This window comes from Copadichromis virginalis, linkage group LG18 (assembly GCF_057382275.1).
Source record: "Copadichromis virginalis isolate Kocher_CV1m ecotype Utaka linkage group LG18, C_Virginalis_male_GT1.1, whole genome shotgun sequence".
In the NCBI taxonomy this organism is placed as follows: Eukaryota; Metazoa; Chordata; class Actinopteri; order Cichliformes; family Cichlidae; genus Copadichromis; species Copadichromis virginalis.
The window spans coordinates 30,429,522-30,543,581 of NC_140635.1; the positions used below are offsets into that span (position 1 = coordinate 30,429,522).

Here is a 114,060-nt window from a genome sequence, read left to right on the forward strand (position 1 = left end):
ACCTGTTATTACCACACACCAAATCCGGTCGTTGGTACTTGCTGGCTTGTGTAGCCACTAGGTAACAAAAGCTCAACACTGCCCCTAGCATCCTGGAGCACTTCTGTTGTCTTTTGTACGTGTTTTGAGCTTTTATGTGCTTCTGAGTTTTTACGCGGTTTGGAGTTTGTACGTGTTTTGGAGTTTTTACATGTTTTAACGTGTTTTGGAGTTTGTACGCGTTTCAGAGTTTGTACGTGATTTGAATTTTGTATGTGCTTTGTCTGTAGGGGCCACCGTAAATATACTTTTATTTATTCACTCCACATAAAATGTAATAAATAAATCATATAATACAAAAATCAACTATTCACATTTCAACTTTTAACTATTTAAATTTTCAGCTTTTTCCTTTTACAAATTTAAAGTGAAACAACACAAAACACTGCAAACCAAAACACAGTTAAATATAAATTATAATATGAAAACAAAAAGAAGATGCATATTCTCTGTCATATGGACCTGCATGAATAAACTTTCTGAATCCTTTATCATCTGCAACTGAAAATAGTTGTGGATGATTACTATACCTTTCTAATGTGAGGTTGTTGTCCCTGGCTCTTTCTCTGTCTCTCCCTCCTGCTCTGTTCCTGTGCTACTGAGTGCAACTACTGCCCCTCCCCCCTCTTCCTCGCATGCTGAGTAAAGCGGAAAAAAGTGCGAGAGAGGGTGAGAGAAAGAAAAAAAACCCCATGGCTTGCGATAAGGAGCCGGCTCGCGTCGTTCACGTCAAAGATCCGGCTCTAAGAGCCATTTCGTTCGCGACCGACCCATCACTATTTGGAACTTAGCTTAGCTTAGCATTATTGTGCTAAGATTAGGTTTAATTTTAGCTAACTGAAATCCACAGGACTATTTCTCTACAAATAACAGCAAACTCTATAGAACTTGGATTCATGTGGACATAAAAGACTGATATAGCTACTGTGATCTCCTCCCACGTGAGTACAGGGACAGGGTGGAGCAACAGTTTGACAACCCTCGGAGTATGTGGCAGGGACTAAACACGATCGCAGACTTTAGAGGGAAACCCAGCACACCGCAGACCACGGCCTCTCTGTGTGAGGATCTAAACGTATTCTACGCTAGATTCGACACAGCGAACACCATGAGACCGGACAGTGTGCGCACCGCGGATGACGTCAGTGCGCACACTGTGTCTGAGGAGGATGTGCGGAAGTGCTTCAGGAAGGTGAACGCACGCAAAGCTACTGGTCCGGACGGGATTCCCGGCCGCGTCCTCAAGTCATGCGCGGCTCAGCTGGCTGGAGTGTTCACACACATCTTCAACCTTTCCCTCTCTCTGTCTGTAGTCCCAGCCTGCTTCAAAATGGCCACCATCGTCCCTGTACCCAAATCCTCCACCATCTCCTCATTGAACGACTGGCGACCTGTAGCCCTGACCCCCATCGTGAGCAAATGCTTCGAGAAGCTGGTCAGGGACTTCATCTGCTCTGCACTACCCGACTCACTGGACCCTCTACAGTTCGCATACCGCCACAACAGGTCCACTGATGATGCCATAGCCCTGACACTACATACTGCCCTGTCACACCTGGAGAAGAGAGACACGTATGTGAGAATGCTGTTTGTAGATTACAGCTCAGCATTCAATACCATCGTTCCCTCGAAGCTGGACAGGAAACTGCAGGATCTAGGACTGAGCAGCTCCCTCTGCAGCTGGATCCTTAGCTTCCTGTCTGACAGACGCCAAGTGGTCAGACTGGGCAGCATCACCTCATCCCCCATCACACTGAACACTGGTGCTCCACAGGGGTGTGTACTGAGCCCTCTCCTATACTCACTCTACACCTACGACTGCACAGCCACTAACAACTCCAACATCATTGTGAAGTTTGCGGACGGCACTACAGTGATGGGTCTTATCACCAATGGTGATGAGACGGCTTACAGGGAGGAGGTCAGCGCCCTGACCCACTGGTGTCAAGACAACCATCTCACCCTCAACGTCGCAAAGACAAAGGAGTTGATAGTGGACTTCCGGAGGTGCAGAGAAGTACACACCCCCATCACCATCAACGGCGCTGCTGTGGAGAGAGTGAGCAGCTTCCGGTTCCTTGGTGTACATCTGGCTGAGGATCTTACGTGGTCAGTACACACAAACAAAACAGTGAAGAAGGCGCAGCAGCGCCTCTTCTTTCTCAGGAGACTGAAAAGATTCGGCATGAGCCCCCGCATCCTCAGGACCTTCTATCACTGTGCCATTGAGAGCATCCTCACTGGATGCATCACCACCTGGTATCGCAACAGCACCGCCTACAACTGCAAAGCTCTCCAGCGAGTAGTGCGGTGCTCTGAACAGATAATTGGAGGTGAGCTTCCCTCCCTCCAAGACATCTACAGGAAGCGGTGCCTGAGGAAAGCGGGGAGGATCATCAAGGACTCCAGTCACCCCAGCCATAAACTGTTCAGACTGCTTCCATCAGGAAGGAGGTTCTGCAGCATCCGGTCCCGTACCAGCAGACTGAGAGACAGCTTCTTCCACCAGGCCATCAGACTGCTGAACACGTCATAGACACCTCACCTTCACTACTGGAACTTCAACATTATGCACTCCATACTGTACAGCAGGGGTGTCAAACTCAAATGCACAGTGGGCCAAAATTCAAAACTGGAACAAAGTCCTGGGCTAACATTAATATTTATTGAAAAAAAAATCTTCCTCCAGATGAAGAATGAATGAATCTTTTCTTATGGACTCAAATAAGTTTTGCTGGAAAACTGAATATGGAACAAGCAAAGCTTAATACTAAACAATATATATATTAGCTGTATAATACCAGTAGGCCAGCTATAATAGAAATTTGGTATGGCTTCGCGGGCCAAATGTAATTAGGCTGCGGGCCAAATTTGGCCCGCGGGCCAGAGTTTGACACCTATGCTGTACAGTAATGCCACTGTTTTGCACATGTCTCAACTCTGTATATTTTTATATATTTTATTTATTGTTTACTCTATTTAATTTGTAAAATATGGGTACACACACACACACACACACGTAGGAAAATATTTAGTATACACATCCAGAAATGCATATACTATTATATATTGTACATATATTTATTAGTTTCAGATGTAGCCATTCTTGTATTTTGCTTGTTTACATTATTGTATTTTGCACAACTCTGTTGCTTGTGAAGCTCGCACACAAGAATTTCACTCACATGTACTGTACCAATGTACCTGCACATGTGATGTGACAATAAAAGTGATTTGATTTGATTTGATTTTGATTTCTGGAGTCCCGATGTGAACGTGAGGGTTTCCACCATCTCCATTTTGGTTGCAAAAGAAATGGATGTGATGAAAAGGGCTGCTCTGACTGTGAAACCACGTGTTCATTGGCTAACGGCTTGGGATTGACAGGTCATTAGCCAATGAGCATGCGGTTTCATACCACAGTATGGCCAACGTTGATTAAATAAAATCAACTTTTTATTTCATATGACCCAAAATGAGTGACAGGGTAAAATCAAAAGGAAACTGCTTACAGAAACCTGTTCTCTTTCAAACATTCGTTTCGGTGTCTCACTATGGGGAAAGCTCTCTCAGCGTTGTCCTCAGAAGCCTCTATATCATCACTCCAGCCAGTATTGGCTGGCAGTCGTGATGCTTGCATCAGGGAGGGGCCACCCTCATCCCTATAAAAGGGTGTGACGCAGCGTCACCCATCATTCAATTTCCTCTTCTCGCTTCTTAGAAACCTCATCTCTCCTGACTGTGAACGCGAGTGCTAGCTTAACTGTCCACACGAGCAAGCTAACCCCTTGGTCACTGGGCGCTAGCACGGCTTGCGTTTTGAGTCACCTGCTCTTCACCACAGAGCCAGGTCAGAGAGTGTGTCAGCTGCCACCACGCACCTAGCACAACAGTTAGCTGACCAAGCTAACTGTCTTTGCTACACACGGTCACCAAGCCAAGTAGCACAAGCGCTAGCCACCACACTAGCTAGGTCATACTAACTCACCATAGCTACCCGACCGAGAGAAGAAAAAAAAAAATCAGCGTTAGCCGTCCAGCCATTCCAAGCTAGCTACACCAAGCTTCCTTAATATGGCAGACTGCAAACCGCTGCCCAGAATTTGCCCCTGCGGTTGCAAAATCTCAGGTTCAGATACACATGACGCGTGTGTGATGTGCCTCGGGCTGCAACACGCCCGGCTATTTCGACACCGGGTATATGCGAACACTGCGCTCGCTTCACCCTAAAAGCATTCGCCGAAGGCTAGCCCGCCAGGCTAGCCTGTCGAAGAAGGACCCAATGTCTTCTCCAATCGGCCCACCAATGGAGCACACTGAGTCCGCCATACCAGGCACCAACTGGGTCGACGAGATGGATATCGTCCTCCCGCTAGTGGATGATGCCGAGGTCAGCTGCGAAGCTATGTTGTCTGATTCCCTCGAGGCTAATGACGAGCTACTCAGCGAATCCTCTGAGGGAGCGTCGGAACATCTCGTCTCGGACGAGGATGACGACGTTTTCTTTGCCCCCTCTGGTCGGCATTCTGTGACACAAGGAGCCGATTGTGATAACCCCGGCACACAGTCCCGCGGCATGGAGCTATTTGACGTTGCAAAACGGGCAGCTGAAAAGCTGACAATCCCATGGCCCGCGGTGACAATGGAGACCTCGACCTCACGGTACGAGGGGTAAAATGCTCCCCAAAGCAAAGCGCACTACTAAGCAGGTACTGCCGCTTTTCCCCGAATGCGTGGACGAGGTCACACGCTGCTGGGCAAAGCCATTTTTGTCACCCAACCCCGTGCAGGGAGCGGCGGTGTTTGACTGCGCTGGAATGAAGGAGAAGGGCATCTACCAAATTCCCACAGTGGAGAATCTGGTGGCTTCTCATCTCCACCCAAACCAGAAACTTTCCATGTCATCTGGTCTGTCCCTGCCCTCCAAGGCCGAACGCTTGCAGTCCTCCCTGGCTGACAAGGCGCTGCCACCACCGCGAGGGCATTGAACGCCTCATCGCTCCTGCTAGCCTACTCGGCGAAGCTCCAGGACCAGGCTGCTGCAAACCCGGATGCTAGCGAGCTGTGGGAAGAGCTGGGCGTACTTACGGACCAGTGTCTCCACCTCACTAGAGCAGCAGTACAAGCGGCGGGCAGAGCCCTCAGCATCATCGTCCTACAGGAGAGGGCAAGATGGCTGAACTTGTCGGGGCTTTCGGACAGAGAAAAACGTGACATTCTGGACGAAAGCATCGACCCCGCATGGCCTTTTCGGGACCGCCGTTGCCACCATGCAAAGATGTTGCGAGAGAAAAGAAAGAGGGAGAGGCCCTGCAGCTGTGTCTCCCTAGGAAGACCCAGGCTGCGCCCCCGCCTCCACCAGGTCGCCGCACGTTCGCTCAGGTCTCCAGCCGGCATGCCGACGTTTAAAATCCCTGGCCGCCCAGCCCCGCAGTTCGCGGTCCAGGGTCCCCTAGGATTGCAGAACCCTAAGACCCACTGGCCCAGGAAACATGTCCCGCCTGCTGCCGCTCAGGGTGCCCCATCACCAGCCAAGCAGTCAGACCGCAAGAAGAAGTGGACTGCCTAACATCCCCCACGGGGAGATTGGAGCCGGACCAGCCCGGGCTCCAAGTTCACTCCAGGGCTCAGTTCCGGAGCCCGTTCGGAGAAGTGTGTTCTGCCTCCACCTTTCAACTCCTGGGACTCGAGTTGGATCCCACAGAGCGCATTTCAACAAAGAGACGACGAGACATTGTTCAGCTGAATCAAGCATGTCAGTCTCACAAAACACACTGTTTATTAAAAACTCACCCGTTGCATCCAGGCATGTTGCCAAGGTCACGGGAAAAATGTGTGAAAAACACAGAAAGTATGTTGAAAAACATAATGCCCCCACGCACCCAGACACCACCGGGGTTGATTCCGTGGTGTCCGGCCCCATAAGCGCTGGTCAAGCAAGCCCGTGCATGTGCAGTCGGGTCTGGCCCGAAGGACCAGTTTCCGCCACAAGAGGGAGCCAGAGCTCCGTCTACTGTGGAGCGCCTGTCTTTGGGGCCGCTGTCAGCAAGAATAGAGAAATGGTGAGCTCTCGCTGCGCCAGAATGGGTTGTGAGGACATTAGAGCGAGGTTATCGTTTGCAATTCGCAACCACCCCTCCCAGATTTCACAGAGTGATTTTCTCTCTTGCAAAAGGCGAATCAGCCAGGATCCTGCAAGAAGAAATAACTACCTTGCTATCAAAGGGAGGAGTACGAGAAATACCCCAGGAGCAGAGCCAATGCGGCTTTTACTCAAAGTATTTTCTCGTGCCCAAGAAGGGCGGGGGACTGTGTCCGATATTGGACCTACGGGCTCTGAATCAGCATCTGAGGTCATACAAATTCAGGATGTTGACGACCACCACCCTGCTGCATGCAGTGCGCCCAGGCGATTGGTTTACATCAATAGACCTGAAGGACGTATATTTTCACATCCCTATTTACCCGCCTCACAGAAAATTCCTGCGCTTTGCGTTTCAGGGCAGAATGTATGAGTACCAGGTCCTGCCGTTTGGTCTCTCACTGAGCCCTCGGGTATTTGTGAAATGCACAGAGGCAGCCATAGCCCCACTGAAGAGGCGGGGCATCGCATAGCAACATACATAGATGATTGGCTGCTGCTATCAGAGTCAGAAATAATGGGAAGAGAGCACACCAGGTTGACAGTGGATCATCTGATGGCTCTGGGTTTCACCATAAACTACCAAAAGAGTGTCCTGCAGCCAGCTCAGGCCATCTCTTTCATAGGAATAGCTCTAAACTCCGCCTCGTACAGAGCGTGTCTCTCTGTGGACAAAGTAAAAAAAATGCTATCACATGCCGGCATTTTTCAGTTGGGAAGATATCTCCCATTCAGAAAATGTCTGCAGATGCTGGGATTAATGGCGTCTTCACTGGCGGTCATTCCACTAGGCAGACTGCATATGAGGGAATTTCAGCGATGGGTTGCATCACTGAGACTGAATCGAAAGCGCCATACCCACCGCCATATCAGAGTGACAGCAGACTGCGCTGCAGCACTCCACTGTTGGAGAAATCCCACATTTCTCACTCAGGGGGTGTCACTGGGGGCTGTCACAGCCAGAAAGGCGGTGACCGTGGACGCGAGTCTCACGGGCTGGGGTGCCACTCACGAGGGCAGAGCAGTGAGCGGCAGCTGGGACTCACAACAGAGGGATGCTCACATAAATTGGCTAGAATTGCTAGCAGCATTTCCAGCACTGAGACACTTCCTTCCCCTGTTGAGAAACCACCATGTTCTGATCAGAACAGACAACACCACTGTTGTGGCGTAAATGAACAGACAGGGCGGGTTACGTTCCCGTCCTTTGCACATGCTGGCTCGCAGACTGATAATGTGGAGCAGCATCAATCTGTTGTCACTGAGAGCTACTCACATTCCAGGAGCTCTGAACTTGGGAGCAGACTTAATGTCCAGGGGAAACCCGCAGTAGGGGGACTGGACCCTGCACCCACATGTGGTGACCCAAATCTGGACCCGCTTTGGCCAGCCACAGGTTAATCTGTTTGCCTCGAGGGAGAACGCTCAGTGTCCACTGTATTTCTCCCTGAGGGACCAGGAGGCTCCGCTAGGGGTAGACGCATTAGCTCACAACTGGCCACATGCTCTGCTTATGCGCGTTCCCTCCATTGGCCTTAATTTCTCCCACTCTATCCAGAGTGAGAGAGAGAGGGCTAACAATGATATTGATTGCCCCAAGGTGGATGAGGTCCCATTGGTTAGCGGAGATTATGCCCCTCTTGTGGAGCGAACCTTGGCCTCTCCCTCTCCGACGAGACCTAGTCTCCCAAGCCAGGGGGGAGATTTTTCACCCTCACCCCGAGCGCCTCGCCCTGTGGGCTTGGCCCATGAGAGGTTGAATCTGAGTACGGCAGGACTCCCCCAGGGGGTTATAGCCACTATTCAGAGTGCTAGAGCCCCCTCCACAAGATCACTGTATGAGAACAAGTGGAGGGTATTTGAGGAATCGTGTGGGCTAAACCACATCTTGGCAAGCCCGTTAGCAAACAACGCATTTCCCACTGGATTGTTGAGGCGACCCAATTGGCTTATTCCAGCACGGGTCAATGACGGGTGACGCTGCGTCACACCCTTTTATAAGGAGGAGGGTGGCCCCTCCCTGACGCAAGCATCACAACTGCCAGCCAATACTGGCTGGAGTAATGATATGGAGGCTTCTGAGGACAACGCTGAGAGAGCGTTCCCCATAGTGAGACAACTCACTCATATTATCAGAGAACAGGGGTTACGGAATAGAGTAACCTCAAGTTTTCTCATATACTTCTATAGGACCAGAAGTCTTTTTACAACCACAGCTATCGCCATCTGGTGGCCAAATAAAATGCAGGTTTGAGGCGCTTAATGCTAATTATGCTAATACTTAATGCTAGTGCTAGCTTAATTTTTCTTCAGTACTAGCATCTTTTTTCTTAAACTATTTATGGTTTTATACTCTCTATGAATGCAGCACTACTATTAGCATTTGTGGTTCCTAGTGTTTTCTCTATTACCTTAGCTAGTTATTTTTGTGTATTTTTTTGCTAAGTAAGCAAAATAGTTTTCTTATAGTTTTATTTTTGAAAAAGCATTTTGCTACAGTATCTGAAAATACAGTTCGCTTGATGTTATACGACACATGTTAGCCTGTTGGAAAAAGTAACATAGAAGCTAACAAGAGCACAAAGAATATACACATTAATGATATAACCAGGTCTATATCACTATCAGGGACAAACAGAGACTGCAGCGTGTTGTGCGCTCTGCTGAGAAGGTGATTGGCTGCAGACTCCCATCTTTGCAGGACCTGTACACCTCCAGGACATTGCGGCGTGCAGCTCGGATCTCAGCTGACCCTTCTCACCCTGGACACAGTCTATTTGACCTGCTCCCCTCAGGCAGGAGGCTCCGGTCCATCCGCACCAGAACCTCTCGCCATAAGAACAGTTTCTTCCCCTCTGCTGTTGGACACATGAACAATAACCATATGACTGTCCCCGCCACTAACACATGACCCTACGCTGTGTTCACTGTATCATTCCATGTTTGGCACTGATCACCACCTGCACTCATGTATATATCTTTCAACGTAGCACTCTTAATTCTTACTCTCATGTATATATCTCATGTATATCGCATGCACATATCTTTCCACATAGCACTTTTAATTCTTATCCCTACTTTTATTTTTTCCATGTCTATTTAAGTGTTATTTATGACACCATGTTTGCACTGAAGCACCGCAGCAATTTCCTAATGTTGTAAACCTGCTCAACATTTGGCAATAAACCCCATTCTGATTCTAATTCTGATTCTGATTCTTCACTGCTGGTAATATCACTCTCTTTGGTTCAAGTGACTTATGTATTTGTGAAGTCAAATATACACATCTCAAAATATATATACGTGTGCAACCCTAGATTGCTAAATGGACGTATACAGGATCTATCAAAATATCTGGATATACCAAATCAGTCTGCCATAAATCTTAGTCAAGTTCCTTTACTGGGTTACTTTTGGAAACACCTTAATAATTAGCCCATTTTTATCATCTGTATTTTGAGTCTTTGTTTCATAAAATGGATTAAAAGGACAAGTGAAAGATGGGTGGGGGTATTCCACAAGGATTAACAGCTTTTAACACACCCACTACTGTATAGACAGCATTTTGAGTACTTTAGTCTCTGGTTCTCTTCTGGTTGCTCTTCCCAGCCCTGTGATTCTTCTCAGAAGAGAAGCTCTTCCCAAATAAAGACTTTCCTCCTTCAAATCAATTTATGATCAATAAAAGTGTCTCCAACAACAAAACCTGCCCGCTGCTGAGGCACTGAGCAATTTTCTAACTGCCTGAATTTGTTTGCATTTCCATGAAAGAATCCTGAGGAAAGATGACATTTAGATGAGCTCAAGATTAAGATGTATTTCATTGTCAGACTCACTGGTGGGTGGTGGTGCTTTTTAACAAATGCTTTGAATCTGACTCCTTTTCTTTGTTACATCCCCAATCTAACAAAACCCCTTTTACATGTTTATTATGTGTGTGCCTAGTTAATGTGTAAATAAGGGGGATTCAGTAACTATTCAGCAACACACTAAAAATATGTTAAAAAGGGCCTTGCGTGCTCACACATTTAAACTAATGTTGCTCTAGTTAACTGAAGACCTCATCCATGGGATGAAGTCTAAAATGATACATGTTCCTACAGTGCCCCCTACAGGTCAGGCTGATTCATACAATCCATAGCATACATTGGGTAAAACTAAACTTTAATTCAGCACACACACAGATATTTTCAGATTTTTTTTTTATTTACATCAAAAAGAAAATCACAACAAAACAATTCTTCACAAATATGCACTTGTCATTCAAGAATGTCACTGAAAAGCTTACGCTTCTTGGATTCGCCCGTCTGAATTTCCTGCCAGTGGGCTCTTCTGTGTGCAAAGTGGGAGAGAGCAAATTTGGCCCACACGTGACGAGCAAACTGATCTGCCCTCAGCTGGCTTTCACTTGGAACTGAGAAGGGGAGGAGAGACAGGAACAGAAGTCATGAATAGGGAAGTGAGTCACAGGAAAAGTGGGATTCTGAGAGAGAATGTTTGTCATTATTACCTAGTTCCTGTGCGATACTTTGCCTCTGACCGACTGAAGAGCTGTTCCACACGGCTTCGAGTACCCGGCTGCCCAACCTGGAGCAGGCCATCTGGACGTACTGACCCTGAAACAACAAAGAGCGTGATACGGAAAGAGAATGATCATTAAAACTTACACATGTAATACTTGAAGTAATTTTGCTTTCTGTAAGTATCACGTACCTCAAGTCTCTTTAGGATCTTCCCCCTGCCCTTGTCACTGGATGTGGTGATTAGGGCCTGGAGGACGTGGCTGCCTGCGGGGTCAGTAGCCATACTGAGCAGGTCCGAAGGGCTCAGAGTGCGCAGGCTGCTGAGGAGGAGTGAGCGCTCCTTGAATTTAGCCAGTGCCTGGACCAGCCGGGATCCGTGGTAACATATGGAGGTCAGTGGGATCTAGAAAAAACCCTGACAACTGATGAAACATGTATTTTGGTGAAGCGCTGCACTGTTAGTCCAGCTGAAACGCCAACACTACAATTACAATCAAACAAATGTTTTTCCTCCCAGCAGTTTACCTCCGTGCTTATGTTGCCCTCTGCGGTGTCAGAGTGATAGTACACCTCATAGGTGAGCAGAGACATGAAGAGAGGGAGGCAGGCGACGTGTCTAGAGCCAGGCTCAGCGCAGTGGAAAGCCTGGGAGGCAACACATCGACAGGGCTTCATTATCCACAAATCAAACATGAAGTAGTTGTTATGCTCCATCAACACCAATCATAACACAGGGATAAATGAAAAAAAAGGTTGTTCTAATCACTCAGGGCCCACGTGGGCCTGCACTTCAACAACAAACCCTCTTTTAAGCTTACATTGAGGAGGCATTGCATCATCTCGTCCTGCCTCTCTTCACTTTCTGCGCAGCTCTCTGCCAGCTGAACTATCACACCCATGTGACCTGCGGCCAAGATTGCCTCCACTCCCTGGACCAGCTCATCAAATATTCTCAGGAACTGTGGAAAAAGGAACGACACCAGGAAGCCGGTGAGAAAATTTCCAGCAAATCACCCCTCCCACGTTCTCAATCACAAGGTGTGACCTACCAGTTTGTATTTGGCAGATGCTGCTGTTAGCCTCTGGATGGGAAAGTTGGCGATGGGATGGAGGGCGAGGTCAACCAGCTGGCCCTTGAGATGGTTCTTGTAGAGCCCGCGGAGAAGTGGCTTGTGGGACAGCTGTATGATGGTCTCTATGAGGCGACTGGAGGCCTGGTCCTTCAGAAAGACTAGAAGCGGACTACGGGGAAATAAAAGTCACACAACACAACATTCTTAAAATAAAGAAAGAAAAAACACTCAGTGGTTCACAAACGCAAACTTTGGCCTCTTACCTAACTCCAGGAGCAGCGCTGCGACTCGTCAGGTATTCCATGATGCGCCGGAGGAACTGTTTGCAGAGTTTGGGCCGTTTTCTGTGACACACAGTCAGCATGGTCTGGAACACTGCGCTGGCAACAGCGTCAGTCACACTTACTACAAAGAGAAGAAGCACCGTTGAGACTTCCTGCCAGTACAAAGGTGCCCTATCATGAACAAAACAAAAGATGCTTCCACACTGAAACACACTGTGTGTGAATACTTTAATACTGTGTAGTAGTAGTCTTCCCTGTCTTTGCAAGTGCGTGACTGCCACCAGCAGTACAAGAGTAAAACTGCATACACAAGCATGTGTTATGTACTAACGGCCTTAACAAAATACACAATATTCACTGTTGCATGTTTGCAGCATTTCCACAAGTAGGTCCACCCAGAGGAGAGACCATCATAAGACTGAAACACTCTTCTTTCACTACAACTGCAAAATGTGATCGAGGCCACATTTTTAAAGAAATAGTACCAGTCAAAAGAAATTGGAAGCAAGCACTCATCTGAAGTTTTTTCATAATTTCTCTTTAAAATATCCCAATGGGTAAATGAATGAATAAGAATAAACCTAATTCCATACAGTTATGAAGGAGAAGAATTAGAAAATAAAATTGCTTTTTGTACCAGACTAATTTAATTAATGTAGGAGGGTTTATTTAATCGCAGCTATTAAGCAATTATCCTGGAAAAGAAAGGATGGATTGAATCCACAGCTGGGTACAGCCTCAAGTGGTCATTCGAAGAACTGCAGATTTAAAAAAAGCTGCAGGCTGCAAAAGAAAGAAAAAAAAAAACACTCCTGGTGGGCACCTCCTGTTCTTTTAACAGGCTTTGTGTCTTGGCAATCCTTCCAAACAAGCCGTACTTGTTCAGTCTTTTTCTACCTGTGCACTCATGAATGTTAATATTTAACATCTTAACTGTGGCCTGTCGTGTCTGAAATGTAGCTCCTGGGTTTTGTTGTCCGTTTTGTTTTTTCGCAGTTCCTTTGAGCATTGCAGTCTAAACTTGGGGTGAATTTGCTGGGAATCCTCTCCTGGGAAGAATGCCTTGAATGTTTTCCACTTGTGAATAATCCTTCTCCCTGCAGAGCGATGGACTCTAAATTGCTTGGAAATGGCCTTATAACCCTTCCCAGATTTTCGGGAGATACATAAATGTCATTTTGCACTGAGCTATAGTTTATGTTTTTATTGTTTAGCCATTATAGATGTTGTATTTGTTGACACCAGCTATATTTATTAGCCTGGTATGATAGCTGGAACATAGGAAATACATTTAAAGGGAAATGCTGAAGTCTAAAGGAAGTTACACATAATGTTTACTACACAATTCCATACATGTTATGTTTAATTATCCACCTTTGGGTTTTTTGCCAAATGACAGAAAATTGTGAAATAAATGACAGAAAATTGTGAATATGTGTTCAAACTTTCGACTGCAACTCTATTCCCTCAAATTATAGACAAATAAAAAATTCTGATCACTCAAGTCACACTGACATAAAAAAAAAATTTAAATTCACCAAATGCAGAAAACTGAACGTGCATTGGAGCCACACTGCATTTAATATCTCATTTTAATACAATTTATGTTACAAGGCCTGCTAAACTGCGTCTGCTGTGCCAGATTCCACCATTGCTCTGTCAGATTAAGGGCTTACAGTTTAAAGCCTATAGTTTCAATCAGAGACTGTGTGTGTGTGTGTGTGTGTGTGTGTGTGTGTGTGCACGTTAACTAATGGAAAAACTGTGGACTAAACAGCATTTCTTTCTGACACAGAGCTCTACTAAAAGCCACTTAGGCTTCTCTGCAGCGTGTGCATTTGCCCTCACTTTATTTACTGCCCATTTCATTTTGTTTTGATATTACGACTGCAAGAATTTGAATTGAGCACATAAATTCTAAACACATGCTGGTCAGCGTTCTGTTCAAGACTGCCTTTAGGCAATTCCCCTTTGACTTTACTCCGAATCCTCGCCTGCATTCAAAAACAGCTTCTATGGTTTTCAGATTCCCAGAAAAATGTTACAAGAGTCAGGAGAGCACAGGAAGAGGGAGGCAACACTGCTGCTTTCTTTTTTTAATGACCTACTTAAAACATCTATCATACAACAACAGTTAAATTCCAACATAATAATAAAACCACCAATTATTTTATGAAAGATGACTTACAATTAATGTTTTCCATCAAGGTCTCTGTAAGATCTTTAAGCTCGTACCAGAAGGAAGTGGGAATCTCAAAGTCTGTCAGCTGAGGAGGGATGCTTCGCTCTTTTCCTCCTGGTTAAAAACAAGAATATGAACAGAGAAAACACGAAGAAGAAGAAGAAGAAGAAGAAGAAGAATATACCTCTTGGCATAAAGGGCCTGACATAGTCTCAAAAGAAAAGCGCACTGACAAAGCCAGCAGATCAAGAGCTGTATTTTTCTTCTGTTACATCTTGCAGAAAAAGAAACTGAAGTGAGACATCGGGCCAAATGGGAGAAATTGCTTTTTTTTTCGTAGGGTGAACCGAAAGCTCTTTCTCTGTATAGCAAATGTCAGCTAGTGCCAGTGTTGCCAATTAAGCTACTCTACATGCCTTCTCAGCCAATTGCTGCAATTTGTATCATAATTTGCACTTTTTCTCTGAGTCATAACTCAGTCAGCTCTTAGCATACACGCATTATGCATGTGTATTTAGATTCTTTTTGACTTGTGCTTCCTGGGGATCTCATTATCTCTAAAGCTAACAAATAAAGCAAGCTGGATCGCTACAGAACCTGGCAGAGAATAATCGTATTTCACGTGTTCTTTGGTGTCAGCGGATTACAGTGATAACAGCCTGTGCCTGCATGGGTATCTTGCAAAGTGGAACATCTAGAGGTTAACTCCGCATACTTTATGTGCTGCTAATTGGACAAAACGTAAAGATCACAAAAAAACCCCAAAAAAACATGGATGCCGGCTTATTCTACTCATCTATGGGTGAAATAATGGATGTAGCTTCCAGGCCTGAAAACACAATCCTACCAACAGCTAAGTGCTTTCAATCTCCATTCTTTTATTGGCTAACAGGGGTACCTGGGTTACAAAAAGACTGTTTCTATAGAATCTATGGGAAAACAGGCCTTTGGCAGGACATATGTGAACATCTTAAACACGAAGTCCTGTTTCTAAATTATGATCATTATGATCTAGAAGTCAGACCAGAGGATTATCCAGAATATCTGATCCGGTTTGATCTCTGGCTCCTCCAGTCTGTATGCATATCCGCTGGAGGGTGAGTGTGTGTGAATGTTAAGAAAAGGTGTTTAGGCACAGAAAAAAGCGCTTGTACAAATGTGCGTTTAACAGGGTGAATAATAAAAAGTGCTTTGAGTGCTCGGTTAGTTTAGTCATTTATATTTTTCGGCTTGTTTGTTTTCCCACTTAACATGGCCTGAAAAAAAGACAGGAGCATCCTGCTGTGGAACTCAAAAACTGCTCAGAAAACAGCATAAAGTTGCTTCTCATTGTTGGAGGTCTAACAACCACACACTGTTCTCTGTTGCTGCATATTTTAGTACAGGGATTCCCAAAGTGAGGGCTGGAGCCCCACGGTAGGCCGTTAATGTACTGCGGGTGGGCTGCAGTAGGTACAGTTCCATATGCATATAAATGTATTTATGTAAAGAGCAAATTTAAACTGATGATAGGAGGTGGTTAGTTTGTGACATCACTCATTACTTTGACCTAAATTTACTGCTCTTGTATTGAAGTTTGTGTGATGGTTGGTACCAATAACAGCTCGAGCTGATTCAATTTTGTGAAAATCAGCTCAAGGTCAAGGTCACACCAAGTGTGAAAAGCAGCAAAGATTTTATATTACCCACAATTTTTTATGGAAATAGACAGCAATGAGGGGGCGTGAGCACCTAGGTTGGCTAAGGATTTGATCCAGACCTTCACTGTTTGCACCCAAGATCAAAGTTGACCTTAAAAAAATATATTCAAGAAACCAAATCAAGTGTAATATATGACATGAACGAGCAGAGAGAGAGAGTAGTGCAACACACTTTTTATTTTTTTCAATACGACGCCCTACAACTATAACCCTCAGGGGTAGTTGTTTTGAGTGTTTTGTTTAACTAATTAAATGGGAAAAAGTATCCACTAAAAATCGTCATTTTTTTCATACCAGCGTGAGTGTGTGTCTGCGTGCATTTACCTGGACGGGTTTCGGTGCGAGGTGGTCCGAGGCAGCCTCCCAGCACGTGTAAAAGCGTGCGGACCACGTGTGAGCCGTGAACATGTCTGATGAACTCGGCAGCGTTGTCCCTCACCACCTGACTGAAAGACAACACCTGAGCCTCCAACAGGCCACAGCTTTCTTCTCCCTCCTCCTCTGTGGGTGGAGAGGATTCCTTCTCTGAAGACTCTAAAAAGGACAGAGTCCTACCAGAAGTTAGGTTGGTGCGATTTTCTCAACCGCAGCTGTTCTCTGTCACAGTAGAAAATGGGAATGTTTTCCCTTCTTATCACTCTTATCCTTCTTCCAGCTTCCACAGTTCATTTCCCTCCCCCCCTCGCCTCACTCCCAACCGATCACTGGAAATGGCCGACCCTCCCTTAGCCTGGTTTGACTGGAGGTTTTTCCCTTTAAAAAAAGAGTTTTTAAAGTAAAGTAAAGTAAAGTAGTGCTCACTCATAGGGGGTCATCTGATTGATGGGGTTTCTCTGAATTATTGTAGGTACCTTACCATATAAATCACTTTGAAGTTAATGATTTTGTAATTTACAGCTGTGTAAATAAAACTAAACTGAAGCTGAATTGATATTTCACTTGTAAAGCAAACTTACACTTGTGTGAACTTACCCATCCACCTGGACATCTGTCTGACTGCGCTCTCCACAACATGGCCTCCACACCGGTCACAAGAAACCGCCTTAAACTCTGAGCCCGATTCTCCACCCAGTTCAGCCAGCACCTCCCCGACCTGCTGGGGGCTGGACAGCGGGAGCAGCCGCTGCAGAGTGATGCTTCCGGTCCGATCTGTCGCCACCAAGGCCGCTTTACCTTTTACTTCTGTGAGGACATTCTCCACAAACATCTCTGTGAAAGACGGGGTGAGTATAAACAGAGAAGAAAGCTGCTGGAGTTAAAAGCAGAAATATAATGGAAGGAGGGAGAGGAAGCTGTTTGTTATGTTTAAGGTAAAATGATGCAATGGACGTGCAATGAGCAGTCATTTAAGATCAGTGCATGACGTGAATAAGTCGAGGTCAGTGCAAGAGACGGTTATATCCAGCTCCAGGCAGTTTTTCTTAAAGCAATTACTTAATGGAGGATTTTGCTCCAGAAACACACAAAGTACCAACTTTGCGTACTAACACATCACTTGTCAACACAATGAATTAATTAGCATAAAACAGAGTGGGCATCTTTGGTATGAAGTAGTGGTGGGTACTGTATTAAATAGAGATTAAAATAAATAAAACGGACAGGGCGATCAATCACAGATTGAAACCATTTTTCAATTCAGGCTTCTCTCTTCTTTCTCCTCTTTTTCTTCATTATATATACACGTGACAGCAGATCTAATGCTAGTAAATAAACCTGCCATCTGCTTCGCTACATAAGCAACTGGAAAGGCTGGAGGTGATTTATGTGTCGCATTCACCATCGGCTCTGTGGCAGAGCAGAGCTGAAGATGTTCGCCAATGGTGGTCAGCTAATTCCTCCAACAGATGGTCGTTTGTGGGAATGCAGAAATTAATCAGTCAGAAAGCACAAGAACACAGCTTCTGAGCGACCTTCACAGTCTGGACCAAGCTTTGTGTGAAAACACATTTAATTAACTTATTGAACCCACCACCAATTATCTTCTAGTTTGTTATTTAAATAATCAAACCTCTCTTGTTTTGGGCCCTGATTCATGGCACCAGTGTACTGTGAATCGGGGGAGTTTGAGCTGTCTTTAGTTGTTCTTGCTCCACGTGGGGCTCAACTTCCTGTTATCCTCTTTTGGACATCCTGGTGATATAAACCAGGTGAGATCAACCAATAAAAAGCAAACTAATGTGGCGAGGAGCAGAGTTCAGAGGAGTTCGGCTGTGACATTCTGAGACAGGACATTTGGCATAAACAGTCGAGGTGCGTGCCATCCTGAGTAAAGAGTACACTGGAAACACAGGAGGTTTTGGGCCAGCCAAGATAGTACTTACACAAAGATTTGGCTCCCTGTAACCTGAACCTCTTCTCCAAAAAAAATTTAAGTAGAAGTGGTTAAAAAAACTTCCGAGAAGTGAGCCAGCGTAAATGTAGCATGAATGCTGACGCCACTTTAAGGACACAACCTTGAAGGGAAAAGCAGCCAAACTGATGTATGTACAGTGCACAGATTATGTGCTGTGCTCAAAACTCACAAATATTCAATCTACTATACATAAACAGCTCAAAAAAATAATTAATTACATTTTGTAGCTCTGGCAGTGCTCAACCTGTTCCTCCTTGCACAAAGAAGCAGGTATGGCAGCCAAGTTCAAAAGATAAAGTTCATGAATCATGGCTGCACATGGTGCTGTGTAATGTGACCTTCTGCTGCACCCCTTATTTAAAGTTCCAGTCCTGTGCTTTACTCAGATCCCCAGAAAAAAAGACCTTTCTCACCTCTCTCCTCATCATCTTCAAAGCCTTCACTGAGCCTTTCTCCGACACGGCGGAAATAGCCCACACTGAGGGCGTCCAAGCGCTTCTTGCCACCCTGACCCTTCTCTCCTTTTGGACTTTCTCTCCTCTTCCTCTCTCCTCCTCCATCTTCTCCGGGATGCCTCCTCTTCTTTCCTCCCCCTTTCTGTGGCTTCTTGTCTTCTGCTTTTGACAGCATATCTTGAACCTTTAACCACGAGGATACAAGTGAAATATAAAGCTAGTTTCTAAAGCAGATTTGAACCAAATAACTACATAACATATCTCATTACACTGCTGCATGTTTGCTACCAGTAAGACAGATTATTATACTTCAATAGATATATAGTACTTGATCAAACCCTCATTTCTTTATATTTTGCTTCCACAGACCCAGATGTTCTTGTGATTTCTAAAGAGCTCTTGAGCGAAGGCTCTTTGGGCTTCAGGCTCTTTGAAGGTCTTCCAAAGTTTTCTTTGGACACTGGCTGCTTATGTAATCATTTGTCCTCATACCTCACCATTTTCAGAGTTATTCAAGCATTAAAAACAAAACAAAAAATACCTAACTTAAGGGTTGAACCAACACTGTGTCTAAACATAAAAGACAACTTAGCAGAGAATCAGTTTTACACTGGTTACATTTTGTTATCAGCTGCTAAAGATAACGCAATTTGACCAGCATAAAATGGTATCTGTGCGGCGAAAAGGTGATTTCCAAAGAAAAAACAAGTGATTCTCCGAAGAAAATCTAATAAAAAACTATTTAGGGAACATTTTAAGGACAAAAGAAGCATTAGGAGGTCTAAAAAGCTACCTACAGCAAGCTAACAGTATCTGAAAGTCATGTCTTTCAGAAATCGGAAAGAACACTTATGCAAAGAACCTGAGAGATGGATGATGATTATGCTGAAGCCTCATCGGAAATGGTTTCAGTGAAAGAGTGGCTAGAAAAAAAAATCTTAAGGAAGGGAAACAGGGAGAACAGACTGAGGAATACCATATTACTCAAGAATGGGACTAAAGATCAGCAGGAACAGGACTTTTGGAGTGATTAATAAAAATGTTTGGTTCAAATCGTTGTCAGCATATCAGAAGGAAGTAAGGAGAGAAGGGAGCTTGCCTAACAGGGTCCAGGCTGGAATAAAGAATACCAAATACTGACTTTCAAACCCATTAGCATTGCACACACTGTTTTTTTGCTCTATATACTCTCTTTCCGTGCATATTTGCAAGTTTCAATAAATAGCTGCACCTATTTTGCACTTTCCTAGCAACATATACGGATCAAGATTGTACTTTAAAAAGCTGTTACAGGTAAAAGGTAATATTGGCATAATGTTAAAGTGGCTACAAATAAAGCTGTCATTATTTTAGAAGGAGTTCGACTAAAACATGCAAACAGGCACAGGGACTGTCCATGCTAACGTGCTGCACTCCAAACAACAACACAAACTCTCGAAAACGTTGCCAAAATAAAAAAAAAACGATGGTTTCCCAAAATGTTAAAGAATGACTAAACCACACTGCTAAGTTACTCTGCGGAAAAATGTGTATATTAATATCGTTTCTGTAAAGCAACGTTTTACTCACGTGTGAGAGAAGTCAGACAGAAGCACTGTGCCGTTGACGCGTGATGATGACGTAACAGCACGCGGACAAATATTATTACAGTTTCCTTAAAGATTAATGAATGGATAAAGAAATAAACAAATACATAAATAAATAGTTCACCATGCTCGAAAAGGCTTTATTTATGTAGCCTAAATAAAAACTGGTTGTATTTACCGTAACTAGCACGTCGCTGTCTTTTCTTCAATGTCCTTATTGGTTGACACCAGCAGAGGGCAGCATAGCTACTTTCCTGAAAGGCTGATTCGGGACGACCTCTCGATGGGGGTTCAGAGGTGTGCCCAACAGGCATATGAGTCAATTAAAAAAAAACCTGTGATAATCAAATGTCGACTTCTTACACCATCCCAACCCACAAAACAGAACAGTCTCGTTGGGCATAAAATAGGAAGCCACTTTTAATGTTCTTGGGATTTTTAACTGGCAGCAAGGTTATCAAATTAAACCTCATAATTCTCAAACAAAAAGCGTGCTTTTTTCATGGTAGCAATGCCATAATATCACAATTTGGCGTCATAATTACATAAAAATGATATGACGTTGATTTAAAAATAAAAACAAAAATTTATTTTTTGGGCAGATTGAGCTCAAATGTGTTACAAGAGCTACTGAAAAGGTTTGCCTAAAGGCATAAAATAAAATAAAAATAAAATAAAGGACAAAATCAACATAGTACCTTTTTTTTCTTAATATCACAGTTATCATCAACACATGGTTATTTCAAGGTTAATAGATACATTCCACAAGTGAAGAGAGAGCTCTAACCAAATCAGTCAAAATGCAGTTTTACTGCATCCCACCTTTTTTGCATTTGGGTGGGGGCATTGTTTCCTAATAACTGTTTGTTCATGGGTTAGTGGTTTTATTGCTCAGGGCAGAACATTCTGGATTTCTGCTGGGACTTGACTGTAGTGTAACGGAAAAACAAAAGCCCATTCATCTGAAACTACAAAAAATGACATATCCGTGGCTACAGTAAATGTTGCACAATTAAATGAATCAGAGGTGATGTAAGTTAAGATTTTGTCATCTGTCTCCATCTCACTCTATCCCCAGCTTCCTCTTCCGTCACACCAACCCTCTACATGAACCCTCCGTGAACCTTCTCTGCGGTGTTCCTGTTTTCCTCCTGCCTGTCAGCTTCGTCTTCATCATCCCAAAGTCTCCATCCTCACTTACCAATCTACCCCTCCTGACTTCCTCAGTTCCACAGTTCCTTCCTGTTGACATCCTATCACATTTCTCTAGATCCACAATGAAACAGTGTAACTTGTGAACTTCTCTATACTTCTTCATCAACACTGCTGCTCGCTGATCATCACCTCTCCCCTTAACCTAGCTTCAACAGCGTAGCTTCACGGTTTGACTCATCAACGTTATCCCTCTGTAGTTACTACAGCTCTGGACCTTTGTTCTTGAAAATCAATGCCACTTCACTTCTTCTGCATTTCTCAGGCATCCCCTCACGCTCCAGAACTGTGTTAAATTCTGTTCAAATGTCCTCTCTCTGAGGCATCTCCATGACATCTGGACCACCCGCCTTTCCACTCTTCATCCTCTTCACAGCTACCCTCTCTTCCTCCTTATTAATCCTCTGAACTTCTGTCTCTCTCGTTTTCTTCATTTATTCAAAGCACATTTTTCCTAACACACTCTCTTCACTTTTTAGTGTATTTCTACCTTTGATACAGCTCGATCTTTCTATCGAGCCAATCAGTACCAGTCCTGTTCTCCTTCCATGTGTTGTATCTAAGAAAAATGATCTCACACAAGGAGATGTTGGTAAAGAGAAGCATTTAGAGATGTGTGGTATTAGAAATGCCAGCCAATCCATACAGAAAATAGAAAGAAACATAATCAGCTGCTGGGGAGATTTAGAAGATTTGTGACATTATGGACAAGTGCATACTTTTCAGTTCACATTGTTATGCTGGATTAGCAATTCCATTAATGAAATTTTCAGAAAGGAACAAGCATGGTCCAGATTACTGAGTGGATGTACAGGAGGCAGAGATCGGCTATAGCTTACTGTCTCAGCTTGCCTGTTTGTCAAAGCTGCCACACCCTTAACTTCAACAAAATGTCAACAAAATCCAAATTGATGCTATATTGACAAAAAAAAGAAAAAGAAAAGAAAGAAAGATGATACCTTGTACAATTGTTAAGAATGAAAAATTCAGCTAGAAATCCCAAACCATTTTTATACTAGACTTTAAACAGTATTTATGGGAGAGTGCTGTTGGAGCCAGTCTCAAGTAACAACAATTACTTATCCTTCTGACGCCAGCGTGCTTCTTCTGGCTAGGTGACGCATCTGTGGATGCAGTAAATGGCTGGGAGTGCTGTTAGAGGTGATGTAAGTCGAAATATTGTGCTTTCAGATGAGAAATGCAGGTTCTACTTTTCACAGGTAAATGATGCATGCAGAGGAAACAAATAAAAAACCCACAGGCAGCTGTAGCAGAAAGGAGACTATTTACAGATTTTTAGCCATTCAGAGCCATGACACAGTCAGCCAGCAAGTGCAAAAGATTTGTCAAAATTATGTCCTATCCATAGACTGTATACAAAAGATGGAAATGACCATATTTAAACCGGACGGTGAAAAGTCATTTAGCTGACGCGATCAATCTGGATTATCAAATTGCACTCATAAGTGCTTGTCCACAACTGCTAATTACTGCTAACAAGCTAATAAATACACTAATAAAACTGTAATTTCCCTTATAAAACCTCGAAACAGGCCAATTTATTTATCAGATCATAAATAGCTCAGTCACAACTAAGCTCTGGTGATGCCTACCTAACATCAGCTAGCCTGTTTTGGCTTGGCTAACACCCCTAACATTAAGCTTAAAAAAATCTAAATACAAAGGTTATTTCAGAAATACATGTGTTGTACAGTTCTTAAGAAGGAGGAAATTACCAACAGGGCCAAAACCATTGTTCTGTGCCAACCTTTAAACTTCAGTCATGGGGTGGGGTTTGTTTTCAGAGCTAGCCTCAAGTGGCCATCAGAGGAACTGCAGGCTTTGCAATTCCGTGTTCCTTTTTCAGTCCTAGTTCATCGTAATATAACATTGTAGTTTTAGTCATGATGAGTAAATGCAAATTGTCCAATAGATAAAAGGCTTCCATCCAAACCTTTAGTCTACTTTGTTGCTGCACTGTGTTAAGATTCAGATAGTAAAAGTTGAAACCTCCACAGGGCTTTTTTTCTACACAAAAATAGATCAGGAATCAATAACTCTGTTAATAATGAACTGGACATATAAACAGAATTGATAAAAAAAAGTCCTAAATAATATTCACATTCCTTCTTATCAGTATGTAGAATCTGCTTCCATTTAATTGGCCATTGAGGCTAAAGCTGCACAATACAAGGAGACTAAACAAATACGTTCAGAAAGCTGTCTCAGTCCTGTGGGTAGAGCTGGACAATCACTACACAGTCGTGCAGTGGAGGATACTGTCAAAACTTCTCTCTACCATTTATGTCTCCCACCTTTTAAATAGTGTTTGGTTTGCTAGAGGGGCATCATTATCCCACCCAGAGGATGAGATAGACTAAAGGCTCCGCTGAACATTACAGGACATTACATTACATCCTTCGTGCTTAAGCTATACAATTTTCACTTTCCACAATCTGGAGCAACAATTACCCTAAAGGGATTAATGAAAAGGTTTTTTTTTTGAGCAGCCTGTGCTTGATAGCTTGCTTACATTAGCATTTAGCTCTAAGCAACAACCAGATCTAAATCTCTTTACCACTCAGCCTGTACAGCCTAACTACAGGTTTGATTGCATTCCAATTAGTCTAGTTCCACTTGAAAAGAGCTCAAGCAGTATATACAACCATAAAGTTTTAGACAGACAATGTCCGGTCAGTTTTGCAATCTGTATACTATAGAACACACTCTGTGATCCACTCTCGATTTAGATAAGTCCCTGAAAAAGGGTACTTGCTATCAGAAAGCACATATCTCTGCCTTTAACTCGGAGAGCTGAATCATGCATGAAAGAGAATCTTACTTTCTCTGGATTTGCTCATTTTAAATTGTGGGAACAAAGAACTGATAGCGGGGACGCAGGAGAACAGAGATATTGTTTGTTCTCCAGCAGAGTTCCTGTCGGCTCTGTCTGTTTGTATTCATCTCCAGAGCAACTGCAGCAGTGCATGAATCAGCTTGAACATGGCAAACTGTGAAGGAATGCTTCAATTATGAAAAAAGACAATCCCGTCTATGCAGGCGTGCAGCATAGACAGATTTCATCACATCACTATAAAACAGACAGCTGTTGATGTCATGCGCTGAATCTTGTTGAGTCATGTTAATCGGGGCAACAGCAGAACTTTGAATGTTAAATCCTCCACTCCCATTTACCAGGCTTTAGGTATGACGTTTGTGTCACGCTTAATGAAACATCTCTATCTCAGGGTTGAATTCTTTATTAAAGATGGGTGGATGAGGTGGAGTCACACTATGAGTAAACTAGTTTAGATGCTGGTGATGGCAACAAGCCTAACATAAAAAGGGGTACAGCTAGCTTGTTCAAAAGGTGTGTTTTTCAAACTCCCTACCAAATAAAGTACAAGGGTTGTGTCCATAAAAGCATTTGGTAAACAAGTTCTCCACTGAGCCCAAGGAGTGCTCATAGACAGCATAAAAGATGGATCCAGCCTAAGGGGCTTAAAAGTGAAATCAAGTGCCTCAGACCTCTGTTGTTTTTAAATGCCACCAAGAGGCAATAGCTGTAGTTGCACAAAGACTTCCAGCAAATAGCTCAACATACTGAACATGATACAATCACCAGTTGCAAAGGGAAAGATGTGTATTTCCAAACTGGTTGATAAATGGTTCCTGGAGGTTGTTGCCAGTCAATGGGTTGCAAAGAGGCTGTACCAAAAAAAAGAAAGAAAACGCCTTATGATCGCTTTGGTCAATGGCAGATTGCTGCAGTCACCTTAAGTTTGCATGGAAGGTCCTGACTTGTCTGCAAACACTTGTTACCTAAATGCCGAGCAGTAAAAGTTGAAAAAGTGTGATGCAACCCAGAAACTGAGCACGTACACTTTCAAAGTAAAGGTTGCGAAATGAGTGATTAAACGTAAAAATCCATCACGAGTTGAAGATGTAATCAGATCAGATAGGATGCAGGATTAATATTACAGAGAAAACTTTTGCAATGGATTTATTTCTCCACCCTAGAGCTAAATCCACGTCTATCTTCTTAAGCTTTTAAAGGAATAAAGTGTATAAAACATTCTTTTCCTGAGCTTGAGTGGTTCTATTTCTAGCCAACAAACAACTTTGTCTGGTTGCTAAATAAGACACTTAGCTTCAGAACTTAGAACAGATCAAGATAATCTATCCCGAAGGTAAAAATAAAAAAATAAAAAATTAGCTTAGTAATACAATGTAGCTTTTTTAAAGAAATTTATGTGAAACATTCTAGAAATATTTTTTTACTTACTTTATTTTATTAATTGATTTTCTTGTTTTTAGCTAGCCCTCTATTATTTTAAACTCCCCTTATTATGCTAAACTGATCTGTTTCCAGGCTACTTCTACACAACATCATCTATGTCTATGAATTAACACATAAGAGACAAATGATCTAATTAATTACATAATTTCCTAAATAAAGACTGAATACAGAGAAAATAAAAAGAGGCAAATGGCAACTGATTGCTTCTTCATTACAAATGTTTAATGAGGGGTTTTGATTTTTTTTTAGTTTTATATTCTTTTTTTATTCAAAATGCTTTACTTCTCCTCTTCCACTTGTCTTCCAGTCTTTATGCAAAAAAAGCTATCCAGCCCACAGATAAAAGAACTGCCTTAAGCATTCCTTTAGCATAACATGGTCTTTTTTTATTTTCCCTTTCTTCTTATGTTAAACTCATAATGTGTGCTTTGGCTCTCTGTGCTTTTTTTAATCCTCTCGCCACTGAAAAAAGTCAGTGGAACTTGGTTACTTTTTAACAAAGACACACCAATACAACACATACCAAAAATATTCTCACAGACACAGGGTCAGTCCGACAGTAACCTGCTGTGTGTTTGCTGAGAAAAAAAAAATCCAATTGTAAAATGATATACAATAAATGACAGCCAATGTTTTTCACTTTTTGTTCTTAATAAAAAATGTATATAACACACAAATAAAAGGTTTCTTCCAACTCCTAATAAGTTATGTCTCTCACAGCCAGGAAGTTTCCTTTGGCCCGCTGCTGGGTGTTTAGTTTCCCAAGTACAATATAAGAACAAGGGCCCAGTCCCATCTGTTATACTCAGATACTCAGCGAACCCAAGTCACCTTTATGTTTCCTCTCACGCCCACCGCTCTGCAGAAGCCGCAAATGTTGTCTGAGCCATTTATCATGGTAGTGCCAAGCCAACAGAATCAAGAATAAGACTGGTAAACCCTCTGCACTTTTCAAAATACAAATCATGACAAAAATCTATGGTTCTTAGCTGCTATTTCTAATTATATTGTAAAAAAAATGCATTAGGCCTTTAATTTCTGCATCAAATGGTTCAAATAATAACAGCCCTCTCTCTTAGATTAGACATTTATGAATACATTTCTGTGTTCCATTAAGTCCCTAACTAAATGTTAAACTCATGTTCCGGACTTGTGGCTGTGCTGTTTACTGTGTCTTTGCTGATGCATTTTGCAGGCCTTCTCTCTTCAACCCCAACCCAGACTGCTTGACCCAATATGCCTGCGTCCTGTGACAGAAGATAAAGTACTATTAAATCTACCACCTCCAGAATGGTCAATGCTGTTTTTTCTTTTCTACGTTTTTTCCCCTCTTGGACTGACAGATTGAAAGTTTTCGCTCAGGCATACAGTGCAAAAACATGCCTTAACTCATTGTTACTCAGCCATGCTGGCACCTAACTTGTACCTTTGCCGAAGGTACATTTAGTCCAACACTTAAGTTCACTCTTGAATATCTTTAAAAAATAAAGAATTACGAAGGTTCACACCAAAATTTTAAAACTTTGTAAACCAACATCAGGATACTCTTCCTAAGGTAAAACCCAGACTTTACTTCTTGTATCCCCACAAGCTCACATGTTCACTGACAATTAGATTAGCTGCAATGAAACTTGGCAACACGTGTGGTCCGGGGACAGATGTGTCCTAATGATTTCCAGCATGGCTGAATGTTTTGACTGTGAACATGGAAAGTATGAAAATAGCTGTTCTTAGTGGCTCATGTGGAGCAGGGAAATTATTTTACTGCTATTGTTAAATAATTGTCATCATTACCATTGCATTAATAATATAATCTGGAGTTTATATTGCATTCAGGGGTTAAACAGTGTCTCTTTCAGAAAGACTGAGTTGCAGGCTGACAGGAAGTTGTATGCAGAAGTGAAAGCAGGAAGTTATTTTGAGCAGCAGGCTAAGACGAGGCTTTAACAATGTAACAGATAGCTTTAAGAAGGCTTTAAGGTTTTATGCACACAGGTATTAAATTAACTTTGTATTCCAGGTGCAGTTATAACTATTTTATACATATTGCATATCTGTGCTTATTTGAGTTGATGTTCAGGTTCTTTAAAGGTCTTAAGCTTCATCTAGTGAGAGTGTCTAGATGATACATGCTGAGGGAAAACTAGAACATAGAAGGAATTGCAATACATGCTTACAAAACACTTATATATCAGATCATTTTATATTAAGGTTTTAGTAGAGGTTCTTGGTTAAAACATTTATTTAGTAGAAGACATACACATAGTCTCAGTGAGCTTCTGGTCTGGTAAAAGGTCAGAAGTGCAACAGGTGAATTGAGAAAGAGCATTTGAGGACGAGACACAGACAGTAGGTGAAGAGGTGACACAAAGAGCATGTGAGGTCGTGACACACACACACATAGAGTTAAATTTATTTAGAGGAGAGATTACTCATGTCTGGTTGTAACTGCAAAAGTGTCTCGGTAAAAGAGGAACCGTTCCTTGTTGTCTCGGCAAGAAAGAGGAACAAGACAAGAACTGAAAGGTAGACAGGAAGGGCTAGCCATGAAAATAGAAGATGATCTTCTGGGTTAAAAGTCTGATCTATGTATAAAATGTATCTGTGACGCATGAAGGGGCGTCAGTAAATCAAACCCTGATGCTATAAAATATCTGTTCATGCTTTGATTAAGTCGAGGACTACTGGCTGTCTGCGTACAGAGTGTCTTCCCACACGTGTGTTCATTAAAATCATTGTTGGACCAAGATCCTCTGGACCATGGGTGGTGTGTACTCTCCTTCCTCAATTTTGAACCTTAACACTCATATTTGTCACAAAAATTCCAAAGATCTGGAATACTACAGAGGTTCTCCCATTATAAAAGAGGGGAACCAAGTGACTTAATTGTCATGCCTAGGAAAACCCCCGGCATTGCTATAGTAACTTGTAATGTCTGTTACTGCTTTAAATTTAAATACAGTGCACAGCATGTCAGGTGAAATTGTAGCTATAGAACACAGTGAAATGAAAAAAAAGTGATATACTTTATCGCCTAAACGTGGATTGAGCTACAAGAATATCAAACTGTATACATCAACATATGCACCACATTTTTAAAAAGGTTAAACTTATGCATCTGCAATTTCATCCGGAAACATGTTTAAAGGATATATTGATAATAATAAGACCAACATTTACATTTAACATCACCTAAATATTTTGCTTGCTTATGGCAGCCCTAATTCTAAGTAATAGTAATTTGTAATGCCTTACTGTAGCCTGTGAGAGCATTTCTCTCCTCTAGATGTAGCCGATTAAGCAACCATCTAATGCTGATTGGTACAGGAGGGCAGGTTTTGATATTTATCGGGCTGTCTGTGTCATCATCACCACGATCTGGTATGACTTCATAATTCTATTCTGCCAAGCCACAAAGCTGCTGATGCAACTTCAGTTATTCACTCTGCTTGCTTGCATTGGCCTATGAGTCATAAAACCTCGAATAGGTGTTCAATTATCCCGGGATGAACTTATGCCTTGGTTATTATGAAGTTCAAACTTTGCGCGGTCAGAGGTCAGAATGGGTTTGACTTTGAGGTTTTCCTGTACAGCAATCAAGAAAAGGAGAAGAGAAAAAAGGGAAGTTTGGCTAAATCAGCACTTTCTTGAACTCCTGAGTTCATAACTGAAAACATCCATGAGATGTCAATGCGCCCCAGGGTGGCTGTGGCTACAATGTAGCTTGCCATCACCAGTGTGTGAATGTGTGTGTGAATGGGTGGATGACTGGATGACTGGATATGTAAAGCGCTTTGGGGTCCTTAGGGACTAGTAAAAGCGCTATATAAATACAGGCCATTTACCATTACCATTTTTGTTATTTTTGGTCCTATTGTATGCGCCGTATAAAGCAAACACAAAAAATAGTTCTTCAGGCATGCCGTCCTTATCTCTCCTCTTCACTGTCTGTCACCTTCCCTCCATCGATAAAGTTTTGCTAAGTGTTGCACAACGAAACTTTGGGTCCTCCGCCTTGTCCCACTCTACGCTCTCTGACGCATCGTGCACAAACGTCAGCTGCAGCTTCTGTTGGGAGTGGGAAACTTCAAACAAGGGCGGGGCGGTGGTGCTAAGCGGTGTGAAACAGAGGTGTGTGTGTCAGCTTTAAGTACCGCGCAGGACATTCCAGGACACCCTTAAAATTCTGATCCACGAACGGAGCGCATTAAGACGAAAAGTTTCCAAAAGTTCTCACAGGCTGAGAGATAGCTACTCACGACGACATCCAGGTCTCATCGTTGATCCAAAGAAGAATCCATACAGAGAAAGTAAGTTTTTCAACCACTCGCATTTTGTTTTCTTAAGACAGATGTTGAAGTCAGGCACAGGCGTAAAGTTGTGCGCATTCTTTCTTGGTTTTGTTACAGTTAAACTCTTACTGGATCTTTCTCCACGGGGAAAAACAAGTTAGGAAAGCTCGAAGTTGAGGGCTATGTTCATCATTACAATTAGCCACCTCATCTAATTTGTGTCCAGTAGAAAGAACATGTCTGGTGACCCCACCTTCCAAACTCTAAGACGTTTTTTGTTGTTTAAACGTTTTCTACGTTCATTTAAAATCAAACAAACACAGTCAATTAGTTCAGGTATTTTCATGGCTTCAGCTTTTTTGGTTGGCAGCCAGCTGCTGCAGCTCATCCCTTTCTTTTCTCAATGACCTAGACGATGTGTAGTGTATAGGATTTAAGCAATATCTCTATGTACTTAAAAAAAATTACACTGGAACTCCAGGGATTTGTTGCGACAGTTTAATAATCAGTCAGTTTTACATGGGACCAAACTCACTGGACAAACAAGCCAGTTGAAGCTGGTTTTACTGTAGAAAAGATAAAGTTAAATTTGTAGGGGGCATATCAGAACCTAGTAGGCATACCAGCCATGCTAACAAAAACTGGAAGAAAAGTGCAGGACTGCGGAGATACAGAGCAAAGTACAATGGAAGAAAGTGATATGAGTGGTAGTGAGAGTAGCAAAGGGAGGACGAGATGAAGAATACTTCATTTCAAGCTTGGCTGATGGCTGTATTACAGTATAGATCATTTTAAGTTTGTGCATTAGAGTGTGAGCAAGGGAAGAGAAAGGCTGCCAAAAAATTAGGCTTGTGAAATGACTTTTCATGGTTCTAGGGGGTTCAGTGGATGTCTCTAATTGGCCAATTTTAGACCACCTTGGTGCAAGAGGAAGATAAGGCTTCATTTTAAAAAGGACAAAAAACACTTGTAAGTTGCTTGTTTACTTAGTTATGTTTCAAAAGATCCTGTAATAGCTCATATGGAGGGTGTTTGTTTTTCTGCCTCGCTTCCTTTTTTTTTTAGATTCAGTGAGCCTAACAGTATCAACTTGAGCTTTGGGTGAGGTCACTGTGTGAAAAACATACAGCTTTATCATTTTCCGTCAGGATTCAGATGAACTCAGGAAGCCACAGAGTTAAAAAATACAAAACGTGACCGACACACAGATGGTGCACACATGCATTGATTTTAAAAGCTTTGAGGCTATGAGGCGCCCCTCCCTCTTCCTCAGCTGTTGTCTGCCCTTTGACCTCTGCCCTTTCCACCCTGTGTTGTGACATGCAAATAGTTACCCTTGAAAATCAGCTCAGCCACACTGGATCAGCAGCTCCCATCTGTCTGCGTTATCATCTAAACATTCCTGTAATGCTTTTTTACTTCGCCGGTCAAACCTGTACCTGTAAACTGGTATGCTGAAGTTATGTACAGAAATGATTGAATGTGTGGTAACTGTCCAATCACAGTTCACTCACTATAACTAGAAATGATCTCCAAAGTAAGCCCTAAATGTTACCTTGTATCTTGTTTATAGGGAAACTTAGGGTTACCCCCAAAGCTAAGGAGCATATTATTAGTTAACTACAGTACAGTTCATGCTTAAGTTCAAAAGTATCAACATTGCCTAGAAGTAAAGATGCTCATGTTCTGCTGACGGCAGCTCATGTTTAGGTGGTTGTGAATCAGAAGGTAGAGCCGATCATCTAGTAACCGGAAGATTAGCGGTTCAGTCCCTGGTTGCACAGGTCGGTATGCTAAAGTATCCTTGGGCAACATACTGAACAACCACATTTCTGACTGTGTATGCTAATGTTAGATCAAAAAGCACTCAGACGTAGAAATAACGTGCTTTTGATGAATTAATAAATGAATGGGTGAAAGCCACATGCTCAAGTAGAGTAGAAAAGAGCTATATAAGAACCAGTCCATTCACCAGTAAGAACTGGTAACAAGCACACACATGCACATACATATATGTTCATGGCTATTTAAATTGTATTGCTCTATAAACCACGTGTCTGCTATTAACGTTTCATTAACAACACTGTTTTCTCCCAACAATGTGCATCACTGCAGCTCATTACAGTTTACATGTGCTAACAAAACTTCACTGATGGTTTGTTTTTGAAAAACAAAATAGCTTTCACATTTGCAAAGTTGCATGTCACACACAGCTTGTGATTTTGTTTTGATAGAGAGAAGATGCAGATGGTAAAACCAAAAGAAGGACTGAGGGAAAACCGTCTCCTCCCTCAGATTTGCATTCTAGTAAACACAAGAACGAGCGAGGAAGGTCAGGCCAATCCTCAAAGAGACTAACGATCTCATTCCGCTGTGATTATTAGTGCAGTGTATGAGGGTGGGGATGTGACAGTATGATAAATGCTCGTAAGGTGCACGACCCTGTCCACTTGCGCTTGCAGTCAATGTGCACGCAAAAAGACATCACGAGCACAGCAGCTACACTGCTCTCCAGCAGCTGAGGCGCAGCAGATTGAATCCAGCTGCTCGAAGCAGTTATGTTCGCTCACGCAGAGCACCTAAGAAGGAAGAATGGCGAAATTCCCCGAAATTGTTCGGGAAGGACTTGCAGCTGAGTAGAGTCCATGTCAGGAATGTAGTAATTAATGAAACTAAGAAACAAGGAAACTGTTCATTTAGTCCATCGCATTGTTTTTATTACAAAGATATGAAATAAATTGGACTGCCTGTGGCCTCTCATTACTTGTGAGCAGTTAATTGGCATAAAATATTAACTGTATGTGTACTTAATTAATCTCATTTCTTTCTATTATTGTGGGGTCTTTACTTTACTATATATATGTTGGGAACTGGCCGATAAAAAAAAAAAAACTGAATGAAAATTGAATTTTAGTGAATTAAAAGACCAGAGAATAGTGCATATAATCGGTACCCAAAATTCTTCTCTTTAGAATTACAGTTAACATTTTTTCATGTGTTTTCCAGAATGCCAGGTGAGCGGTTAACAGTAAGAACTACATCAGAGATTGGGCGATTCCCCGGAGCAGCCCCACCCACAAGGGTGGAGCTGACCATCCAGAATGAGGGTGAGAAGAAGCGGGAGGAGGGGGGCTGTCTATGGTGGCTCAGAAAGATGTGCCCGTGCTGCTGTAAGCACCCAAACGCCACCTCATATGATGTCACAGATAAGGTGGAATTCACCAAACTCCCAACCCCTGCCGCCATCGTAGATCCCCCCAAGCCGAAGCCCGAGAACGGAGAGGCAAAGGAAACAGATGGTAACGACACTTATTTTAAACTGTGTGAAAACATGACATTGTCTTTGGCATCAAATCTGATATTCACTCCTCTCCTGTTAGAAGGGAAGCTGTCAGTGTGTTCGGTGGACCTATTGAGTTCCAAGGCAGGTCAGAACAGACAGGAGCATCACACTGACCTGTATCACCGGGATGAGCTGATCCTTCGCAGAGGCCAGACCTTCCAGATAGAGGTTGAGCTCAACAGGCCCTTCAGTACTGACACTGACAAGCTGTACCTGGAGCTGAAAACAGGTATGAAGCCAGTGGCTGGACAGTGTCCATCTTTTTAAAACCAAAATATGAAGAAAAATAAATTAAAAATTGTAACAATGAATATGATCAATAGTTTTTTTTAGCCATTTAAAAGACAGTTTTAAAAGTAACAGATGCACATTGTAATTAAGTGTATGTGGGAAACATTGCATGTGGGAGATAACATTTAACGCTGATGTTACTGGAAGGTAAGTCATTCAATAAAACGCTGCTTTCGATTTTTCATAGGAAAAGTGCCACTAACTATTTGTAAACGTTTTTTTGCGTTTAAAATTGTTGGATTGCCTTTTAACCAAAATTAGCTTCATTTGCAAACACAAGAAAGAAACCAGCGACTGCTCAAATCATGGGAAATACGGTCCAAATGTTGTGCATAGCTAGCACATTTGATTTCAGCAGCAGCTCATGGCTGCACAACAAGTTCTGGATTCCACCCAGCAGCCCGCAGTCTTAACAGTTTCCAGGCCTCGGTACACTGGACACCTCCCTCTGGTATTTACAGACCTCACGCTACACACTCTGGCAATACATCACCACCCAGAAGTGATTTGCTCCTTCTGCTGTGATAGCTTCATGGGGAGAGGGGAGGAAAAAAGAAACAAAGTGTCTGAGCTCTCCACATTCAGCAGACTGGCTGCCATCAGTGGGCAGGGAACAGGCTCGAAGTGTTGCTCCAAAAGCAGTGATTTTTATCAGTAAAGCTTTCAAAGCTGTTGTTTTGAGCAGAAAAGAGACACTGTTTTTCATCATTTTCATGCTTTAAAAAAAAGTATGCTAAAAAAAAGTATTCAGAGGTGAGAGAGGAAGGGAGGGGTGTCCTGGATGCGGTCAAATGGAGAACAATGGTTTCTTGGTAAACTCCGTATTTCTGTTTGGACGAATGGTCGTCCAGCAGGGTTGCACAAAGCAAGCAGCTCGGAGGAGAACATCCAGAGGGTTTTAATCTAACTAATGGATTTGCTAGTCCATGAGAAAAACACATTTAAAGGAACATTAAAGCTAAATAATCACTCACACAAATGTGCACGCTTTCTGTGGAGATGTGCACATCCTGGAGTTTTGGAGGCTTTCCAGGCCCACGCTAGTGTTTACTCTTGGAACCCACACATAGCTGGGCCAAAGACTATCATACACATGTGGTTTACAGTTTGGAATGGTTGCCATACACTGGAAATAACATAAAATTACTGTGATGTGAAAAGGTTTGCAACCAGATTTTGTAAGGAGGTCTCTTTGCTGTTGTTGCTGCTGCCTTATTTGATCAAAATCTTCAAGGTTAGCTTATAATTACAAATAAGCGAAAACAGGAAAACACTTTTTGGTGCTGTGCAGGTTAAATTTTCATTCAAAAACATAAAGCAAAGATATTTTACCACATCCTTGACAAGGTTATGTGCATGCACTCATACACACACAGTACACTCAAATACACCTGACTGTGTCCTGACTCAAGTTTTACATTTAAAAGACAAATTCTCTGACTGTCTTTAAAACATTGAATGCCATGAATATGAATTTAAATGTACTTTTTGTAAAAACTCTTCATAACTCTTCATAAAGTGTATTTGAAAAGAACCTCTGCCACAAGGTGGCAGCATTTTAGCAAAGAAGTTGCAGTTGTTTACAACTATTTTTGAAATCCTTTGTCATCGCAATCAGTGTTGAATGTAACGCTTTCCAAAGTAACATGTTGCTCTATCGTATTACATTTACACAATCCAGTAATTACAAGTTTATTGTCACTTGCATTACAAAGCTTTTTCGTTATTTGCACAACCCAGACAGAAAAAAAAAGAAAAAACATGCTACATTGAGCTGATTTCAGTTCTTGTCAAGAGGAGGAAAATGGTGGAGCTATGGACGTTACTTTTATCTTTATTGCATAAACTGACAGGAGCATGATGGTAAAGTGCATACTGCGTCCAGAACGGAAATAACTACGTAATACTATAATGCAACTTCAGCTCTTTGCAAGCATCTGCACAGATAGCATGCTAACACAAGCCAAGAACCTAGGGTGATGATAAAGAGTGAATGCTAACCCCAGCCCAGCAGCCCGAACTTCAGCATGTGATAGATCAGTGATGAACAGTCCGGCTTCAGCCTCCATTTTTACCTGTTCATGTTAACAAGCACAACACTAAGCCTGGATTCTCTGACTCGCTGTAACATCTTCAACATCTTCAACCTTAGTTAATATCTCTGCAACATTTAGAAGGATTTCAATTATTAAACAAGTGCTTTGACTATTAGTAGTTTGAGTAGAAATATACAAATAAATTTTAAAAAAAAAGGGAATAATATGGTTATGTATCTGTTTGGTGTAGGTTCCCTGCCCTTGGTATCCAAAGGGACCCATGTCATCATTCCGCTGGTGAAGCACCTGGAAGATGAACGCTGGGAGGCCAAAATTGTAGAGCAGAACGGCAATAAGATCAAGCTGTCCATCAACTCTCCAGCCAACGCTGTGATCGGCCTTTACGAGCTCACTGTGACAACTTCTTCGCTCAAAGGCGACGCCACAACTACTTACACCTCCAGCAAGAACATTGTCATGCTCTTCAACCCTTGGTGTGAAGGTAAGCTGGCACCAATGGGAACAGGGAAGGCGGGGGTGGGTGTGGGTGGATTGAAGCCAGGGAATGTGGAAGACAGGAAGGAAAGAAGACGACTCACAGATGATTGGAAAAATAAAAAAAGAGAAGACGTGTGACCTTACATACCATTCCAGAAATGAATTACTTACTATCTGGATTTATGTTAGGCTTTAGGTAGAATTGAGTATCTGAAAAAGTCAATATTTTTCTGGGAGCAGCAGATTCCATCTGTCTAACTGCGAATACTCAGATAAAATGGATGCCTGTATAGCCATTTAATCTCCTAGAGCAGCTCTGGTATAATATTACACTTGGGTGATAGAGGCCAAGTCAGTCCACGAGTGTGTTGTTGCCCATGAATAGCAACAGCGTGACTATGTGTGTCTATGTGACTGTGGTCTGTTATGCAACTCCCCCGGCTTGGACCAAAACTTCTGCCGTATTTGGTTTAGCCACAAGTGAGAGCACGACTTTCACCTGCATTGGAGATCAAAACCGTTTGGGTGTAAGATGAGGGAGACCTTTAGCGGGGTCATTCGATATGCAGATATGATTGCTAATTGTGTATGCCTGCTGTTCAAAGAGCTGAAAGCACCATGACTTAAGAAAACAAACAAGGAAATTGGGAACATTTCTACAGAACAGAGGCACAGCAGAGAAAAATACATTCAGAAAAAGCTGAAAAAATGCTGCACGTAGCACAGACTACAATGGAACTGAAGCCAGGGTGGACTATAAGTAATGGAGATGGCTGAAAGAAAAGAAAAACCCTTTTAGGTGCTTCGGTTACTAATAAAGCTCCAGAAGTTGGCCGTCTGTCCCTGGTGTCCTGGGAAACACTGGAGACATTAAGTGTGTCGACTGGCTTGGAAAGCCCCCTCCACAAGAGCTGGCAGAGGTAGAGAGGGAGGTCTGGGCATCTCTCTTGAGACTGCTGCCCCAGTGACATTGGTGGGTGGGTGGATGGATGGATGAACAGATGGATGGATGGATGGATGGATGGATGACAAATAACGATGAAGGACCACACCACCTGGAGGATTACCACACCAGTTATCTGTGTCATAACTTTGGCCAGCATCAAATAATCTGGACTAGTGAGGTTCAGTCTAAATATAACAGCAGATAGTTGTAATGCTTTTAGGGGATGAAACTGTCACCTAATGATTTTATGTTATTTCCTAATTTGGATAATACATTACCATTTATTTGAAGGAGTATTTTTTGTGCATATTTCAAATTCTCTTTATGTGGCTTTATTCATGTGATATTCAATCTTGTGTACTGTGCTTTTTTCAGTAGAACTGGTTTGATATGAATTCTTGGTACAATAAGACATTCTTCAGCCACTTATTGGGCACTCATTGAAATAAAAAATTGTCTGTTATTGACTTTTTTTAAAAACTTTCTTTCATAGTTTCCTAGAGGGTTAGACTTACAATGTAGTCTTTCACTCCTGCAGAAAACATTTTTCTTTGAAGGGTTCAACAGCTAGAGGGGCTTTTCCTCTTTCAAAGAGAAAAAAGGAAAAAAAAAAGCCTCTACCGAAAGCTCACAATGGCACAGAAGCTCAGCATGATGGACATGCTGAGCTTCAGACAGCATTGCGAGTGTGTGATTCTTAGAAAGACAGGGGTCAGCACTTGTGCTAACTTGTCAGGCATGGTGGGTAAAGCTTCTCTGGGCTGGTGAAAGCAGCATGGTTACTGAGTTTTCATGTCTTCCAAATTAAACCCTCAGTTAGAAATCCCATAATCAGAGTCATGTCTCCCTCTCCTCGCCCCAAACCAGTCAGGACAGATGGCTGCCCCTCCCTGTGCCCGGTTCTGCAGGAGGTTTCTTCCTGTTAAAAGAGAGTTTTTCCTTCCCACTGTTGCCAAAGTGCTTGCTCATATATTATTATTGTATGGTCTTTACCTTACAATATAAAACACATTGAGGTGACTTTTGTTCCAATTTAGCACTATATAACTACAATTGAATTGAATTATTATCGTCTTCTTGCCAGTGGCCAGCAAGAGGGACCAAATGTCTAATTTAGCTTTTTTACCTTGATATAAGTTATGTGAAGCCTGGCCCTTGCTTCTATCTGCTAATCTTAACCCTATTCAAAGCTCCACTAAGAAATTCAACCGTAGAGTGTCTTGTTGTACATTCTCAGAACTGCTATCTTAGACCCAAACTTCTTTTTTCTTTGATATTCGACAGAAAAAAGCACATTTGCAATGCAGCAAAATAAAAGAGAAAAGAAAAGAAAAAACAGTGGACCTGGTTGTGATAAAAAGCCTGTGTGTCTTTCATTATGGGGTTGCTGCTTTTGGCGGCATGCCCAATCTCCTTTTCCCTCTTTCAATCTCCTCTTCCCTAGACCAATCTCTCCCTCACACTCATAAAAGTCAAAATCCTACAATTACTGTATGAAGCGCCATGGGGCGAGCTCGCAGAAATCCTTACAGCTGGTGACAACCTGTCCTCTCCCTTGCTTTTACTGCCTCCGTGTGTATTTCCTTCCCGTTTTTATGCCTCTCCCTCCCTGTTTTGTACCTTTCTTGCTATCTGCTGACCTGACCTTCACTCTGACTCTTGGACCTCCTCCCTAACATCTTCCTCTATGAATCTATTTCTTCCCACATTCCAGGAATTTTTTAGCAAGATATGAAAACCACAATTATCACAGCTGCCAGATACTATCAGCTTCATCCCTTAAAATCTCGAGACAATATGTTATGCTTCACTCTCTCTCTCCTCCTCCTCCTCTTCTTTTCCCACCCAAGCATAACTTCCCCTCTTCCTCTCCTATGCCCCCCGTACTTTGTTAAATCTCTTCCTTCCACTTGCATTTTCTTATGTCCATCTCAAACAGTCTGTTACTTTTACTGCTTTTCCTTTCTTTCTCTTTGTCCCGTTCCTCGTCCCCACCCATGGGCATTTTCAAGGTGGTGACAGTAACAGATAAAAAGGGATGGAAAAAGAAACACATAGATTCGGGTGAGGGGCACACGCCCAAGTCTGGAGTGCTGAGGTCACCAAAACCAGACTTTTTCCCATAAGTGAGTGTGGGCCTCACTGCAAGATCTATGCAGTCATTGTGTTTCTTAACCATTTCCTGGCCTTGGGAACTTTTTTCACATGATAAGTAAGAAAAAAACACATTCTTGAGTTGTTCAGTCACAAAGGAGGTGAATAAAGCAGGGATTTTAGGTCATTTTCACAAACAGGGGGGGAGCTCGAATGTTTCCGTTCATTAAAAGAAATTTAAAACATCTACTTAAAAAAAGGGTTTCCTTGTATTCCCTGGTTTAATTAGACTGAACGTCAGGGATAACCACATAAATGTACTTAACTGTGCATGCATTATTGAAAGCCTGTTCTTGGAGGATTACATTTTCAGTGACATGAAGCTAAATAAGAGCAAATTCCTGTGTTTCTAGAGGACAGCGTGTTCCTGGATAACGAGGAGGAGAGGAAGGAGTATGTGCTGAATGACACTGGGAGGATTTACTACGGAACGGAGAAACAAATCGGTGCTCGCACGTGGAATTTCGGACAGGTACAAGCTATGAAGAGCAAGCTTGGTTTCTAAGCTATCATTACACGATTATGACCCTGTGGCACTTACCCTGTTTGTTCCTGCTGAAGATGGAATTATTTTAAACTGTTCCCAGTACCTATATTTTCATTGTGTTTTTCAGTAGCTGGTAATTTCTGTTTAAAAACAAAATGTTTTCATTTTTTTTTTACAGTATTCAGTGTTCACAGGACAATTCTCCAAACTTTGGTTTCATAGTGAATTTTTTTCTTCATTGTAGTTTCATGAGGGAATCCTGGAAGCATGTCTGTTTATCATGGAGAAGAGTGAAATGCCGCCATCTGGTCGAGGGGATCCGGTCAACGTGGTCAGGGTCATATCTGCCATGGTGAGCTAATATACAAAAGAAAGATGTTTTTTCTAGAAAAAGTAGGAAAAAAATACAGGAAATGCAATGACCGTGTCACTGTGTCCTTTTTAGATAAATGCTCAGGATGACTACGGTGTTCTAGTTGGAAACTGGTCAGGTGATTACTCTGATGGAGTCTCACCTACGGCGTGGAGCAGCAGCGTGGAGATCCTGAGGAAATACCACTCGACCAATGGAACGCCTGTGTCATATGGACAGTGCTGGGTCTTCTCTGGGATCACTACAACAGGTGATTATGAGGAAAAAAACATTAAAAAGGAAGGGTGCTGGATGGCTGAGAGAAAGTTAAGAGTGTGTCTGTGGTGAAACCTTAAACTTTAGTAGGCAGTCGCAAGCCTTAGAAGGCATGCGAATGGATTGTACTGTATGTTCGGCTTGTGTGTGTAAAAAAGCTGCAAAGAATACCCAAGAGTGGGTCTTGGTGTGGATGTCAATTTAATTACAAATCCACAAATTTATTATAATCATGGCTTTTTGTCAGTCTGTGTCTTTGCATTAGCTCTCACAGTAACTCTGTCATAGAGCACTTCATATTCACTGTGTGTGCATCCAGGGAAGCTTGCATGATAGCTAGCTGACCCTAGCACATAATATTGCCCCTGACAGCAAGTCATAGCTTTTATGCACTCCAAATACCTTGCATTGGCATTCTTAACATACCATCTATATTTGTCACAGATAGAGCCACATGTGTTGCTTTCATTCAACCAGAATAATGAAATTCCTTGCTGCCTAAAGTATTACCATCTGAAAATCTAACTCAAGTATCAAATGGCCTTGCAGAAATAAATTTTAATTGATCTATTTATATCTGTGTCTTTGGTTTTAGTGCTGCGCTGCCTTGGCATTCCTTCCCGCAGTGTGACCAACTTCCAGTCAGCACATGATACCGACGTATCCCTTACTACAGATGTATACCTTAATGAGAATTTGGAGCCAATTGACTATCTCAATAGAGACTCTGTTTGGTAAGATATAGAGCTTTACGTAGAATGGCATCCTGCCATGAAAATCATCTAAACCTATGCTAAAGAAATGTTCTAAAATGTTCTTGAAAATCCCCAAGTTGAAATTTCTTTTAAAAGTGCATAGGCTTGTCTTGTATCTATGTGTTCTTTTATGCTGTATTACTGGTATCCTACAAGAGCCCTTAGACATTCTGTCTGCATTTTCCATATCCCTATAACTGCCTGAACACCCGTTCACTATAACTGTGGAACAGGGCACATGTTGTGAATGTAGCTAATGTAACAAAAACTAAACCCATATCCTTAATTCCTATTAAATTGTTAAGATGTGTTTCACTTCTACAAAAATTGCCAGCTATGTTTAAAGTCAGTAAAATATATCTACAAATGCCACCAAAAGTCTCTAATGAACACTTTGCATTTTATACAAAAAATTAAAGTGTCAAATTGTGGCATATAAACAAGCTAACTGCTTTATGCTAAGCTAAGCTAACTACATGCTAATTGTATTATTATATTAACCTAAAAGGAACAGTTTAATTTACTTAAATTCAAAATACCTAAACTCTGTCTAACTGTAGGAATTTCCACGTATGGAATGACTGCTGGATGGCCAGACCAGACTTACCTCCAGGTAATGGAGGCTGGCAGGCCGTAGACGCCACTCCCCAGGAAACTAGCCAGGGCACCTTCCGCTGTGGCCCTGCTTCTGTGAACGCCATCCGCTCTGGCCATGTCTACCTTAAACATGACACGCCGTTTGTCTTTGCTGAGGTGAGTGCGTGTTCTTGAACTCTTTGTTGTTTTGCATGTACTAGATATAGATATGTAAGAATTTCAGAAGTGGTCTTTGCAGCTTGAACCGTCAGCAAAAGATGAATCACGTAATCATATGTAAAAAGGGTAACCTGTTCTGTTTGAGCTTATTGTGTTTATTGGTATTTTTCTGGCAGGTCAACAGTGACAAAATTTACTGGCAGAGAAACCTGGACGGCACATTTAAACAGATCTACAGTGAAAAGAAAGCTGTCGGCCACTGCATCAGCACCAAAGCGGTGGGCTCTGATAAGCGGGCAGATATCACATCCTTGTACAAACATGAAGAAGGTACTGGCAGCTATTTTTTACTTGTCTAATTGTAAGTCTACCTTAGACTGATGTTCCAGAAACAGACAGAATCATTTCTGCACCACCTGGAAATATCTTAATAAGCAGTGATTTAGTCCTGTCATTCTCTATAGATCATTTTGTTGAACTTATTCAACCCTCATCAACTGTTCACCTGCTCTCCACAATTCTTTAAATATAGCTCTCTGTTTGTTTTCATTGGAAAGACTTTGCACCATATCTCTTGCATATGTCAGTAAATCCTGAAACCTCTGACAGAATGAGGTGCACTTACATTCTCCTCCCTCTACTAGATTCAGAAGAAGAACGCATTGCAGTAGAGACTGCAAGTCGCTATGGCAGCAAGCCAGATGTCTATTCCACACCAGTGGCAGAAGATGTGTCAGTGGAGGTAAAGGTGGATGGCGAGGGACCCAGGGTGGGTGCTGATGCCCAGTTGAAAATTCTGGTGAAGAATCTAAGCTCACAGCCCCGCCAGGCAACAATCCACAGCCAGGTGGCTGTCATGTACTACACTGGAGTGCTGAAGGGAACCATCAAGAAGGAGCAGATGCCTGTGGAGCTTTCGCCTAATGAAGGTTGGATTTCGAGCTCAATTATGAAGCTGCACTATCTATGTAGGGTTTTGGTCTTAGTCGTTATTGTCAAAACCTCTTCAGTACAATTTGATGTGAAATTAGCAACATCTAGGCCCAGTTAGAGTAAAAAAGATGATACGTTTTGGCGCGATTAGGAGAGCCTCACCTCTGTGATTAACAATTGCTACCTTTTGTTTGGATTTTCTCTTGCTTATCAAGACTGGTTTCAAACAAACCCAAGGGTGAAAGCTAAAATGCTAAACTCAAGGCTTTAAAATAATAGGACAAAACTTCCATCTTTTAGCTCTTGCTGCTCTCGCATCACAAAAAAAAACAAGTTACTAAAGGTCTGGAAAACTTTATTCATAAATGAAAGGTAGAAGATGTGAAATACTAACATTTTATGTCATGTTTAATTAAATTAGTTTGTTAAACAAATATTTTAATCTAAAAAGTGTTAAAGTAAATAAAGGCTAAGAAGATAAAACTGTGTGATACTAAATCAAGCAACAGTCATTTTATTACTCATAACTGCAGCTCTTTGTTTAGATGTGAAAAAAGATAAGGTAACAAGAGTTTTGGAAATGCACAGTCATGAAGAAAATTGGGGACAGGATCATTTTTAATCAAACTGAAACCTGAAGTGGAAAATCAAACTTATTTTCTGAAACCTTTACATTGTGCTTAGGCTAGGCTAGCTCGTCCTGTGGGAAGTTACTTGAGCCAAGCTAACTAGCAGCTAGCTGCTGTTCCAAAATGTCTAAGCATTCATTTAAATTGAAAACAACAACAACAAAATTTGCTTTTTTTCCCATCACATAGAGAAAACCATTGACTGGGTCCTGACCTACCAACAATACCAGAGCCAGCTGGTGGATCAAGCAGCCTTCATGCTAACCCTGTGTGGAAGAGTCACTGAAACGAAGCAAGTGCTAGCTAACCAGACAACTTTCAGGCTTCGCACACCTGACATCACCATCACAGTAAGATTTCATTTTTCCCCCCTTATTCATACAGTGAGCATTATTTTAACACAACATGCATAACATTTATTTCTATTAAAGGTATCCCTCTTGACTAATTTAACTCTTTCTCTGGCAGCCTATTGGAGACGCCGTTGTTGGTAAAGAGATGGCTGCCAAGATTACTTTCACCAACCCCCTGCCATCTACACTGAAGGGAGTGGTGTTCAGAGTGGAGGGCCTGGGCCTTCAGGAGGGCCATGAGGTGGTCGTGGGGTAAGAACAAGTCTTTCTCTTTTTTGCCTCCCTTTCTCTTCCACTAACATTTTTGTGTCGAGACTAACGTTTCATTTCATCCTGCCCCTCTCAGTGACGTCGGCGCCCACTCCAAAGTGACGCTGACAGAGCACTTCATCCCCTCCCAACCTGGACCCAGGAAGCTGGTGGCGTCCCTCGACTGTGAACAGCTCTCACAAGTGCATGGAGTGGCTGACATTGTTGTTCTTGAACAATGAAAGGCACCACAATGATCAGCTTCTCGCACAACACTTATTTCTTATAAAATATCAACTGACAATGCCTCATCATATTAAGTGTGCTAAGTTCCCATATCTTGAGCTATACTGTTTGTTTTTTATTGCAGAAAATGTTTAATTTTTGATATTCATAAAACTATTAATAGATGATTTACTGTAGCATTATCAGTATTACTACTATTTTTACATTTTAAATAACAGAAATTCACACTTGTGTCTTGCTGTGGAAGAATTGTAATAGACGTGTGACAAGGTGCTTTTTGACTAACAAGGGTTTGTATCCTTAGACTTCTAAAACAAGTCCATTTGAAGACACTGAAAAAAAACCTGTGAAGGTGCAGAAAGTCAGGCAACATTGAGCTAATGTAAATACTATATATGTTGCTAGTCATAATGTGAAAACTGTTGTCTGACAAAATGAACCTCACATGGCTTATATGAAGGGAGGGAACTGTGACGTGCTTGGAAAGGGAACGATGCTGACTTTGGCAAATGTAACGTTTAAATGTACCAATTCAGAAAACAGAAAATGATGTCGTCTGCAAGGACACAGATTACCACTTATTTCAACTGTCAAATGAAATGAAAAGTCCGCCTTTATTAAAAACCCAAACCCCTCAAATGTCTGCATATCCGAAACGAGACCATTTATCTACTTGGAATGTTTTGGGTTTTCTATCATCTGTGCTGTGTCTTTAATAAAAGTCACACTAAAATGATGTTGCAGCTCTTTATTAAACAAGCCTGTGCTGGTTAAAGCCGATGTAAGCCTCTCAGAGGAAACAGGAAACTTTCCACTTTTGCAATTGAACAATGTTTTATGGCGCAAAAAAAAGAGAGTGACTAATTTCAGCCTTACAAATTATGGTGGGTGACACACCTTTACTGCGTTTCACCAATCAGGATGAGTAATGTATTCCCAGGTACTTAAAGCTGACTGTGCTAAGGCAGTGGCTCATAGTTTTAGCATTTTTTACAGAGAAATACTGCGCCCTTTATGCCACTCGACTCGTTTAACAGCTCTAATTTGTAGCTCTCTTTCACATTCAAGGCATTAGAAAATGTACGAGTTCATAAAGGAAGTAATCGCTGTCATTGAAGCCATCAGAGAAAGATGTCAGATCATATTCCTTGCAGTGCTATGAACTCACGTATTTCCTGAATTCCAGTTCATCAAGCATTGTGACGGTGGGCTTGTCGGACAGTTTGAAGTGGAATTTGACACATTTTAAAAACTCAGGTTTTAAAATTCATCTGAATGTTAAATATAGCGTATAATGTCCCAGTAATTATAGTATGCCAAAAAGAGATGGAATAACAGTTTTACTGTTTACTTTATCACAGATTTGATGATGTAATATTACCTTTCACATTAATACAATGTTATTTTTTTAATTTTATGTTTTATAGTTCTGCATTCAGGCACAATTTTTATAACTTATCACATAAAATTAAAAGTTTAAGATTTTTAAAAGTAAAGTAAGAAAAGTAAATGTAAAAAAAGTTACCTTTTATAGCTGTTAATCAAGTTTTGTGTTTAGATTTATAATTTGTTATACTTTTGATGTTACATTTTTTCTTAACTTATTACCACCTTCAAACACAGTACAAAAATATATATATAAAACTGTATTTTTACTTAATCAACTTCTGATTTATCACAAGTGTTATGGAACTTTTACCAAATATACTTTTTTCTTCAGTTGCATTTATTTTTATGCTACATTTACTTTACAGGTTAATTTAAATCTATATACTTGTAAGTTTTACAGTTTTAAACAGCTGTTCTAACAATTGGTAAATATATATTTTTAAGTGACTTTCTCATTTGATATTTATAATTCATATCCATTCATCAATTTGTCCATTTGGAGTCGCAGACAGGGGTGGATAGGGTGTAGCCTATCCCAGCATTCACTGGGTAGGTGGTGGGTACACCCCTGCCGTGAGGGAACAATGCTGTCCGCTATGGACGATCTGATTTCCTCGTGTCAGCATTGTTCCCACATCATCATAATTAATGTTGTTCCAGGTTCAACATTGCAAGTGACCAATCACCTTCTTGTGACGTCATTCCTTTGCGACTTCGAAATACCCGCCTTCGATTATTTCGAAATACAAGTGAAGAAGCGAAAAACCGCCGCCTGTCCGCCGAATTTGAAGTCAATTCGCCTGTCCGCCGAATTTGAAGTCAATTTAGGATACTTACCTTTAATAAACGGTAAGCATTATACATATGTTCCTCACTTGGCTTGCTGTTTGTTTGCTAGCGATAGGCTACTTGACGACAGCATTAGCTAACCAGTGTTCCCCAACTTTTTGGGTGTTTCGTGGCCCGGGGGTTGGGTCAGGCAAAATTGCAGTAGCTTCCCTGATCATTTTACAAACATAAGTGAAGAGAATCTGGACTAAAAGGCCTAGACTTATGGTTGTGTGCTGAATCTATGAATCAAACTATCACCTGGAAACATAATTAACTGGTCCATAGCTGTGAAACTGGACATGAGTTCTTGATTCTATGGAGATTAACAGTAATCCAGAAATTTACAAATTTGTCCTGGTACATCGCGTAAATGTTGTCCCAGGGACATCGCGTAAATGTTGTCCCTGGGACATTGTGTAAATGTTGTCCCTGGGACGTCATGTAGAAGTTGCCCTGGGACATCGTGTAAATGTTGTCCCTGGGACATCGTGTAAATGTTGTCCCTGGGACATCGTGTAAATGTTGTCCCTGGGACATCGTGTAATTGTTGTCCCTGGGACATCGTGTAGATGTTGTCCCTGGGACATCGTGTAAATATTGTCCCTGGGACATCGCGTAAATGTTGTCCCTGGGATATCGCGTAAATGTTGTCCCTGGGATATCGCGTAGATGTTGTCCCTGGGACATCGTGTGATAGCTTGTAAATAATGGAATGAAAATTATTGATTGTTATTAACTTGTGAAAAAGAAGTGTAACAAATCCACATGTTATGTTCTTACACCCTTACAGAAACTGTGACTCCTTCACAATGTCAGGTAAATGTCAACTCATGTTGAATAATCAACCAATCAAGCCTTTTATTATCACATGCAATGTTACACGTACAACTGCAATGAAAATTTCACCCCCTTCTGACCATACATATATTGCTTAAACATCACATTGGGAAGACAGGTCGGAAACAGTTAGGAAGGTCAGAAAACAATTTAATTAATAGATGAGGGGAGAGGAGGAGAAAAAAGAACTACAACCAGACAAAGCTCCTAGAAGACTGAAATGGATGATGGTTGCAGCATGCAAAAAGAAAATGATATCTGTTGACTACAGCATATGCTTTCTCACAGATTACCTTGTGGGAGTAGCTGGACCAAACTCTATTGGTATTTCAAGTTTGAAATCCCTGTTTGACCAGACTAACATTTCAGATGAGGTACCTCTTGACATAAAAATCCTTTTATGTTGTCATAAAACTAATGTTAAATTCTGCTTTAAATACACTTTATTGTACAATTTACTTAATGAATCGTATTCCTTAGTTCTGTTTTTATTTATATGTATTTATTTATTTGTTTTATAAGGTAATAGATGGCCTAATCTATTTGCAGTGTGAGGTATGTTGAAAAGCTTGTTTGATCATAATGACATAGCATGTTTACGTTTTTTGTAATGTATTTGAAAACATAGGTGTATTTATGTTATTTTTATAGAATTTCCCTCACATTTATCCAATACCAAGCCAAATCACTGGAAAAATTTTGGATGGGTCCACAAGAGCACAAAGTGCATACTTTTTGAAGGTATGACTTGGACTGTGGTAACTATGTTCTTATCACAAAGGGTTTATAAGTTGCCACTATAAACAAACAGCATTTTCCAAAATTGAAGCCTTGTCAGAAGAACCTGAAAAATACCTTTCTGAAACCTTTTCTGTGTAAAGACTTGTTCAAAAGCAATGCACACAGATTAAAACATTTCTGTCTTGGCCAACTGATAAAGAACACCAAAAATTTAGTGGTGCGTGTTGAGTCTGTGGTCTTGATTTGTTTTGTACACACTATAGAAATTAATTAATGTAAACCAAACAAACAAACATTTCTTTGTTAATCTAATTCTTTTTGTTCTTTTTTTTTTTTTTTTTTTTTCTTCGTCAATTATTAGTTTGCCCAATCTCTCATTGACGGTAAAACACAAGTGGAGGAGTACAACACTGAAATCACAAAGCTCAGGTCCCGACTTTGCCACTACTTATTTTCCTCAATAGGTAAAGATAAAATTAGCTGCCTTCTTTTTCTCTAACATTGGAAAATGTAACTTGTACTTAAACAAATTATATTTTGCAGATCGAACTAGGAAGTGCAGTCAGTGCTGGTGTGTGATTGCAGCCAAAGACCGGGTACACTATGACATGTCCTTAGCCATATAGATTGTTTATTTAATGGACTTTGTTCATTTGTTTTTTGTTTGTTTATTTCTTCTTCTTTTTTTTTTTTTAATTCACAGGTGCAGTGCCAGAAATGTGGTGCATACAAGCACATGCGTTGTTCAAAGTCTGTTTGTGGCATCTGTATCTTCTGTGAGAGTAAGTCACAATATAACTAAACAATGTCCAAAAATGTTTAAAGTGAATTTTTTTTTCGTAATTTTGCCTTTGCACACCAGGACTGTGTAATTAAAGTGGACGTTTCAAGATCCAGTTTTTACACAAAACTATTTTAGACATAACTGTGTCGTATTGTGGGGATTTCTCTTCACAATTAAATTGATATAGTGCTGTTTATATCATTCTTCTTTATGTAACAGCACAGTGCAGCACAGCAGAGGGAAAGGAGTTGTGCAGCATAGTGGGTGGCTATACAGGAGGAGCAATAGAAGTAGCCAGTGAAGAATGTCATCAGGGAAAGCATCAGGCAGCGAATGACAAAGGAAAAGTTCCTAAGGGAGAGAACATCTGCAGCAAATCGACAAGTATACGGCACAAGTCTGAGTACAGATAATGCTGCTGCTGATGATGTTGACAGGATCGATGCAGATACAGAATTCCAAACTGATTCAGAAGGAACTAGTACAGTTTACAGAGTGCATGGTCGCTTATCTGTACCAAGCTCAAAAAAGAAAACCTACACAATAACAGAAGACGAGATCAAGCGCAGAATCAACGCAGAGAACATGTCAGTTCATGTTTTCAGAGGTTTGATTGGGGTAGATATACATTTCGTGATTTTGATGTCACCTGAAATAAATCCGGGTTACTCGTATCAATGAAGTGACAATGTGGCTGGAAATTGTGCATTTGCTGCAACATATACACAATTACACCATGTAAACAAAAGCATTTAACTTTGTGCGCGTGTGTGTGTCTCTCTCTGCTCTTTTGGTGTTTGCACTTTTTCTTTTTTAGGGCCGTAAAGCCAAACTGCCCGCAATGATTCTTGACAGGCCTAAGAAGGCCAAAACTAAAGTAACAGTGTTTAGTGTTCTGAGTGAAGAGGAGGCTGGGGAGCTAGCCCTCGGGTTTGCCGGAAGATTGGCCTGCGATGTCACAACAGACATGGTCTGTAAAGGCATCGACCATTCAAGTGCTGATATGACAAAGTAAGTTAGTAAAACAATATGAAAGTTGTATCTTTTTTGGTATTATTTGTCATTTCCCCGTATTTGGGTTATTGGTGTAACATTGTTAATCTTACTTTCTAATAACAGACAGACTCTTCTCAAAATCCAACACAATCTTAAACATGAGCTGACTGATTCCTCAACCTTCAGTTTGCTGACACACACCTTTGGCCCCGCTGCACTGGATTCTGTCATTTCATTCCTGTGTGAAAAACTTGATCTTGTCTCTTAAATAATGAAACCTTTTGTGACTTTTGTTTGTTCTGTAAATCAGAATCTTGAAAATTGTTCATTGTTGTTCTAAGTTTGTGTTAACTATTTGGCAAAAATGATTGGTTCCTAATCCAAACAGCATAATGACTGTTCTAACACATATCTTAAAAATGCTACAAAGAAAGAAAATTATCACATATGTTTCAATATGAATGTAATTGTGTCACACTCGGTTTGTAGTAACTTTCCTGTTTTATTTTGAGTTTTGGTATGTTTACACTGTTATTTTTATTTCCCGTGTGTTCGTCTTCCCTTATTAGTTTTACTGTATTTAATTAGTCTGATTTAATAACTTATAATTATTTACTTTCCAGTGTGTATATATGCTCCTCGTTTGGATTATTGTTTGTTTGAGTTCTGCCTGTCTTTTCTATTAAAGATTTGGACTTTTGGACTATTAGTGGACCTCGTAGGTTTTTATTCTGTTCAATTGGTAATTGACTGGGTTTAATTTAGTGGCCTGGAAAACAGGCCGGAGGGGTCTGGTCATTTTAACCCCCTAAGACCCGAAATCTTCCATGGCATGCATTTTTAATTTCTCTTTGATATTTGGGCCGATTGGAACCCGATGAATGTAAAAAGAAAGAATTACCAGGTTTTGTTTTTTTTACCTAATTTTTGTTTCTGAGAAAAATGAGAGCCACATATGAGGACATTAATTTGAAATTTCGATAGAACAGTTGCAGTATAATGTCCTCATAACTGTATATCAGGCACTTGTTGATCAAGATTTAGTATTTTGGTCTAAATAACCCAAAATGTGATGTCCACATGTGTGGACGCCAGGCTGGAGTAAAGTGTTAGAGCTATTTATACCTATGTAAACTTTTATACACTGGTTTTTACCTGTCTTGTTTCAGAAAGGTTTAAAAGGGTAATGTCCACAGTTTATTTGTTTATTTATTTGTTTGAATTCAACATATTTTATTAAAGTAATTGAGCTTGAACACAGAAAAAACTGAATCAAATAATCATAAAATCAAATCACTTGCATATACTGAAGTCTAATCTACTCTGAGCTAATGCCGGTTTCCAACACTAATGATCGGGTGAAGGAGAGAGATGAGGGTGTGCACGGCCACTGGTGCTCTTATCCCTGTTCTTTGTGATACAATCCAACAGGAAAGCAGTCAAACCCTTGGACATTAGCCAAGTTAACGTTCACAAATATATACACACAGAGGAACTCTGAGCCCCAATGTCAGCATTAGCACAAACATGCCACTTCATACCAAATCTCAGTGTGAGGTCAGGTGTTAGTCTCATTCCATTATTCTGGCTATATTTTCTTACTCATTACTATTAAACTTATACTTAAGACTAACTATTAACAAAATCACACCCCAATAACTCTGTTATTACACTTTGTATTTAATCATAAAAAGGCTGGATGTTGAAACCTTTTACTTCTATTTTGTATGAGCCAGGATTCTCAACAGCTGATACTCTATGTCCAAAAAGTGACAGGTATCGTTTTATGGAGCAAAAAACTTAAGAGCGCATATTTTATAAATAATACCAACAATTACAAATGCAGACCTTTAATAGTAATAAGTAATCCTTTATTTATAATGCATAGCAATATAAAAATAGTAACATATGAAAATATTACAATGGGCACAGATGAATTTGTATCAAAAACAGCAACCAAGCCAAAGTAATGAATAACACACATAAATAACAACTGCTTGAGAGACCAAACAATTTCTTTTCAACTGTTCCTTGGCAGAAAGTTAAGACAGCTATTCAGCTTTAGGTTTCAATAAACAGAAGTAATGGATGCAGTCCCTTTGAAATGTCACACAAAAGTCTACTTATGCATATACTTAGCTTTAACTCTTCTCTTTTTTGTTTTGTATTCCAAAAGGTTTTCATTTTCTCCAGAGGATGTCTCTCTTTCAGTGGTTATCGACTGTTCACATTCATTTTCACAGACTGTTGGAATGTCGATGCTGGCCGAACGTTTCTTGCTAGAATACAATGGCCTAATTTTGCGTGCATTCTCTGTCGTCTTTATTTCGTACTGGCATATACTTTTGCCTACTTGTTTTGTTTTTAAGACATTTGTATGCAGTTCATCTATCATTGGAGTAATACCCTCTGGAATGAATGCCCACTGTTTAACTGTGTCTAAAACAGCATTTAGTTTTCCAACTGCATCTTCTGTGCATTTTTTGTCTGTGCTTTCAACTACAGGAGTGTCATTCAAAGTTGATAGAGGACTTTTCAGAGAGTTTTTCATTTTTTTAAAATGGCTACAAGCCACCTTCAGGCAAGCACATGTGTTATAGTGAGAGAACGTACAACAAGTGCACTGAAGTGTTTCAGCCGATGCAAAAAAACACAGATTTCCAAACAAACTTGGCATTTTTATCACTTTCAAGTCCTCACAGTGTACAAAGTAATGCCTTTCTTTCACTGCAATTCTTGCCAAGGTAGAAATGTCTGTTTCCATGTTTGGATAGATGTCATTGTCAGCCTCTGCTAATTTTGCAAGTAACACTAGATGCTTGCAAAGAAGTCCTCGTAAGCCATATGTACAGTTGCAGTAGGACTCAACAGGGCAGACGTCATACACCATGTCTTCTCTTGACTCAGATGGGACTTGATATGCATTAACTCCATGGCTGTTCTTGACTGTAATTTTAAGAGCCCAACCACTTTCCATCAGTCTTGAAGCAGAGTCTGAAACTTGAGACAAGGGGTCAGCAAACCTGTTTTTCATGCGGCCCACATCTTGCAGGGTTTTTATGACTGAGAAGTAGTCGTCGGCCTTCCCTAGGAGCACTTCAATCAGATCATCCAGACGCCTATTCTTGTAGCCAGATAAAAACTGGTATTTCAGGCGGTGGAAAAATCTGAAAAACAGTTATTTGAAATGATTAGTAACTGTAATTGAAGGAATTTAAAGTTTTAATCAAGACTGTATTATTTTTTTAAAAATTGGAATACCTATTGCACACGTCTTTTATAAAGGAATGCTCTGTGCCGGTTTAGCTGATTTAGGCAAATCCACCTACTCTGTTTTTTGTTGTGATAACATAAAAAACGCTGCTAGAATTTAAAGGATTTGCCTAAAACCTGTTCTGGCAATGACATGACGAACCTACTCAGTTTAGCCTCTTGGATTAAAGCATAATATCTTTTTTTCAGCAATACAATTGAATGAGGTCAAAATAATAAATCATACCTTTCAATCACATTGTTTGTTTCAGAACGAGCGTGACTGAAGCGACGGCCGTAGTCACACCACATGTGGCCAATGCCTTCCCAGTGCTTCTGAAAATACTGGCACACCAAAGGGTATTGCTTAAATGTCTGGCAGAACTCTGCTGATGTGGCTTTAAAGTCGTCCTCCTAAGAGAATTGGATGCAACAGAATATATTTCAATCCATTTAACAGACCTATTGAAATCTTTAATATTATGTATTGAAGCCCTTTTCCTTTTATTGAATAACATTAAGAATTTTAAGTTATTAATAATATGTCGTGTTTTTGTATTAAGAAGCAATTATTTCTTCCCTTACAATGGCTAAGAAGGAACACTAAACCTATAAGCATATTTGGTTTCAGCATCTGTCTGTGAAAGAATCCCACTCACAAGTTCTACTGCACAGTGGGTGACACAATGATGGTCTGCACAGCTTAAGTACTTGTTTTGATAAGCAAGATAAGAAGCCAGTTTTAGAAATTGTTTCAAAAATCTATTTTGTATCTCTCTGTAACTTTTTTTAGCAACTGAAAGTTATTATGCTCTTAGTGTAATCAAGAAATCAAAATGTGAAATAGACAAATTACACTTACAGATGTGCAAGCTTTCAGCTTACAAAAGAAAGAAATGATTTCATTTCTCTTTTGGGTGTTAGAAAGCCCATGGACCCCGGACTCTGATTTTGAAAGCCATCGATTAACAGCCTGTGAATGTAAGAGAAAAAAAGTTAATCTGGAGAGAGAGACAGAGGAGCAGCTGTACAAAAAGCATAAAAGAAAGCTGACGTCCAAAAATAACTTTGTCACTCACTGGACAAGAGGACCTGTGCATTACAGAAATCAACCAGGCAAACATATTTTTAAATGTCAAAAAGAGCTTTGGGAAGCAGCCACCAGAAGATGAGTGCACTGTGGTCTTAAATGGATGGACATAGTCACTCAACATTTTATCCCTTTATATTCATTAACCTGAGTAGGTGAATATCACAATGAGGCAAATCATGACAACAGGACCCTGTTGTAAAAATGTGTTTCAGGTGCATCTTAGACAACGTGAAAAGAAAACAATGTGGTTTACCTGCAAGACATGGTACCAGCATAGAAGGATAGCTGACTCTGGAAAAACCTTCTGCAAAGCATTTATTTCCGCAAAGTCTTTGTCAACCATAAATGCTCTACAGAAAAAAAGAAAACACTAAATGAGATTAAACAGTATGAAAATGTTTTTGCTATCTCAAAGCACCACTTCAATGCCAAATTAAACATTTCAACTCACAAGTAGATATATAAAATACTGCATACAGCCTATAGGAATAACTTTAACAACTGGAAAGGAAAGTTTTTTGCAGCCCATGCTGCAGCTATAGCATTAGATTCTGGCATGTTATAACTTTTTTGAAAAGGAATTATTTCAAAATCAATAGCTGTCAATGTATTATTTACCTCGGGGAAGTTGGGAAATGCTCACAAACTATTCCAAGAACAGTTTCCAGGGTTTTCTGACTTTCGTTGCTGACAATAGCATAGGCCACAGGGACTCCATGCCCATGATCATCTCTTACAACAAGTGTGAATAAGGGAAATGAATACTGGTTAACGCAGTACGTGGTGTCAACAAATACTAACTGTTTTGCATAGTTCTCCATGTTTGATTTCATTACAGGTGTCTGCAAAACAATCATTAGTTCTTGGTCAGATGTGTATGGTTGATAGAAGAGAACATGTTCTTGATGTTTTCCATTAAGTAAGGTATGTACACTTTGACTGTCTCCACAGTTAAAGTGCTTCTTCCTCATCATGCAGGTTCTAACACTGTCAATGTCACGTGGTGTGACAAAATGCTCTCTGTTGTGAAGATCTCTGTGTCCATGTTCTTTGGCCCATTTATGACATTCGGTTAGTATGATGGCTGGCTTAGTTCCAAGGGAAAGCAGTTCCTCAATCTTCCTCCTCAAATCACTGGAAATATTGTTGAAATGTGCGTCTTTTGGGTCCGAAGGATCATGCCCATCATGCTTATCATATGTACGCTGCACGATGACTGTGTGGTCTTTCCAACATTTGAGTACTTTAAATGAAACATAGGCCTTACAGCCCACTGCTCTGTAGCTGTTTCGACTTTTTTTCCCAGCTCTGATGCAGTTGAATTTGTAATAGTCTCTTTTCCTGTCTTTACCTGAGGCAACATTTAAACATTTATAATGTCCATGAAGGGTTAATGAGTTCAATTTTTCTAACACAACACTGAATGGGTCCTCCTGGCATTGTGACACATGCACACAAAGTTGTGTGTCTTTTCCAGTTCTTTTTTTTTCGTCATTCAGAACACTTCTTCTAATTATGTCGTCCATTTCTGGTGGAAAAATAACGAAGGTTTAATTAGTCAATATTCATTAATTCATTTTAACTTGTTGTGGGGTTTTTTGCAATACAATGTAAATATTAAATATAATATTAAAAAAAAAATATATAAAATAATATAAAACAAACAGGGGCTAAAAGAAGCTAAACTTTCATATGGTATGTCTCTGGCAACTTTAACATGATGTCCCAGGGACAACATCTACGCGATGTCCCAGGGACAACATTTACGCGATGTCCCAGGGACAACATTTACGCGATGTCCCAGGGACAACATTTACGCGATGTCCCTGGGACAAATTTGTAAATTTCTGGATTACTGTTAATCTCCATAGAATCAAGAACTCATGTCCAGTTTCACAGCTATGGACCAGTTAATTATGTTTCTAGGTGATAGTTTGATTCATAGATTCAGCACACAACCATAAGTCTAGGCCTTTTAGTCCAGATTCTCTTCACTTATGTTTGTAAAATGATCAGGGAAGCTACTGCAATTTTGCCTGACCCAACCCCCGGGCCACGAAACACCCAAAAAGTTGGGGAACACTGGTTAGCTAATGCTGTCGTCAAGTAGCCTATCGCTAGCAAACAAACAGCAAGCCAAGTGAGGAACATATGTATAATGCTTACCGTTTATTAAAGGAAAGTATCCTAAATTGACTTCAAATTCGGCGGACAGGCGGCGGTTTTTCGCTTCTTCACTATTTCGAAATACTCGAAGGCGGGTATTTCGAAGTCGCAAAGGAATGACGTCACAAGAAGGTGATTGGTCACTTGCAATGTTGAACCTGGAACAACATTAATTATGATGATGTGGGAACAATGCTGACACGAGGAAATCAGATCGTCCAACCGCTATACAGTGCCACTGATGGGCAAAACCCACTGAGAGTATAAAACCTAAAAAATATGCCAGCTGTCACTGCCTCCTGCTGGTGGGGCAATAAAGTGCATCACTCGTAGGTAGTTTAAATAAGCTTTTACTGGTTTCATTTTACAAAATACAGCTGATTGATACATGAGGAAGACATTAAGAGCAGGGATTAAAGAAAAATTGTCAGGCACATATTGAAGTGTGAACCGGGAATCATGTGGCTGATGGGTAATAAATAACACATCCATAGCCGTGTGCGTGTTCCACTGAGTGTTAAAGGAATATGACAACCCAGTATATTTCGGCACTGGCAGTTCGGTTAATGCTCTTCATGAAAATGTCAAAAATAAATGTAAATAACACTAAAAACCCCTTCTAACAAATATAAGAGTTTTACTGGAATAATAATAACAACAACTTGTTACAATAATAATAATAATAAAGAAACTACAATCAAAATCATGGCATTTCAATATGCAAACCCACCCAGCATACTTCACATGCAAAAGTGCCGGTGTTAAGACCATCGCCACTTTTTCTTAACAAGTTCAGTCCAAAAACATGTCAGTTCACAGATTTACAAATATTTTCAACAACTCTGTTGAACTCCCCTGGTTGATCTGCGTACACGTGGTGGGAGGCTTCATTTATCAGCTGCAAAGAGGAGCAGATAGGAGCAGTCAGCAGGAATGTACAGCAAAGTTGATTTTAATTATATTAACATAACATTAAGCTGAATTAGACTCATATGCTTGTCTTTGTGTTTCTATGGATGCAAATGTGTGTGTCTCTACTTACCAGCACTCTGGTGTTGGAGTGGTTCCTAATCTGAGCCATTTTGTATCCGGATGAGCTGTCCACCCAGGACTGTGCTCCATACAGCAGAGTGACGGGCATGGAGGCGGGCAGCTGATGAACCCGATCCAGCATCGGCCTCTTAGCCCAACCCAAGGACTCCGTCATGGCCCTAAAACCCACCTCTCCACTTGGATGGAGGAAGAGAAAGAGAAGGTTGTCACTTCTCTCTAATCAGAATCGCATTTTTAATATGGAGGGGGGGGGGGGGGGGGGGGTGTTTCTTCACATACCTTGGTGTTTGTGCGTTACAGTGGTAGATGTACTGGGTCATGGTGTCGTCATCAAACAGATCTTCAAACTTCCTTTTGAAATCAGGACGGAATCTGTTCACCAAGCCCGGACCTGGATGCAGAACACGTTGTGAGAAGGAGGTCGCAACATTACGCGTGCCACAGCGCAGCAGCAGAACGATGTTCGCACTTCTTACCCAACGGTCCCGCTGCTCTAATCACAGCAAGTGGGTTGAAGAGGGTAACGACTGCTAGGATAGCCTTCACCCAGAGGGGAGGGGACGGCCTCTTCACCACATCTGTCCCCTGGCCCTGCTGGTTCTGGACCTTGGGTCGCTCCGGAAAACCCCAGGGATCTACCAGGATAAGGTGTGATACTCTGTGAAAAAGAAAGCAGAATATAATCACGATAACATACAGCACGATGTATTAGTATGAGTCGCCAGCTCATTTATAGAAAAAAGTCACGAGTTGGTAAAAATGAAACATTACCGTAGAAATAACTGATGGCTGAGACTGAAGCAACACAGTACAGTTTCAAGCTTTAACACAATAACAGGCTGTAAAAACAAAGGGAAGCTGATGAGGCTGGTGATAGTTTTCACATTACAGACAGTAACGTGACCCGCTGTTAGCACAACAAATATTAGTCAGTGCAGATTTAAGCTTAATTTGCTAAAAAAAATAAATGTCATTTATATTGATGTCTGACATAGTGGGTTATCCAGGTGGAGGCATTCATCACAAAGAGGACACACTGTGACTATAAATTGATGGACATGGTCGACAGAGTGTTGGATGGTTGCTTAATTGACACTAAACGCCCAAAGCCTGCCCAGAAAATATCCCCAACATCATTAGAACACCAGCAGCAGCCTGAACTTCTGACACAAAGGAGAACGACCCCAAGCTTTCATGTTGTTTATGTCAGATTCTGACCCTAACACCGAATCTCAACAAACAATTTTCCCGTCTTTTATCCTGTCCAATTTTGGTGAGCCTGTGTGAAGATGCTCTTCTGGATATTTTGTAACAACTGTTTATTTAGTTACTGTGACCTTCCAACAACTCAAAGCAGTCTGGCCGTTCTCCTCTGACCTCTGGCATCAACGAGGCATTTTCTCCCAGAGAAGTGCCGCTCGCTGGATATTCTCTCTTTTTTGGACCATTCTCTGTTAACCCCAGAGGAAAAAAATTCCCAGAAGTAGCTTTATCTAATAAATTTACTGCTGCCCATTTGGACCAACCATGCCACATTCAAAGTCACTTAAATCATCTTTCTTTGCCATTTTGAGGTTCCGCGCATTATCTTGACCACGTCTGCATACCTGAATGCGGTGATTTGCTGCCATGTGATTGGCTCATTAGAGTTCTATTAACAAGAAGCTGAAGAGGTGTACCTAATAAAGTGGACAGTCAGATTATACTTTGGAAACTGTCGCTTTCTTGAGGACAGTAATATAAGATGATTTGTATACTGTTCATATCTATACAGTACCATTAAGCTACATCCAGCCTTTAATAACATAACAGGTTTATTATGTTGCTATGGCCACGCCTGGTTAATATTCAACATGACACATGTGACGCACGTAATTCAAATACTAGTGACTAATGTAAGCCACAGGTAATTCTGACCACAGATGATGGACTGCGTATTTCATCAGCTTTCTTACCTAGATGGATACTGAATGGCATACGAGGTTGCCAGGTAACCCCCCAGGCTGTGTCCCAGCAGAATCATGTTCTCCAGGCCTACAGAATGCCTCCACTGTTCAATGGAGTCCACAAACTGCTCCTCTGCCTCGGCAGCATCTGAAGGGAAGGGAGGCCTGGAACTCCTGCCAAAACCAAGGAGGTCAAACGCGTAGACGGGCCTTGACCGGCTCAGGGCGTCTAGGTTCCTGATCCACAGACCCACCCCTCCTCCAAAGCCATGAACCATTACCAGTGTAGTCTTAGGCACTACAGGCAACACAGGAACAGGAAAGAATGATGTATTACGCCATTGTTATGACAATTCATACTTTACAGCTATGTCTGCTTATAATCAAACAAAGAATACGAAAAGGGGAGCTGAGATCTCTACCTTGTTCTACAGGTTTGCGAACCGCCTTGTTGGTGATGGTCAGAGTCCATATCCGGTACTGGTTTTGTAGGGTCACAAATCTGGCCCATAGATCATTCTGAATACCTGATGTTACCAGACAAGAAGGAATAATCATTAGGGTTAAAGTCTTAAACAAAAACAGTTATATATCATTTCCTGTTATGTAATCACCCAGCTAATATCAACATATCCTTACAGGCAAGAATCTTAGATTCAGTTGTCTTCAAAAGGGACATGGAGGTAGGGCGCCAGGAAGGCCACCAGCTCCAAGCTGAACTTGTCCTGACGAGGACAGAATGAGAGAAAGACATTTGAAGAATGAAGGGATATTAGATAGTGGAGTAGAAACACAATACAAATTCCTCCGATGCAAAACCAAGCAAGTAAAATCAATGTTATCACTATTTGAAATGCAAATAATGTTGCATAGATAATGCACTTGACACTTGAGTGGTACAGAGCCAGAGCCGAGAGTCACGTTTCATCATGCTGTTAATCAAAGTCAGACTTGTAGGACTGATGGTGGTGGGGATCAAGCAGCCTTCATGCTAACCCTGTGTGGAAGAGTCACTGAAACGAAGCAAGTGCTAGCTAACCAGACAACTTTCAGGCTTCGCACACCTGACATCACCATCACAGTAAGATTTCATTTTTCCCCCCTTATTCATACAGTGAGCATTATTTTAACACAACATGCATAACATTTATTTCTATTAAAGGTATCCCTCTTGACTAATTTAACTCTTTCTCTGGCAGCCTATTGGAGACGCCGTTGTTGGTAAAGAGATGGCTGCCAAGATTACTTTCACCAACCCCCTGCCATCTACACTGAAGGGAGTGGTGTTCAGAGTGGAGGGCCTGGGCCTTCAGGAGGGCCATGAGGTGGTCGTGGGGTAAGAACAAGTCTTTCTCTTTTTTGCCTCCCTTTCTCTTCCACTAACATTTTTGTGTCGAGACTAATGGTGGTGGGGTAAATCCTGGTTACCTCCATTCTCATTAGCATTCATTTTTAGAATAATAGATTTTTTTTTCTACACTGAGGTACAAAAAGAACAGGATCGCGTTTCTGCTTCTGTCATCATTACATCAGGTACATCCCAGGAGCTTTTCACCTATTCACCAATCAACAAAGCAGTTTAGCTTTGCTGAGTCATTTTGATAAGTCACACTCACCCCTGTTCCTCCTTTTTTTGTTGTCAGCCAATAACAAGTAGAACGCACCTGTTAGCCAAGAGTGCAGGTGACACTCCAATAGAGTCCTACCTACCTTATGATTACTTTATTAGACCTACCTTCACAAGTCAACAGTAGACTACACTTACCATCATTTTACTATAACTTTGTATGTCTTTGTTACTTAAAGCTAACTGTTAAATAACTTTCTGCCATACTAGTATTCAGAGGTGTGGACTCGAGTCACATGACTTGGACTCGAGTCAGACTCGAGTCATTAATTTTATGACTTTAGACTTGACTTGAAAAAATGTTCTAAGACTTGTGACTTGACTTGGACTTTTACACCAATGACTTGGGACTTGAATTGGACTTGAACCGGTTTACTTGAAAAGACTTGATATTTTACCCCAAATATAAAATCTAACATGCATATTATATAGAGATTGAAAATGTGACGTCATTCACGGGTAGAACCGCAAAGGATTCTGGGAACTCGTGGCAAGCGGTACTAGCGCACGCAGGCTTTCAATTAAAATCAGTTATACAGCGATAAAAAGAAACACAAAAATGTCAAGAAGCCGTTGTATTATTAACTGCAATAGCCGGTCGCATGACAGCCACGGGAAGCCGACGGGTAAAGAGATCGGTTGTTATCGGATTACGACGTTGAAGAGAAATTGTTCAAGCCATGTTTCCGAAGTAACAAAGACACGACGGATGGCCTGGATTGCAGCCATTCAAAGATCAAATATAACGTCCCAGAACACTCCAGCTCACAGGTTAGTCTGCTCCAAGCATTTACACGAAGGTCAGTGTTTTTTAGTAGTTAATACGTCATTTTCATAACATAATTGGTGATATAGGTTACAAGCAAGTCTGGCGCTGAACAGAAATTGTCGCGCTATGCTCCTTTATTTATTGTGTTTATTGTGCATAAATAGTGAATTGTCCTGACACAATATTGCGTTTCGCTTCTGTCATTATGGTACATTGACAAAAACATATACTTTTATTCACAGGATAAAACAGGTTTTTTGTATCACTAATTGCCCAGTACGATTACAGCATACAGTATTATTGTCACTGCTACATTTCTGTGATGCTACCAGAAATTATTTCCACTACTAATTAATTACCGTTGAGCTCAAAGGTCCTATTAATAAACTGTTAAGGAATGTGTATTTATGACGACGATTTGTGAGACTGGTAAACTTATGATATGTACGATGGTCTTTCGTTCTACATGGTGCATTTCAAGGTCCTGCACCCATCCGTCGGTAAACTGTACCTGGGCTTGTTGCAGTGACCTGAAGTTACTAAACTTCATGAGTGTATGCACTCACTCCAAGAAGCGTATAATTATAAATATGCATATAAATATGCTAAGATGAGATAGCTGACTTCATCTAACTAGCAAATGTTGTCCAGGCTACGTTGGTGATACAGTTTTTTTTAATGTGTATATTTTTGTCATGCGATTTTAAAGCTGGTCCTACAACCGCATCCAAGAATAACATGCAGCTTATCTCAGAACTGTCGGTGAAAATTATTCTTGGAGCTAGGTTTAATTGAGCTGCATTTTATAGAGGTGCAATTTCACAATTTGTGTATATTTTCTAAGTTCACTATTTTGTATGTGTTGAGAAAAACACAGATTTTAAAATTACATGGTCTAATATTTACATTTAGCATAACTGCAACATTATTTTTTCGTTGTTTTTTTTTAAAGACTCGAAAGGACTTGAAATTCAAAGTTTCAGACTTGTGACTTGACTCGGACTTTTACACCAGTGACTTGAGACTCGACTCTGACTTGCCTGACATTACTTGAGACTTGACTTGAGACTTGAGGATAAAGACTTGAGACTTACTTGAGACTTGCAAAACAATGACTTGGTCCCACCTCTGCTAGTATTTGCCTTTATGTTTCCAAGAGTAATTTCACACAGAACGTGCCAAAGACCATGGCAACATCTACATTTTACATTAAAAGAAGCTAGAGACCGATTCACAAACAATGACACAGCACAGTCTTACAGTTCATCCCGCCCAGAGCCCAAAACGCGTCTGAATACAGCGAGTCTTCCGAGATTTAAGTAACATTTGATTAAAGGCGACTAGCAGCGTTTTGTGAATGGTTGTATTCGGCTGCATTAAGCTAAGTTACTTACTCTGTTTCACAATCGTTCTGCACAGGTGCGATGGTCGCAGGGTTATCCATTGGTGGGCATATTCCGGTGACTACATTCAGTCTGATCACGTTTGATAACACGCTCTGTCTCCTCTGCTTTCAAGTTACACTCAGCTGCTGTATGCTAATTTCTAATGTTTTGTAACAAGTACATTCCTACGTCAGCTGATCAAACACAAAGATCGTCTCTCGAAATGATGCTCGAACTGTACGAAAAAAAAGTCACACGTTCGGGGGTTGCGATTAGGGGTGGGTTTTAATAGTATAAATACCAATACTACGGTTGGTACTGATACTCTCAATATTTCTACTTTCAGCCTCCATATCCTTTCATCTTTTTCTTCATTTTTCTTTTTGCTATTATCTACTGTGCTGACCACCACACAGCCTGAGGTCACAAATTAAGCCATAAAAAGAGAGAAATAACAACTTAATATCGTTGCAACTCAAGATAGCAGCAGAGAAAATCATCTGTCTTATTTTTACATCTCCGTGCTCTACTCTGTGGCTTTTCGTTCCGATTTGGTCGGAACGTATAACGTGCAACACCACGTCCGTTTCCGGTTTATTGGGACACGTCACTTATTCGACCGAGGAAAAGGTTTCGTGCAACAAAATCCTGAGTAATTTTCTGCTAATTAGACGGCCAAAATCATGTCGAACTCAGTGATATCTGTTATTTCTCGGTTTCTGGACGAGTACGGCACCACGACGCCCAACAAACTCAAAGTGGTGGACGCATATCTGCTGTACATCTTGTTAACTGGAGCCCTGCAGTTCCTCTACTGTCTCCTCGTCGGCACCTTTCCATTCAATAGCTTTCTCTCGGGCTTCATCTCTTGCGTGGGTGCTTTTATTCTCGCAGGTAAGTGTTTATTCGATTAAACGTGTCGCTGGTAATTTTATTTTATTTTTTACAAAAAGGGGTGATCCAGAACGTGCACTCAGGCACAAGTTAGCTATCTATGCTAAACTAGTAGCGTGACTTCAGTTAATATTAAAACGAAATGAATACACGTGTTTCCCGAGTAGCTCTCTGGGTGGCATTGGTTCATTATTTTCAAGGCTGCACAGATGCTTATTTTGCACCTAGAAAAATGTGCTTTAAGCAGTTTTCATACATTCCCGTATTCCTGAACCTTTCAGGACTGTCCACCGCAGGTGCATGGAAAGGCCATGGACTCAAAGACTAAATGTTAGATGGTCACACAGTGATTTGGACCATTGACTTGTAGGCTCTGCATATACAAGCCAAAATATTACGTTTGTCCTCTGCCATATTTATTTATTTATTTTGGTAAAGCCAACAATCACCTTATTTGGATGATGGCATAGTGTGCCAAAATATTAGCCAACACTAGCAAGCTTGGTTCAAACTGTTAGCGTAAATAAGCACATTTTAATCAAGTAATAAAATATTAGAATTAAAAATATCAGAAATAAAAACAAACCACAAACCAAGTCTATTTTGAATAGGCTCGTTTGTCAGGTAATTCCATTAAAACAATAAAAGTTCATCTGTAATTGAGACAGTGTGTAGGGTTACGTTTAGTTGTATATGAGGACGTTTTTTCCTCCGACACTGTCGGCCCTTCAGGTGTGCAGAGATTTTGAATTGGTTTTCATACGTTTCTTATTAAAATGCTCAAGGTACCAAAAGCACAAACATGGTGGATTGTTTTATAATACAGATGGAGATGGGGGGGGGGGGAATAACAAAAAAACCCCACTGTTTAGCTGCTGTGAAGGGGAACCCATGCATAGAAGCTAAAAAAGTTTTTTGTTCGGAGCTGTAAACTTTTTACCTCTTTGTCCTGAAAAGCTGATGCGGGCACCCATGTTTGTGAATGTGAAAACTCGAGAATGAAGCAATTTTATCAATTGAAAATCTTGTGAATGTGATAACTTGAGAACAAGTTGATGTAGGATTTTGAAATTCATTCCATTGGTGCATCTAGTAAGAGGCTGAGGGGTATCCCTGGCTGACAGCCAGCATTCTGTTTAAAAATAAAAAATAAAAAAATACAGTAAAATTCGGGATTTTAAGATGGGCATTGACTTGCTTTTGGAGCCAGCCTTAAGTGGCCATTAGTATCAATTCACTGATTTATGCTGTCGGCATTGGCATTTGTAATGGACGATAAATACAATTTTTAAAAATACTGATTGGAGAAACACCCTTCACCATGTTAGCTTCAAGCTGGATTGACCTGAGTGTAAAGAAGTAAATACATATGTACACCTAGCATATGTTAGTGGAAATTGTTTGTTTTGTCCATCTGGAAAAACATAAATACATAGGCTCATATATCTGTATATCTAGCCATTAGAAGATCTGCCGTTGCTGCAACCACCAGAGGTTTATGTTGGTGAACTCGAATTTCTTTTTCTGTCAGCTGCTAGTTGTTTGTGGCATTACAAACACACATGATGCCAACAAGAAGTTGCAGAGTGCCCTCTGGTCTACACACTATATAACATCAGTAATCATAACATGATTGAAGGGTGTTTCTCCTATCAGTACTTTATATCAGATTTTCATATATTGTCAGGTATGAAATCCAAAACCAATGGCTCTTCAAATGGCTACTAGAAGTCAGTAAATTAAGCCCATTGATAAATCGGTTGACCTTTACAACTCATGTTGGACATTAACAAGTATGAGAATTTAATTGGTTTATAAATGTGATGGAGGTGTGGTGTTTTTAGGATGACAAAAATGGAGAAATTATCAGTCTGCATTGACCAATCAGCTATTCAGTGAATTATTTCAGCTATACTGCGTAGTATCTGTGCTTCCTATTTCCATCTAAATGCAAAAACAGGTAACGAGCTGAAAATTTTGAAAAAATTAGGCTGTCTGACTTTTGGTGTTTAACTACTAAACAACTAACCCTAATATTAAAACTATTAAATTATCATGGGGAAAAAAAACTCCGCTGTAGCCCCACTGCAGTTGTGCATTGACAAGTGAAAGAGGTACATGCTGATACTTAATCCCTTGTTTGTTTTTCAGTGTGTCTTCGTATCCAGATCAACCCACAGAACAAAGGAGATTTTCTGTCCATCTCCCCAGAGAGAGCCTTCGCCGACTTCCTGTTCGCTCACACCGTCCTCCATCTCGTTGTGATGAATTTCATTGGCTGAGGCAAACATGTAAGTGCGTCTAAGTGTTCCACGATGAGAAACTGTAGAAATTGTACAAAATATCCAAACTAAATCTGCCATATGTGTCTGTGGATATTGAGTTGTTTTTGTCAGTGAAAAGTAAACAGATATATTGTCCTTCAGGTGCTCTGTCACATTAGACGTTATTGCCAGTTCGTCACTTCATTCTCTGTGGAACAGCACAGCAGATAGTACATGTGATGAGATGCTTCTCTGAGGACTACATGATGACACATATTGCTTTTGCTTTACTAGAAAATGGTGATATTGAATTTTTAGACTTGCTGCTGGCTGGGAAGGTCACAATGTGTCATTTCTTTTTTTGCTTTCATAACTTTGCTGTCTCACACAAACGCCGCGTTTTTTGTTTGTTTTTTTTTCTACAGATCGCGATGAGAAGAAGTTATTAAACTCCCCGCTGATCTGGACTATCCCATCCTCACCGAATAAGTCGGATCTGGTCACATACGATGCAGTGCTATTTTTTTTTTTTCCTTTCTACTTTTATGGAAACATTTTTTATGTAAACATTTGTCCAGCATTCCCTTTTTTTGCACTGACACAAAGAAATAAAAACAACTGAAATGGTGGCCTTGTTAAACAGTGTGTGTGTGTGTGTGTGTGTTAATTTTTTTTTTTATGTAATTAGATTTAACAAGTAGCTAGGTCTGTGATTGATAGCAAAAAGTGCTATGTTGATGCATTTCTGTAAACAAGTCTTGAGTCATGCCTCATTGCTTTATGTTGTACTTGTTTTGTTACACTTTCTTACATTTCTTCTTTTCTTTTTTTTTTTTTTTTTACAAGTGGCCTTGAGCAGTAGCTCTCCTGGCTTTGTGAAGCCCTTTCAAAGTTTTCCGTTGTTGGTTTTCCTTTTTCAAACCGCTTAACACTGACCTATGAATCATTCAAGCATAAAAAGGCACCTAACTCAAGGGATGAGGCACCATTGTCTGCAGGTAATACAGAATAGAGAACCACTTTTAAAGTGTATCTTTAGGCATTTGTTATTAGCAGCCTGTTGTAAAACACAATTTGTTCCAATTTCTTCAGTAGAATCTACTAAGAAATGCAGAAGAAAACTTTGACAGGCATAAAATTGTATTTTTGCTCCAACGAGGTGATTATCAAAGCGGCATTAAGCAATAGCTTGGTATATCTCAGCATGGTGCGCAGTGTGTCCTTAAAATATGTATTGAAATTGGACAGGTGGAAGACAAAAGCTTTTCCTGCCTGCCTCTTCTATCTACAGCAAATGAACTGTATCTGAAAATCATGTCTTTAAGAAATAGGAAAAAATTCAGGAAAGACCTGACATAGGATATGAGAGATGTCTCCTCAGCACACCTACAGTTTACTGAAGCCTCATCACAAATATTTTAAAGGGAAAGGCTGAGGTGTACCAATTACACAAGAACTGGGCTGTAAACAGGTCCTGTGGTCAGTATGTATGTGTGGGAGTGTCTACAGCCATCTGTAAAACACAATGGAGGCTATGCCATGGTTTGATGGTGGAATTCCAGCCAGATGTGTTGGGGATCTTGTCAAACTTGATGGTATTATGAATGCTGGAAAATACCATTAGATTTTGATTCACCATCTAATACCATCTGGAATGTGTCTGATTGGGAACACTTCATTCTTCACTCATCACAAACACGCTGTCAGTGCGCTACAGCATATCTGGATGGAAAAACACGTAATGGAACACCGTGAGGCATGGATCGGCCTCCCAAGAGCCCAGACCTAAATGTTATTGAAGCGGTGTTAGAGCATTTTGATAGACACCAGAACAAAAGGCAGTCAACATCCAAAGAAAAGCTTTGAATGGCCTTCAAGAAGCCCGGAGAACTGCTAGATGAAAGCTTGGCCGAGAGAGTTCAGGCTGTGTTGCAGAATAAAGGTGGTCATACTAAATATTGACTTTAAAGCTTGTTAGGATTATACAAGGCCCTTATTTGCATTATGTGCTGTATTTCCGTATGTATTTACACATGCTTCCTATTTCTCATTTTCCTTGCAAAATATAAAGAAATTAGTGATGACTCCACACTTTTGCACAGCACTATATATCTGTGCATCCCCCACCCCCCCCCCTCTTCTGCAGCTTCTCATAAAAAGTAGTACTGTCCAAATCTGGCTTTTCAAATTACCATTTAGTGCTAGTTATTGCAAAGAGAAATCCTTTCTTCTTTTCAAGGATAGCAGGGAAGAAAACTCTACATCCAAATGGTTGTGGCAAAGGACTCCAGGCTCAGTGGTGGAACTCACATCTTTAGAAGTTGTGCATTTCCATTTTATGCCACAGTCCAAAATGTCTCTTTTTCTTCCCCTCGCTTTTTTTTCTTTCTAACTTCGGGATCTAAGCTTAAGCATATTCAGTTCTACATAAAGAAATGCATACTGTATTAATGTGCCAAGTCTCAGTTTTAATTGGAGTGGATTTACGGCAGTATTGAAAAGTCTTCCATAAAAATGCAGCAATTTTTACTGCAGAATTTAGGGGTCTGAGAATGTTTGCAGAGATCCACATCCAAACTGATATTTAATAATTCTTATTGAAAAGCATGTGGTGAATGACTGCTTTAAGTCTTAGATATCTGCAGACACTTTGTGTTTTCCCTGGAGATGCCCTCACAGACCTTTACTGCAGACACCTGGGGTTCTCTCCACCTTTTCTCTGCCTTCACTTTTCAAGGTACAATGGATCCAAGTGTCCAATTACCTTTAAACAGCGACACTAGAAGGACCATAACTCCCACACAATCCTTTCAATGTTGAAGTGAATCTATTAGGATTAGTATTTCTTACACTACATTTAATTCTAAGTGTCACAACCTGGGCTCTGTAGGCTCAGTGTCAAAGTAGGCCTTACACGAGTGCAAGGACCAAGGTTTCCCAGCAGAAGATTGCACTGAAACAAGATAAGCAGTTAATTGTCTTGTTGTCACTGTGGCTTACATGATATTTATTTATACATGTAAGCCACATTTATATCATAGCCCTTGATATTTATACATAGGACTATTTATTTCGCTCAGAATACTTAAGATACTTTTTCTCATGTCCATTTTTAATGTAGGTCCTGGTAAAATCTGTTTTCACTTGGAAGAGAATATTCCCCACCACTCCGCACTTTGCAGATATTATTCTGTTATTCCCACAGACTGCATAATTTCTTTCTTCCAAGTCGAAGGCAGAGGAACTTGCATTTCCCTGCTGCCCTATTTCTGCTAAGAGAGGGCAAAGCGAGAACATTACCCCCAGAGCAAAGAGAGGGTTTGCTTCTATTACTTGTTCTGGGAGAAGTGATTGAGTCAAACACATTCCTACCAAAATTGCTTTAAACTGTGCAGAGCCAATATAGGCTTATATTTGTCACAGAAAACACTGACCCGAGGGTACATTTCAGCTAGTTTGGTCTTGGCGTGTGAGTTTGTGGGGGTGTTTGAACTGGAAATGAAACCCCCTCCTGGTGCATGCAGAGATGAAAAATAGAATCGAGTACATCAGGCCATGTTTCAGAAACCTTAAAGGTCAGATCTGAGTTTCTTCCTGTGCTGACTTTATGACAAGCAGTTAGGCAGTCCATCTACCTGTCTCTACATATTAAATATAAATGTGTCATCATTCTCTCATTATAGGACCTGTCATGGGTACAGGGCAGGTAAAGGTTACTGGAAGATAAACAGTCCCTGGTGGAATTAAAGATACAAGCAGCAGTGATCCTCATGTGACCAATGTGGAACATTATAAATGCACAAAGAATACTGCTGTATAACATGTATAGAATACAGTGCATACATCATGCATATCAGTTCATGTTTATCTAATAATGTTGACTTCCTGTTGTCACTTGATGGGGCTTTGATTGTGACTGTGACTCAATTTTGGTTTGATAAGAGCTGGACTTTTCACATTGAGTGAGATGTTCCTGTGTTGTGATTGAACATCTAAATTCATCACGCTGCAACCTAATGAAACTCTTATGAAATACTTTTTATAATGAAAGCGTTGCAATTCAGCATTAAACAGGTCTTTAGACTGAGTGAACATGATAAGTCACATAAATACTCTCAGATTGAGTTGAAATTTCGTACATTTTAAGTATGTATACTAGCTGTTGCTACAACAATCACTCGGCATGTAGATATGTTCAGGTTGGGACTCTTATCGCGCATGACATCTGGAGTAGACTAGAAAGCCTGCATGTGAACTGAAATACAGTGTTACAGTGTGAAAAATATCACCAGTAGGTGTAAGTAGGTTGAAAACTGCAGTCAACTGAATTTTGTTTTTTCCCCCCTCCTAATTCAAGTGCATAATCCTAGCTACAGTGGCTGTTGTAAGACAAACAACTCTGGCCACCATTCATCTGTAGTGAGTGTAGGCTGTCAGTCCACTGTTTACTTCAGCTGTCAATATGCGTCGGCATCTATTTACTTTGTGAAAGGAGTCCAAAATGAATCATTCAGACAGTTACTCTGTCTGAATGATAACAGAGTAACTGAGTTGCTGAGGATTTCTTAAACTTCAGTCAGTAAACGCTGATGATTAGCTGCAGTTAGCTGGTGGTAGTAAAACTGTCTTTGAAGTGCATCTAAGATTGCTGCACACTTAATGAGACACAGTGTGAGAATGTAATCAAACTATTTATCACAGGTAAAGTGTGAATTTTAGGGATTAACATTAGCTGACATAAGCACCTGTTGTTATTGTTTACCCAGCTTGTTGTCAGCTGCCTAAAGACGGGAAGGTTTTGCATCTAATCTGCTGACATTGTTTGTGAAAATGTCTGGAATAAATGAGTATGTTTATGCAAATTTTGATGTGTTGGACTCCTGACTTACGTTTAGGAAATGAGGATTGAGGTGGAAGGAGGAAGAGGAAAATGTTTTATCAGTTGCATGGTCTCTTTCCTTCGTATCTTTGCTTCTTTGGTGAAAGTGACCCCTTCCCTGACAATAAAACATCGGTATGATCCTTCATAAGTCTGAACTCTGAGGATGTAGACACAAATTAAAAATTATCCCCATGCCACACAAATGCCTACAAGTTATATTCTCCTCTTCCTGTGGCATACTACATATGTGGCCACATACATTAAACCTGATTAGGTGGAACAGCTATGTCTATCTTGGCTACTGTATTTAAGATGGCAGGGCAACATGGCAGCTTCCAGAAATCTGCGCCTACTATGTATTTTGAATACATCAACTTGTTGGTAGACGTAACTAAATACTAATGATTACTGTGCAATGTTACTATGTGACTGTCAAATACACTCAAAAAACTACTTACTGTATCTTTAAAGATTTTTTATGTGTCCATATTTTTCAGAATTTCATAAGATAAGATAAGATAACCTTTATTAGTCCCACACGTGGGAAATTTGTTTTGTCACAGCAGGAAGTGGACAGTGCAAAGTTATGAAGCAAAAATTAGAATACAATAAATATAAATGCAGTACACAACTGTACAGAATAGAATAAAATAAAATACTATATGCAGTAGAATAAAATAGAATAAAATATACAATAAGATAAAAATAGAATACAAATGCTATATACAACTGAGTAAAAATACAACGATGCCAGAAAAGATTATTGCACTTAGTGTTATTGCACATGTGTGGATGTGTGTGTTCATGCATACTATATTTTGGTAATTGGTAATACTCATGTCATTTTAATCTTAATCCATAGGGTTTTAGAAGCTATGTGTGTTTATGGGAATATTCCAGAATGCAATTGCATTTCTGGTGGCAGACACCAGTATGGGACAAGAGGGCCTTGCTTGCAGTCTTCACACTAATTCATCCCAAAGGTGTTCTGTCTGGTTGAGGTCAGGACTGTGCAGGCCTGTCAAATGATTCCATACCAAACTCGGTCATACATGTCTTTATGGACCCTGCTTCGTTCGTGCACCATCCCCAAACTGTTCCCACTAAGTTGGTAGAAAGAAAATTTTCACAACATCTTGCCGAAATATGAACAGTTCATTTTTGTAACTGTGGCCGAGTCAAACTGACCCCTCACCACCACACACACACACCTTAATCCCCACTCCACTAAACTTTACACTTGGCAGTCAAAACACTTGTGAAATGACCGGACCCACACAATGTACAATTGATGTGGTTTAAGCTTTATTTTTGACCACAAGCACTCTTTTTAGGTTTGGCACTGTCTTGTAGCCCGGAGCCAGCTCTCTCTGTGCCTTCCTCCACTACATATTCTCTCCTCGCTAGTCTCCTCCATCACTATAAAGGGGAGAACGTCCACAGCTGGACTGGCCATCGGGCATACCGGGCAAATGCCCGGTGATTTTTCATTTTTACGGGCCGATGTTTTTTGTTTTTTGTTTGTTTGTTTTTTGTAATGGTATAAACAATGAAAGGTGGTGGATTGGCCAATTGGTCATGATCGCCTCTGGGCTGGACGATGAGGTAGAACTTTAAAGTTCCGCATTGAGATGAAAAGGAACGCGATTTGTCCCGAACTTCAGCTAGAAGTACATTATTGAGATCCTAAATTAAATCCAGCTGTTATCTACTCGAGCACTTTAGACCACTATTATCTGGATGACTAAAATCATAGGCTCATTGTACTTTGAATACTTGGTTCTATTGTGGAAATTTTAAATAACCTGCAAACACCCCCAGCGAGCGTTTTGAAGTGGTTTAATAACATATTTCAATATGGAGAGAATCATCCCAGCCAAAAACTAGGATGATCTCTGAAATTTGGCCTCTGCCCTCACATCTCACACAGACACTCTCAAAGAACATTGCACAACACATCACATATCCCTATACCTTCAGTCCAGCTCATCCTTGACCGCCTCCCACTCTAAGTTACGACCATCCGTCACCTCCCTTGAGCAGGGTGTCTGGAGATCTTCAAGTCTACAATGGGTCCACTGTGAAGGTGCAATAAAACCTGGGGCCCACTTGTGATAACATACAACTGGTGACAGGAGTGATCTTGCTATACTAAAGTAAGAAAGTGATATTGCTATTACTAATGTGATATGATTAAAGTCATATATCATGAATCATTATATTATAATGATTATGATTATGGCTATAGTATAATGACTATAATTATATTATATTATAATGCATTAATCATATATGATTAATGCATCAGAAAAGAAATCTGCCACAACAGTTCCTAACATGCAAACACACAAAAACTTCATTGTATAACACTACCAACAGCAATATTTCAGTAATTGTATGCAATCAATAAGACTGAGATTTAGTCTTTAAATAACCTTGGCCACTATTCAGTTGTAATGTTTTGTTATATAATACAAACTTTTACTAGTACATTTACACTTTACTCGAAAATGACTAAACCACATTTGAAGAGTAAATGTGTAGAAAACAATGTCATTTACAGTCTGCATTTTGAACCTGTCTAACAATCACACCACAAAGAATACCAGAGTCACAAAAATAAAGACAAGCATTAGGCATTATTACAGTATTCTGTTTTCATCTATATAAAAGCACAGCTGCTTACCATTTGACATATTATAAAGAGACATCATAAACATTAAAAGCAAAGTCAAAGATGTCAAATAATCTGAGAAAAGCTATTAAAATAAGTTTTCCTTTTATCAACATGCCCTCTTATCAAGTTCATCAGTCTGAAATTTCTTGTAAGATGCAAAAAGACATACAGTCTGCCACAGTTTTCAAAGCAATACAAGGATATGGGTTAGGGATCTGAAAATAGTAACTTTGGGAAATGTTAGGTTTCATTTCTCCAGAAAGGTCAAACTGGGCAAAAAGTTGAGTTTCACTTCTGAGATCATCCCAAATCTTTCCAGGAAATAGATGACCATAAAAGGTTTTGTAGCAGAAGCAACAACAAAAGAGCAAGTGGGGCTTTAGGGACATCCTTCACAGAGCAAATTGAAAGGATTGGAATAATTGTTTGTTAATTCAGTGTCTGAGGGGGTTGTGCTTTGAAGCTTAATCCGACAAATGAAGACTGGACCATATCCAAGGTTTTCAGGCACCAGAATCAAGTAATTTCACTGCAGCCTGCCAAATGAATTCTCCCCAGCTATGGAAGGGAGAGGCTTAGTATGTGCCTGTCAGGGGGAATAACGTTATTGTAAAAATAAAAAGGCTAAGTATGTCATGTTTTAAGTTACAAGCCTAAACCTTGAATGACAGTCTCTTTAGGGGAAACAAAAATGTGCTGTTTAGTTAGACAATACGATTGATGATACCTTACATGGCTGGATGTTTTATGCAAAATCCATTTGCAGCTGGATCCAGAAAGCAAAATAGGACATGCAAGAACTAAACTGTGTAAAAATCATGTTTTGCTTTTATAGGTGTCGTGCATTCCTGCATATATGTAAAAAATATGAGTGAAACTTAATGCGCCGCCACCCAGATCACCTTTCGACATTGCCAAGATGATGTGGTTGTTTTCTCGTCTTTATGCTAGCACAGCTAACTGTTCATTACCTTTAGCTTTATTTAGAAAACTGCTATGATTGGGATTAAACTTCCCATCTCTCATCGCAACAAAGACAAAATATTAGAATTTGAATTTGAAAGGTGTATTGCGAAATAAAATGTATTTCTGAGAATTAAAAATGTTCCTCTTGCGATAAAAAAAAGAGCTACTAAAGTCCAATATGGAGTTTTTTTAAAATTGTTATATTCTACGCACATTATTGTGAATCAAAATCAAACATGAAAAATACCTATATACTTATATATAGGCTATACATGAGCTGAGAAACAAGGAGTAGGTTTCCTACAGAGAAGATAGATTTAACATCAGCATGACATTAATCTTATTCAAATTTTAGTGTTCACCACAGTAGGTGAACAGTGTCAATAAAATCTGCCTGGCATTTATGCAGTTAACATCTGGAGCATCTGGATCCAGCCAATTGTCACGTGACAAAGGGGAATTTGACACTCTGTGGAACCTGCAGTCTGTGTTTGCGCAGCAGAGAACACTTTCTTGTTAAGCGTCAAACTTGAAGTGGAAACATGACACGACTCTTTATACTCACGCTCAGCCTGTTACCATGGATCCCAGGTATTCACTGTTACTGTGTGCATTTGAATAGAGAAGTCAGACAAAAAAGACTTTCAAGCTGTTTTCTGCTTCACATAATTGGAAAAAACAAAGATAATTTATGTCTGTGCCGCCTGTTCCTCACTTCTCTGCTGTGCTTTTAGCAAATACTCTTGCTAAAATGTATGATACTCCTTAGGCTTTGCTTCTCTTTGCAATTTTATGACTTTTCTGTTATTAATCGTTTGTTTAAGACAGACTAGAAGGTTGTTAAAAGCTTGCAAGGAGCCGGAGAGGGCTTTTGTGTTTTTGCAAATCTTCCAATCGTCTGTACAGTTTGCCCTTTAGCAAACAGTATGTTTGATGTTTATTTTGTCAGGCCTTCAAAAGCCTGTGTGTTATAAAGGGATAATCCAATTTTGGAATGAGAAGTATGAAGAGGGAAGTTGAAGCAGGAAATGTGCTTCATAACAAAGGAAACTGAAGCGATAAATATGGTACAAGTGTTGCCAAAGGCTACATTTCCCCACATCTCATTTATAGATAACAGGTGTCCAATGTGAGCAACTGCTATATTAAGGTTGTGTCATAACTGAAAGTTTCATTTCAAATTGGTGTTTAACATTGAATGATCTCCACTTCTTATCAGTTGTTCCCTGCTGGGTGACCACTCAGAACGAGGTTAGTGTCCTGGAGGGTGGCTCCATCACTGTCCCGTGTCGATATGACCCTAAGTATGCTAACCATGTCAAGTACTGGTGTCGTGGGAGCATGAGAGAGTTCTGCACCAGCTTGGCTCGAACTGACGAGACCTCCTCGACCAATCCAAGTAAAGACAAAGTGAGCATTTTTGATGACCCGGCCCAGGAGATGTTCACAGTGACCATGAACAACCTGAAAGAGACGGAGTCTGGGTGGTACTTGTGTGGTGTGGAATTAGGTAACGGGTGGAAGGCCGATGATGTTGCTTACACTAAAGTGAAAGTTATTCACGGTGAGTAATGGAGAAATATTAGGTTTGATAAACATTTCTTCACCCACAGTTTTAAAGAAGTTTGTTGCATTTTCATGATTTCTGCAGGTATGTCAGTCGAGAACGGCATGGTGAGTGGGGAAGAAGGAAGTAGTGTCACGGTTCAATGCCTTTACAGTGAAAGATTCAGGTATTTGGTTTTGCTTTGGAGGATTTTATCCACATTTTATCCTTTAAAACTCTTAGAACTGTCCTTAAAGAAGAACTGATCACACTTCAGTAAATGTGGGAATTTGTCCGGAAACTTCCACTGGTGTCAAACGCTGGTGGACAGTGAGCATTCACTGACTCCCCTGTGACTGCCTGCCAACAGAGAAAGTGAGAAGAAGTGGTGTCGGAGCGGAGGCTGGAGCTCCTGTCTGTCGGCGGGTTCTGAAGGGAGTTACGAAGATACTTCAGTGGCCATCAGCGATGACAGAACTGGGACTTTCACTGTAACCTTAAAGAAGCTGCAGATGAGAGATGCCGGCTGGTATTTATGTTCTGCAGGGCAGCAGCAAGTAGCTGTACAGGTTCAGGTCACACCACGCGCCTCTACTAGTAAGTTGATAAAGAGCCTTTCATTTTTTGGACATAAAATACATAACAAATTACACTTTTGAACTTCACTGTCTAACTGACTTGAAACTGTGAAGTTTAAGCTTCATTATGGATTTTCTGTGTGCTGATATCATCAAGGATGAATATTTTTTTCATCGCAGGGAGTTTAGAGTTATTCAACATCCTTATGTAAGACTTCCCTCTCTAGAAATGTACCCCGATATTTTTATTTCTGTTCAGCCAACATTTAAAAGATTTATGACACAAAAGTCATATGTAACACAGTCAGCGGTAAAAGAAATACAACTGACAGGAACCACACAGCTGACGGCATGCATTAAGAGGAAAAGAGAAACCTGTATTCAGATAAAACCCTTTTTATTTTCTCTCTGTGTTTCTATAAATATTAAGTGCTTCTCTCAAAATCAGCATGTGGTGCTGCTTCTCAGCAGAAGGTAACCTCATCTCCCTACAACTTAAAACACTCTGTTTAATAATGTATGCTGCCGTTGTAACACTGTGAATGCAATGATTGAAAGCAATTCTTTTCAGTTTTCCAACCTTACTTCGTTATTGAGCAGATTACACAAATGTCAGCTGGAGCCCATCCTTTCAAACCACCGCGTCACATCAAAATGAGTCATACTATGAGATCATTGCTATGTTGAAACGAGTATTTCTGAAGGCAATGCAGATCATGTTGAAAACAAATGCTCATTTCATCTGGTAGTGAGGTCTAGTTAGAGTGTGATTATTTATTCAGCACTAAACCTCAACATTATAATAATATTTATGTCAGTTATGTAAATCTCTTCTACTTTTATCACATGTACCATGTAATTTCTTAGTCATAATAATAACAAGACAAAATTATATATGACAATAAGTCTAAGTCATGATAGACTGTCGACTGTGTTATCCATGGTAACAGGTAACAACACAGTTGACATTTCTTTCATTTTAGTCCCTCGCTAACATGTCACCCCTAAAATGCAGCCTAGTGTTAATTTGAATAGCAAAACTTGACATTTAGCTAAATGACCAGGAAAAAAATAATTATGGAAATGGTTGATTTTTAAAAAAATTATTAAAAACAACCATGCCCTAATATAATATTTATCATTGCTCGAAGTGAATATTTGGTCGATACAGCCTGTAGACATGAAATTTCTCCCTAACTGTAGAATGAACTAAAATGCTAAACAGAGATTGTTTCATTATTGTGTGTCATTGGTTGCGAATGATTTTAACATACATACTGTCATTTTACAGCATTGTTTTAAGTTAAAGAAAACATACTAAGACCCTTCCCATTTTTCACAGTCCTTACATGCTCATTTTTAAAGGCATATTTACCATCTCTGTGTTCTTAGGTTAGAGGAAAAGCAACATTTCCAAGACAAATAAATGGTCATAGCTTATCATTTGGATAACCTATTAGCATTTTAAATCATGCATTTTAGGTATTTGCGTGATTGCTTGGCATTTTCTCCATGTCACCTTGCAGCTGCTGAATTGAGAAGAAGCAGCTTTAAAGATCAATATGTGTTTGTGACAGATGGCAGAAGCTCTCAAGTCTCTACTTGTTTGGGGGTATTGATTATTAAAAGTCACCTATCAACAATATTGATGTCAGGACGCTGCAAACACTCTTCACCTATCACAGCATATGTACAGAGTTGTTACAGTATTTTTTTAGCGCTACAATATCTTTACCTTCAATAGCAGAGCCTGTGACATCCCCACCTCCTCCGAGTCAGTCTGCTGTGTACCTCCCTCCACCCAAACCCATCACTAAGGAGTCCTGGAGCAGTCACCGGTAAACGTCAAGCACTTCTTTATCTTCACTTTAATGGATGTTGAAGGTGGGTTGTCTGCTCAGTCTGCTTTGTGCCTGCTTCCTAGTTACATGTTGGAGTCTGTAGCGGTGTGTTCGTCTCTCCTGCTCCTTGTGGGCTTGGCTGTATTGGCAAGAAAGTTGTGGATACTGCACAGTAAGGCAACTTCATATTCCTTTGAATTTTAAATTATGAAGTGTGTGTGTGTGTGTCTGTGCATGCATCGGCCACAAATCCTCTATATAGATTTATATGATATAAAAATGCATTAAATTTATCTGACTACTAATTTGCATTCATATTTGTTCATTCATATCATCTTTCTAGAGGAGGATTCTGAACTTAGACACTTTAAGGAGATGAAAGAGAGATTCTCTGTAAGCCCCCATTATCATGGCCATCTCTGATCTATTACATTCTTTAAGAAACACAATTATCAGGGATCGTTTTTAATCAGATCACTCATTCTTCTTTCTGTCAACTACAGGATAATCCATCGGGCATGGGTGACCTGCAACATGTTCCTATTGCTTTCCATAACAAGGCTACCATGGACGTACGTGCTTACTAAGATCATTTTGTGAACTGTTAATTGTTACTGTTTGTAACTGAATGTAATTTTTCTATTAATTTTCCACACAAAACATATGGTCTTTGTTCCAGTATCTTTTTTACCATACCAAACCACGTCTGAACAGAGCTACATGTTCTGTTTCCTGCAATATACATTTGGGACATTATAGTCTTGTCTTGACTCAGTATTTTAGACTCAATAAAATACACGTGTATAATTATATGTGACTTTTTATTTATGTACCAGACTGTATGTGTTTATGCAACTTGTGACATTTTTGGAAAAGAGGGAAAGATTTTTACTAATTATAGGGGTCATATGGCAAAGTTACTAGCTAGATAATCACACACAAATATCAACCAAGTTTAGCATTCAGATGGAAATGTAGGCATAAAACTTTCCTTTTTAGTTACACCTCAGTAGACCTAGAGTGCTTGGGGCTTCCCATGATGCACTGATGGCTTCTTCTTCACTAACTTACATGCCACTTTGCATTTAATCGTCATTATTAACCTCTGACTCTCTTCCACTGTGTATCTTTTCTCATGTCTTCCTCAACAAACCGGTCACTGATGATGTCTTCCCCTCCCTGAGCCATGGTTCTGCCCAAGGTTTCTTCCTGTTAAAAGGAAAAGGGAGTTTTTCCTTCCCACTGTTGCAAAGTTCTTGTTCAGGGTTAGCTCCTTGTAGCGTTTTTACATTAATATATATAACACCTTGAGGCAAGTGTTGTTGTGATTTGGAGCTATATAACTAAAATTAAATTTTGTTGAATCTGCCAATCAAAGTTGTTACTGAAGAGAAGAAACACTCACTTGGGGTTTAACTGTTTGTGTTTCACAGATGGCGTATATGGACAGTATAGTTTACTTTTGGCTCTGCTTTAGTTTCTGTCTATTTTGCTTATTAATGCAATTGACTAGGGCTTTTTAATGCTGCATTTGCTCAAAAAGGTCAAAATTGTACTCTAACAGTGTAGAAAGTGCAAAATGATGTCAAATACTGTCAAAAGCACAGCAGCGCTACAGGTGGCGATATAATCGTGTCTGTATTAAAAGGCTGGCCAATCAGAAGCCTAGGAGGAACCATCACCAACAATAACACCGTGCACCATTCTGACATCAAAGAAGGAAATAGAGGCCCACACCTTTGATGCTCCCAGACATCAAAGGCGTGGGCCGTTTTCCTTGTTCACATGTGAACACATAAACTGACTTTCTGAAAACCTTCACCCTGGAAGCAGTTTTCCAAAGTGCTGTTTTCAGTGATCTAAAAAGCTGTTTACATGCTTACAAAAAAGCTACATTTTTCTATGTCTAAGTGTAGCCAGACCCACACAAACACAGACTTTAATAGTCTTTAATGCATCCATGAGTACATCAGTTTCAACAGGAAGAAACTGTTACATGCCAGTGAAACTACTACCAATTGAGAATAAAATACTAGTTTAACATTGTAAGACTTTCTTTCTGTTATCATAAGGTAACATAATTATGCAGTCACTTAAAACAACATGTTAACACTGATGGAGCCCAAGAAATCATAAAGCCTGTAGATATAATGGTCATATGCAGTGGTCATTTTTTCAGCTCCAAACTGCTGCTTGTTGCTACAAAGGCTAAACAGAAAGAATATGAAATGCAAAACAGTAAATCTTGTCTGCCTAAAAAGCCCATGAGACCCAGAAGGGAAAAATGATTTCAGTTTTTGCTCCTATTAGTGGAACTAGACTGCACTGTTTGATATGTAATATCATCATAATGATATGGCTATAACACGTTTAGACATGGATACAGTCTGACTGAAAACTTGTGGAGGAAAATGTACATGACGTTAGCGTAGTTGTGAAATGCACTTCAGAAAATAGGAAGTAAATGGAGACAGAATGCATTAGAAGGAGTTGGCAAATTAACTCTGAAAGGAACAGCTCTACATTTTATGCTTGAACTGTCTGTTCTCAAACTGAACCACAAACCGGGCTTTAGAATTGTAAATTGAACAAGCTAATGAGACCGTCGAAATGAATGCGGAGCCCACAAGTCAACTAGACCTTGAAAATATTATATTAATATTTAGCTCACCTTCATTTGAGAAGAAAAAATATCAAAATTCAAAGAGTCAAGATTCATTCACTGTGTGCCATACCGGCACCTATGTTCAGGCATGGCAGGTGATAATTTTGTTTGTGAACTGCAGCCCCTTGATAATAGAGTGAAATTGACATCTCATCAACTATGACCCCTTATAGCAGCAACATGTGTTATTTTAGGTTATATTAATATCACCAGAGGCTAGGATTCAATTCATTTCAATTCACAACATCAATAGCCTCAAGGGACTTTATATTGTAAGGTAGACCCCACAATAATACATACAGAGAAAAACCCAGCAATCATATGACCCCCTATGAGCAAGCACTTTGGTGACAGTGAGAAGGAAGAACTCCCTTTTAACAGGAAGAAACATGCTGTGGAAGCTAGTCAGAGATTAATCACAAATATGATTCAATGCAGAGAGGCCTATAGTGAGTGACAGAGGTGACTGACGAAGAAATACTCCATGCATCATGGGAATCCCTCAGCAGCCTACACCTATTGCAGCATAACTAAGGGAGGATTCAGTGTCACCTGGTCCAGCCCTAACTATATGCTTTTGCTGTCACGGTCTGGCTGGGGCAGACCGTATGTGTTGCAGAGGAGGACTCAAACGCAGACCAAAACGTGGTGTGGATTAACAAAACAAGCCGTTTATTGAGGCTAGCAACGAGGGTACAAAATAATAGGGCATCGGTGAAAACTAAACAATAACCTAAACTGGGTGAACTAATAACAAAACATGAAAAACCTTAACCATAGTGAAGTGACATGGGTACCTGGAGATGAGACATGGATGAGCAGACGACCTGACAATGGCATGCAGAAAACAAAGGGCTTAAATACATACATGAGGTGATCAGGGGAAGTGGAGACACATGGGGGAACAGCTGACTGACATAAACCTAATGACAGGACCAGGAGAGGAAAGCTAAATACAATGAACAAAGAACACATGACACTGTCAGAATAAAACAGGAAACACTAAAACTAGACATGACAACCCGAACTTGACAATGTAAGACACAGACATGAAACACATGAAGAGCAGGGGAGATTTACCATAGTTGGGAACACGAGGGGGAAATGATAAGAACTAGAAACACTTAGGCATGATAACAAATGAACTTAGGAACCCGAAGGGCTTACATAAAACTAAAACTCAAAACGCTGGGTCAACAGACCCAGGATCGTGACATTTGCAGAAAGGAAAGGTTTGGATGATACAACCCAGCAAACTTATAGTATTGATAGCAATGCAGACTTTGCTCAAAGGTAACAAAGCAAAGGTTAGTTTCAGCTACTGCCATGGCCAAAATATATTTACTCTTAAGAAAATATAGAATTATATACGATGCAGATATACACAATGAGAGAACAACTCTCATTGTGTATATCTGCACTGTCTATTCTATTCTATTCTGAATAGAATCCAAGTCCAATGCCGTTATAATGACCAGGGTAAATGACTGATTTGAACATCTTTCTTAGCCTGCTTGGTCTGTTTTTAGCTTGGTTTGTTCTAATATTGCTTTTTACATCACATTTTCTAAAAAAACACGTTATTGGTGTAATTTTAATGAGTGCAATTACTACTTCCAACTTGGAAATTCCTTATAATAACATTCTAATCTTTATAGTTCCTAAGAATCACAAATAATTAAATCATGGCAATACTTAAAAAAGCTTGTTATGTGTATCATCATTATCTAATGTCAGCTCAAAAAAGGAGCCAAATGGGAACTAAAGGATTGTTTAAAAAAGGTCAGTTTGTAGGATGAAGGCCAAGGACTATAGGGAAAAACACAAGGAATCAACAGTGAACCCAGACAAACTGATAATAGGGCACAATCAGTTGGAAAACTGCATTTTGTCCACACTGATGTTTCTGGCTTTAACCACATAATTCTTTTAAAAAATGATGCAATTTAAAGTGAATATTGCTGTGTAAGAAAAAAATAAACCAAAGATTGCTGGCGCCATCATGTTAATCTTTTTTTCCCATCTCATAGTACTACTAGAGTGCTTTTCTCTGGGACTGCTGGTTTACTTGTGGTTCTTGAGGTATTTAAAAGTTGAATGAGAAGGAGTGCCTTAAGTTTCCAGTCCCCTGTTCTGTGGGACCAGCTCAGACTTTGGATTTAAGAAACAGACACCCTTTCTCCTTTTAAGATGAGGCTTAAACCTTTCCTTTTTTAAATGTTTACAGTAAACGCTGGATCAGGTGACCCTGAATCCTCCTTTAGTCATCCTGCAGTAGGCCTAGGCTGCCGACGGCTTCCCACGATGCACTGACTGTTTCTTCTTCTCTCACCTCCTTTCAACAACCCTGTGTTTATGCACCACTTTGAATTTAATTATTATTATTAATTATTAAAAGGGGGATTTTTGGCAGTTAGCAGCACCGATGCTGGAAATGTTTCGGCAGTGCAGAAAACTGCATCGAGCTGTCAGGAACTGATGTGAACTTTGCAGTTGACAAGCTTGGGTGTTCACTTTTACGTAGCTTTCACATGTAAATGGTCATCATGCGAAATATACAAACGCAACTACAATTACTTCAAAAGCAGCTGTTAAACTGCTTTGAGTCACTGAGATCTGAATGTGCTCACTGGGCAGAAACATCAGTTTTTTTTACATGCATACACCATTTAAGCAATGGGCTTTTACTTCAGCAAAATTACTTGCAAATATGTGTGGAAGGTTGTGTAACAGATAAGCTACCGTAGCTGCTCCACTTATGTGATGTAACAGGGTGTTCAAATCTCTGCCGTTTCTATTTGAATGAACATATTGCTCCGTTTTGTAGGGGCTGAATGAATAAATCCACACATAAAAAGAGGCACAAAACAGAAACATAGAGACAGGCTGGCAGAAAGAGAGGCAGAAGAGATCCAAGGATAAAGTCGACACAGTAAAAAAAACAAACAAGTATGACAGAAAGCATGACATGTAACAAAAAATAATCACCGGAGGTGAAGTAGTACTGTTCAGTACCCAGCTTCAACCTTTGTGTGTTTAATGAAATACACTGTTCTTTTGTGCTGTCCTGTATGTTCTGTTATCGTGGTTTATTGTGGTCTGTTCTGCTCTCTGTAGCTCAATCTGTTGTAGAGCTTCAGTACGGTCTTGTCTCCACTGTGTTACAGGAGCTTCATCATTAATCTTAATGCATTCAAGCGGAATCCATTCTGCCACTAGATGGAGGTCAATGCTGTATGAAATATGTTCTTTTCATTATATATTGTGTGCGCATCTCTGTGGGCGTGTGCATCTGTGTTTGTGGGTATGTGTGTCTACTCATGCACACAAATATTCCTTTGTTTTTTCAAACGCTGCACACAATTGTAGGAAGTGAAGAAAAGTGAGAGTCTACTGTTATTCCCAACAGAATTCTGTACAGAGAAAACCCAGGATTTCTTATCTTAAAAATGCGTTAGGGTGTGCTTGTGTTTCATTCAGGGTAACAGCATTTCAGTTCATCTTGATGTCTACATGCTTTATAAAATTACATGTCTGTAACCATTCTCTCGGCCCTTGCGGTTTGAGGACGGCAGCAATCAATAAATTTGTACTCGCCCTGCGCCCAGATGCTGCTGATAATAAGGCATTGGCTTGAAACAAGGCCCAGGCTTAAGGATAGGATTCTGCTTTGTGACAGTGTCTGAAGGCCAAGCTTGCACAAGCATACAGCCATCTAAAAAAAAAAAAAAAAAAAAAGAAAAAGCACCAATACATGTAACTAAGATCTCTTTGGTGTTTAAATGCAATCATGCCTGAGAGCACAAAGATCATAACTACTCAAACAGGTTTTGTGAGCAAAGATTTCTCTGGATTCTCTGAATCACAGAAACTGTTTCATCCACAAAATTCTATGCAGCTTTAAAAAAAAGAAAGAAATTAATGCATACTTTGCAATCAATAATTTAGACACTGAATATGTCCTTTGCAACCTGCTTAGAGAAAGAATTTCCCTCAGTGTTTCTATAGTGATGGAAGCTTAAAAATAACACAAAACTGTCTGAAAAGGGACCTAGTTATCGTTTTCACCCAATGAGAACACATGACTTGGCCTGAAATAAGGGCTCTGGGTGTGCTGTGGCAGTGAACATCTGAACTCCTCTGAGCACATCTATTTAACAGTTATTATCCATTGTATGGAGGCTTTAATGAGAAAATAATATATACTGTAGTTTTCTTTTGCCTTTTGTTTTATCTTCAAGGTCCAGATTTATATTATTTAAACTCTCATATTTCCAAGGATGTTTTATTATAGCCAAGAGAAAAAGGTTAAGCACCTTGAGAAAGAGACGAGCCCTTTTATAATGGAACATAAGACCACAGAAGGACATAGCCAGCACAGTGTTATTCAAAATGAGTGCAATATGTTCTTATAAATAAAGAAAATACCTATTGTCAGTATGTCAAAGAATAATAAAAAATACACACGTGTAAAGCAGACTTGCTTAGGTGTCTTTATCCTCTTTACCTCCAATATTCTAAAGTGGTTTTCCTTCTTTTCACCAACTATCGCTAATATTGAACATCCAATAGAGGCATTCAGATTTGCAGGGAAGCAGATGAGATTATTCTAGCTGCTTAAGTGAGACCACAGCTGCACAATACAACCTCATTTTAAACAGTAAATACATTTACAAATGCTACAGAAATCTCAGTTATCGCAGCGTTTGCTATTTATAAATCCCATTCCATCCAAAAGTCTAGATGCCTTTAAAAATGTGAATGTAGACATTTTAATGGCAAGTGTATCCTTGACCTTGGGGTGGGGAAAAAGATGACTAAAAGAAAGAAAGTCAGTGGATGGAATTAACTCATTTGATATTTCTATCCGCTGAAGACTTTGGAGCTCTGGTTGCTTTGTCAAGCTACAATAATTTCATCTCTTGGGGTCAAATGTAAAATAATGGGAAGTATTCCAGTTAGCTGTGATTCAGGATGTTTCATAACATGAACAAAGGGTGCCGCAAGAGAACATTCGTAGTTTTCATGTCACGCAGACACACAGCAACACAAGGAGACAAACGTAAGCCAAGAACAGAAAATTATCATATTTTATGAATCAAACCTGTGCACTCATACACCTATTGCAGAGTCAGACATTACAATTATTATTTATGCACCCTGAACATTTTGCTGTGTTACAGACCGTAACATTTCTTAGCACATAATTGCACTATAATTAGCAGCAATTTGCAGTAGGATTTGCAACTTGCTGCTAATTATTTTGAGTTCCTCTGACATGTAACTAAGGTTCAGGTGGTTTACGTTAATAGTCGCAGAATAGCTGCTTTCTCCCGAAGCAGCCATGGAAAATGCCTGGAGAAACGAGGCCGTTTTGACCATGCTGCTGATTGGGCCTATATCAGGGTTCAGTTCCTTCAACAATAAGCATTGTGATTTTAAATGTCATTGCCAGCATGGAGCAGCATTCCTGCGATGTGGTCCAATTGGGTCAAGAAGCATTGTGTCCTCATCATCTGCAGAAAATGCACAGCGATAAGAACGGGCACTGAGGGCTGACAGAGGCCCATGGCGCATATAATGTGGGCTATCTCGATTTCCCAGAGAAAATATAGAATAAATATAGAAAATTCTGCAATTTGACATCATGTTGTCATTGCTTGAACCAAATATAGAACATAATTTACTTTTAGCAAACATAAAGTGCACAAAACTGAATTAACTGAGTGAAAAGAACAAGATAAGCTAATATCTATATGCAGGAGACGGCAATGACTTTGAATGACACAAATTATCTGGAAAACGTTCAATGAAGTTTAAAACGAATAACAGTTATCTCTCAACAGTTATTCAGTGATAACTGATATTTCTGACAGCCTCTTTAAGAAGACAGATTCGAAGTCCTAACAGAAATGTTGTATTTCAGATTACTATCATATATATATGTATATATGTTGGTTATTTGCATAAAAAAATCCTTCTGCTGTAAAAGTACGACTCAGTTGTTGGGGACTCTGCACAGCTAAGGAATTCTGCATCTGCAAAGTGTTTACAGACCCCTAATTTTATTTGCATTTTAAACTGACTCAGCTTTAGATTTGTTCATCAAAAAGTTTGCTTTTCTGTTAATGTAAAAGTGTCATACTCTACATTGTCATAAAATATAAGTGGGCTCTTGCTGGATAATTATCTTTCTCTGCTAGACAGAATATCGTGGTGAAAACAGAGGGACACATATGGATCAATATCTATTTCATGCTTCTATGTTACCATTGGCACTGTACAATTTATGGGTGTTACAACTCAGTTTTGGTCTGCTCACAGAGCATAGGGGGGCATTAAGGTGAGCTTGGTCATTTAGAGGCTGATGATGTCCATGGATTTTATGTTGCAGTCAGAGTCATTTTCAATACTGACTCATAAGTACAGCTCGTGCTCAGCAGGAGCCTAATGTTTTCTGGGATAGTGTATTTTCTGTAGTTCTGTAGTTTTTTTTGTTTGTTTGTTTGTTTTTTTGCTTTCAGTTCAGACGTCTGTGGTTGCTCTAAAACAGCTGCAAGGATAATCATGTTTTTTTTGTCACCATGGTTGTTGGTGCGAGATGGGCTTGTCTCAGTATTTCAGAATCTGCTGATCTACAGGGATTTTCCTGCATAAACACCTCGAGGGTTTACAGAATAGGGTCAGAAAAAGAGAAGCTATCCAATGAGCAGCACTGGATATCACCTCTGGATGAAAATGGCTTGTTGATGATGGAGGGCAGAGGAGAATGGCCAGGCTGCTTTGAGGAAATGGAAGGCAACAGTAAGAACTCATGGCAACAAAGGTATGCAGAAGATGTGTTGTGCATTTCTGAATGCACAACACATTGAAACTTGTCAGCTAGGATTAGGAAACTGCGATACTCAGAGTGCTACATGGAAAGATGTATGTATCCTGTCTTATGTCAGTTGTTCAGGCTTTGGTAGATATTTTCTTAGCACACTTTGGGCCCCTAAGCTTCAACTAAGCATTGCTGAAATGGCACACCTATTTTAGGGATGAGTTCCTGCCCCAAGTGGAGGAGTTTAAGTATCTTGGGTTCTTGCTCACAAGTGACGGGAGAAGGGAGCGGGAGATCGACAGACGGATTGATGCTGCGGCTGCAGTAATGCAGACACTGTACCGGTCTGTTGTGGTGAAGAGAGAGCTGAGTGTAAAAGCGAAGCTCTCAATTTTAACGGTCGATCCACGTCCCTACACTCACCTCTGGTCACGAGCTGTGGGCAGTGACCAAAAGAACGAGATCAACCGGCGGAAATGGGCTTCCTCCGAAGGGTGGCCAGCCTCTCCCTCTTAGATAGGGTGAGAAGTTCAGCCATCCCGGAGGGGCAAAGAGTAGAGCCGCTGCTCCTTCACATCGAAAGGAGCCAGTTGAGGTGGTTTGGGCATCTGACAAGGATGTAGTTGTCCAGGCATGTCCCACCAGGAGGAGGCCGCGGGGCAGACCCAGGACATGTCGGAGAGATTATATCTCTCTGCTGGCCTGGCAATGCCTTTTCTGTTCCCCCAGACAAGCTGGAGAGGAAGGTCTGAGCTTCTCTGCTTAGGCTGCTGCCCCTGCGATCCTGCCTGGATAAGCGGAAGAAGATGGGTGGATGGATCTATTTTAGTATCTATTTTAGTACTGATACTGATATCCGTTTCTTTATGGGCAGAGTCCACCTTCCACCTGGATGATGCTGGAGATACCAGGTGCCTGTGAAGACCTAGCTGTAAGAATATGCATGTGGCTAAACAGAAAGTTTCATACAATTTTAAGAGGAGTTCTTTAGATGCTTCCAGCTGTTTGCATGCGTCCTGCCTATGAGTTTGCTAAATATCCACAGCATCAAAAAGTTTCCTGTAGGATCAAAGTGAAAGGATTGTGCACATTAGTAGTTAAGTGAGTAGAGATCATTATAAGTAATTGGACATGATTTATTCTGTGTCAGAATTCAATTACACTATTTGGCGATTAGACTCTGATGGCTCATCACAGCAGCATGAAATCCCAGCGGTGATAGGAATTAGGCCAGGACCCCTGAAGTCTTGACGCTGGTGGTCGTGAAAATAAAGGCTTGTGTAAGAGAGACTTCTGTTTCATATGATGTAACTCTAGTATGAACTCCCGTTTTTACTTTTTTTTGGTCTCTTCCAACTCATGGAGAAATCTACACCTCTTGCTGCTCACCAGTTAATCTCATAAATGGCATAACTGGGATTTTTAGACCTCTTTTCCCTAAGCCCAGTTGTTGTTGTTGAAGCCACTGTTACTGAAACAAATCGGTGCACCTTTAAAAATACTGTGTCAATCTACTCCAGCTATGATAAATAAGAAATGTCTAAATATGTTAAAAGATTTTAGTGATCAAAAGTCATACATTTGCTTAGCTTTATATTAAAGTTTGCCTGTGAAACGTTTTTTAAAAATGCAAAAGTAGGCACTGTAGAATAAGGCAGATCTGCTCTTAGTGTAATGAGACCTTTTGAAATCAATTAAAATTAGAATTAAATCACCTCGATCTAAATGGACCATCAAGAGGCTGCTAATCTTTACACAAAGCTCACATTTGGAAAATAGTCCTTTTATTGTAATAGAATATTTGGTCCATGACTTAATTTACCATGCTACCAATGGCAAAGCAATTGACTTTCTAGTTAACCTTATCCTAACATATGATTATATTCTTGTTCATGGTCCATTTGTGCCGGTGGTCAGTATTAGACCGAGCAGTGCAGAAGAAGGCAGCAACATCGTTCACTGTTCAGTGGCTCCATATTTCGCATTTATTAGAAGCGTTGCCAAGGTTTGCATTCCTGTACAGCCATTGCATTTTCACTATGGCATGTGCATGCTGGGGGATGATGAGAAGAATACAGCCACCGTGACAGTAAGAGAAAAAACACAATTTACTTCAGTAACACAATGACAACCATGGATTGGTCACATACTGTATACCTTCTTTGTAGTATGCTGAAAACAATGTTGGAAACAATTTAATTAAAGGCATTTTGTACCACCTGTGGTTTTAAAGTAGCTGTTAAAAACAGCCACAATGGACCAGTTGTATTACAGAAAGAGGCTAAAAAATCCCTACTGAAAACAGCACTGACACCCATAACTAAGCTAATAAATGAAAACACAGCATTGGAACACAGCCTTCTCTTTAGTCCAAAAGGGTCATGTCATGACATGACAAAATAACTATGCAGTTAAAAACACAACAACTTCAGCAAGTGTGTAAGTGGGCTTTTTCCAAACCAAAAGTACTAAGTATGTCCCTGGCAACAAATTTTAAAGTTGTTTAAATGAGAAACAAAATTGAGTAGTTGATTAGACGAAAAGAGCGCAAAAAACCTCAGAAAACCTGTAAAACTGAGCTCGCTTTCAATGCATGAAGATGAACTTTGGCCACGCAAATACCATGAGTGTATTTTAGGAGCTATATGAAATGTGCAGCATATTGCATCATGACATCACAAACATATTATCAGATTAGTCTGCAGAGTCTTTCTAACCTTTGCAGTGTTAGCAGCAATGGTTTCTTACCTTATAGTGTTCACACCCTCGGTGAAAAACTTGGTTAAATTCCATTTTATTCTGATATTTTTTTTAAAACTTCAAAGTGCAGCAGAACAGCACTGATTAGCATAGGCATCTGTTTACTCCCACCTCTGCTTCTATTTACAGATATAGAGGATATGACATCATACATGCTACGTCATGCATGCTTTGCTTGAGATTTATTCTCGATATTGGATCTGCTACAATCACTGCTTTGGAAAAATGTGTATTCCCTGACTGGTTGGCAGTGGTTTCCAAAGGTTGCTGTGTCTTCTCAGGTGGAATCAGATTCAAAGTAGGCACAGCTAGTTGCTAGCAGACTGCTTGTTAGCAAACTGCCACAGTTGCCTATAATTTTACATGTTTGCCTGCAAATAGTGAGTATTTGCAGGCAAATATTGCAACTGTCGGAGTGGTTTTACAACTTGAAAAACTGCTAACATGTTTCATAAGGTTGAACTTTTACTTTGAAGGCAAACGATCTTCATATCTGGTTGCACTTTTCACAGTTTAACTACAGCTCTGAGAGTACCTGGCTATTGTTTGTAGACAAGTCCATCACTTTAATTCAAACTATGGCCACAGCGTCTCTACAAATCATTTCCCCAGCGACTGCGTCCAACCTCCATTTTTTTCCTCAGTACTGGTGATTGCCATATGATTACAGACCAATCTCTAGGCCTGTGTGACTGGGGCTTTATTCACTTGCTCCTACATTGTCACCATGATTGTCACATATCCAAAATAGCAGATAAGTTAATGTCACATGGTTAATGGTCACATGTCTGCAAAACCACAATAGGGAGAGGGTGACCATCACGGCTGCAGCCCAGGTGAGTAGCCTATGGTGTTGCGATATCTTGGATCCGATAACTACCTTTACACATTAACATAACATGTTTAACTGACTAGTATTTCTGACATCGACCAACAATGATAGCAACTTTTGAATGTCTAACCAAACAGTCACGCACATCCCCAATAATAGTACAATAGTTGAGGTTGGACTCTTTTCTGGACTAAAAAGGTTTGTTATCTTCTTTCTTACAGAGAGGAAGAATGAAATTAAATTACAAGGTGTTACTAGCTGATCAAACACTAGCATAGCTGTATCATAATAACTTTAGCTCAGTGTAAAAAAGCCTTTGACTCTGGTACAAAAGCTGATGAACATCAGCTTCTGTAGGAACTGCACATCGTGTGTCTCAATGCTCAATAATCACACACAGTGTGACATTCTTACAAACCACAGTAATGCAAAAATAAAAAAAACCCAATAAATAAAAATATGGACAAAAAAGAATCAAGGCCTTTAAAATAGTTGCTCTGTGGCTTACTGCCACACTTCAAAAAAATCAATACACTATTGCTAATTATATCAAGTGAAATTCATAAGGTCATTTCAACAAATCAAAAATCACTGACACTGGTCTCACTACCAACTCCTCACCCAGGCATGCTTGAGTAGGATGTCTTAACATCAAATTTGAATGCAGTGGCTTTGCGTATACCAGTTTTAGCATGCAGAGTTAACATCTTCAGTGGGCAAACCTAGCCCTTCAGAGCGTTCATCCAATTATCCGCACAGTTTCAATGCACGTATTCCCAGTAAACATTCAAAGTCCGGAGCTTTGCAAATGAAATTCACTTAAAAGAGCTGTGACAAAGACTTGACTAAATCTGCACCGGCTGGAAGTGTCTTCTCATTTTTCTGTTAAATCAGTTTTCCCATGTTGTTGTACCTGTTAAATTCCTGTGCGTTCAGAGTAATGTGTGAATCTTGTTTTTATTTCTGTTACTTATGTTACTGGCATTGTTGTAGCTGACTTTGCCACAGTAGTGACTGCATAATGGCATATTGTGATAGTACTCTGTAATATAGCCACATCATCTTGTTACCCTGTTGCAGCTTTCCTTTCTGCTAATTAAAGCAGAGAATCCCCAACAATGCAATTTATCTTGATTTGTTGTCTATCACTGTGCTGTTGGGGTTTTAGTATATTGAAATGTTTATGTTCCTGCAAGATGAGCAGTAGATGCATCCATTAGGGGATTTCAGACTCTACTTTAGCTTGTTCTATTTGTGTATTATAGCCTGTAGTGCACGAATAGCCTATCATCAGTGGAGCCGTAGCTTTCTAAGCTAAGTGTGACTCTTTAATGTTTCCCTAAAGTTAGACTGTACTGTAAAAATTACTGCTTAGATTTAGAGTGCATTACAACTGTAATGCATGATTAATTTGTACTTTTATATTTATCATTGCATAAGCTTAATGTCTTTATGTGTTTAACATTTTTTGCCATTAACAGTAGCCATATTGAAGGAAAAGTATACTACACACAGTCTCCGTGTTTACAGTCTTGATTTACTTCACAGACAACACAACTGCCTATCTATATCTTCAAAAGGCTAAACATTTTATTCAGTCCTTATATAAAGCTTTAAAAAATCCTTGTAGCTTTATAATGTGCTTTATATGAAAAGACGTATTAAAGTATTGAGGAAAAGTCTACCCAACCCTAATTTTGTTATGTTTTATTTCTTGGAAAATGGAAATAGGTGCAGAGGTTTATTGAAACATAAGCAAACATACTTGGAAATACAGTATATAAGCGATAACCCACATAGCAAGCAGGTCTGGCCCGGATCTGGTATCAAGCCGGCACTGCTGGCTTACTTCTGGCATGATAAGGGGCCAGATATGGGCCAGGTCTGGCAATGATGGCACTCTCTATGCAATTGCATGCCATATCTGGCCCGATTATGGTTTGGTTTATGTGGCCCAGGCCCATAGAAAACAGGTCTGGCCGGGATCCGGCATCAATCTGGCACTTCTGACTGACTGGTGTTATGGCAGGGTGTATGTCAACCAGATGTGGGCCAAGTCTGGCAATGATGCACTATTTATGTTCCTATTTTCCTATTTTAGTTAGAAGACCCAAATGCCAAGTTGCAATACTATACTGCTATGGTAGCCAATGTTTCACAGGTTTGACAGGTTTGTGAGTGTACACTTTATCCAAAACCTAGTGAGAGTTTACTCATCTTTGCCAGTGGGTGGCTGTAGCTCAGGCGGTAGAGCAGGTCATCTACTGATTCGAAGGTTAGTGGTTCGGTCCCCTTGGCTCATCCAGTCTGCATGTCAAGAGTGTGAAAGTGTATGAATGTAGTTAGGAAGCACTCAGTTAAGAGAAAGTGTGTGATTGGGTGAATGTGGCATGTTGTATAGAGCACTTTCAGTAACCTGGGAGAGTTGAAAACGCTATATAAGAATCAGTCCATTCACTGTCTGAACAGTTTTTTCATGTTACTTTTGCACTATAATGCACATGTTGTTATTACATGGCTTAATTAAGGTACACATTAGGCTGACATCTGGGGCCAGAGCTGAAACTGTTCTGGGCCAGCACAGGGCCAGCAGTGTGTCTGCAACTGGCCCGTGGCTGCACACAACTTACACATGGCCCACATACCACAAAGAATGACAGCCCTTTGGTTGCCCAGACCAGGTTTGCCAGAGATAATCCACACATGGGCCAGCACAGGACCACCAGTGTGTCTGCAACTGGCCTTGTGCTGGCCCATGAATGGGCCACATTTGGCAAACCAGATCTGGGCCACCAAAGGGCCATCATTCTTTGCAGTATGTGGGCCATGTGTAAGCACATCGTGTGGGCCACGTCTGGGCCATACCAATTTTGCTATGTGGGAAGCTTAAAAGTCAGTATTTGTTATGAGCACCTAATAAGGTCACTGCTTTATTATGGCAGCTGGTGACTTTACTCGTGTCATAACATTAAAAAAAAAAGATTTTTATCAATACAGTCATAATCAGTCATATTTGAGATCTATAATCTTTTTTTTATCAGTGTGATTACCTGACATTTTTCTTTCCACAGGACTCTGCTGTGCCTGTTGGCGTGGGAGAAACAAAGTGAGGTGAGAATTTTTAATAATAATAACAATAATAATAATAATAATAATAATAACAACAATAACAATAATAATAACAACAACAACTTAGATTTGTATAGCGCTTTTCAAGAAACCCAAGGACACTTTACACAAGAGTAAAAACACTATTTGCTTGAGGTTGAGGGTTTTGTTGAAGAGGTGAGTTCTGAGAAGCCCAGCCCAATGCACCGTCCAGTGACGTGGCATTGGGAAGATCATATGGGAGAAAGTACCAGAAAGTGGGGGCCGCCACACTGAAGGTTGTGTCCCCAAAGGTACGGAGGTTAGTGCGAGGGACAGAAAGCAGACCCATGGCTGATTTTTATATCTCTCTTCTGTTTTCCACAGTTTGTGCTAAAAAACATAGCAATGACCTGAATAGATTTTCTAGCTTTGGATCATGTAAACCTGGATGAAATATCACTCTGTGTTCAATCATGCCTCGAATAAAAATGATTATGGAAAAAATTCCACATTTTCAACCGAGCATCCAAACTAAACACCGCTGCTGAAAAACATTCCACTTGACTTGAAACAACACACAGGGGGTTAATTACTGTTTCTTACTCTTTGTTTTTTCTGCACAAGCTTACAATCCCAGCTCTGGTATTCATATTTACTACAGCTGTTAAATATGAATAAATCTCACATCTGATCTCACGTTGTAAAACAGTTTAAACACCATCAAAGTTGCATAAATCCAAAACAAAAAAGCATGTGCGGAGGAAATCTGTGCGCAAAGTTAGTGCCATGAAGCATTAGATGGAATTTGTGCAAACCCTTCTTCAGGGAAAAGGACAGGCGAGGCAGAAATGCGTCAATAATTCAGTCTCACATATCTCATATTTGACCTTACAGAAAAATTAATTCTCTTGTGTGGAAGTGAGTTTGAAGAGAGATGAAAACAGATGCTTGAGAAAAGGTGTAGATGGGGAAAAATAAAATAGCAAAATAAAAAAATAACAAAAAAGAAAAGAACAGCATCAGTATGAGAACCATGAGCTTTCACTCCTCTCTGCTGCATCCTCACTCACGTGTTGATTGATGGGATCACTTAGGCATAAAAAAAGAGACAGCTACATCAGACTGGCAAAACATCTCAGCAATAAAGGCTCGTGTGCGTACCTATTGTGAATATATATTATACTAGTAACGTGTACTAAACTCTCCCGTTCTATCTTTTTAATGAAAATAATTCAATTTTTAATGTTGACAGCTGCCCTTGGCAGTCCTTGAAGGGTTTTAATAAACCAAAAACTCTAATCTCTTCTTCAATCTTAAACATATTCATCCCTACAATATGCCTTTCAGAAACCATAAACTACCTCCTGCATGAAAAATGGGGAATAATCCACTCACACAGTGACCAATGTTGTATTGCAAAGTGCCCGTGTATTTTGGAATAGCAAAATCATGTACTGACTACTCATTTGAGGTGCACTTAGCAGTGGCAGTACATTAAAAGTCTTGATTTCCATATTACTGCCATCATTAGTGTTATTTTTGCATAACTTTCTGTCTGTTAAATCAATTAGGGAGGTCTCTAATAACCAGCATGGGTCTGCAGGTAAACTGGTCGAGGGAATCATTTGGAGTGATTAGCAAAGGTGCACAATGTGGTTTCAATGCATTCAGCTTTTATGCCTTAATGGAGACGAGCAAGCGTTGCCATTTTTGGATGTACTGCAGTTTTATTGGACAGTCTTATGCTTGCTTCTGTGTTTTTGTCTACCTGCTGTGATCCACACAGAGAAAGTAAGACTCAATCAGACACAGCAACATTAGCCTGATGACTTATATGTACTGAATCCATTGTGCCCATGACAACCATTGTGAGCCGAGCTTTGTCGGACATGCAATGACACAGCCCGCGAATTGTGTTATAGTAGACACAAAGAAAATCCATTTACTTGGTGGGGGCAACTGGAATAAGAGTATTTCACATTTCATTGTGTGAGATAGGCAGCATAATACATCATCTGTGATAAGAAGGTGTTGTTGTGAGTTTCAGCCAGATGGTTGTGTCTTTTTTCTGTCTGGGGAATGCTGTACTTTTATCCTTTGTGTTAGCTTAGCTCCCTGGCGGTAATGCTGCTGTTGGCAAATCTGTATGTACAGTGTCACCTGAAACTGAGTTTTCCATTAGTGATCATACCATCAAACGGAAATCTGGGTATAAAACGAATCCAGAGTTATTTGTAGTAATGAATAGGCAGGCTAGCTGTTTTTCTAGTCTCAGTCTTTATGCTAATGTGGGTTGGTTGGCCAATTGATTATTTGATCTCCCTTTTTTCCAAAACATTCTTGATATTCATTTGCAACGGCCGATACATTCATTGAGGTCCTTCTCCTTCTGTGTTTTGTGTCTCCCACTGGCATGTGTTTGTATATGTGTGCTTACCTCTTTCCAGAGTAGGTGCAGTCACTAGAGGACTTATGAAAAAGTACAAGTCTTAGCTGATGTCTTCAGCTGGACATGGCCCCGGCCTCAGTTGGGTGGTGGGGGTATGTGGCGAGGTGTGGCGAGGTGTGGTTCGTTGCGTGGCTGCGGGGGAAGCTGTTGTAGTCGTTGTTGTTGGTGGCGTATGGGCGGGTGGGAACTGAAAAGCTGCAGGTGCGAGTATTGTGGAAACCACAAGAGGAAATAAAGTGTATGTTGACAAGTGTGATAATGTGGTGGGGTCCCTCATTCATGCCACATTTATGTTTTAATGCTCTTAGTACTGCTGTTTATTTCTAACATGACAGTTCCACGTTAGAGCTCTGCAACATTAAACTGATACATTTAAACATTAAAGGTTGCTGTCAGCCTAATAAAGGATTTTTTATTCTGGCGATTAAACAGGCATTGTTGGTGATAGGCTACAAATGTAACTAATCAGTTTTCTAATCTGTGTTCCAGTGTCTGTAAGTCCAACAGTGTAACTCATCAGCATTTGGACTAAGTGTACTTGTATACATGCACACTGCAGTGATAATGTGCTGCACAGTTTACTGTAAGTAGGCTTCATTCAGTAACGTTAGCTTTACTGATCGCTTATATAAAAGTTATTTCTTCAGGAGAGAATCTATATCAGACTTAGAGGAAAGCAAATAAAAGAATCATGATTTTAAACTGAAGCTCTTCAGCCAGACAGTAAGACCCACTTCACCAAACCTCTCTGGTGCCTTATTGCTTAATTTTGATGAACCTCAATAGTGGCGGCTACAGTAGATATATATACAAAAATGTCTACTCCTTAGTCTGCCAAGCTCTAGGTTCCAAAATGCATAATGATGCAAATAATCATAAATATGGCACTGCATTTCCATGTTTTGTGCACTAAAAGTTAGTTAGTATGTTGATACCTGAAGCCTGTGCCACCTTCTCTATTTTCAACCCCAAACAGAGCTGCTTGTTTGTTTTTTGTTTCAAAAATGGCTCTTGTCTAGAAAGTTCATGAAACCAAACAATTTTGAAGCAGTTTTGCTTGTTTTATCATATAGCTATATAGAAACCACCTTCAGCAAACACATACTGCAACAAAAATGTACTACATGCACAGGATGGTTCACTTGTGCATATACCAGTTCTGGACTATTTAAGAGAGCATTCTCAGACTATACAATACTTTTGTTTATTTGGCTCCGTGGCATCGTGCTGATACTTTCAGTGTTAGTGGCAGACAGAAGCAGGCTTTACATTTTTAAAACATGTCCTTTGGCTGTAATCCTTATTAAGCTGCATAGCATAACCATGACATTTAATACTCAGTAATAAACAGCTTTAAAATACCTACAGAGAGGCCAGTTTAAAAAGAATATTGACATGTTTTTGAACAAGAATCAATACAGCTCTGGGTCTTGGTGTAAAGCAGCAGAGATTATTTGGGTTTTCAACACATTTTCAGTTGCAACCATCTATCTTAGTCCACAAGTAGCTGTGAAAGGACACTTGATATCTGCAGTGTTTAGCGGAAAAGGGAAAGAATAAATGGTTTATGAACCATTGACCTCTCACAGACTGGCCTCTACACTGTGACTCAGATCTACAGTCTCTCTATAAAGCCCTTTTCACATCTCATAGAATGAAGGGAAGACCACAGGGAAAAACTACACACTTCAAATATGGTCTATAGAGTCAGAAAAAGAGGGGAAAGGGAAAAACTTTCTCTTTTAAAATACATTTTATTATGTAGAAACCAAAGACAAAATGTACATTATTAACATCATAATGGTAATCACAGACTGACGTTAATGAAGCTTGAGTTCTTTCAGAGAGTCGACTTCACACATTAGAAATGCTAATATCTTGTTCTAGTGTTTCAGTCAGCAGGTATAAAACAACACAACATGTTAACATCAAGAAAAACAATGCTATGATACAAACATAAAAAAGACTAGATTTCTGCATTCAGAATGAACCTCTATAAACAAATCCACCTACCCACACCCACTCGCACATATGGGTAATGTTAATGTAGTTTCAGTAAGAGGATTGCTTTAGGCCTAATTCTAATGGGATGTGTAGCAGGATTCACAAAACAACTGTACTTCACTCTGAGAATTAACTTTGTAATATACTACACAAAACATAGACGAAACACGAAAAGTAAAGCGTAACGAACGAAATTAGAATAAAGCAGACACTGTGTGCTGCATCGTTTCAGCCTCTTTTTAGTGTAACTAAACTTTTCTGACGAGGTTACCCACCTAGAGTTATCCTTAAAGGGTTGATTTTGAGACAGAAAGCTGTGGTTCATGTGTTATTTCCCCTTCAATCGTCAGTCTTCTTAACCCATCACGAGTGTCATACAGTCAATCAAGAAGCTCTCTCAGAGGCCACTTGTGAACCAGGCTCCCCCAGAAATTACTGACTGACAATCTCCCCTCTTTAAAAGGCCAGATAATAATCTGATGCTTCAAATCACTGCACCAAGGTGATTTCCATTATTGTCTTTAATTAAAAGTCCATCAACATATTGTTTCATGCCAGAGCATAATAATGACTCCTTAACAATGGATCTCATAGGCAACCTGTGATCCGAACAGGAGACTCTGACTGAGGAAGAGCTCTTCTGGGTCTGTTGTTAGGGGCCCCTCTCCCCCATCCGCTGGGTTTCTGCGTAGTCCCAATCCCCCCGATCGTGTCAGAGTCTGAACCATTTCGTGATCGAGGAGAGCCTCCTTCATGCCCTTCTGTTGGACAAACCCGCTCATCATGGGACATGCAGACGAAGTGGAACCCAGGACCGGCTTGGCTCGGTTGAGTACGTACATCTCGTGGCCATGGTCATCGCGGTACTCCTCCAGCTGCGCAAAGGTGGTGGGTCCATCAGAGTAGTCGTTCACATAGAGGATGCTCTCTTCCTTGCTCGTGCAATAGGAGCCAGTGTCATCTTTCTGATACTGCTGGTGACGAGTGTAGATCATAATCAAGAGGAGAACAGCAGTGAGTGCCAGCAAGGAGATGCCAACAGCAATAGCAGTCTGTGTGGCAGGGCCCAGGGCATTAAAGTCCATGCTGTCTTGCTCATACAGAGGCTCCTGGCTAACATCCACAACCTCAGGCTGGTAAAAGGAGTTGGACGAAGATGAAACATAGGAGTGAGTGTTCAAACGAGGCCAAAACTGAGATGAATAGGAGGAAGAAGACATGTTGACTGCTAGGTGGAAAGTAACCCTAGCCACACCACCAGGGTTCCAGGCCTCGCATTCGTAGCGCCCAGCATGTGCTACGGTGACATTGCTGAGAAACAGCATGCCGCTGCCCATGTCTGGATCAAAGCTGTCCCTCTCACCACCTTCCTCAGTTCCACGTACAGGCCCGTGGATTGCTCCAACACCTCCCACCTTGATCCCCCCACTGCTTGGTAAGGCTGTCACCGCTCCACCGGCCCCAGGCCTAAACAGCTCCCCATTGGGTCCCAGCTCTTGAACCAGGCCTCGAGGTGACAACTGTGGTTTACCATGGGAGGCTTTTTTCCAAGTCACTTGAGGCTGAGGGTATCCCGAGGCCTGGCAGGAGACTCGAAGACTCTCTCCTAGGCGAACGGTCAGGTGGCTTGGCTCGAGCTGCACTACTGGAGGGATGCAGACCAGACTGTTTGGAGGTACCTCCACCAGGCTGAGGTGGGAGAGGCGAGGAGGTTCAGAGCACATTAGCCGACGCTGCTCTGCAGAACTCAAGAGACGCTGTCCGTCTTCGCTTATCCAGGTTTTCAGCCAGCCAAGAGCGCAATCACAGCGCCATGGGTTCTCTATAGGGGAATGAAAGAAAGCAGTTAAGGAAACAGACATAAACGGAACGCAGTTTTCAAGGTCAAAATTAACCTAGCATAAATCTGATAGCATGGTGGAAAGTAACCCTGGCCACCTGCATGATCTACTGAAGTGGATTTGTTAAATATATTTTTTTGTTCATGTAATATCAACTTTCTAATTCAATTCAGTTAATCTATCCATCAATTCTCTTCCACTTATCCAATCAGGGTCAAGGGGGGCTGGAACCTATCCCAGCTGCTGTAGAGTGAGAGGCGGGGTACACCCTGGACGGGTTGCCAGCCTGTCGCAGGGCTACCACAGAGAGACAGATAACCATTTGCACTCACATTTACACCTGTGGGCAATTTAGATTTACCAAGATTTCAAACCCAGGACATAAGAAACTTCCAGCAGAACCAGGCTCTGCCGTGACCAGTTGAGGATAATGGGAGTGAGACAGGACAAAAAACATATTGTGGTGCTGTGGAGTTCTTTTGAGCCCACCGCAAGACCATGGGCCTTAGTAATCAAGACTAAATCATTGTTCATGTTTATAGTCACAGAGACATCATAGAGCTGTTTAAATAATAACAAAAACAGACTGTGTACATTTTTTACACTCTTTGGGACATATAGACAGTGACAAAAATGTCAAACTTGGAGAGAAGTTCACTCTTTGAATCCATTAATGCCTCTGTCATTAAATGTAATGAGTGTGAAGTTGGGATTGTTGCTTTCTTGGAAGTTACAGTAAGGGTCAGTCCAACTTTAGAAAAGTGTGGGAGGAGGGATTACCAGATTTTATCTGAGTAAACAGGCTCCTCCACATGAGGTCCCATTAATTAGCTGTTTTGTTAATTTAGTTGGCTTTTTCCTCTGGTTTTAATTCTCGGAAGTCTGCCTGCTGTGACCCGCTGTTATAATTTCATTGGTAGAGTGTGAATTTCAGTGGTTGGAAATACATTATTGCAGGGGTGTGAGTTATTCGGAAGTGTGGAAAGAGAGAAGTTTTTCAAGGCACCTTGAATTAAAATCAGTGTTGGATGATTCTATCATATTATAGTAACACTTAATATAATCTAGGAATTCTACCCACCTGTAACACGGAGCACCTGCAGACTGACAAGCGGTTTGAGTGATGAAGCTCCCAGGGTGCGGAGGTGATTCCTGCTGAGGTCCAGCAAGGCCAGAGACGACAATCCAGACAAGGCTTGCTCAGCTAGCAGCTCAATGCTGTTTTCTTGCAAGTGGAGTTCCTGCAGACGCTGCAGACAGCAAAAATGGCACAAAGCAGGGGAAGCAGAGGTAAGTATAAAATGTGCAAGTTCATAAGGGATAGAATTATCCAGTATAGTGACAGGAGGGTGTCTCAGCTCCACCTGAGTCAGTCTGTACTGTATTACCACATGCTAGGGATTAAGGAGACATCAGTCACGAATAAGACTTAGGCTACGTTCCCACTGCAGCTCTTAATGTTCAATTCTGATTTTTTGATCAAATCCAATTTTTTTGTCTGCTTGTTCACACTACAAATAAAATGCGACAGCAAATGCGCTCTAGTGTTAACCCTCAAAGCGGCCCGCATGTGCAAAAGAAGACGTCACACACAACTCGCTCTGTTTAGACCCAGACCAAACAGTATTGTTTGACTGATGGCCCTTAATATAAAGACTTGTTTCAGACTTTACGTTTCCCAATTTTGCTTTAAGTTATAAAGTTATTTTGTTATTTACATATGGCCCAATAATTATCCTTATTGCTGTTTTTTGAGGAGCGGTGCTTCAAAGGATAGTTGCAGATTTCTGTCAGAATCTGCAGATTATACAGTACAAATAAAATGTTCACGTTTCTCCAACGTTGTCTTCCCAACAGTTTCACTGGATGGCCAGGAAGCGTTCGCGATGTCTTCTTGAGCGCTTCTCCGGCGCTGATAATTGGCGTCTGGATTTAATGCAACATGACCATTCAAACAGCAGTCGCTTTCTAAAACATCAGATATGTATCGGATTCAGTACCACATACGAAAGTGACCCAGGTCGGATTTGAAAATATCGGATTTGTGCCGTTCACACTGTCATACCATGATTGGATATGGGTCACATAGGGTCAAAAAAGTCAGATTTGATGCGCTTTCGCCTGCAGTGTGAACGTAGCGTTAAATTTGAAGACATCATTCTGTAAAAACATTCTATATTTGTTTCCTAGAACACCTATTTCAAAGTTTGCATTAATTATTTCCAACTAATACATTCGGGCTGACACAACCTAACCTGTAGTCCTCTGAAGGTGTGGTCCTGGACTCGAGTGATCTGGTTGCCGGCGAGATACAGGATCCTTAGGTGCTCCAGACCCCGAAACATATCAGAGGTAACCAGGTGGATGAGGTTACCATTAAGGGCCAGCTCCAGCAGCTGCCCCTGCCCGAGAAAAGCCCCGGGCTCCAGGGCTGAGATGCTGTTGTTCTGCAGGTATAGATAATGGAGGCTGCCAAGGCGAGTCAGGTCCTGAAGACGGATCTGCACTATCGCGTTGTCCTGGAGGAAAATGGTCTTTATGGACGACAGGGTAAATGAAATTAGCATAGTGATCACACATTGATTACATTAGGGAAACAGAAGATAGGATGTGAGGTTTCATCTGAGGTTTGTTTTGTACAAGAAAATGAGTGTGGCTTATAGCTGTGCTGCACTCAGCGGGTAGAAATTAACCACACAATGGATTAAACCAGAAACAGATCCACCTTGAAACACTGTCTCACTGGGCTGTGCATGTTAAATGTAGTCATGTGTGGTGTTCCATATACCGCAGAATGAACTAGTTCACAGTTATGATAATCTTACTAATTCTAATGATGTCTGTATGCTCTAAACCTATCATCGGTAATCATTGTTCATCTGATCTTTCTCAAATCTGGCATATGTGTTGCTGAGAATCCAAATAACATCCAAAGTATGTAAGCTTCAGATAGGTTTGGCTGAGTGGTTCTCATATCAGCTCACTTGTCTGCGATCCTACTCTCCCAATAGGATCCATCACTAATTTCAAGTCATAATGAATACAACATGATTTTAATTGAGTAAAATGTGTTGACTTAACAAACCGGAACTTTGACCCTGAGAGATCTGCACTCCACTGTGAGGCTGGAACAGCGACAGCCGGAGGGACAGCCCAGAGACGGCTGAGGGTATGCTTTACTATGTTACTGAAAAGTTTCGAGCCTCTGTTTCTGAACCAGATCTGCCCCTTTGCCCTACACGTTCAGTTTCAAAACACCGGGTGAAGACATAGACATTCAAAATCAGGCTTCATATTGAGCCTCCACAATGAGTGATGTCACAGTGGCTAGGTCCATCTTTTATTTACATCTTTTAGCTGCAGCCAACAATCTGCCTGTTCTGCAGAGCCCCACTTTGAGCCGGCACAGTGACACCCACGCACATTCTGCGAGTGCAACCTTCTTGTTGTCAGTATATGATTACCTGCATGTGATGTGTTTAGGGGCCATCTGTAAATTGAGAAGGACATGGGTTATATTCTGCCTGAATGAGCACTGTGGTAGTAATGGTAGTTGGTTGCGTTTCACGTGTCTTAGTCAGAAATCACAGGTCTTTTAAGTCAGCATATCCCCAAAAAAGAACATTAGACTGAGTTTTTTTATGAGACGTGCTTTCTGCGTTGGATCTGGCATGCACAATTTTGCAGCTTGATTGGTAATATGCATTCATCTGTGACGCTTCCTTGGAAGAAAACACGGGGGCCACGAGGTAAAGTGTGATGGACGAGATAGACCTGCTGATTGAGGTTAATGGAACAATTTATGCAGGGCATGCTTTACATTAATATTCATGAGCTGCAGTGATGTTGGGGGGGGGGGTTGAACCCAAGAGGAAAAAAAACCACGGCATAATGTTAAACATCTTCGCAACAGATGATCAGAGCTGTGCAAGAGTCGCGCTCTGAGCAAGAATGAATAATTACACAGCCAACAGCGCAGCCCTTCCCTCAGGCTTACATCAAAGAGGGTCACGGTGAATTGATTAACCACAATCATTTCAGGGTAATAAGAATGGATCAGAGAGGAAGTCAACTGAAAACCTCTGGTGTGCATGTGTGTGTGTTTGGATGGGGCGGGGGCACGGGCAACTAGTGCTCTAACATACAGTTCAACTGACCTCGGTGACAGACGGGATGCCCTGTGGGATTTCTTTGACCCCGAGAGATCCGCATTCCACTGTGAGGCTGTAGCAGCGACAGCCGGAGGGACAGCCCAGGGACGGCTGCGGGATGAGGACTAGGATGATCAGGATTAGTCTGGAGAACCACAAGAGGTCCATGACGGCTTTACAGTAGGTCTTCAGAGGCAGAACCTGAAAAGATGGGAAAAAAGGGGAAAACATTTCTCTCTTCTTGGTTAATGCACTTTATTCTCAAAGCGGAGACTGACAGCAGCTCCAGATGTGCTGTTAAAGCATATAACTGTGAAATGGCAAGGGAGGATTGACAAGAAAGCAAGCAAAAACAAGCGTATCTCTTCATCCCCAGCTATTATCCATTCAACTGTGTCTATTCTGCGGGACTGCAGCAGCTTCTATTATAGGCTTCAATTAATTAAAGATGTGATAAAAGATGTTCAGGTTGCCTCAAGGACCTCTCTCTTGTCTGCTTAATGCATGCACAAACACACTCTCCCTCATTTTCGGTCTCTTTCTTTGTCTTACAATCACGCACACACACAAATGTGTAGCAAAGAGTCACGGTCTCTGTTTTGAACTCTGTAATCTCAGAAAGCACATTTACCTCCTCAAAGCAACTCTCCAGTGGTAACCAGCTCTAATCATCTGATCAAAACCATCAGCATCGGCTGCTCGCTGCACCTTACAGCAACGTCTTGCTTTGATATAAACCCATCGCAGAGCAACTCATCCATGCACTTCTTTTTTTCCGCCCGTTTTTTTTTTCTTTTTTTTTTTTGCATCTATACGGTCCAGAAGGGATTTATTGTTCTGCTTGGTTGCTCACATCAAAACTCAATGCTGGCCGGCAGTGTTCAAAATAGTTAATCTGCAGCAGGTCACACGAGGATACCGGAGGGCTGGAGATGTAATATGCACTGAAATGTCACACTGAGCCTGTCATTCTGTCCCCGTGACAGCAGGTTGATTTACCGTGCTTTACTGTGCCACCTGCCTCGTCCTGGAGCAGCTTCTTCCAGCAGAGAAGACGATGTCTCATTGATCCAATCTAAAATCTCACATTGTTAGAAAACATTCGCTCGTACCCCGGCCCCCGTTAAGCTTGTCTAACTTGTGAAAAATCCTAGTTTACTTAAAGAGTCTCCCGGACAGATAACTGATAGTATTTGCATCTTGCTCGGAACGATCTGAAGATCGTTTAGTCTATTAATCATCAGAATGCACACAGCTCTCATTAAAGCTAAATGATGAAAGGGTCCTGTGCCTGAAATAAACTGTGACTGATAAATATTTCATTTGCCGGGTGTTTGAACTCTTCTGTCGGACCGATATCAAGCCTGTCCACGCCATAGGCAGCGTTATAATCCAGACGAAATGCCTAAGCGCAAAAGTACTGGGATTGCTGTTTCAGTGGCTGAGAAGTAATTCTCAGTGCGGTCACGCTGCAGTATTAAGCAAATACGAAATAAAACTGGATTATTTTTTTTTAACATTGTGTGTTTCATTTAGAGCACATTTGCAAGGGTAGCCAGCTTGATTAATACAATGTGACCTACATAAGCTTTTCAATCGTCTCCTCTCACCAAAAAAACACTTATTAACAAAAGCATGCCATTTCCTCTCTGGAGCTCGCCAAACAAGCATGCAGAGAAATTAGGTATTTCTATTGTTGGGAAGAGAAAGCACAAAAATTGAATTCTGAATTAGGCCTTGGTCTGTCATTGAGCCTTTGTTACTTCTCACAGTGAGATGACTTCTAAATAGCTTTGACTTAACTTGAAAAGTGTCAGAAGGGGAACCGGAGAGGAAGACGCCTGCCCTCGGCTAAGAATACACTCAGAACAGGGTGCACAGTCAGATATTTGTTGTTAGAACATGAGCCCAACATCAATGCAAACGACGCACTGCCAGAATACAGCTCGTGCATTTCTCTCCTTGCTTCCAGGGCTGCTCAGTTTTTTAAAAACCGCACGCATACAGAGTCTGGATGGCCCACACACAAAGGGTACCCATGGAGTCATCAGGTTCTGCAAACTGAAAGGACTCAGTGACAAAAATAACACAACGGGCGGGGGCAGGCTTCTTTAAATAATGCTGCTGACACTTGTTTTGCAGTACAATGTATACTCCACTTTTTCTAGATTCAGCAGAGACTTGACTCTTATCTTTTGTTTTGCTGATGTGGGATTTTGGTGGTAAGAGGTCAATTTGTTCATTTCTGTCTCGGTAATCCCTCGCGGAACACGCGGTAATCTGCACAATCAGATGCTTGTTAGCTAAGCCTCTGTCTGTGCTGTCCACGTTTTTGTGGAGGGAGGCGCTTTGTTCGGCATAAAAAAAAAACGAGGTCAGCAATATATCTTTATTGACCACGTGGGAAAGTGTACATAAGATGATTAAGGCTTGTTGGTTTGTAGAGCGAGCCAAGAGTCAGGGAGAGAGCGCCCGCAGAGACCTGCCAGGGCAGATGTCAGTCAACAAATGCCAAAGGAAATCTAATAAACCTGGCATCACACAAAGCCCTGCTCAGCATTCACCAGCAGCTCCTAACGTCCGCCCACGCACATCTCTGCAAACATTATTTTGCACTGGACTTGTTTATTTGGGCATTTCTGAATTACAAATGTCTCTTTTGCTCTTGACACAATGATCTGTTTCTGCAAACAAAATCATCACCCACTGGTGAACAGTTACATTCTGGCTGACCAAACACTCACAGCGCCGACAGCTCGCTCTTGTTTTTGCCAAGAAGGGTAGGTGTTGATATGTCAGAGGTACAGCAGACTAGCCAGAGTGCTGGAGGCGGGAATCAAAGTTCACATTCCCGCGTTGCCATCGGTGCAGGTCGGCCTCATCCGTTGTTATGGTAACTCTCGCAATCAGGGAAGTTTCTGCTTGCAGGGCCTGAAGGCCAGCCACAGTTCCTGTGAGCTGCTGTTAGGCAAACAACTCTGCAGAAATAGAAGCTGTCATTTCCAGGGGAAAATTGCTCACAGGCACTTGAGCTATGTGATGACCCAGAGCTAAATTGTAAATTCTCTCTCTCACTCTCTTTTTTTGGTTCTGAATCTCTTTCTCTTTTTCCAGCTTCAACTTTTCCCTCCCTCTTTCTCTCCTTGTTCCCTTCACAGTTTCCTTGAAAAGCCGCCATCATTTTCCCTTTCCATAGTCTCTGACCTCTCTCTTTTCTCATCGCCTGTCCTTCAGCTCTGACTGACAGGTGCTAAATCATTTGTCTCCGAGCATCCTTTTGTCCACAAATAAACCGAGGGCCAAGGCTCCGGCAGTGCACTGTGGCACTAACCCAAGAGTAACACACTGACTTTGAGAGAGAGTCTTGTTGGTGCGCACCAAAATGCACAAACACACACAGGAGCGCTCATGAACATGCAAAGCACGCCTACAATACAACACTCATATACAAGCACCAGCCACCAACGTTCAGGGACACACACTCTTGACTGGCAGACGCACACACATATAGAGGAAGACGCTCATATGCTTATGCGCTCGCACATCTTGTCTACAACCAGCAGCAGCTATCATCATTCACAGACACAGACAAGTCAAACACTCACATATTTTTGTGTCAGCGGTAAAGGAAGCTCTGCTCAGTTAATAAGTCTGCATTGATTTCTTTATTTTTCCACTATTACTCCGTCCAGTTGGGCTCTGCAACCATTGATTTTCACCGTGAAAGCAGTGGGGAGGGGAGCTGGCATTTGTGAATGTCTGTGTTGAGGAGAAACAGAGTAAATGACTGCATGTTGCTTATTGCTGGGTTACTTGTGTGTGTGTGTGCCTGTCTGTGTGTGTCTAGCTCACTGTCAGGTTGCCTCGAGCCAAATCACCCTCTGAGCAGCAGCAGCACTCCGCCACCACTCCCAGAGGAGCATTTACTCTAAAACCTTCACTCCCTCTCCGCGTACTAAGACAAACTCGATAAATCTTTGCTATTTAAGAGTTCACATGATAAACTGCTGTGACACGTCTGTCTGTGACGTGGAGGCTGTTGTTGCTAATGTAAGCTGGCAAGCAGATAGACTCTGAAGGTATTGACATATTCTGCACGGAGCCTCGAATAAACCCACAAACTCTGATTTTGTTTTGAGGTTCATGCGACGCTTTATACAGGCTGCTGCTCTGGCTGAAACTGCAACCATGAGCGGAGCAATTTAGAAATATCAGCGTACGGTGTCTCTCGCAGGCTCAACAAGTCTGTGTGCTGGAATCCTTGCAAGTCAGTTTGATTTGCGACTGATAATTGAGAACTAAAAGCACAGCGGCGACTGCAGCGCTGCATAATCAATATTCCATTCCATTTTCCACATAAGATTTATTTTTATGCCTTCGTGGTCCGGGAAGGGTGGCTGAAACATCACGTCATAATTGCTCACAGCTCAGGAGAAGGTTTTCGACCCGTTTTAGCCTTGCGACTTGTTTTCTGTTGCTCCATGCCTTCTTTTTCGTTTTTTTCTCCCCCAAATCTGGTTAGTATGATGAAATACAAGCAACACTGCAAAAGCAGTGTGTCAGAAAATGTCTGACATAAAAATAAGGCTGCTGCTATATCACATGTATATCTTATTATATATGAATAGAACAAACTAATGTGGCCAAAAATGTAACAAGTTTAAATTCATAGTTTTTTAAAATGCATTTTAAACCTTTTTTCTAGGGTGTGCTTTTGCTTCTGTTTTGCTATTTTAGACAATTAAATTGTACTCAGACAACAGGTGTAGAGTGCGACCCTAACTGACAAAGTACACACAGCTAACAATTCAAAGGAAACCAGACAAAGTAATAAATCAGTCATTGTATTTGTACCACCATGAAGGTGCTGTACACAGTCCACTATATACTGTATACTGACCATGGATGGATTTAATGCAAAGCAAAAGCATTTCATTTTCACTAACCAAGAACCTTTTATAAAAGAATACAGAGCATGAAACTGCTGCCCACTTACTAACAGACTACATGATTATAATAAGAGGCAAACACACATACATCAGTCTGGGAACCTCACTAACTAGCCTCTGGGAGGAGGAGCCAAATTTCCAGATCTTCTGCTTTAGCCACGATATCAGTATATCCAGGTCTATGCTTGCTATTTGATGGATTGGTGATGGATTACCTGCTCAAACATGATTGGTTAAGTCAGATTCAGACCACAAATACAATGCAGACAGTTTCAGTTAGCAAAACTTTGGCCCATTGTCTTCCGTTTCTTCCGATTCAAAATCAAATCAAATCAAATCAAATCACTTTTATTGTCACATCACATGTGCAGGTACATTGGTACAGCACATGTGAGTGAAATTCTTGTGTGCGAGCTTCACAAGCAACAGAGTTGTGCAAAATACAAAAATGTAAACAAGCAAAATACAAATGTGGAGACACTTGCTTGTAGACGCTGCACAAACAGTGAACACCATGTTTAAATCTCTTACAAATTTTCTAACAAGCTCCAAAGTTACAGCACTTTGTAATAACCAACATTAGTATATGTGTGTGTAAGCAGATGGACGTTGTCTGGACGGCCTTAATACTTGTTTTTAAAAAAACAGGTGGGCTGTCAGTGACATAAATCACCACACTGTTAACCTGAACGCCATGTTTCGTGTTCTTTTTTCACTAACAGCTGAGCTTTGTTTTCACTTTGAGTTGACTAGCTTTTAGGTTAGGAGTCGGCACCTGCTTTGGTTTAAGCTACAATGATTAGACAAGTGCAGCAACTGTATCACAGCCGCCTTTATCATTTATGGCACAGATTCAACATTCCCCAGAGATTTTGGTCCACATTGATGTAATAGCATCACACAGTTGCTGCAGATTTGTCAGCTGCATATCCATTATGCAAATCCCCTCTTCCACCACATCTGGGGATTGTAGAGACCATCTGACCTCATTGTCATGTTCAAGAAACCATTCGGTATAAGATGATCTGAGCTTTATGACACGATGTGTTATCCTGCTGGAAGCAGCCATCAGGAGATGGGTACACTGTGGTCAATACTCGGGTAGGTTACGGTGTTTAAATAATGTTCAAAGTGTGCCAAGAAAATATGCTCAACAGCATTACAGCAGCAGCAGCAGCCTGAATCATTAACATAAGGGAGGATCGATCCATGCTTTCACTTTGTTTATGCCCAGTTCTGACCCTACCATCTGGATGAGAAACAGACTCATCAGATCTAGCAACATTTTTCCAATCTTCTGTTGTTTACTTTCAGTGGCCCCATGCGAATAGTAGCCTCAGTTTCCTGTTGTCAGCTCACAGGAGTGGCACCTGGAGTGATCCTCTACTGCTCTAGCCCATCTGCTTCAAGTTGTGGCTTCAGAGATGCTCTTCTGCCACCTTAGTTGTTACAGGTGGTTATTTGAGTTGCTGTTGCCTTCCTGTCTGCTCCAAGCAGTCTGGCCATTCTCCTCTGACCTCCGGTTTCAACAAGACATTTTGGTTCAGCGAATTGCCACTCGCTGGATATTTTCTCTTTGTTCGACCGTTCTGTGTAAACCCTAGAGATGGTTGTGCAGGAAAATCTCAGCAGTTTCTAAAGTACTCAGACCAGCCCCCGTGGCTTTCACAACACCACTATAATGGTCACTTAAATCACCCCTCTTCCCCACTCTAATGCTCGGCTTGAACTTCAGCAGATCATCTTGATCATATCTGCATTCCTAAATGTGCTGAGCGGCCAAAACTGAGTGGGTACTTAGAGCGAGCTGTTTCTTGTATCCAGTCCTTATGATAAGCCAAACTAACTTTGGCTCTAACTTCATCTTTACAGCATGGTGTCAGTCTTCCTGCCTGAAGAAATTATAGTTAAGTGCAAATTTTGAGAGAACAATAAACATAAATGAGCCAATTGTGTGTTTGTGTATGCGTGCCTCAATTACTCACTTAGTAAACACTGCTGGCAGCAGGCTGTGTCACCTTTTCGAACACAACGTCACACATACGCATGTGCTCTCTCACAACTTTTTTCCATTTTCACAGACATTTTCCTCCAGCCTCTCTCTGTCGCACACTGTCCATTCTAATTGTCAAGCTTGGTGGATGCGATCAGTCCTAGCCGTTTCTCTCACAGTAGCCGCATCTGACAGGCTGCCTAATTTGCCCCAGATTAAAATAAGCAGTTTGACTGATTGATTTATTTTAATATTTATATACATTTTGGTCCGTTTTCATCAGTCGGGCTTCAAACCTCTTGTTTTTCTGCTGTGCCCAGTACGACACTGACAAACACCACTCACGTTTGAAGGTTTAAGGATGGATGAGATCAGACAAGTTTGAAGGCAAATGCTGGGAAGACAGATCATCCTGTATGGCAAAGCAGAACAATCCCTTCCATTCTTATATTTCCCTGGATTTGACAGAAGCATTAACTTGAATGGATTTTCTTTTTCTATGCGACTGTTTTCTTTTAAGCGGCTGCCCCCCCACCCCCTCCCCCATTGTTCTGGATGGACGAATCTGAATTGTAAATATTGTTTATAGCAGTCGAGTTGAAAGTGCAGGTATTACTCAAGCAGCAGTGAAACTGTGTGTGAAAGCGTATGTGTCCAGAAATGAAATGAAATGCTCCGATAATGATTGCTTATCATCCATCTATATTGCACTTCTGTAATACTTGGGTGTGCAGTGGTTGTCTGCGGTAGGAGCCACTGAATCCTCATAAATTATGTTTCTTTGTTGCCATGGAAGTGACAGCATCTGCTGACTCCAAGTAATGGATGTCAGGTGTGTGTCAAATTGCACTCTGACACCTAGCCTATACTGTGGTTATCTGTACAGTCTGGCATACAGGCAGGAATTAATGAAACTTTAACAGAATCTGCTTCTTTTTTTTTCTCATGAATTTCTTATTTCAGCTGATCTTTGCCATCTGCCCGTATCAAGTCAGGCCAGAATTGAGGGTACTATACAATTACAGCCATGAGACATTTCAGTCATCATTGTCTGGCAGACAGTAGCCAATGAAAAATTAAACATCTCTGCAGCCGTAAGAAGTCAACTTGTCTGTATGGATATGTCCACGGAAGACAGATTCCCCACCCTCAGAGTTAAACAAACGAGGTCCTATCTAGGGTGGGGGGGGGGGGGGGGGGTTGCTGTTTGGCTCCACACCGCTTCATGTGCAGAATAGCAATTAAGCAGAGGCAAGCACATTACAACTCTTGACATTAGGGAAGAGAGACGTCTAAAATTCCAAATAAGAAAGCAGGGTGGTCTTCCTGTAGGGTTACACTACTGCATGCTAATCATATATCACTCTTGGTCCCTCACTTTAAAATATCTCCAATAGCAGCAGCAGCTCGTCAGATAATCTGGATATGCTGCAGCTCTGTCTGCAGTGACATTAGTGTAAGTTGTCTGAAAGGTATTCTACAGTCTAAGAGAACTGTTTAAGCATCGTAGCGCTGACACATGAGGACACAAAGTACAAAGT

At 40.8% G+C, this 114,060-nt stretch overlaps 8 protein-coding genes across 12 annotated transcripts in view; 4 read left to right on the forward strand and 4 right to left on the reverse strand.

The window, feature by feature from the left end:
* Positions 1-10,365: 10,365 nt before the first annotated feature.
* nop9 (NOP9 nucleolar protein) lies at positions 10,366-20,403 on the reverse strand. Its single transcript, XM_085439161.1, has 12 exons — positions 20,321-20,403; positions 18,710-18,935; positions 16,916-17,152; positions 16,268-16,477; positions 14,250-14,357; positions 12,041-12,182; positions 11,754-11,946; positions 11,523-11,663; positions 11,230-11,349; positions 10,895-11,107; positions 10,692-10,797; positions 10,366-10,595 (listed from the first exon to the last, which is right to left on the reverse strand). Exons 2-12 carry the CDS (start codon positions 18,924-18,926, stop codon positions 10,441-10,443), a joined length of 1,842 nt encoding a protein of 613 aa, XP_085295287.1. The 5' UTR covers positions 18,927-18,935; positions 20,321-20,403; the 3' UTR covers positions 10,366-10,440.
* Positions 20,404-29,930: 9,527 nt separating this feature from the next.
* On the forward strand, positions 29,931-45,181 carry tgm1l1 (transglutaminase 1 like 1). Its single transcript, XM_085438469.1, has 14 exons — positions 29,931-30,159; positions 33,148-33,440; positions 33,522-33,713; positions 36,062-36,313; positions 39,763-39,881; positions 40,141-40,248; positions 40,342-40,519; positions 41,120-41,258; positions 41,840-42,032; positions 42,212-42,365; positions 42,680-42,964; positions 43,787-43,947; positions 44,066-44,202; positions 44,297-45,181. The coding sequence occupies exons 2-14, from the start codon at positions 33,149-33,151 to the stop codon at positions 44,439-44,441; spliced, it is 2,355 nt and encodes a 784-aa protein (XP_085294595.1). The 5' UTR covers positions 29,931-30,159; position 33,148; the 3' UTR covers positions 44,442-45,181.
* Positions 45,182-46,413: 1,232 nt separating this feature from the next.
* LOC146688287 (uncharacterized) lies at positions 46,414-50,732 on the forward strand. 3 transcript variants are annotated; one of them, XM_085439897.1, is made up of 9 exons: positions 46,414-46,683; positions 47,456-47,876; positions 48,025-48,057; positions 48,154-48,243; positions 48,605-48,707; positions 48,787-48,839; positions 48,947-49,025; positions 49,845-50,038; positions 50,147-50,732. In XM_085439897.1, the coding sequence occupies exons 2-8, from the start codon at positions 47,664-47,666 to the stop codon at positions 49,850-49,852; spliced, it is 579 nt and encodes a 192-aa protein (XP_085296023.1). In that variant the 5' UTR covers positions 46,414-46,683; positions 47,456-47,663; the 3' UTR covers positions 49,853-50,038; positions 50,147-50,732. The 3 variants fall into 3 exon arrangements, 2 of the variants coding, with proteins under 2 accessions (XP_085296023.1, XP_085296024.1); XM_085439898.1 differs by having other exon boundaries at positions 47,456-47,481; positions 47,791-47,876; positions 48,947-50,038; XR_014916536.1 differs by having other exon boundaries at positions 46,420-46,683; positions 47,456-47,481; positions 47,791-48,243; positions 48,605-48,672; positions 48,947-50,038.
* Positions 50,733-51,868: 1,136 nt separating this feature from the next.
* On the reverse strand, positions 51,869-56,624 carry LOC146688288 (uncharacterized). Its single transcript, XM_085439895.1, has 6 exons — positions 56,535-56,624; positions 54,987-55,896; positions 54,622-54,718; positions 54,138-54,248; positions 53,523-53,689; positions 51,869-53,190 (listed from the first exon to the last, which is right to left on the reverse strand). The coding sequence occupies exons 2-6, from the start codon at positions 55,892-55,894 to the stop codon at positions 52,143-52,145; spliced, it is 2,331 nt and encodes a 776-aa protein (XP_085296021.1). The 5' UTR covers positions 55,895-55,896; positions 56,535-56,624; the 3' UTR covers positions 51,869-52,142.
* Positions 56,625-56,867: 243 nt separating this feature from the next.
* Positions 56,868-63,818, reverse strand: abhd4 (abhydrolase domain containing 4, N-acyl phospholipase B). Its single transcript, XM_085439896.1, has 8 exons — positions 63,324-63,818; positions 60,173-60,258; positions 59,956-60,060; positions 59,543-59,831; positions 58,064-58,245; positions 57,867-57,978; positions 57,577-57,763; positions 56,868-57,432 (listed from the first exon to the last, which is right to left on the reverse strand). The coding sequence occupies exons 1-8, from the start codon at positions 63,371-63,373 to the stop codon at positions 57,343-57,345; spliced, it is 1,101 nt and encodes a 366-aa protein (XP_085296022.1). The 5' UTR covers positions 63,374-63,818; the 3' UTR covers positions 56,868-57,342.
* An 87-nt stretch (positions 63,819-63,905) lies between these two features.
* Positions 63,906-67,101, forward strand: dad1 (defender against cell death 1). The gene is made up of 3 exons (XM_085439899.1): positions 63,906-64,208; positions 66,360-66,499; positions 66,898-67,101. Exons 1-2 carry the CDS (start codon positions 63,998-64,000, stop codon positions 66,488-66,490), a joined length of 342 nt encoding a protein of 113 aa, XP_085296025.1. The 5' UTR covers positions 63,906-63,997; the 3' UTR covers positions 66,491-66,499; positions 66,898-67,101.
* Positions 67,102-75,462: 8,361 nt separating this feature from the next.
* Positions 75,463-79,772, forward strand: pigr (polymeric immunoglobulin receptor). Of its 2 annotated transcripts, none has more exons than XM_085439355.1 (8): positions 75,463-75,588; positions 76,217-76,561; positions 76,649-76,730; positions 76,914-77,140; positions 78,866-78,959; positions 79,046-79,134; positions 79,306-79,355; positions 79,466-79,772. In XM_085439355.1, the coding sequence occupies exons 1-8, from the start codon at positions 75,540-75,542 to the stop codon at positions 79,547-79,549; spliced, it is 1,020 nt and encodes a 339-aa protein (XP_085295481.1). In that variant the 5' UTR covers positions 75,463-75,539; the 3' UTR covers positions 79,550-79,772. The 2 variants fall into 2 exon arrangements, with proteins under 2 accessions (XP_085295481.1, XP_085295482.1); XM_085439356.1 differs by having other exon boundaries at positions 78,869-78,959.
* Positions 79,773-99,321: 19,549 nt separating this feature from the next.
* Positions 99,322-114,060, reverse strand: part of LOC146688292 (leucine-rich repeat-containing protein 24-like) — a 16,023-nt gene continuing 1,284 nt past the window's right edge. The window contains exons 2-5 of one of the 2 annotated variants that reach the window (XM_085438816.1): positions 105,584-105,778; positions 103,682-103,960; positions 102,508-102,676; positions 99,322-101,407 (exon numbers count right to left, since the gene is read on the reverse strand). In XM_085438816.1, coding sequence (XP_085294942.1) covers positions 100,161-101,407; positions 102,508-102,676; positions 103,682-103,960; positions 105,584-105,745 — 1,857 coding nt within the window. In that variant the 5' untranslated portion in view covers positions 105,746-105,778 and the 3' untranslated portion in view covers positions 99,322-100,160. Of the gene's footprint in view, positions 101,408-102,507; positions 102,677-103,681; positions 103,961-105,583; positions 110,803-114,060 lie in introns of those variants that run through there. The other variant, XM_085438815.1, reaches the window with a different exon arrangement.

Bases quoted from the DNA above. Each gene is read 5' to 3' on its own strand.
- nop9 (XM_085439161.1), bottom strand. From the start codon at position 18,926: ATGCTGTCAAAAGCAGAAGACAAGAAGCCACAGAAAGGGGGAGGAAAG. The intron at 14,358-16,267 runs GTAAATGCACGC...GTTTTTAACCAG, and splicing joins TCGCACCGAAACCCGTCCAG to GAGGAAAAGAGCGAAGCATC. The intron at 11,350-11,522 runs GTAAGCTTAAAA...GTTGCCTCCCAG, and splicing joins TGATGCAATGCCTCCTCAAT to GCTTTCCACTGCGCTGAGCC.
- tgm1l1 (XM_085438469.1), top strand. From the start codon at position 33,149: ATGCCAGGTGAGCGGTTAACAGTAAGAACTACATCAGAGATTGGGCGA. The intron at 33,714-36,061 runs GTATGAAGCCAG...TGTTTGGTGTAG, and splicing joins GTACCTGGAGCTGAAAACAG to GTTCCCTGCCCTTGGTATCC. The intron at 40,520-41,119 runs GTGATTATGAGG...CTTTGGTTTTAG, and splicing joins CTCTGGGATCACTACAACAG to TGCTGCGCTGCCTTGGCATT.
- LOC146688287 (XM_085439897.1), top strand. From the start codon at position 47,664: ATGAGGGGAGAGGAGGAGAAAAAAGAACTACAACCAGACAAAGCTCCT. The intron at 48,058-48,153 runs GTATGTTGAAAA...TTATTTTTATAG, and splicing joins TAATCTATTTGCAGTGTGAG to AATTTCCCTCACATTTATCC. The intron at 48,840-48,946 runs GTACACTATGAC...TTTAATTCACAG, and splicing joins TGATTGCAGCCAAAGACCGG to GTGCAGTGCCAGAAATGTGG.
- LOC146688288 (XM_085439895.1), bottom strand. From the start codon at position 55,894: ATGGACGACATAATTAGAAGAAGTGTTCTGAATGACGAAAAAAAAAGA. The intron at 53,690-54,137 runs GTAAGTGTAATT...CAATTCTCTTAG, and splicing joins AGCTGAAAGCTTGCACATCT to GAGGACGACTTTAAAGCCAC. The intron at 53,191-53,522 runs GTATGATTTATT...ACTGTTTTTCAG, and splicing joins ACAAACAATGTGATTGAAAG to ATTTTTCCACCGCCTGAAAT.
- abhd4 (XM_085439896.1), bottom strand. From the start codon at position 63,373: ATGGATAACCCTGCGACCATCGCACCTGTGCAGAACGATTGTGAAACA. The intron at 60,259-63,323 runs GTAAGTAACTTA...TGTCCTCGTCAG, and splicing joins CAGAACGATTGTGAAACAGA to GACAAGTTCAGCTTGGAGCT. The intron at 58,246-59,542 runs GTAAGAAAGCTG...TCTTTTTCACAG, and splicing joins GCCATTCAGTATCCATCTAG to AGTATCACACCTTATCCTGG.
- dad1 (XM_085439899.1), top strand. From the start codon at position 63,998: ATGTCGAACTCAGTGATATCTGTTATTTCTCGGTTTCTGGACGAGTAC. The intron at 64,209-66,359 runs GTAAGTGTTTAT...TTTGTTTTTCAG, and splicing joins GGGTGCTTTTATTCTCGCAG to TGTGTCTTCGTATCCAGATC.
- pigr (XM_085439355.1), top strand. From the start codon at position 75,540: ATGACACGACTCTTTATACTCACGCTCAGCCTGTTACCATGGATCCCA. The intron at 76,731-76,913 runs GTATTTGGTTTT...GCCTGCCAACAG, and splicing joins CTTTACAGTGAAAGATTCAG to AGAAAGTGAGAAGAAGTGGT. The intron at 77,141-78,865 runs GTAAGTTGATAA...TACCTTCAATAG, and splicing joins CACACCACGCGCCTCTACTA to CAGAGCCTGTGACATCCCCA.